The sequence below is a fragment of the Rhinoderma darwinii genome, chromosome 1 (genome assembly GCF_050947455.1).
Source record: "Rhinoderma darwinii isolate aRhiDar2 chromosome 1, aRhiDar2.hap1, whole genome shotgun sequence".
In the NCBI taxonomy this organism is placed as follows: Eukaryota; Metazoa; Chordata; class Amphibia; order Anura; family Rhinodermatidae; genus Rhinoderma; species Rhinoderma darwinii.
This window is the reverse complement of record NC_134687.1, coordinates 164340683-164484861: the sequence shown is the minus strand read 5'-3', so window position 1 is coordinate 164484861 and position 144179 is coordinate 164340683. Positions and strand designations below refer to the sequence as shown.

General features: G+C 42.5%; 3 protein-coding genes across 3 annotated transcripts; all 3 read left to right on the top strand.

Annotated features, from left to right (window-relative positions):
- The first annotated feature begins 3485 nt into the window (after positions 1–3485).
- GAR1 (GAR1 ribonucleoprotein) lies at positions 3486–22711 on the top strand. Its single transcript, XM_075849734.1, has 8 exons — positions 3486–3551; positions 5065–5143; positions 8331–8554; positions 9559–9713; positions 10565–10624; positions 16643–16793; positions 17195–17287; positions 22294–22711. The coding sequence occupies exons 3-8, from the start codon at positions 8332–8334 to the stop codon at positions 22302–22304; spliced, it is 693 nt and encodes a 230-aa protein (XP_075705849.1). The 5' UTR covers positions 3486–3551; positions 5065–5143; position 8331; the 3' UTR covers positions 22305–22711.
- A 29265-nt stretch (positions 22712–51976) lies between these two features.
- RRH (retinal pigment epithelium-derived rhodopsin homolog) lies at positions 51977–65314 on the top strand. Its single transcript, XM_075849733.1, has 7 exons — positions 51977–52137; positions 60566–60756; positions 61356–61455; positions 62569–62722; positions 63665–63833; positions 64332–64510; positions 64917–65314. The coding sequence occupies exons 1-7, from the start codon at positions 51999–52001 to the stop codon at positions 65020–65022; spliced, it is 1038 nt and encodes a 345-aa protein (XP_075705848.1). The 5' UTR covers positions 51977–51998; the 3' UTR covers positions 65023–65314.
- A 17466-nt stretch (positions 65315–82780) lies between these two features.
- On the top strand, positions 82781–131417 carry LRIT3 (leucine rich repeat, Ig-like and transmembrane domains 3). Its single transcript, XM_075849346.1, has 5 exons — positions 82781–82811; positions 84924–85008; positions 92126–92598; positions 127527–127832; positions 130324–131417. Exons 1-5 carry the CDS (start codon positions 82781–82783, stop codon positions 131415–131417), a joined length of 1989 nt encoding a protein of 662 aa, XP_075705461.1.
- The last annotated feature ends 12762 nt before the right edge of the window (positions 131418–144179 follow it).

Below are 144179 nucleotides of genomic sequence, written 5' to 3'. Positions count from 1 at the left end.
CCAATCCTTCTGTTCTGAGCCCTGCCGTTTGCCCAAACAGCAGTTTATGCCCACATATGGGGTATTTCCGTACTCCAGAGTTGCTTTTCAAATGTTGGGGGTCTTTTTCTTCTTTGTTTTTTGTGGACATTGTTGTTTTTTATAGCTAAAACTACATCTTATTGGAAAAAAGTGTAAAATGTATTTTCACGCCCGAATTAAAAAAAATAAATCTATGAAACACCTGTGGGGTCAAAATGCTCACTACACACCTAGATGAATTCCTGGTGGGGTGTAGTTTCCAAAATGGGGTATTCTTTGGGGTGTTTCCCTTGTTTTGGCATCACAAGACCTCTTCAAACCTGACATGGTGCTTAAAAAATATTCTAAGAAAAAGAAGGCCCCACAATTCTCTAGGATTTGTGAAATGCCTAAAGGGTTAAGAAACTTTCTAAATGCTGTTTTGAATACTGTGAAGGGTGCAATTTTTAAAATGGGGTGACTTATGCGGGTTTGTATTGTATAGGCCCCTCCAAGCCACTTTATAACTGAACTGGTCCCTGTAAAAATAACCTTTTGAGATTTTCTTCAAAATGTGAGAAATTTTTGCTAACGTTCTAAGCCTCGTAACGTCCTAGAAAAATAAAATTACATTAAAAAAACGATGCCAATCTACAGTAGACATATGAGAAATGTTAATTAGGAACTATTTTGTGTGGTATGACTATCTGTCTTACAAGCAGATACATTTAAATTTAGAAAAATGCTAAGTTTTGCTAAAATTTTGGTGTATTTCACAATTAAATACTGAATGTATCGACCACATTTTAACACTAACTTAAAGTCCAATGTGTCACAAGAAAACAATCTCAGAATCGCTTGGATAGGTAAAAGCATTCCAAAGTTATTAACACGTAAAGTGACACATGTCAGATTTGAAAAATAAGGCTCTGTCAGGGAGGTCAATGTTGTCAAAGTGGGAAGGGGTTTAAACTCCCTAAAATTGAGTTGTCTTTCAGGTGCTGTTTATACTCCATAATAATTGTGATTGGCAAACAAATTTTTACGCATGTCAGATCAGTTTTCTGGCAGATGAGACAAATTTCAATCAGGTCAATTGGCCATTTACACACATAAATTTACTGTAGACTGAAATTGGTCTGATTGGACAGAAATTGGTCAGATATCTGTACGTGTAAAATTAGATGAAGCGATTATCGTACAAATTTTTTTATAATCGTTCGAGTGCAAGAGATAATCGCCACATGGATCGACCACATCTACCGGAGTGAAAGATTATCTCATCAGCAGATCAGAGAACATATGTGTTTTTTTGTTGGAAGAACGATCTCAGTAACGACTAAACAGTGAGAATCTTTAGCGATTATTGTTACGTGTATTAGACCACCTTTCAGATGGAAAGTACTCGCTAAATCATCACTCTTTCATAAAAGAATATCTGCCCATTTAATAGGACCCAAAATGCCCTATTAGAGGGAGTGATTATTGTACAAATTTCTGTATAATCGTTCAAATGTAAGAGATAATCACGTGTAAGGCTGAGTTAACACGGGACGGATACGCTGCGTAAAAGCATGCAGCGTATCCGTCCTGTGCGCCGCAGGGAACTCCGGGCGAAAAAACGCACCAAACCTTGGTGCAGTTTTTCGCCCGGAATATCCACTGCGAAAAACTGCAAAAAAGAACCCTGACGTTTCATCCCACGAGACCGCTGCAGTCTGTGATTGGCTGCAGCGGCGGTCACATGGGATGAAGCGTCATTCCAGGAGGCTGGCCTTCTGATGTCACCCAGGGCGGCCTCCTGGGATGAGGTTTCATCCCATGTGACCGCCGCTACAGCCTGTGATTGGCTATTAACACATATAATACCGAAGGGTGCGAAACGCGTGTTGAGGTGTTTTTCATGAGACCACTGACATCCATCATGCCAGCTACAGGTAATTGAGATTATCCCACATACCTGACCAATGTTTGTACATTATCGACAGTAGTATATCACTGTACAGGACTGTGGATTGTGTTAGGGGGAATTGGGATAGAGGCACACCACATGCTTTAACTGTTTACCTGTTTCACATTATGTATGTAATATATCTTTATGGTCATGCTGGCACTTTGCTGATGGTCTTAGAGCTATCATTTTAAGTATGTTGTAATCTTGTATGTATATTTCTGGGGGTTCTGGGGGATATCCATATTTATGGAACAATAAAATATATATTTTTGAACAAATACATGTCTAGAACTATTTTGTTGCACAATGTGTGTTTGAGACATACAGTGCCCACCAAAAGTTCCGGAACACCCTCATAACTTTTGAACGGCTCGAGGTAGTGGGTTGAAATTTGGTGGGATTTAATGGGGTCATAAAATCTACCAGTTAACGGCAAAAAAAAATACCCCCACCCCCTAAGGGGCCGTGGGGTGGGCGGGGGCAGCAAAATCTTAAATGGCACGGGGGGGTCGAGTGTGTGTGAGCTTGGGAATGTCACATCGAGGTGATTTTAAATGACGTATTATTACAACCGGCCTCGGCAATACAAAATGGACCTTGTCTAGGATTGTAACATGATTTCATGTGTACACATTTCGGTAGTCACTTGTGAATTTCAGAGAGTGCTAATTCGGAGAGTCATTTTTCATTTTGGTACATTTCTATTGTCATATCACAAAATGCATTTGATCGAAACGGAAAGGATCACTTTATTAATGATGAGAGAGTATGGCGAAGATAAAATAAGATCATATCAAGAAGTAGCGGCTTTTCAATGCCACTTATCCTATCCGTGATCCAATTTCATTGTCAACTGTTAAAAGAACTGTTCATCATTTCAAAATAACCAGTTCAATTAAAGACGCACCAAGATCCGGAAGACCCAAACATGCTAGTAATGATGAAAAAGCTTTAGATGTTCTGCTCACTGTACATGATAATCCTCATACATCTGTCTCGAGTGAAGCACAACAAATTGATATCAGCGCCACATCAGTCCGTCGAATTTTGAAGAGGCATCATGGTAGCACAAACCCCACAATACTCAATCAAAATGAAATAAAACATGACAACAGTTTCTTTGGATAAAAATGGCCACGGTGTTTATTAAGGGTAACCTAAGATAAAATAATTCGAAGAGAATAACCATAAATAATCGAATAAATAATAAAATATAAATATTTTGACCAATAAAAACCAAGTCCGCCCAGCATTAGCTGGGTGACAAACCCCTCTAACAAACAACGTGACGTGAAGGAATTTAAGAACAATAGGGCGGGAGGGTGGGCAACGGTCCAATCTTCAAAAACTGGCTGCTTGACCACGATGAACTGCTCCTTTTATGTCCAATTTTCCCGCCTTTAGGATTTTATCAATGACCAATCAGCTGGCCTTCCACAAAACTGCCTGGAGATAGAATCTGCCAGAACCTGCTCATGCAATTGCACAGCTGACCTAGGTCCAATCAGCTGGGACCAACTCCAAACTGCCCAGAGACAGAAACATCTGGAAACCGGCTCGTGCCACCAGCACAGCTTACCCGGGGGACACCACGATGGTAAGTACCATTCTAATATAAAATAACAAATGGAGAAAAGAGGGAAAGGGGGAGAGAAAAACATACCAAGCAAAAAACATATTTTATTAACAACTTATGGGGGGCCGTGCGACCATGTGTCCCCCAGGCAATAGCCTGGGGGGCCCCTGACATTATCATCCTTATAAAATACGTCTAGTTCAGGAGCTATCCGATGGAGCTATGCGCAGGGAAATCACGCGAGCGTATCAGATTCACGCGCGTGAAAAACACATGTGCGGTGCTTGATTTTCACGCACCCATTGACTTCAATGGGCGATAGGTGGGTGAAAAACGCACCGCTATAGGACATGCAGTGAGTTTTACGCAACCAACACGCTCTGCGTGAAAACTTCTGCATGTGTGAACGGCCCCATTGAAATCAATTTCCCTGAGCAGCACATGGACGTTAGTCACGTTCGTCTGAATGAGCCCTAAGGCCTTATGCTGCGGATTTTCTGCAACAAATGCCGTTGCGTAAAATCCACAGTGTTTACGCTACATGTGAACTCGGCCTAGTAGTGTGCAACGATTGAAAGATAAATCCTTGGGTTTCTGTGGATAGGCCACATCTACTTGAGTGAAAGATTATCTTTTGTCGCCGCCATATCCCCTCGTCTAAATCCTACAGTCATTAGCAGTTCAGAGATGAGGTGCGGGCGAATGAGCCATGATTGCAGTAACGACCGAACAGCGTAAATCTTTATCCACCATCGTCATTGTAATAGACCGTAGTTTGAATGCAAACGACTCACTAAATCATCACTCGTCGCTTGTTCATGAAAGGATATCTGCCCGTCTAACATCCACACACAGTGTAAACACTGCGGAATATCTGTCTGGATTATCCAGGCGGAAATTCTGCATCATATTACAGTAACAGCAAACAATTCTCATCCACACGCTGCGGGGATATAAAAGACGCAGAAAATAAGTGCGGAAATTTATCTGGTTTGCGGACTATGAACCTGCAGCATAATGTCTCTTGCGAAAATTCTTTGGAATTTCGGCACGAAAATTCGGCAGTGATTACAATTATAATTGCCTAGTTCTATTAAGACACAATCACCCTCAGTCAGAACAGAAAAGGTCAGTCACATCACACACATATATGTATTTCACAACAGTCAAACCTGGTCACCTGTCATAGTTGCAGTTACTTTGGTAAACAGTTGCATTTTCACATGGTCGCAGTTGTTTACATGATTGTGCCCACATGTGATTATGATCATCACATGTCGGTGCAATCAGTCGCATGCAAACAAATTCCCTACTGTAGCAACCAACGGCACCTAGTGGTTTAAACATAACACCATTGGGTGGCAGTTCTCTTTCATCAGTAGCATTTAGTTGGTAATATGTATTTATAGAAAAAAAAAACCCTCAACTCAATATACGATAGATTAATTCCACAGTAGAACTGATATGAATTCCGAGTGCGCTTTTCAATAAAGTTTCATTGAAATTGGGTTTTGCATGCTGGTGACGTCATCAGGAAGCGCCGGATGTGAGCAGAATCTAGCCCCACGTGTAGTCGACAAGAGGGACGTCGCGGATCGAGATACGGGAAGCAGGTATGTGAGATTTTGCGTGCCAGGTCGAGTAAACGGTTTCGTTATTTAGGTTTAACGTGACGTCTACGGTTTACAATAGTTGAACAGCCACGTGTTTTCTACAATGTCGTGCACGGCTGATCAATGCCCCTTGTCACATGGCTGCAGACTCACATTTACTTATAAATACTGCTTGCGATCTTGTGAATCTATCTTTATAATTTGAAAATCTTCTTTATTCCAAGTAGTTCCATATTTATGCCTAAAAATACCACGCCAGTACCAAAGAACCCAATCATTCTTTAATATCTGTCCAATCATGAGATCCTTATTCCATGTGCTCTTTGTTTCACCACCGACACCATAGGGAGGGGTGGAGGCGCCATGCTTCGGACTTGCCAGTCTATATTCCAGAGCGAATAGCTGTATAAGACAGGGGTGTCACGGCTACATATCATGTTACAATCTCATGCGAGATCGCTGTGCAAACTCACACACGATCTCACGGCCATAATAGTAATTATGGGGAGGGTCTTCGTGTGTAGTACCATAAGAATACATTGCATGAGCATAGGCCATCAATTTTTTGTGGGCTGGAAAACCCCTTTTAAAGATGGGCTGTGACAGATGCCTAAGGCCTCATTCACATGAGCGTATCAGATTCACGCGTGTGAAAAACGTGTGTGTTGCGTTATACATCAGTGTGCTTTGCGAGCAACATGCGTTATTCACGCACTCTAAATAAAATAAAAAATTCAATCAAACTGATGCGCAAATCACGCGCCGCACACGCATGTGCATCTGTGTGCTGAGCGTGTTTTAACGCTACCAACTGACTTCAATAGGTGCGTGATAACGCACCAGTATAGGACATGCAGTGAGTTTCACTGCATGTGTGAATGGCCCCAATGAAATCAATGGGTCCGTGTGCTGTTGGTTGTTTCAACGCACAGTGCATGGACGTGATTCACGCTCGTATGAATGAGGCCTAATTGGCAGTTGTCACCTATACATCAAAGAAGCTATTGAAAATCTCATGACGTATATGTTTAATGAATGCCACGTTACCCATTGGCTCCCATGCTAAAAAAATGTCTACCACGCGGTACCCGTTTTTTTTTTTGTTGGTGTTGCAGGACCCCTTTGTTTGTTATTTCCATACCCCTAAAAAAGAAAACCGTAGGGCTAAAAAGTCTTAAGAAAAGGGCTTTACATGAAGATCATTCACTGATTTCCCAATAAGCTTGAGCTTCTACACAGCAGTCAATGTAAGACAGATGCAGTGTAAAGTATAGGGGAGATAGAGCAGCAGCCTAAGGCCTCATGCACACGAACATATTTTTTCCCTCCCGTAAATACTGGCATAAATACGGGTCCTTGGCCACACGTATTCGACCCGTATTGCACCAGTATTTACGGACCCGTGCCCGTAAATACGGGTCCGGTGTCACCAGTATTCCACCCGTATTTACAGGCACGTTTTCGCTGCAAAATTGCACTGCAGTAATCGGCAGCCCTTCTCTCTATCAGTGCAGGATAGAGAGAAGGGGCATCCCTTTCCGAGGTAAAAGTAAAAGAAATTCATACTTACCCGGCCGTTGTATTGGTGACGCGTCCCTCTCGACATCCAGCCCGACCTCCCTGGATGACGCGGCAGTCCATGTGACCGCTGCAGCGGTCACATGGGCTGAAACGTCATCCCGGGAGGCCGGACTGGGGGATGAAGCAGGGAGTTCTGGGTAAGTATGAACTTCTATTTTTTTTTTTACACTTAGATTTATATTGTGATCGGTATCCAGGGTGCTGAAACAGTTACTGCCGATCAGTTAACTCTTTCAGCACCCTGGACAGTGACTATTTACTGACGTCGCCTAGCAACGCTCCCGTAATTACGGGTGCACACACGTAGTCACTCGTAATTACGGGAGCCCTATAGACTTCGATGGGCCTGCACGTGCCGTAATGGCCTAAAATAGGATATGTTCTATATTTTTCAACGGCCCGGGCACATTCCCGTAAGCATACGGGGCCTTACTCTGTGAAGAGAAAGGAAGGGGATTTTAAGTAATGTAGCAGTGCTAAAAAGCAGGCAAAACTAAATATAATAGGTAACAGATACAAGTCACTAATCTTTAAGAAGTGCGTATTACATTTCTACATATCTGTTTTAACATATGAAATATTAAATTTCAGTTGCATACTAGGGTTTAAAGGGGTTTTCCCATCAGAGACATTAATGACACATCATCCACAGGATGCGGGTCCCACCTATCTCTAGAATGGGGCCCCCTTAAACTCCAGTCTACCTTTTTTTTGCTCCCTCTGCCTCCCCGCCACTTCCGGACTATATGGTCGGGGGTTACGAAAATAGCGCCGCTTGCTGAGCTACGCTGTTTCCGTAACTGCCATTCACTACTATGGGATTTACGGAAATAGCGCAGCTCATGGTCGGAATTAATCTGCTTCTGCCGCAACACAGAGCAGCAGAACAGAGTTTAGGGGACTACGTTCTAGAGATAAGTGCGGGTCCCAGAGATGGGACCCGCATCTGACATTTATGACATAACCTGTAGATATATCATAAATGTGTCTCATGGGAAAACCCCTATAAGTGTAAACATAAAAACTGAAATCTCAGTACTAGTAGGAAGTGCCTAGTGTCAGTTACTTAAATTTGGCACCCACCAACATTGTTAGGCCGTGTTTTCACGTTGTGGATTACGCACCTATATCTGGACGCTTTCATTCTGAGGGAAGTGCATGCGAATGGGTTATTTTATGACCTGTTCACAGGCTCTGGAAAAAAAAAAATCACAGATTTTGAAAACCACAGCATGTTCCATCTTGGTGCAGGTTCCAGGTTGTTAGTATTTCTGTTTACACTTGACTTGTGACTGAGACGCACACAAGCTCAAATATTAGAATTTTGCATTATTCCATTCACCAATAAATTATATTTTGGCAGAATTTGTCTTCATAAAAAGTGTACCCACCATGGCTTTTCTGAGAGTCGGACTAATTTGTGGATGGAGCACTTGAGGCAATTGTGGGAAATTGTCTTCCTGCTTATGACTTTTTTTTAATTTTTTAGAGACAAACATGCAATGCATTATATGAGCTTGACGACCTCCAAACAGATTGCACTATAAACGTATTTACTGTTTCATGTTTCTAAGAAATGTTTTTTTTTTTTTCCTGGTGTGTTCAGGATGTCCTTTGGAGGAAGAGGAGGCTTTAATCGTGGAGGAGGTGGCAGAGGAGGAGGAGGTGGCGGCGGCGGGTGGGGTGGAAGAGGAGGCGGAGGAGGTGGTTTTGGAGGAAGAGGCGGTTTTGGAGGAAGAGGCGGATTCGGAGGAAGAGGAGGGGGACGTGGAGGCTTTGGAGGCTTTAATAGAGGAGGCTATGACCAGGGACCCCCAGAATATGTTGTTGGTATGTTGAATTGCAAAAATGATGACATATTTTTTAAATACCTTTTATTTGTTTCTGACTTTAATCAATGGCCTTGTGCCACAATATTTGAAGCTTACATTTGCCTTTTCTGGGGGTTCACAAAGCGTAACCACAGTCTGGCTGCATGCACGTTTCACTGATAAAATGCCTGGGATTGGCCAAAGTGCATAGCTAATCAGCACATCCTATTGGAGCATGTAGAGCCAGTGTAATTGCTTGCAGCGCCTGTGCAGGAGAGCCAATGAGAGAGTTCTTTACTTGCAGCAGCGGTGAGTAAGGAACTTTCTCTCTTACAGGCAGTTAATTGATTATTTTTGGCGGGCTGTGGGACCAAGACGATTAATACAACAGCAGGCCAGCAGCTCATCCTCTAGGTCAGAACGCCAATAACAATCACTCACTGGTGAGCACACTCTACTCCCTTTAAATTGAAAACCGTTTTTATTTTCAAATGGAGAAACTTATGCACACGCCAGAAACCCTCCACCGCACAGACCACGCCACATATTCTCCAAGATACAGCTGATGTTAAAGAGGCTTTGTCACCACATTATAAGTGCCGTATCTCCTACATAAGGAGATCGGCGCTGTAATGTAGGTGACAGTAATGCTTTTTATTTAGAAAAACAATCTATTTTAAACCACTTTATTAGCGATTTTTAACTTTATGCTAATGAGTTTCTTAATGCCCAAGTGGGCGTGTTTTTACTTTCGACCAAGTGGGCGTTGTACGTTATTTATTTTAATGGACTATGGAATAAATCAGTTGCTATCCATTTAAATGTAAGAACTGACCTTGGATCAACAAAATCCTCAAGAGGTCTCTGTGTCGTGGCAGTAAAACGGATGCTAAAATGCGGCCTTATTACTACCGTGTGGCGAGGGCCCTTGTTACTATGGACATTGGTCACCTGAACATTTTGGATAACTTTAGAACACTAATGCATAAATTATTGAGACTTGTAATTGTGTTAATGTTGCAGAGGTTGGTGAATTCGTGCATCCTTGTGAAGATGATGTGGTGTGTAAATGTATCACAGAAGAAAACAAAGTGCCTTATTTCAACGCTCCCATTTACCTGCAAAATAAAGAACAGATTGGAAAAGTGGATGAAATATTTGGGCAGTTGAGAGACTTTGTATCCTTTCTAAACACTTTCTTGAGTAACATTAAAATGTTTGGTATGATGATAATCTGATACTGTATATTAAGAGGAAAACAATCACACCCCCTGTCTATTTCCATTTCAGCAAACAAAGCCTATTCATTGGGTATTGACGAGTTATACAAATTTTCCTATATATTACCCATCGCACCGCTCAGTGGCACAGCGCTCACCTGAGCGATCGGGGCAGGTCTCTGCTCGGACCCCCACCAATCAAATCTGACATGTCAAGTTTTTTTTAAAGTATATGTGCACTTTGAGGCCGTAATTAGATGGAGCGATTTATAAGTTTAAGGCACTTGCATGTGTGGTAGATTTATGGTCTAGTATGCAACAAAGTGCACTATAATGTATGTTTATAGGGAAAAATCCCATCCACATTCAGCAGAAAAAGGTCTTAAAAACATGCTACGGGCATTAAAAGCCATAGCCTGCTCTATACTGAAGATTTTATCTATTGCTATACAAAGAATGAAATCCGCAGCCCAATATGCACATTTTGTAGCAGGTTTCAGGCAATCTCCACAGTGGACAATATGCTCTGCGTGTGTACACGTGATCGGCCCCTAGAGCACGATTACTGTAGAAAACGAAATGTAGTTATCGTAAGCCACTTAATATGTGATCGTTTTTGAGTATTGATTCTGGGAATTGAAGCTAGTGCAGTCCCTAATATATTAAGTCTGAGACTACAAACAAAAGCTACACTTAACCTTAGCTCCTTAACCGTAGAACATCATTTATTTTGTACAGGGGATCATAGTGGACCTATTTTAATGTCTCTGCGTGATTTAGTTTATATCTTCCTTAATGATTTACACCAGTATTTTTCTGTTAAACTCTCTGATAATATGAAGGCGTCATCTTTTAAGAAATTACAAAAGGTAAGTTGTTTTTTTGTATCTATTGTATGACTGCTGACTTCTCCGCACATTTAAGTCTTGCACATATAAAATGAATTAATTCTCCGGCTGTATTGTGACACTGCCCTATTATGTTACACTCATTGTGAATGATGGTAACCTGTGTATTCCTAGTCTATGACTTCACCATGTCACCTGTGATTTGTAGTAAAATCAGTAACTATGCTGCAACTTCAGTGTTTCCCGAAGGCGGAAAAAAAAGTCGACCTTGGATCCATTGCAAAAAAAGACATGGTTGCAATAGTCGCAAGCTCCGTTACATTTTACCTGCGCTACAAAGTTGTATCAGGCCAAAGTACAAGATGTTTAACTCACAGAAGATTGCTTAGACTGGATAAAGCGGCGGTGAGAAGTATTAGGACTCTATAGGTTTTTGTTTTTTTTAGCCTCTGGATAAAAAAACAAACGAATGTTTCCATAAAATATCAACATCTTAACCCCTTCCCTCTTTAGCCACTTTTGACCTTCCTGACCGAGCCTCATTTTTCAAATCTGACATGTGTCACTTTATGTGGTAATAACTCCGGAATGCTTTCACCTATCCAAGCGATTCTGAGATTGTTTTCTCGTGACACATTGGACTTTATGTTACTGGCAAAATTTGCTCGATATGTTCAGTATTTAATTGTGAAAAACACCAAAATTTAGCGAAAAATTGCAAAAATTTGCATTTTTCTCAATTTAAATGTATCTGCTTGTAAGACAGGCACTTATACCACCCAAAATTGTTGCTAATTAACATCACCCATATGTCTACTTTAGATTGGCATCGTTTTTTGAACATCCTTTTATTTTTCTATGACCTCACAAGGCTTAGAACTTTAGCAGCAATTTCTCACATTTTCAAGAAAATTTCAAAAGGCCATTTTTACAGGGGCCAGTTCAGTTGTGAAGTGGCTTTGAGGGCCTTATATATTAGAAACCCCCAAAAAGTCACCCCATTTTAAAAACTTCACCCCTCAAAGTATTCAAAACAGCATTTAGAAAATGTCTTAACCCTTTACACATGTCACAGGAATTAAAGCAATGTAGAGGTGAATTTTACAAAGTTCATATTTTTTTGCAGAAATAAATTTTTAGTACAATTTTTTTTATAACACAGAAGGTTTTACCAGAGAAATGCAACTCAATATTTGTTGCCCAGTTTCTGCAGTTTTAGGAAATATCCCACATGTGGCCGTAGCGTGCTACTGGACTGAAGCACCGGCCTCAGAAGCAAAGGAGCACCTGGTGGATTTTCGGGCCTTATTTTTGTTAGAATAAATTTTAGGCACCATGTCAGGTTTGAAGGGCTCTTGCGGTGCCAAAACAGTCAAAATCCCCCAAAAGTGACCCCATCTGGGAAACTACACACCTCAAGGAAATTATCTAGGGGTACAGTGAGCATTTTGACCGCACAGCTTTTTTACAGAAATTATTAGAAGTAGGCCGTGAAAATTAAAATCAACATTTCTTCAAAGAAAATGTAGGTTTAGCGATTTTTTTTTTTTTTTTCTCATTTTCACAAAGACTAAAGGAGAAAAAGCACCGTAAAATTTGTAAAGCAATTTCTCCCGAGTAAAACAATACCCCACATGTGGTAATAACCGGTTGTTTGGAGACACGGCGAGGCTGAGAAGGGAAAGAGCGCTATTTGGCTTTTGGAGCTCAAGTTTAGCAGGAATGGTTTGCGGAGGCCAGGTCACATTTACGAAGTCCCTGAGGAGACAAAACAGTGGAAACCCCCCACAAGTGACCCCATTTTGGAGACTACACCCATTGAGGAAATTATCTAGGGGTATAGTGAGCTCTTTGACCCCACAGGTTTTTTGCAGAAATTATTGGAAGTAGGCCCTGAAAATAAAAATCAACATTTTTTTCAAAGAAAATGTAGGTTTAGCTTATTTTTACTCATTTCCACAAGGACTGAAGGAGAAAAAGCACCCAAAATTTGTAAAGCAATTTCTCCCGAGTAAAACAATGCCCCACATGTGGTAATAAACGGCTGTTTGGAGACACGGCTTGGCTTAGAAGGGAAAGAGCGCTATTTGGCTTTTGGAGATCACATTGAGCAGGAATGGTTTGCGGCGGCCATGTCACATTTGCAAAGCCCCTGAGGGGAAAAAACAATGAAAACGCCCAAAAAGTGACACCATTTAGGAAACTACACCTCTTGAGGAATTCATCTAGGGGCGTAGTGAGCATTTTGACCCCACAGATGTTTCATAGAATTTATTAGAATTGGGCAGTGAAAATAAAAACAATCCTTTTTCTTCAATAAGACGTAGCTTTAGCGCAAATTTTTTCATTTTCGCAACAAATAAAGGAAAAAAAGAACCCAACATTTGTAAAGCAATTTCTACCGAGTACGGCAATACCCCATATGTGGTCATAAACTGCTGTTTGGGCACACAGCAGGGCTCAGAAGGGAAGGACCGCCATTTGGAGTGCAGATGTTTCTGGGCGCCTGTGGGCCCAAAACAGTGGAAACCCCCCCAGAAGTGACCCCATTTTGGAAACTACACCCCTCAATGCATTTACCTACGGGTGTAGTGAGCATGTTAACCCTGCAGGTGTTTTGTAGAAATTAGTGTGAACTCGATGTTGCAGAGTGAAAATGGGATTTTTTCCACAGATATGTGGACAATATGTGGTGCCCAGCTTGTGCCACCATAACGAGACAGCTCTCTAATTATTATGCTGGGTTTCCTGGTTTTAGAAACACCCTACATGTGGCCCTAATCTCTTGCCTGGACAGTCGACCAGGCTCAGGAGTGAAAGGGTACCATGTAAAATTGAGGCCTAATTTGGCGATTTACAAAGTATTGGTTCACAACTGCAGAGGCTCAGTGTGAAATAATAAAAATAAACCCCTGGGAAGTGACCCCATTATGGAAACTGCACCCCTCATGGCATTTATTAAGGGGTGTAGAGAGCATTTTCACCCCACAGGTCTTTTCCATTAATAAATGCGCTGTGGATGGTGCAAATTAAAAATTTATATTTTTCCCTAGATATGCCATTCAGTGGCAAATATGTCGTGCCCAGCTTATGCCACTGGAGACACACACCCCAAAAATTGCTAAAAGGGTTCTCCCGGGTATGACGATGCCATATATGTGGAAGGAAACTGTTTGGGGACGCTGTAGGGTTCAGATGGGAGGAAATGCCATTTGGCTTTTGGAGCGTGGATTTTGCTTGGTTGTAGTTTTGTTTGGAGTCTTACTGGTGTTTCCGTTTATAATGTAGGGCATATGTAAGCCGGGCGGAGTATATTAGGGGCATAGTCAGGTGGTATAATAACGGGGTAAAAAAAAACAATAAAATGATCCATAGATGTGTGTTACGCTGTGAAGCAATCCTTTCCGCACAGGCCGGTGTCGCACTGATAAATGGTGTCATTTCTTATCCCCCTTTTGGTCCACACTCCGCGCCTTTGTAGTTTGGGGAATTTTGCTAGGAAGTGTTGTCCTGGTATAATACGGGCACCGTCGCTTCCAGCGGATATGTTTGGGCCCTCCCTTTCCTGGTTCCCTAATTTTAGGTCCTTGAAAATCGCCTCTTCAAACAGAAGAAATGTTCCCCTCGGGCACAACTGCATATTTTTTTATTTCCTGACTTATTGGAGCCATAACTAATTTTATTTTTCATAGACGTAGCGGTATGAGGGCTGGTTTGTTGCGGGACGAGCTGTAGTTATTATTGGTACCATTTTGGGGTACATGCGACTTTTTGATCACCTTTTATCCTATTTTTTGGGATGCCAGGTAAACAAAAAAAACGCAATTCTGGCACAGCTTTTTTCGTTTTTTTTTTATACAGCGTTCACCATGCGTTATAAATTACATGTTAACTTTATTCTGCGGGTCAGTACGATTCCGGCGATACCTAATTTATAGCACTTTTTTATGTTTTACAACTTTTTGCACAATAAAATTACTTTTGTAAAAAGAATGTATTTTTTCTGTCGCCAAGTTGTGAGAACCATAACTTTTTAATTTTTTTGTCGACGGAGGTGTATGAGGGCTTGTTTTTTGCGGGACGAGCTATAGTTTTTATAGGTACCATTTTTGGATACGTGCGACTTTTTGATCACTTTTTATTCTAATATTTGTAGGGCAAAGTGACCAAAAAACAGAAACTCTGGTAACGTTTTTTACGTTTTTTTTTACGCTGTTCACCGCGTGCAATAAATAATATAATATTTTGATACCTCCGGTCGTTACGGTCGTGGCGATACCAAATACATATGGTTTATTATTATTTTTCAATAATAAAGGACTTGATAAGAGTAAAAGGGGGATTGTGTTTTATTTGATTACTTGAAACTTTTATTGTTTTCAAACTTTTATTTTTTGCACTTTTTTTTTATACTTTTTTTACACTTTTTCTCAAGTCCCACTAGGGGACTTGAAGTTCCAACGGTCAGATTTATTTTTTTTCTAATACATTGCACTACCTATGTAGTGCAATGTATTAGATCTGTCAGTCATTCACTGACAGCAAGCCGATTAGGCTTCACCTCCCGGCGGGGCCTAAATCGGCTTCCGTAATGGCAGAGCAGGAGACCATTGTGTCTCCTGTTGCCATAACAGCAGTCGCCAGTCCCGATTGCCTGTCAGGGCTGGCGATCTGCTAGTAACCGCTTCGATGCAGCAATCGCTTTCGATTGCTGCATCGAAGGGGTTAATGGCAGGGATCGGAGCTAGCTCCGGTTCCTGCCGTTACAGGTGGATGTCAGCTGTACAGTACAGCTGACTTCCACCGCTGATGACGCCGGATCAGCTCCTGACCCAGCGCCATCTTGCCGGCAGCTACGGAAGCCGATCAGGCTCCGCCGCCGGGCGGATCTTGACCGGCTTCGGTGCTAGGCAGACCGGGAGGCCAGTATTAGGCCTCCGGTTGCCATTGCAGCCACCGGAACCCCGGCAATTTCATTACTGGGGTTCCGATGAGCTGCAAACACCTTAAGTGCAGCGATCGCGTTTGAGCGCTGCACTTAAGGGGTTAATGGCGGGGATCGAAGCTAATTTCGGTCCCCGCCGTTACAGCCGGATGTCAGCTGTAAGATACAGCTGAGATCCGGTGATGATGGCACCGGCTCAGCTTCTGAGCCGGTCCCAAACATTTGGCGTACATGTACGGCAAGATGCGGGAAGTCAGTACTTTCCATGACGTACATGTACGGCAAATGTCGGGAAGGGGTTAAATGGAGATGAGTTAAAACACAGAAATGTAGAGCTTTTTGATGATTAGTCTTTAATCAAAATAATGAAATAAAACCTTCCCTTTGAGGTGAAATTCACACGAACGAAATGCAGCGGTTTGGGTGCTTTGCAGTTCCGTGTGTCATCAGTGAATGGTGCGTGGCTGCATGATTTTCACGCATATGCCATCCTTATGACACGCGGTTTTGATGCTTAGAAAGTGCAATGAATGTGGTGCTTTTTTTCCTTCATTTATTTAACGGTCGCTCGAATCACGCGCGACACACGGAAGTGCTTCCGTGTGCTGTGCGCGATTTTCACGCACCCATTGACTTCAATGGGTGTGTGATGCGCGAAAAACGCTCAAATATAGGACATGTCGTGAGTTTTACGCAGCGGACACGCTGCGTGAAAATAACGGAATGTCTGAACATTGACTTACATAGGACCGTGCGACGCGCGTGATTTTCACCCGTATTAAAATACAATCGTGTAAATAAGGCCTTAATCCAGTTTTTCATGTATTGTGAAAGGGGAGAGGAATCATGGGAACTGTAGTCCTTCACATGGTAATCCCACCCACTGCAAGCTCTAGCGAAATTGAAACCGTGCTGTAGAGAGCTAGGCTACATAATAATAATAATAATAATAATAAATTCTTCTATAAAAACAGCTACGGTGGCATCACTTGGTGACCATTTATACACACACTTTTTTTTTCTGTGTTTTTCATAAGCTCAGAATACCCACGTTTTTGCATTGACTATACGTTTTTTTTTTTCCTCCCCCACAGTTCTATATTGACCCTGCCAAACTGTTGCCTCTACAAAGGTTCCTCCCTCGACCGCCTGGTGAGAAAGGCCCCCCAAGAGGTGGACGTGGCGGTGGAAGAGGACGTGGACGAGGGGGCGGTGGCAGAGGGGGATTTGGCAGAGGAGGTGGAGGTTTGTATTTTTCTTTTGTAGCTTTATAGTAGTTTGAAATACAGTGGAACCTATTTGAGACGATCATTCAATATTGCAGTAAAAAATGGTCTTCTAGGAGGTTGCCTTCTCAATGCCAGTATACACAGAAGACCGGTAACTGAAAATCTGTCGCCAAAAAATCAGGTCCAAAATTTTGGACAGTGGGAAAACAAGACCACTCTTGAAGTGGTCTTTTGGAGAGATTTCACTATTCTACTATTTTTACCGACCTTAGTATTTTTTTTTATTTTTTTTTTTGAAGCAATACATCGGTTACTTTCTATGGCACATAGAAAACCTGAAAAATGCATGCTATATTCTAAGTTTGTCTATGGATATTGTTTTATTGTTTGCTGAATTTTTTTTTTTTTCTAACTTAGGAGGGTTCAGAGGAGGACGTGGAGGATTTGGTGGTGGTGGTGGTGGTTTCAGGGGAGGAAGAGGAGGTGGTGGTGGAGGCCGTGGCTTCAGAGGTTAGTATGGGTGGTCTTCTTGATTTATTTATATAGGTTTGTTTTTTTATAAATCCTTACTTCTGAATTCATTTTATATATATATATATATATATATATATATATATATATATATATATATATCTCCTTCTCAATTAATTAGAATATCATCAAAAACTTAATTTATTTCAGTAATTCAATTCAAAAAGTGAAACTCCTATATTATATAGATTCATTACACACTGATCTATTTCCAGCATTTTTTTTTTCTTTTAATGTTGATGATTATGGCTAACAGTTAAAGTGTAGCTAAACGTTTGACAAACTTCTGACATGTCAGAAGTTTGGATTGGTGGCGGTCCAAGCACTGAGAGCCCCACCAATCGCTAGAACGAAGCAGCTGAAGTGCTCGTGTGAGCGCTCAGCCGCTTCGTGTTTGTTCGGCTTTTTCCAGAAAGCCGATGTATCAGAGTACAGGGACATAGACTTTGTATTGAATCCATACACTGATACATTTATTTCCGGAAATAGCCGAACAGACACGAAGTGGCTAAGCACTTGCACAAGCGGTTCAGCTGCTTCATTTTAGCGATTGGTGGGGGTCTCAGTGCTCGGACCCTCACCAATCAAAACTTCTGACGTGTCTCTGACATGTCAGAAGTTGGTCAAACGTTTAGCTACACTTTAATGAAAACCCCAAATTTAGTGTCTCAGAAAATTAGAATATTATATAAGCCCAATTTCAAAAATAACTTAATACTAAAATGTCCTACTGAAAAGTATGTAGTCTATGCCCTCAATACTTGGTCGGGGCTCCTTTTGCATGAATTCCTGCATCAATGCTGCGTGGCATGGTGGCGATCAGCCTGTGGCACTTCTGAGGTGTTTGGAAGCCCAGGTTGCTTTGACAGTGGCCTTCAGCTCGTCTGCATTGTTGGGTCTGGTGTATCATCTTCCTCTTGACAATACCCCATAGATTCTCTATGGGGTTTAGGTCAGGTGAGTTTGCTGGCCAATCAAGCACAGTGATACTGTGGTTACTAAACCAGGTAAATGGTACTTTTGGCAGTGTGGGCAGGTGCCAAGTCCTGCTGGAAAATGAAATCAACATCTCCATAAAGCTTGTCAGCAGAGAGATGCATGAAGTGCCCTAAAATTTCCTGGTTGATGGCATGCGCTGACTCTGGACTTGATATAACACAGTGGACCAACACCGGCAGATGACATGGCTCCCCAAACCATCACTGACTGTGGAAACTTCACACTGGACCGCAAGCAACTTGGATTGATGCCTCTCCACTCTTCCTCCAGACTCTGGGACCGAGATTTCCAAATGAAATGCTAAATTTACTTTCATCTGAAAACAGGACTTTGGACCACTGAGCAACAGACCAGTCCTTGTAAAGGCTTAGGAAACCTCTGCAGGTGTTTGGTGTTGATTAGCTGATTAGAGTGTGACCCCATGGGTCTACAATCTTCAACTTTTACCCAATATTCAAATTTTCTGAGACAGTAAATTCATAATCCTCAACATTAAAAGAAAAAAATGCTGGAAATAGATCACTCTGTCTGTAATGAATCTATATAATGAGTTTCACATATTTAATTGAATAACTGAAATTAACTTTTTGATATTCTAATTCATTGAGGACTAGTGTGTGTGTGTGTGTGTATGTATGTATGTATGTATATATATATATATATATATATATATATATATATATATATATATATACACACACAATCTCCAATTATTTACAATAAATAATTTGGCATAATCCGGTTGTTGTATTTTTTTATTTAATACCTCTCCACCCCCTCCCTCACACTCTTAAGACCAGTCTTGGGTATTAAACCTTCATTCCCAACTTCCCCACAGAGTATTATTATTTTAAACCCCCCATGCTGCTATAATAGAACCTCTCATATTTCATTAACCCCTTCACGACATTTGACATATGGCTGAGTCATAGTCGGGTAGGGGGAAGTATGGACCTTCATACAATGCGGGTGTTGGCTGTATGTTACAGCCGACACTTCACAGTAACGAGCGGGATCGCGCTTGAGTTCGATTCCACTTGTTTAGGGTGGAGATGGTTGCTATGGCAGCCTGGGGGCCTAATCAAGGCCCCCAGGTCTTCCTGCCATCTTTGTACTCCTATTAAGCCCTGCCTCTGGGTTTAATAGAAGCCTGTCAGAAAGACTATCTACTGCAATACATTAGTATTGCAGTATATATTGCAAGCGATCTAACGATGGCTAGTTGAAGTCCACTAGGGGGGACTAATAAAAAAGTTACAATTAGTAAAACTTTTTTTTTATTATTTTTTTTAAATGTAAAAATAAAAACCTTTTCCCATATTTATTTTTATAAAGTATTGTAAAAAAAAATATATAATTGGTATTGCTGCACCAGACACGTTTTGCGGGAAGGGGGTTAAATTGAATCAGTTGAACGAACTGAGGTTTTCTGTATATGTGTTTTTTTTTTTTTTAATATATATATATATATATATCTCTATCTCTCCCTCCAACTAATTCCCACTCATTTCAGACTCAAGTATTAAAGAGGCTCTGTCACCAGATTTTGCAACCCCTATCTGCTATTGCAGCAGATCGGCGCTGCAATGTAGATTACAGTAATGTTTTTATTTTTAAAAAACGAGCATTTTTGGCCAAGTTATGAGCATTTTCGTATTTATGCAAATGAGGCTTGCAAAAGTACAACTGGGCGTGTTGAAAAGTAAAAGTACAACTGGGCGTGTATTATGTGCGTACATCGGGGCGTGTTTACTACTTTTACTAGCTGGGCGTTGTGTATAGAAGTATCATCCACTTCTCTTCAGAACGCCCAGCTTCTGGCAGTGCAGACACAGCCGTGTTCTCCAGAGATCACGCTGTGTCGTCACTCACAGGTCCTGCATCGTGTCAGACGAGCGAGGACACATCGGCACCAGAGGCTTCAGTTGATTCTGCAGCAGCATCGGCGTTTGCAGGTAAGTCAATGTAGCTACTTACCTGCAAATGCTGATGCTGCTGCAGAATCATCTGTAGCCTCTGGTGCCGACACGATGCAGGACCTGTGAGTGACGTCACAGATCTGCACTGCCAGAAGCTGGGCGTTCTGAAGAGAAGTGGATGATACTTCTCTTCTCAACGCCCAGCTAGTAAAAGTAGTAAACACGCCCCGATGTACGCACATAATACACGCCCAGTTGTACTTTTACTTTTCAACACGCCCAGTTGTACTTTTGCAAGCCTCATTTGCATAAATACGAAAATGGTCATAACTTGGCCAAAAATGCTAGTTTTTTAAAAATAAAAACGTTACTGTAATCTACATTGCAGCGCCGATCTGCTGCAATAGCAGATAGGGGCTGCAAAATCTGGTGACAGAGCCTCTTTAACACTTCTCAATTTGAACTGCTCTATCTTCGTATTCATTAATTGTCTTTAGATTTGTGCTAAGGATTTTGCTCGATCTCTTATATCCTTATAAATTGTATTCATAGTCTCATCATAGATCTCCTCCTAATTTTCAGTATGTGATATTGGATGTTCCAGTTCAACATAAGAAAACCCTCATTTTCTGTTAAACCAAACTCCTCAACTAGTTTGCCCCACATCTTAATTTTACTTCCCTCAACCACATCTAATACCATTCTCATACCTTATTTCTCAAAAGGGGAAATCCAATATATCTTTAAAGTTCTATTATATTTTGGCCCAACTCCTTACCCAATAATTTCCAACTTTTATAAAGCTGTTGGTATTTGCCTTAAAAAAAAAAAAAACAGAGCTTAGTTGTCCCGATTCCAGTACCTCAAATGTCCCACATAGTGACCTTTTTAGGGTATGTGCACACAATAACTGCATTTACGTCTGAAATTACGGAGCTGTTTTCAGGAGAAAACAGCTCCTGAATTTCAGACGTAATTGCTCGTACTCGCGTTTTGCGGCGCGTCCATTACGGACATAATTTGGAGCTGTTCATTGGATTCAATGAAAAACTGCTCCAATTACGTCCCAAGAAGTGTCCTGATCTTTGACGAGGCTGTTATTTTACGCGCCGTCTTTTGCCAGTGACGCGTAAAATTACAGGTCGTCGGCACAGTACATTGAAATGAATGGGGCAGATGTTTGCCGACTTATTGGAGCCGTGTTTTCAGGCGTAATTCGAGGCGTAAAACGCCTCCATTATGCCTGAAAATAGGTTGTGTGAACCCAGCCTAATTTTCTTTATTAACCACTAAAAATCCATCTATTCTCCATTCTTTTATATACTCTAGTTGGGCTGCCATATAGTATGATCTAATATTGGGTAATGCTAATCCCCCATTTGCTCTTGGGATTTTGATTTAAATTCTTTAGTTTATTTTCTCTAATAAAGGCTAAGTCGAGGCCAAATCTTTATCGAGATGGTTGCTTTATAAAGGAAAAAACTGATGCGTTACATTATGCATGTATCTGAATATATCGAATCAATTTTGTAGTTTTACATCCTATGCAGACCTTTTGTGTCCCCCTGTGTGGTCTGATCATGTAGTCATGTATTAGGCAGGCCATTAGATAAATCAGCCAAATCTGTGAATTTCGGTGTGTGCCGATCTAATATGTATGGGGATCTCGTGATTGTCCTCCGGCGTGTTATGGAGATATAGAGTAGGTTTGCGTAAGAGCTGTAGATGCAAAATTGTCAAACATTTTTAGTCGAGATTGCAAAGAGGTTCAAATTCTTTTACATGTGGTGGAGCAGTAAAAAGCTAGTTGCAAAAGTGCAAATCTGATTAAAATGTATACGTCACCATATTGATACAACATATACTAATTATAAAAAGTAGCTTCCCTGTTTACAACATACATGGGTATATATGTCTTCTCTCTTGTGCAAAAAAGCCTGCAACATATCCCCTTGTGTGAGATGTAGGGATGTCTTTCTGCTTCAATGTGCTTGAAAATCTTTTAGATGTTGATTCTCTTACCAGTAAAATTGAATTTATTTTTTTTTTTTTCTCATCTGTATAAAGGAGGCCGGTGATGAGCCATGTGAAATCCAGCCCTGGTTGGTGTCTTTTAGTGCTCGCTCTCCACTTGGAGATCTATGGTTAGAAAAGAGACCTTCGTTTTTGAAATGGGACTAATACAATGACAAAGTGAGCGAGAAGAGCGACTCTTCATATTTACTTGTACAGAACATGTGTGCAGCAAGGGACACTGGACATCCGTCATGTTTATCTTTTATAACTGAAGCCGCTTTAGAGGGCATATGGTCATTTCTCTTAAAGCCTTTTTTAAAATGAGGATTGATGTTTTACAAGCATTGTGGTAAGAAATGTTTTCAGTAATAAAAGCTAAGAATTTTTGTTTTTTATTCTTCCAGAACTGTTGTAAATAAGAATCTGTATTACTTGAAAGTGTTATGCCAATACAGTCTCTACCACGTCACACGTGTCTTTTATATTGTATTACCATTAACCGACATTCTCTTTTATGGGGTAGTCCGATCTAGGACATTTATGGCAAAGCTACAGGATATGCAATAAATGTCTGATTGATGTGGGTCCCATTTTTGGGAGCTTCATCTATATCTAGAACGAAGCATCCTGACCTCCTGTCCTGCCCTTGTTTTTTTTTTTTGTTTTTTTTTGGCCACTGGGCTATGACCAGAGTTAGGCCCCATGCACATGACCGTAATTACGGACGCATTCGTTTCTATGGCTGACTGAGACCTTCCCGTATGTCTACGGGAGGGTGTCTGTGCTGTAGAAACCTGCCTACAACAATGTCCTATTTTTGGTATTTTACGGACTGCATTCCTATAATTTTATAATGGGGCATGGCCCTTAAACGGCCAGCTGTCGCCGGATGTGCCCATAATTACGGGTTGTAATTGGGCATGGTCGTGTGCATGAAGCCTTATGAGGTGGCCAGGTTTTCTGGAAACAGCCAAGCGCGTTTTGCTGCGCGGTTTCCGGAACTCCCATAGACCGCATAGCACAGTGAGCTACGCGGTTTCTGTAGCTCCCGGTTTTAGGAGACCTTCATGGCATATCCTGTCACAGGCAATTTGCGATAAACATTGGATGTTTTGCAGATGCATGACATTGCATAGACTAGTGTGAACGTGTTTGTGTGTGCTCATTGGCTGCAATGTGTTGCGGTCGAGCACCGGCCTTAAAGGAGTTGTCCCATGATTACCTAACAGAGAAATTCAATATTTAATCGAATTTTTTTTTTTTTTTCAATTTGCATGATTTAAAGATCAAAACAAATTCTCCTGTCTCTAGAATTTGTTGTTACATACTTATGGTGCCCCCTAGTGTGTGTCTCTAATACTTTTTGTATAAAACAAAAAAAATAAATATATAGGGTGCATCAATATAATAGCAGCAATACAAAAAATAAATTATCTGGGGAATAAATAAGTTACCCATCATAATGTTATAAATTGTATTGGATCCTCCACGTATAGATTTGAAAGGAACATATGATACTCGAATATTGGATGTGAATTTAGGAAGACTTTATTATTTGATGTAAGTATAGAAGTACATAATTATATTATACTTGTTAATTGATATGGGGTTCACTGTCATTCAAACCTCTCCTATTCAGAGAATCCTCAATTTCTCCTCGGACCACCAGATCATCCCGTATCAAGAATCCAACACATTACTGCAGTTCATAGGACATTCGGCCTATAAGTAATAAGAAAAATAAAATCAAAATGATCAGAAAATATACCCTTGATATCTCGCTTGATTTACAAAAAAACTTGAAGCAAGCAGACTTAAAGGGAATGTGTTGCCAGCAAAACATGATTTTTTTTTTTTTTGTTAAACAATTAGTGTATAGGTGATTAAACATTGTTCTAATTATTTTTTTTTTTTTCACGAGTCAGGAAATATTATAAATTGGATTCAATTGGATTCTAATTTATAATATTTCCCATTGCTGGTCACTAGATGGAGCCATTCCCAAAATTGCAGCATTGCGTGTGGTAAAGCAACCGCATTGCTTTATGCTGCAAAATTGGGTAAAAAGCCCTCGCTCTAGTGAGCTCTCAGCATCCCCCCCTCCTTTATCCTGGCTAGTGCCGGGATAAACGAGGGGATTGAACTGTCTAACCTCCTACACTGAGTGCCGCCATTTTTTGAGCTAACACACAGTGTAGTAGGTTTACATACAGTAGTAAACACACACGAACATACATAGAAATCTCTTACCTGCTCCTGCCGCCGCGGCTCCCTCCGTCCGTTCCGTCTGCTGCCGCTGGTCCAAGTGCACAAGTCCGGAAGCCGCGACCGGAAGTAGTAATCTTACTGTCCGGCCGCGACTTCCGGTCCACAGGAAAATGGCGCCGGACGGCGCGCATTTCAAATTGGACTGTGTGGGAGCGGCGCATGCGCCGTTCCCACACAGACGGCGTACATTGAAGTGGATGGAACGAGCCCCGTTCGCAGTCCCTATGGGACTGGAGCTGCCGTATTCCATGTCTGTATGTGTCGTTAATCGACACATACAGAAATGGAAAAAAAAATGGCAGCCCCCATAGGGAAGAAAAAGTGTAAAAATAAGAAAAAGTAACACACAAACACACAAATGAATCCAAACGTTTTTAATAAAGCACTAACATCTTTAACATATTAAAAAAAAAATTGTGGCGACACTGTTCCTTTAACCCCTTACTGACCGCCGATAAGCCTTTTCACGGCGGTCATTAGTGGGCTTTATTCTACAGCGCCGCCATTCCACGGCGCTGCATCAGAATAAAGTAAACCGAGCAGGGAGATGTCAAATCTCCATGCTCTCAGCTGCCAGAGGTAGCTGGGGGCATCCCTGCTCAACCGGGTGAGAGCCATATCGATGTCACCCGTTTAAACCTTCAGATGCGGTACTTCATAGTGTGCACCGCATCTGAGTGGTTTTAGGGAGGGAGGGAGAGAGCTCCCTCTCATCCCACTGACACCCGGCGATAAGATCGCTGAGTGTCTGTGTCTCCGATGGCAGCCGGGGGCCTAATAATGGCCCCCAGGTCTGCCTCTAGTGAATGCCTGCTAGGCTATGCCAGAGGCATGTCCTAGCAGATGCCTGTCTGTTTTATACGGACAGGCAGTAATACACTGCAATACGAAGCCCCCAGACCGCTCAATCGACCCAATTTTTTTTTTTTTCTAACCGTTTTTTCTTTGTAAAAGTAGTATACTATAGAAAAAACCCAAAACACACTATATACATTTGGTATCACCGTAATCGTGTTGACCTGCAGAATGAAGTTAAGTTGTCGTTTGTACCGCACGGTGAAAGCGGTAAAAACAAAACCCAAAAACCAATGTAGGAATCTGCTTTTTTCCAAATTCACCCTGCAAAGAATTTTATTCTCGGTTTCCCAGTACATTATATGGTACTTCAAATGGGGTCAATAGAAACTACAAGGCTTCCTGCAAAAAAATAAGCCCTCACACCACTCCATTGATGGAAAAATAAAAAAAGTTATGACGTTTGGAAGGCCGGGAGTGAAAAACTAAAATGGAAAAGCAAAAAATGATGAGTCCTGCAAAAGTTAATTAATTTCTATTAACCCCTTTCCGCTCCTGGACGTACTATTAGGTCATGGTAACTGTATCGTTCGCGCTCCATGACCTAATAGTACGTCACAGGAGGAACGGCCATTTCCGCCGTCTTCCTGACACAGGAGCTGTGACCGCTACTGTCTCGTACAGCAGTTGCCGCAGCTCCTATAACGGGGACCGATTGGTGTGTCCCAGCTGATTAACCCCTTAAAAGCCGCGTTCAATAGCGATCACGGCTTTTTAGGCGTTAAACCACCATGATAGCGGGCAGCGATGGTAGCTACCTCAATCGGACGCCTAACAATGGCAAAGTCAGGACCCATTATGCTTGCTGTTAGGGAGTAGCTAGGGTTAAGAAACTTTCTGAATGCTGTTTTGATTACTTTGAGGGGTGCAGTTTTTAAAATGGAGTGATTTATTGGGGGATTCTAATATATAATGTCCTCAAAACCACTTCAGAACTAAACTTGTACCTCTAAAAATAACCTTTTGAAAATGTGAGCAATTGCTGCTAAAGTGCTAAGCCTGGTAACGGCCTAGAAAAATAAAGCCAACATAAAGTAGACATGGGAAATATTAACTAGTAACTATTTTGTGTGGTATTACTATCTGTTTTACAAGCGGATCCATTTACTTTTAGAAAAATGCAAGTTTTTGCAAATTTTGCCTAAATTTTGGTGTTTTTCACTAATATTGAACTTATCAACCAAATTTTTCCATTATCTTAAAGTACAATATTTGCTTGAGAAAAAGACCTACATTACCGTTCAAAAGTTTAGGGTCACTTAGAAATCTCCTTATTTTTGAAAGAAAAGCACAGTTTTTTTTCAATGAAGATAACATTAAATTAATCAGAAATACACTCTATACATTGTTAATGTGCTAAATGACTATTCTAGCTGCAAACGTCTGGTTTTTAATGCAATATCTACATAGGTGTATAGAGGCCCATTTCCAGCAACCATCACTCCAGTGTTCTAATGGTACATTGTGTTTGCTAACTGTGTTAGAAGGCTAATGGATGATTAGAAAACACTTGAAAACCCTTGTGCAATTATGTTAGCACCGCTGTAAACCGTTTTGCTGTTTAGGGGAGCTATAAAACTGACCTTACTTTGAGCTAGTTGAGAATCTGGAGCATTACATTTGTGGGTCTGATTAAACTCTCAAAATGACTAGAAAAAGAGAGCTTTCATGTGAAACTCGACAGTCTATTCTTGTTCTTAGAAACGAAGGCTATTCCATGCGAGAAATTGCCAAGAAACTGAAGATTTCCTACAACGGTGTGTACTACTCCCTTCAGAGGACCGCACACACAGGCTCTAACCAGAGTAGAAAGAGACGTGGGAGGTCCCGCTGCACAACTGAGCAACAAGACAAGTACATTAGAGGCTCTAGTTTGAGAAATAGACGCCTCACAGGTCCTCAACTGGCAGTTTCATTAAATAGTACCCGCAAAACGCCAGTGTCAACGTCTACAGTGAAGAGGCGGCTCCGGGATGCTGGCCTTCAGGGCAGAGTGGCAAAGAAAAAGCCATATCTGAGACTGGCTAATAATAGGAAAAGATTAATATGTGCAAAAGCACACAGACATTGGACAGGAAGGTTGGAAAAATGTGTTATGGACAGACGAATCGAAGTTTGAGGTGTTTGGATCACACAGAAGAACATTTGTGAGACGCAGAACAACTGAAAAGATGCTGGAAGAGTGCCTGACGCCATCTGTCAAGCATGGTGGAGGTAATGTGATGGTCTGGGGTTGCTTTGGTGCTGGTAAAGTGGGAGATTTGTACAAGGTAAAAGGGATTTTGAATAAGGAAGGCTATCACTCCATTTTGCAACACCATGCCATACCCTGTGGACAGCGCTTGATTGGAGCCAATTTCAAGAACTATTATGCAAGAACTATTTAGGGAAGAAGCAGGCAGCTGGTATTCTATCTGTAATGGAGTGGCCAGCGCAGTCACCAGATCTCAACCCCATAGAGCTGTTGTGGGAGCAGTTTGACCGTATGGTACGCAAGAAGTGCCCATCAAGCCAATCCAACTTGTGGGAGGGGCTTCTGGAAGCATGGGGTGACATTTCTCCCGATTACCTCAGCAAATTAACAGCTAGAATGCCAAAGGTCTGCAATGCTGTAATTGCTGCAAATTGAACATTCTGTTACGAAAGCAAAGTTTGAAGGAGAAAATTATTATTTGAAATAAAAATCATTATTTCTAACCTTGTCAATGTCTTGACTATATTTTCTAGTCATTTTGCAACTCATTAGATAAATATAAGTGTGAGTTTTCATGGAAAACACAAAATTGTCTGGGTGACCCCTAACTTTTGAACGGTAGTGTATAATTGGGTCGAAACGTCGCTATTTATTATGGTGAAATAAAGGACACCTTTTTTGATACTTTGGTAACTACGTGTGCTGAGGTTTCTCTGTGTTCTTGTGCCTATTTTGGAGTTGGACTGGCTACGACTCGACACTGCTTGCAGTGGTTGAAAATTCTCTTGATTTAACGTTACCCTTGAGCGCTTCCTGGGACTGTGATGTGCTTCTGATTTTTTTTTCTGGATAAAGTCCAATATGTCATGAGAAAACAATCTCAGAATCACTTAGATAGGGAAAAGCATTCCCAAGTTATTACCACATAAAGTGACACCTCAGATTTGAAAAAATTGGCTGTGCCACAAGGCCAAAACAGGCTGCGTCCTAAAGGGGTTAACCCCTTAGTGACCACCAATGCGCCTTTTCATCGCGGTCACTAAGGGGCCCTAGGCTAGGTCGTCACCATTTCATGGCGGCCCAGTCTAAGCCCGGCACAGGTGTCCCTTACAGGCTGGAGCCGGGGCTTGGCTGTCTGATGACAGCCAGACTCTTGCTCCAACGACCGCGATCGAAGTTTACTTCGATCGCGGCCGTTTAACCCGTTAAATGCTGCTGTCAATAGCGATCGTCATTTAACTTTTTTACAGAGGGAGGAGCTCCCTCTGTCACCTATTGGCGGGCCGCAAATGCAATCACGGGCCTCCGATGGGGTGCCATGGCAGCCGTGGCCTGATAAAAGCCCCCAGGTCTGCCCTGGGCATATGCCTGAGGCACGTCCTAATAGATTGCCTGTCAGATTTACACTGACATACAATAATGCTCTGGTATGCGAAGTATACCAAAGCATTATAGCACCGATCTAATCGCATAGTAAAGTCCCCTAGTGGGACTAAAAAAATAAGTAAAATGGTTAATAAAAATTACAGTAAAAAAATAAATAATTTTTTTTTCCCATAAAAAGTGGGTTCACACTGAGTTTTTTGACGCGGAAACCGCGTCAGAAAACGCGTAGAAAAACGGTTGAAAATGCCTCCCATTGATTTCAATGGGAGGCGGAGCCGTTTTTTTTCCCGCGAGCGGAAAAACCGGCTTGTGGGAAAAAGAAGGACATGCCCTATCTTCGGGCATTTACGCCTCTGACCTCCCATTGACATCAATGGGAGGCAGAGAAAGCGTATTTTACAGCGTTTTATGGCCGCGGGCGAAAAACGCCGAGAAAATCGGCGTGCAGGCAGAGGAAAATCTCAAAATTCCAAACGGAATTTTGAGGCAGATTTTCCTCCTGCAAAAAAACTCAGTGTGAACCCAGCCTTAGGCCTCATGCACACGAACGTAAAAACGACTGTAATTACGGGCCCATAGACTTCTATTGGCCACGGGTACTTACCCGTTTGCTTGGAAAATTTCCTATTTCAGGCCGTAATTACAGCACGGGCAGGCCCATACAAGTCTATGGGGCTTCCATAATTACGGGTGGCTACGTGTGTGCACCCGTAATTACGGGAGCGTTGCTAGGGGGAAGTCAGGAGATAGTCACTGTCCAGGGTGCTGAAAGAGTTAACTGATCGGCAGTAACTCTTTCAGCACCCGGGACAGTGACTACCGCTGGAGTTAATAGTATGAAACGTTAACTTACCTTCTTCCAGTCTGGCCTCCCGGGATGACTTTTCATCCCATGTGACCGCTGCAGCCAATCACAGGCTGCAGTGGTCACATGGACTGCCGCATCATCCAGGGAGGTCGGACTGGATGTCAAAAGAGGGATGCGTCACCAAGACAACAGACTGGGTACGTATGAACTTCTTTTACTTACAATCACTTTGGAAACTCTGCCCGAAATGGCTGCCCCTTCTCTCTATCCAGCACTGCAATTTTTCAGAGAAAACGGGTCCGTAAATACGGGTGGAATACTGGTGGCAACGGGCCCGTATTTACGGGTCGGGTCCGTGAATACGTGTGACAAAGTACCCGTATTTGCGCCAGTATTTACGGGAGGAAAAATGTCCCCATAAATCACCCCATTTTAAAAACTGTATTCAGAAATTATTTTAACCCTTTAGGCATTGCACAGGAAATAAAGCAAAGTAGAGGTGAAATGTACAAATTTCAATTTATTTTTTTTTCGAAATTCATTTGTAATACAGTTTTTTTCTGTGACACAGAAGGTTTTACGAGACAATTGGACAATCGTGGATTGTCTATTGCATACTGACTGGGAGAGAGTGTACATACCGACCACACGTTGGACTGCTTATTCAGTGCTGTCTGAGCGGAATAAACTTTACTGTGTTAGGTCACTGATAGTGCTTGGAATTATTCCGTCCTCCGTAGTCTGTACTATTTGTGTCTCTCAGACCAGGTTAAAGATTTAATGGTACAATTTCCTCCATGTGACTAAACAATCTAATTTCGTTAAAGCATCCACACTTAGGCCTGATTTACACGAGCGTGTGCGTTTTGCGCACGCGAAAAACGCTGCGTTTTGCGTGCGCAAAAGGCACTTAACAGCTGCGTGTGTCATCAGTGTATGATGCGCGGCTGCGAGATTTTCTCGCAGCCGCCATCATTATGACACTCCGTTGGAATGTTTGTAAACAGAAAAGCACGTGGTGCTTTTCTGTTTACATTCAGAGTTTGACAGCTGTTGCGCGAACCACGCAGTTCGCACGGAAGTGCTTCCATGCGACCTGCATGGTTTTCACGCACCCATTGACTTCATTGAGTTTTACGCAACACACTCGCGCTGCGCAAAACTCACGCACTGTCTGCACTGCCCCATAGCCTAATATAGGTGCGTATGACACGCGTGAAAAGCACGCGCGTATATTACGCTCGTGTAAATGATGCCTTACTAGGGCGCTATCCCCAGACTTGTGTCTAAATGCCTAAGACTGGGTGTCCCTTGGCAGGAGAGCTATAATAATCTCCAACTTCTGAATCTGCGAGTCCAAGTACCTAGTTCTTAAAGAAAAATAGAACACATCTGTCACAGAAAATTCTTAAACTGGGTAAGATCATGAGAAAAAAGTTTGGTAAATTAACACAGGGTTCTGGGGGTCTGCAGAGATACCTACAGTATTAGGCTGGATTCACACAAGGTCATTATGTCCGTAATTGACGGACGTATTTCGGCCGCAAGTCCTGGACCGAACACAGTGCAGGGAACCGGGCTCCTAGCATCATAGTTATGTACGATGCTAAGAGTCCCTTCCTCGCTGCAGGACAACTGTCCCGTACTGTAATCATGTTTTCAGTGCGGGACAGTTGTCCGGCAGGGACTCCTAGCATCGTACATGAGTATGATGCTAGGAGCCCGGCTCCCTGCACTGTGTTCGGTCCAGGACTTGCGGCCGAAATACGTCCGTCAATTACGAACGTAATGACCTCGTGTGAATCCAGCCTCAGTCTGCATGTTTTGAAAGAGTTCTTGCGTGGCCAGTCAGGTTAGGACACCATGCATTAGGGGTATTCAGGGTCTGAATCTGGGTGGCCAAAACCTACAGAAGATTATTGTCTGTCACTATACGGCTCCCAGTTATGGCTGGTGATAATTTAATGACGCCGGTTCGCCAAAATACGTCCGAACTAGACTTTACCTATAGCAATCCCCTTTCCTGGAGACTAGCAGTGTTTCCCAGTACCCAGTTATCCCTTCGAACGCACCGATTAAAGACAGCAATGCTATCAAACTGATTAAGTCAAACCAATGATGCACAAATGCATGATGGGTGTTCATAATGGTTGGATGTTGGTGGCAAATAAATGATGGGTTATAATAACAAACTGACCCTAACTCTAGCTAACCCTATATATATCTCTGAACACTGACCCTTCGGTCACATTCACACGACAGTGAAAAAAAATGGCCATTAAAAACTGATCAACTGTTAGTTTTTGATGGCCATTTTGCATCTGTTTGCCATCCGATTTTCATGGCTATTAAAAAAAACTGATGGATTTAATTTGTTGGTTTTATTGTCCAAACCCCCCTAAAAACACCACATTTCCCATGTAGATAGTGCTGCAATGACCCTGTAGATAGTGCCACAGTGCCCACTGTAGATAGTGCCAACACAGTACCACAGTGCCCACATATAAACTGATATAGTGCCATAGAGCCCACATATAAAGTGCCAGTGCCCTCATAGTGCCACAGTGCCCACGTAGATAGCACAACAGTGTCCCCTGTAGTGTCACACCCCCATATAGTACCACAGTGCCCATGCAGATAGCGCCACAGCCCTGTAGATAGCACCACCCCACTGTAGCTAGCACCACCTCCCACTGCAGATGGCACCCCGCATTGTAGAAAGCACCCCCTGTAAATGACACCCCCCCCCTGTAGATAGCACCCCCCATGTAGATAGCAGCCCCTGTAGATAGCGGCTCCCCCGTAGATAGCTCCCTACCATAAATGGCACCTCGCCCTGTAGATAGCGCCACTGTTTCTCCCTGTAGGAGCGGAATCCCTCTGGCTGGGGATTTCACTCCTAGAGGAAGCCCCTAATGTGTCTGTCCATATATGGACAGTGACTACAGGGACTTCTCCAGTAACGGAATCCCCTGGCCAGAGCGTCGGCCGGGGATTCCGCTCTGGCAGGGGATTCCAGAGGTAGCCACCGACGTCCCTGTCCATTTATGGACAGTAACGCCAGGGGCTTCTGCAGTACTGGAATCCCCTGGCCAGAGCATCAGCCGGGGATTTCACTCCTACAAGGAGCTACAGCGGCACTATCTGGAGGGGGGAGTGCCATCTACAGGGGGGGGCGCTATCTACAGCGGGAGACAGGAGTCCCCGACCAGAGATCTTGTGATGCTCTGGCCGGAGACTCGAAAGTTGAAGGCCCGACATCACTGTCCATATATGGAGAGTAATGTCAAGGGCTTCCCTGGGCTCAAAGTAGCGCTGTGTGCAGGGAATCCTCGGCCAGGATCAGTTTTTACCGGCCGTTACAAAGATTGATTCCTAAAAAACATCCTTCTATGGGAGCTGTGGGGCCGTCAAAACGGCCAAAAATAGGTCATGACTAAAACAGAGAAGAAAAAGAAACACGGCGCCACATCGTGCAAAGTAAAAGTTCGATTGGGTAAAGGAGAAAAATTGGTTAGATATAAGCTCACCTTAACCAATGGACACTGTGAGGTGTCACACAAGCATTGAGGCTGCTGCCAGGTCCAAAAACACAAACAAACACAGTTTGTTGTCCAAATTGGAAGTAGAGAATAAAAATACAGACCACCGGCGCTGCGATTGTAGTCAGGAAATAAGGACCTTTAAACGGACATCACGGCAAAGTTTTAATGACAGAGGCTACGCGTTTCATCACCGGACTGGTGTCTTCATCAGGCCAACATAACATGTGTGGTTCAAGCACATTTATTTACAAACAGACACAAGAAAAAACAGGAAGAGGGAACAGAGCCCCGCCAAAACCACAGGTCAAAGTTCAGACACATTATAGATAAACAAACATGTCCAAACTTTAAACACGCTGACAATATAATGATGTTTGGAGATACATATAATAGAGTCCTTCACACAATGACATTAGAAATACATTATAAGAAAAATGATCGACACTAAACCAACACACGCCGTTTTCAAGCACATACAAAAATATACTTCATATCATTAGAAGCCACAGTACTAAACGTGGCAATGAGTGCAAATTCTGAGTATTTATCCGTAATAATGACACAAAAACAAGATTGAGATTATTACGGTGATTGTAATCCTAAAGCGCTGGTTAAGCTTCCCCGGTTGCTAGGAGACCCAGGAAATACGGTGGCCGAGACATAAGCGCTGAAGCGCATGATGGAACGCACAGAGCTTATTACGGTGATTGTAATCCTAAGACACTGGTTAGGCTTCCCCGGTTGCTAGGAGACCTAGAACGTACGGTGGCCAAGACATGAGCGCTGGAGCGCATAATGGAACGCACAGAGCTTAGACAACGGGGAGAGAGACGAGTAGTGAACAAACCAACAATTCATTATTCAAGGTAGGTAAAAGACTCATTTAAAGCTAAAATCTATTTGAACAAAAGCATATTTATAAGATAAAACGATGATAATGGAGTTTTTCAACAGGGGAGAAAAACGGCATCAAACGATGGACCAGAGAACTGGGACACACACGAGAAAGTAAACAAAAAGAAAACAACCGCAACGGTCCAGATAAAGAATCCAGGACCAGGTAAGCAAATGGTTTGGTTAAAAGTATATGGGGTCAAAAATCTATGGATTTTAACATTCGATAATATGAGAATAAATATTATAAAAATTGTGCTGTTGCCAACATAGGTAAAATAGGTGACCCTACATGAGCGGGGAAGAGAAATTAGGCGCATAAGGAAGTAGGGTCTATTCCAAGGATGATTCTGTGAGATCATTCAATCCATTGGGATATAAGGTGCCTAATTTGTAAATCCCAAAATTTTCTCGCTGTTTGAGCCTAATAAATCTATCAGACACATCAACGGATATTTGTTCTATAGGGATGACTTTGATGTGCGCAAAATTACGATCATGTTTGGATGCGCAATGTCGTGATACACTTTGTTTTAAAAAACCCTTACTTACATTAGACCTATGTTTATTAATACGGTTCCTTAAAGTCTGTGTCGTACGCCCCACGTATTGCAAATTACATGTGCATTGGAGCACATATACTACATATGTACTCCCACAGTTGAGGCAATTTTTGATTGGAAACCTTTCGCCTGTTGATGTAGAAGAATAATCTATACATTTATTGGTGATGCTGTTACAGCAAAGGCATCTATTTCGACCACAGCAAAACGAACCTTTTAGACCTGTTACTGATTCTTGATTTGTCCTTTTAATATGACGCATTTTGCTAGGGGCTATTAGGTTTTTAATTGTCTTAGCCCGTCTATATGTAATTGTAGGATTTACTGGAATTAGAGGTTTCAGAAAAGGATCATTGGTCAAAATGTGCCAATGTTTCCTTAGAATAGATGTAATTGATTTACTACCTTTATTGTATGACGTAATAAAGTTGCTGTTTCGCTCAACCTGGTTAGAAATCTCAGTGGTTGTTTTTATTTGTATACACTCATCCTGAGTCAGAGTTCTGGCTTTCGACTCTGCACCCTTTATTAGGCTCCTTGGGAAGCCTTTTTCCAGGAATCTTTTATTAAGGATCTCACATTCTTTATTAAAATAGGATTCATCAGAGCAGTTTTTTCTAATCCTACGATATTGGCCAAAGGGAACATTTTTAAGCCATGGAGCATAATGCGCACTTTTAAAATCAAGGTAGCTGTTCACGTCTACAGTTTTAAAATGCGTTCTCGTTACAAAACGGCCACCCTTTTTCTCAATCGTTAGATCTAAAAAGTCAATGCTAAAATCTGAAAACGTATGGGTAAACGACAGGCCAAAACTATTATTATTCAAATATTCAATAAAATCGTTTGCAGTAGATGAATCACCCTTCCAGATAAAAAAACAGATCGTCGATATAACGTCTGTACAGCACAATTTTGTCTCTAAAAATGTGTTCATTCAATATAAAAGAATTTTCAAAGGACCCGATATACAGATTGGCATAGGAGGGGGCGAAACGCGACCCCATTGCACAACCTTTAATTTGCTTAAAAAAGTCACCATTGAAAGTGAAAAAATTATGGTTTAAAATGAACTCAATACAGTCCATAATAAAATTAAGTTGTGAGTTAGAAAAACGGGGATCATTTATAAGAAAGCTAGAAGTGGCTTCTAAACCTTGTGTATGAGGAATATTTGTATAAAGGGAAGCCACGTCAGCAGTAAGAAAACTGATATCTGATAGATCATGGACAGTATGTAATTCAAAAAGGTCTCTAATCAGTTGGGTGGAATCTTTCAGAAATGAAGGTAACTTTAAAACAAAGGGTTGTAGGTGGATATCCACAAAATGCGATAGGTTACTGGTCAATGATCCAATGCCCGAAATAATTGGTCGGCCAGGCGGATTGGACAAAGCTTTATGTATCTTCGGGAGATGATACATAAAGGGAATGGTTGGAAAAGGAACAGTCAGAAACGCCCTTTCTTTTTTACATAGAAGATTGTCCCTAAATGCAGTCTCTATCAAAGATTTATATTCAATCTCGAATTTAGAGATGGGATTGGACTTCAGTTTCTCATAAAACTGCTCATCCGACAGCAACCTAAAAGCTTCTTTAAAATATTCGGGTCTGTCTTGAATAACAATACCCCCCTCCCCTTTATCTGCTGACCGTATTATGATATCCTGCCTCTTTTGGAGGATTTTTAAAGCTCTACGTTGAGGTCCCGACAAATTGTCCCTATGGGGAATAAATGGTTTCAAGTTTTTAAACTCTGTACTCACTAGGTTGGAGAAAGTCTCCAAAGCTGGACCCCTATGATGTAACGGATAGAACGAAGATTTGGGTTGTAGCTTAGTCCTAACTGGCATAGGATTGTCTGTAGTAACTTGATTAGGTAGAATCAGTGGTGGAGATCCCAATGGCTTTGGGACATTAGAGATACTAGCAGGGGAAAAATTGATGAGTGAGGGCACCTCAAAAAAGGGGGGGCTTGTAATAGAGATCGTTGAGGGAATAGGGGACAGGTGAGATGGGATGGGAATGGGAAGATTGTGGACTTTGGGATTGTGCCCTGAATGGGACAGGAGTGTAGATTTACTGGTATTTGTAACTTTGAGACGGTGTATGGGAGTGAAGGTTTTCTTGAAATTGTTAACATTAGTGACTGGAGGACGTGACAATGTCCAATCCCCAATCTTATTCTTGGCATAATCTTTCCTATCACGTGCAAGTTTACGTATTTTTTTTAGAGATAAGCGTTTTCTCAAATTCTTTAAGCCGATCAAAGGTTGATTTTTCTAATTTTTTTAAATCAGGATGAAGGGAATATGGAACAAATTCTTCCATAAGGACCTCAATATTAGATGCGAGAGATAAAATCAACTCAGACCTTTTATATACTAGGCGATCTATGAAACCTAGACTACAATGCTCAATATACTGAAACCAGTTAGAACTAAACCCCGAATCATCGGGATAGGGGGATTTAAACAACAACCTGAGCCCCCTGGGAGCCATTTTCTCAGAAAGATATACATTCAAAAAATGGCAATCTATACTATGAAATGCTTCCTCTTTAAGGAAGTCTTCCAACTGCAAAAAAAGTCCAGTCATGACCCTAGTCTGGTCTAAACTAAACGGATTACTATTTTTTATGGCAATCACATCATTATCCAACGATTTCATATCAGTCATTAATGATAGCAGAGAATCACGGGATTTCACCCTCTCCACCACAGATTCCATCACAACAGGACATGGAGTAAGAACCGACATCCAGACGGTTATTTGTGATCAGTGATTTGATAATCAATGGATACTTATGATCAATAATTTGATGTCCAATAGATGTAAAAAGTCGAATTCTGTATAAAAGTTTGAGGATGTTGAGGCAGCCAATGTCCGAGGCTCAAAAACAATCACAAGACTGTGTCCAGATGTAGAGCTCCTCGAGTACCAGGGACGAACACTCACAGGACCAAGTGTAGAACGCCCAGCAATTGTAGACTAAAACAGAGAAGAAAAAGAAACACGGCGCCACATCGTGCAAAGTAAAAGTTGGATTGGGTAAAGGAGCAAAATTAGTTAGATATAAGCTCACCTTAACCAATGGACACTGTGAGGTGTCACACAAGCATTGAGGCTGCTGCCAGGTCCAAAAACACAAACAAACACAGTTTGTTGTCCAAATTGGAAGTAGAGAATAAAAATACGGACCACCGGCGCTGCGATTGTAGTCAGGAAATAAGGACCTTTAAACGGACATCATGACAAAGTTTTAATGACAGAGGCTACGCGAAAATTTTGGGATTTACAAAGTAGGCACCTTATATCCCAATGGATTGAATGATCTCACAGAATCATCCTTGGAATAGACCCTACTTCCTTCTGCGCCTAATTTCTCTTCCCCGCTCATGTAGGGTCACCTATTTTACCTATGTTGGCAACAGCACAATTTTTATAATATTTATTCTCATATTATCGAATGTTAAAATCCATAGATTTTTGACCCCATATACTTTTAACCAAACCATTTGCTTACCTGGTCCTGGATTCTTTATCTGGACCGTTGCGGTTGTTTTCTTTTTGTTTACTTTCTCGTGTGTTTCCCAGTTCTCTGGTCCATCGTTTGATGCAGTTTTTCTCCCCTGTTGAAAAACTCCATTATCATCGTTTTATCTTATAAATATGCTTTTGTTCAAATAGATTTTAGCTTTAAATGAGTCTTTTACCTACCTTGAATAATGAATTGTTGGTTTGTTCACTGCTCGTCTCTCTCCCCGTTGTCTAAGCTCTGTGCGTTCCATTATGCGCTCCAGCGCTCATGTCTCGGCCACCGTACGTTCTAGGTCTCCTAGCAACCGGGGAAGCCTAACCAGTGTCTTAGGATTACAATCACCGTAATAAGCTCTGTGCGTTCCATCATGCGCTACAGCGCTTATGTCTCGGCCACTGTATTTCCTGGGTCTCCTAGCAACCGGGGAAGCTTAACCAGCGCTTTAGGATTACAATCACCGTAATAATCTCAATCTTGTTTTTGTGTCATTACTACGGATAAATACTCAGAATTTGCACTCATTGCCACGTTTAGTATATTTTTGTATGTGCTTGAAAACGGCGTGTGTTGGTTTAGTGCCGATCATTTTTCTTCTAATGTATTTCTAATGTCATTGTGTGAAGGACTGTATTATATGTATCTCCAAACATCATTATATTGTCAGCGTGTTTAAAGTTTGGACATGTTTGTTTATCTATAATGTGTCTGAACTTTGACCTGTGGTTTTGGCGGGGCTCTGTTCCCTCTTCCTGTTTTTTCTTGTGTCTGTTTGTATATAAATGTGCTTGAACCACACATGTTATGTTGGCCTGATGAAGACACCAGTCCGGTGTTGAAACGCGTAGCCTCTGTCATTAAAACTTTGCCGTGATGTCCGTTTAAAGGTCCTTATTTCCTGACTACAATCGCAGCTCCGGTGGTCCGTATTTTTATTCTCTACTTCCAATTTGGACAACAAACTGTGTTTGTTTGTGTTTTTGGACCTGGCAGCAGCCTCAATGCTTGTGTGACACCTCACAGTGTCCATTGGTTAAGGTGAGCTTATATCTAACCAATTTTTCTCCTTTACCCAATCCAACTTTTACTTTGCACGATGTGGCGCCGTGTTTCTTTTTCTTCTCTGTTTTAGTCTACAATTGCTGGGCGTTCTACACTTGGTCCTGTGAGTGTTCGTCCCTGGTACTCGAGGAGCTCTACATCTGGACACAGTCTTGTGATTGTTTTTGAGCCTCGGACATTGGCTGCCTCAACATCCTCAAACTTTTATACAGAATTCGACTTTTTACATCTATTGGACATCAAATTATTGATCATAAGTATCCATTGATTATCAAATTACTGATCACAAATAACTGTCTGGATGTCGGTTCTTACTCCATGTCCTGTTGTGATGGAATCTGTGGTGGAGAGGGTGAAATCCCGTGATTCTCTGCTATCATTAATGACTGATATGAAATCGTTGGATAATGATTTGATTGCCATAAAAAATAGTGATCCGTTTAGTATAGACCAGACTAGGGTCATGACTGGACTTTTTTTGCAGTTGGAAGACTTCCTTAAAGAGGAAGCATTTCATAGTATAGATTGCCATTTTTTGAATGTATATCTTTCTGAGAAAATGGCTCCCAGGGGGCTCAGGTTGTTGTTTTAAATCCCCCTATCCCGATGATTCGGGGTTTAGTTCTAACTGGTTTGAGTATATTGAGCTTTGTAGTCTAGGTTTCATAGATCGCCTAGTATATAAAAGGTCTGAGTTGATTTTATCTCTCGCATCTAATATTGAGGTCCTTATGGAACAATTTGTTACATATTCCCTTCATCCTGATTTTAAAAAATTAGAAAAATCAACCTTTGATCGGCTTAAAGAATTTGAGAAAACGCTTATCTCTAAAAAAAATACGTAAACTTGCACGTGATAGGAAAGATTATGCCAAGAATTAGATTGGGAATTGGACATTGTCACGTCCTCCAGTCACTAATGTTAACAATTTCAAGAAAACCTTCACTCCCATACACCGTCTCAAAGTTACAAATACCAGTAAATCTACACTCCTGTCCCATTCAGGGCACAATCCCAAAGTCCACAATCTTCCCATTCCCATCCCATCTCACCTGTCCCCTATTCCCTCAACGATCTCTATTACAAGCCCCCCTTTTTTGAGGTGCCCTCACTCATCAATTTTTCCCCTGCTAGTATCTCTAAAGTCCCAAAGCCATTGGGATTTATTCCTCAATTTGCCTTCAAGTCATGTGATTTGGATGCACACCTCAGACTCTTCAATCTTATCCCAGATACACCCTTAGACTCAGTCTCCAATTGTTCTATGTTCAATGATTCCATCGACACCACTGTTATATACGCTATCTCACCCACCCTTTTAGATCTCACTACGCATTCTTCCCCATCCCCTATAAAAAATCCCTTCCCCCACTTCCAGACCACTCTCCTTGCAACATCTCTTCCCGCAAGTTCTGTGTCTTTTTTAGATCCTCTTCCCCATCCTCCCATGCCCCCAGTCAATCCCTTCCCCTTCCCTCGGGGACCTCTAAGTCCCTCATCTCTAACCATAAACTCTTATTTTTTGACAATCCCAAAATTATCCTCCAAAAGAAAACTAGGAGTAGATTTAGAGGCTGCAGAGGGGGGAGACATCATACCAAAGGTTCTGCCCCCATCGTTGAAAAAGAAATACAAGCTGATCTAACCAAAATTTTCAACCTGTCCCAACATATACTAAATACTGATGAAGTTAGCTTGTTATCCAAAGGGCTTTCATTTTGTCCCACTACATCGCCAGATGGATTCTAACTTTTTATGGATCTAAATAAATTCATGCGCAAATTGACTCTTCTACGCCATTTTGCCATGTCTCCACCACTGATTCTACCTGATCAAGTTACTACAGACAATCCTATGCCAGTTAGGACTAAGCTACAACCCAAATCTTCGTTCTATCCGTTACATCATAGGGGTCCAGCTTTGGAAACTTTCTCCAACCTAGTGAGTACAGAGTTTAAAAACTTGAAACCATTTATTCCCCATAGGGACAATTTGTCGGGACCTCAACGTAGAGCTTTAAAAATCCTCAAAAAGAGGCAGGATATCATAATACGGTCAGCAGATAAAAGGGGGGGGGGGGGTATTGTTATTCAAGATAGACCCGAATATTTTAAAGAAGCTTTTAGGTTGCTGTCGGATGAGCAGTTTTATGAGAAACTGAAGTCCAATCCCATCTCTAAATTCGAGATTGAATATAAATCTTTGATAGAGACTGCATTTAGGGACAGTCTTCTATGTAAAAAAGAAAGGGCGTTTCTGACTGTCCTTTTCCAACCATTCCCTTTATGTATCATCTCCTGAAGATACATAAAGCTTTGTCCAATCCGCCTGGCCGACCAATTATTTCGGGCATTGGATCATTGACCAGTAACCTATCGCATTTTGTGGATATCCACCTACAACCCTTTGTTTTAAAGTTACCTTCATTTCTGAAAGATTCCACCCAACTGATTAGAGACCTTTTTGAATTACATACTGTCCATGATCTATCAGATATCAGTATTCTTACTGCTGACGTGGCTTCCCTTTATACAAATATTCCTCATACACAAGGTTTAGAAGCCACTTCTAGCTTTCTTATAAATGATCCCCGTTTTTCTAACTCACAACTTAATTTTATTATGGACTGTATTGAGTTCATTTTATTTCAAAACTGTTTTTATTAATTTTTCTCCTAAAATTACATACAAAAATATGTCATACAAAATGATAACATGTTGTACAGAAAATTCACATCCATCAGGAATCACATTTGGATTTTCATCATTGCAGGAAATGAGTGTGATAACATATCTTGAGCAGTGTAAATTCCATTAAGAATGTTGAACATATATTGATTTACATATCTTCTTATCAACAAGAAGGGAGAGAAAGGGGAGGTACGGGAGGGGGGGGGGTAGGAAGGTGGACTGGTGTTGTTGAATTTAGTTAACATAGATGTTATTTATGATATTGATGAAGGCAAAGTATTCTAATCCCATTGTGTATGATATAGAAACTACTTTCCTACAATTACTCTTACCTAGTTCAAATTGAAGTTGCCCGGTTTTTCCATGGTCCCCATATTTTAAGATACTTCTTTCTAGTTAGCAGTTCCCAATGTGCCAGTTCCTCTAGTCTTTCTAATTCTGATACCTTGTTCACCCAATTACTCAACTGTGGGGGTTCTGTTGATCTCCAGCAACTTGGTATTAATAGCTTAGCTGCTGTGAGCAACAGGGTTGGAAGACAATGCTTCTTGGGGGTAAAACTGGGTGTCGGTTTCCACAATAGGATTAACTCAGGTGTTAAGTGTAAGTTTGTAGAGCAAATGTTATTAATTTTCTGTTCTATTTGCTGCCAAAAAGGCACAATAAGGGGGCATGTCCACCATATGTGTAAATAAGTACCTCTTGAGGTGTTACATCTCCAACACCGGTCCGTAACTTCTTGATCAATAGCATGTAGGACCACAGGCGTCTTATACCACCTAGTTAACAGTTTGTAGGAGCTTTCCTGTATTCTAGTACACCTAGAGAAACCTAATGCGTTAGACAGTATGAATCTAATTTCGGGCTCGGTCAATGATATATGGAGGTCTGTCGACCACTTTTCCATATAGCTTGGAATCGGTGGGCAAGTCAGTGAGATCAGATGATTATATGAGGTAGATAGTATCTTACGCTGGGGTATAGAGCTCATGAGCATCTTATCTAACCAATTCTGAGGAGATGTTTGGGTGGGTAGGGAGTTAAGCATAGCCGTGCAGCATTTCATAAAAGTGTGTTTAAAGAGGAAATCACGAGACTTTATTCCTAATTTATCAAATACCGTGGGGACACTTCTCTGCGGAGTATCAGTCATCAGGACGGAAACTTTCATGTGGTGTGCTATGTCCCACGGATCTGGTATTAGTGTAGAATCCCGATGTACATAGCAAGGCACTAAACGTAAAGGCATATGTGGTGAAGGCATCCCGAGCAAGTTCAATCTATTATGTGTGTCTTGCCACACTAGGATGGTTCCCTTTAAAAGAATGCTAGAGTATTGGTCAAGGTGTGAACTTTTGGCGAGACTCCACAGGGCCCTCTGTTCCCAGCTAAGCATAAGAGTATTCTCTACTTCCGTATAAAGAGAAGTCTGAGAGGGATGTTGCAGCTCAACCCATCTATTCAAGTGATTAGCAATATAATATGTGTGTATGTCGGACATTCCCATACCTCCCATTTTAACCGAGTTAATCAGTTGTGTGTGCCTCTGTCTTGGTCTGTTCTTGTTCCATAGAAAATTCGAGAATATACGCTTTAGGGAGAGGAAGAATGATTTTGGTAGCCACAGTGGTAACGTCTGAATCAGGTATAAAATTTTTGGGACTATAAAAGTCTTTAGGAAATTTTTCCGCCCCATCCATGACATAAACGGGAACTTCAAGGAATCTAGTTGATGTTTAATAGCCGCTACTAGAGGTATATAGTTGAGGGTATACAATTGTGATGGGCAATTAGAAATGGTAATGCCTAGGTACGAGATTGATGTAGAAATCCATCGAAACTGAGATGTTCCCGTCACCGCAGCAACTACCTGTTGAGGTACAGAGACATTAAGGATCTCAGATTTACTATAGTTAATTTTAAAATTAGATATTGCACCAAATTCCGTAAAAGCTTGTGTTATGTTCCGAAGGGAGACAGACGGCTTAGTCACCAACAGTAGCAGATCGTCCGCAAAGGCAGCCGTTTTATGCGTGAATTGACCTATCTTCAGGCCAGCTATATTGTCATCTTGGCGGATCCTTTGTATCAAGGTCTCCATCACCATCACAAACAGTGTAGGTGATAGAGGGCATCCCTGCCTAGTACCATTTGAAATTTGAAAGGAATCCGACAATATGCCATTTACTCTGACTTTAGCACTCGGATTATGATAGAGTGTCAATATAGCTTGTATGAATTCAACAGGGATCCCAAATTTTGACAAGGTAGCTACCATATATTGCCAGCTCACCCTGTCAAAAGCCTTTTCGGCATCTGTGCTAAGTAGTGCCATTGGGGTGTGTGTCGAGCGAGCGTGTTGAACTAGCCGAACTACTCTTGTAGTATTATCCTTACCCTGACGCCCTCCCACAAATCCCGTTTGTTCTGGGCCAATGAGTTTGGGCAGAAGCTTCCCCAATCTAGTCGCCAAAGCCTTTGCCCACCATTTCAGATCCGTGTTTAGTAAAGATATAGGTCTATAGCTACCACATAGTGCTGGATCCTTCCCGTCCTTTGGGAGGACTGTGATGTGAGCTTCCAAAGATTGGCGAGTCAATTGGGCTCCCCCCATCAATGAGTTACACATAGATGTGAAATGGGGCAACAGAATACCGCTAAATGTCTTATAGTACTGAATCGTATAACCATCTGGGCCAGGACTTTTCCCGGATGGTATTGTTTTAAGAATTTTATGAAGTTCTTCTGTGGTAAAAGGTGCAGTAAGCGCTAGTTGATCTTCCTGTGTGAGTTGAGGTAAGCTAAGTTTATCTAGAAACTTTCTAGTGCTATCCCCCAGGTTACCCTGCGGACTATCCCCACCTTTAAGATTATATAGGCCATGGTAGAAATGAGTAAAGGCCTGTGCTATGTCCTTCGATTCAGTAGCTCTAACACCTGAAGAAGTCAGGATCTCAGAGATAAAAGATTTCTCATGTTGTTGTTTAAGCAGTGCAGCCATGATTCTGTTGCCCCTTTCCCCATGCGCATAGTGTTTAAATTTGGTATAGTGAAATGTTTTAGCAGCTTTTATATTCAAGGCATTTTTAACCTCTTCCCTTAACTCCCCAAGCTCAACCTGGGCTGCGGCTGCTTTCGTACGTTTGTGAATAGTCTCAAGCGTAGATATTCTCGAGAACAGATCGTTCAATATTGCTGACCGTTGTTTTTTGATATGTGAGCATAGCGATATCAGTTCTCCTCGTATTACTACTTTATGCGCTTCCCATCTAATAACATCCGATAAATCCGGAGAGGAATTTATATCAAAATATTTCTGAATATTATCCTGTATCGCAGAAGAATGTTGGGGGTCACTCAAAATCGTATTGTTCAACCTCCACAGTCTGTCTCCCCTTGGAACACTATTTAGCTTCATAGATACAAACACCGGTGCATGATCAGAAAGGAGAAGGTTTCCTATTCCTGCCGACAGAACCATCGGGAGGAGACTATCCGACAACAGAACATAGTCTAATCTAGTATATACATTATGTGCTGCAGAGTAATAAGAGAAATCCTTTGTGGTGGGATATAGAAGTCTCCACGCATCAGTGACCTGTAGGTCTTTAAGTACCCTGTGGAGTCTCGATCCAGCTCGATGGGATATTTTAACCTTGCCAGTGGAATCTATAATGGGATTAAGTGGGATGTTAAAGTCCCCGCCTATAATTCTAGCACCTTCCGCAAACAACTTAAAATTCTCTAAGGTCTGAATAATCCACGATATCTGATCCGTATTGGGTGCGTATAAGTTGGCTATAGAGAACAAATCTGTACCAATGTGAGCTTTTATAAAAAGATATCGACCGTCAGGGTCTTTCTGCATTGACAGTAATTTAAAAGGTAAGTTTTTCCGTATCAAAATACTCACTCCTCTGCTAGCAGTAGAGTAGGTGCTATGAAAGGCATTTGAGAAGATAGCCCTAGATAGTTCCATAGTTTTATTATGCTTGTGATGTGTTTCCTGGAGAAGGGCTATATCAGTATTATCTTTTTTCAATTGTTGGGCAATCTGGTATCGTTTACGTGGAGTATTCAGACCTCGAACATTATACGATGTTATCTTAATATCAGACATGGTGAAAGATAGTATACATCAGCATATATGTCATCACAGTATTCAGAACACCAGTAGGAGGGGGGGGGGGTTGTAATACAGGGAAGAGTGAGATTAAAGTAAAGGTATGTACTGCCCCAATGTATAGAGCATGTACCTGGGGAGGGGGGGGAGTTAACTGTTAACAACAGTTGTGTAGTTGGCATAACCCGCATGCCAGCCAAAACCCAAGTAAGAACAGTGCAAAACAATAAGAAGCGATAGGATAGAATCGCCCACAATAGCAACAATAAAGTCACATCAAAGTATACTCTATTTCTTGATCTTCTCCAGCTACAGTGACTAGCTCCTACTCACGAATCCAATTCGAAAGGAGAGGTGACGTCCGTCAATCCGAATGCTGGAGCCGTGTGGAGAACAGTCCCCGCAATATTGGCAGTACCTTTCAATTTTCCATCGCTCCAGATCTTAGCGCCGGCTTTTTATTCTTAGGCGATTTCAGTTTCCCCACCACTTTCCACGGCATAAGTTCCAGCAATGGAGGTAATTTCAGCTCCGGAGGTACCATCATCCACGGCGAGATTTCCATAGGCGGTATACCCAGGGTTTCCCATGCATGGGTCAGGTCCTCGTGTTTCCTGATGGTGATTTGGCGGCCATCTTTTTGTATCGCCAGGCCAAACGGATATAGCCAGCGAAAAGGCGTCTTGGAGGCACGTAGCGCATCAAGGAGAGGTCGGAAAACTTTCCGTTTTTGTAGTGTGGAGGATGCTATATCTTGATAGAGGTATATTGTTGTTCCTTCAAATTCAATAGTACCTTTCATCCTTGCAGCCTTTAGAATCTAAGCTGTATCAGTGTAGCTCAGCAGACCACATATAATGTCGCGGGGGGGATCATTAGAGCGAGGTTTTGGGCGGAGTGCTCTATGGACACGTTCTATCCGAACTGTATCATGGCTGTTTACTCCTAGAACTGAAGAGAATATGTCATGAGCAAGTTTGCCCAAAGTCTCATGTGCGTATGACTCAGGTACTCCCCGCAGCCTTATATTCTTCCTCCGACTCCTATTTTCTTGGTCTTCTGTCCGCATAAACATCTCATTCAATTGATCTTGTTGTGAATGTAGAATGTCCCGCACTTTGTCATGATAAACTCTCATGTCTGTCTGTGCTGCTTCAAGCGTCTCCACCCGTGATCCTATCTGACGTAAATCAGTGCTTATCTCTGACAGTTCTTTAGTAAGAGGAGTCAAGGCTTTGTATAAGATCCTCTTCATAAACCCCCGTGACACTGGTGCTAAATCATTAGTGTCTCCCGACTCAGATTGCTCACCTCCACTCTCCTCATCTGAATCGTCATCTCGGCACTGTGGAGCAGCATGCACGGCGGCCATCTTAGATTTCCGGGCCGGAGATTCTTCATGCCTTTTATGGAGAAATTTCTCCATGTCTGCTTGTGCTTTCCCCGGTTTGGGTGTGCCAGTGTGGTCTTTAAGTTTCTCCTTTGCCGGTTTAACCATTTTCCAACGATGTGGGTCGATATAGCTCGGGTTTTGGCTGGTATCAGTGAGGAGCTCTGGTCTCAAGCTGCCATCACACTGCACGGCTACGCTCCGCCCCCTTGAGTTCATTTTAAACCATAATTTTTTCACTTTCAATGGTGACTTTTTTAAGCAAATTAAAGGTTGTGCAATGGGGTCGCGTTTTGCCCCCTCCTATGCCAATCTGTATATGGGGTCCTTTGAAAATTCTTTTATATTGAATGAATACATTTTTAGAGACAAAATTGTGCTGTACAGACGTTATATCGACGATCTGTTTTTTTATCTGGAAGGGTGATTCATCTACTGCAAACGATTTTATTGAATATTTGAATAATAATAGTTTTGGCTTGTCGTTTACCCATACGTTTTCAGATTTTAGCATTAACTTTTTAGATCTAACGATTGAGAAAAAGGGTGGCCGTTTTGTAACGAGAACGCATTTTAAAACTGTAGACGTGAACAGCTACCTTGATTTTAAAAGTGCGCATTATGCTCCATGGCTTAAAAATGTTCCCTTTGGCCAATATCGTAGGATTAGAAAAAACTGCTCTGATGAATCCTATTTTAATAAAGAATGTGAGATCCTTAATAAAAGATTCCTGGAAAAAGGCTTCCCAAGGAGCCTAATAAAGGGTGCAGAGTCGAAAGCCAGAACTCTGACTCAGGATGAGTGTATACAAATAAAAACAACCACTGAGAATTCTAACCAGGTTGAGCGAAACAGCAACTTTATTACGTCATACAATAAAGGTAGTAAATCAATTACATCTATTCTAAGGAAACATTGGCACATTTTGACCAATGATCCTTTTCTGAAACCTCTAATTCCAGTAAATCCTACAATTACATATAGACGGGCTAAGACAATTAAAAACCTAATAGCCCCTAGCAAAATGCGTAATATTAAAAGGACAAATCAAGAATCAGTAACAGGTCTAAAAGGTTCGTTTTGCTGTGGTCGAAATAGATGCCTTTGCTGTAACAGCATCACCAATAAATGTATAGATTATTCTTCTACATCAACAGGCGAAAGGTTTCCAATCAAAAATTACCTCAACTGTGGGAGTACATATGTAGTATATGTGCTCCAATGCACATGTAATTTGCAATACGTGGGGCGTACGACACAGACTTTAAGGAACCGTATTAATAAACATAGGTCTAATGTAAGTAAGGGTTTTTTAAAACAAAGTGTATCACGACATTGCGCATCCAAACATGATTGCAATTTTGCGCACATCAAAGTCATCCCTATAGAACAAATATCCGTTGATGTGTCTGATAGATTTATTAGGCTCAAACAGCGAGAAAATTTTTGTATTTACAAATTAGGCACCTTATATCCCAATGGATTGAATGATCTCACAGAATCATCCTTGGAATAGACCCTACTTCCTTCTGCGCCTAATTTCTCTTCCCCGCTCATGTAGGGTCACCTATTTTACCTATGTTGGCAACAGCACAATTTTTTACAATTTTTATAATATTTATTCTCATATTATCGAATGTTAAAATCCATAGATTTTTGACCCCATATACTTTTAACCAAACCATTTGCTTACCTGGTCTTGGATTCTTTATCTGGACCGTTGCGGTTGTTTTCTTTTTGTTTACTTTCTCGTGTGTGTCCCAGTTCTCTGGTCCATCGTTTGATGCCGTTTTTCTCCCCTGTTGAAAAACTCCATTATCATCGTTTTATCTTATAAATATGCTTTTGTTCAAATAGATTTTAGCTTTAAATGAGTCTTTTACCTACCTTGAATAATGAATTGTTGGTTTGTTCACTACTCGTCTCTCTCCCCGTTGTCTAAGCTCTGCGTTCCATTATGCGCTCCAGCGCTCATGTCTCGGCCACCGTACGTTCTAGGTCTCCTAGCAACCGAGGAAGCCTAACCAGTGTCTTAGGATTACAATCACCGTAATAAGCTCTGTGCTTTCCATCATGCGCTTCAGCGCTTATGTCTCGGCCACCGTATTTCCTGGGTCTCCTAGCAACCGGGGAAGCTTAACCAGCGCTTTAGGATTACAATCACCGTAATAATCTCAATCTTGTTTTTGTGTCATTACTACGGATAAATACTCAGAATTTGCACTCATTGCCACGTTTAGTACTGTGGCTTCTAATGATATGAAGTATATTTTTGTATGTGCTTGAAAACGGCGTGTGTTGGTTTAGTGCCGATCATTTTTCTTCTAATGTATTTCTAATGTCATTGTGTGAAAGACTGTATTATATGTATCTCCAAACATCATTATATTGTCAGCGTGTTTAAAGTTTGGACATGTTTGTTTATCTATAATGTGTCTGAACTTTGACCTGTGGTTTTGGCGGGGCTCTGTTCCCTCTTCCTGTTTTTTCTTGTGTCTGTTTGTATATAAATGTGCTTGAACCACACATGTTATGTTGGCCTGATGAAGACACCAGTCCGGTGTTGAAACGCGTAGCCTCTGTCATTAAAACTTTGCCGTGATGTCCGTTTAAAGGTCCTTATTTCCTGACTACAATCGCAGCGCCGGTGGTCCGTATTTTTATTCTCTACTTAAAAATAGGACATGTCCTATTTTTTGACGACCAGTTTTCACGGGCCGTTAAAAAAACGGTCATGTGAATACACTCATAGAACTCCATTGTTCTGAAAACGGCCGTTACAAAAACATCCATCGCACCTCCGTTTTTCACTGTCGTGTGAATGTAGCCTTACACTGTCCTTTATGAAGTCCCTAATTTTCAGACACTGTACAACAACAACAACAGTAACAGGAACAGGAAAACACCGGGAACCAGAGGCAATGCAAACAAAACTAAACAGATAAAAAAAAACAGAGAAAACAGATGAACAGAGAACAATAGACAGGATAAAACTGAACAACTAAGAAAGATCAAACAAGGACTGAGAAAATACAAGACTAGGCTGGTAATACACTATCTGCGAAAGTACAGAGAAGCACAAGTCGAACACACTTAAAATACGCTATCACCGGCACCATACTGCTGGAGCCATCGATTCTTAAGGGAGACAGACCAATCAGGTCGCTCTCTCAAAACGAGCCCCAGTGGCTCACATCGTGTGGTCATCTGACCTGCACTGATGAATCAGCTGTACAGCAGTTGACTTTAGCAACAGCCCCGACAGCTGAAGGGTAGCTAGGAGATCACGAGTGCGCAGGAACAGACCCGTTGCTCGTAACAAAGGGGAATGGTAACACCCAGTTGGCAATTTATACATACATTTGTAGGAGCAATAACAGCAATGGCACAACAGAGTTCTAAGAAAAGGTACTGCAAAATTCTTACTTTATAAGGCCTCGTTTACACGAGCGTGATATATACGTGCGTGCGACGCGCGTGCTTTTCACGCGTGTCGTATGCACATATATTAGTCTATGGGGGCATCCAGACAGTCCGTGAGTTTTGCTCAGCGTGAGTCCGCTGAAAAAAACTCACGACATGTCCTATCTTTGTGCGCTGTTCGCGCATCACGCACCCATTGAAGTCAATGGGTGCGTGAAAATCATGCACACCGCACAGAAGCACTTCCGTGGGACGCGCGTGATTCGCGCAACAGCTGTCAAACTCTGAATGTAAATAGAAAAGCACCACGTGCTTTTCTGTTTACAAACATCCAAACGGAGTGTCATAATGATGGCGGCTGCGCGAAAATCACGCAGCCGCGCATCATACACTGATGACAAACGGAGCTGTTAAGTGCCTTTTGCGCACGCAAAACCCCACATTTTTTGCGTGCGCAAAACGCACACGCTCGTGTAAATAAGGCCTAAGAAATGCAAAGTATTTATTAAAACAGACATTTGAGGAGAATTGACATTGCCTCTTTAAACCTACCGTGATTCAATGTTGTTAAATAATACTAGAAAAAAACCAAAGTGAATAGTATTTATAAGCGCTTTGTTTTATTAGAACATGAGACATCACACTGTTGCTTATACTGTTCTTTCAAAAGCTATGGAGTTGCCTGATAACTAATAGGACAAGTAAATAGTCACTGGAAATCAAAATATATTGATATACAAATTAATAATCTGTGTTGCATTCCACAGTGGTCTTTAATAAGGGCATGTGATATTTTTAAGCTGTCTAGAAAAGAGGCTCTGAATAAAAACTAAGCACTTCATTGTGAACATCTGAGCCTCTGTGTTGGTCTTTGTTTAGCTAACCAGCTTTACTGGGGCAAGAACGGCCAGTAGATTCCTTTAATTTATGCAAGCAGTTTAATGCTCAAGGAACTCATGGAATAATGGAGCAAAAATTTGTTTAGCAGTCACTGCATTGAAACACAAGGTTTGCGATGGACAAGACACCAGAAGTTTTAACATTCCCACCAACTGGAACAGTCTCAGTTAATGCTTCTGCTGCCTCTGCAGAATTCCATTCTGTGTTCTCCCAGCATGAGCATAATATCGTTGCAGCTTATCTTATTACAGCAGGTATGGTCTTCTATTTTTAGAATTTGTATTTCATGTACGGATGTAGTCATCTTTATCTTGACTCTGATAACTTGCTGCAGCGTGATTTTACACAAAAAAAGACATTGAAATGTCATTGAAAAATTCAAGATAAAAGGAACTTGCCATTGTGTATTTAATGCGTTAAAAGTCAAGATAAAGACTGTAGTTAGAAGGTAAAGAGGCTCTGTCACCAGATTTTCAAACCCCTATCTCGTATTGCAGCAAATCGGCGCTGCAATGTAGATTACAGTAACGTTTTTTTTTTCAAAAACGAGCATTTTTGGCCAAGTTATGACCATTTTTATATTTATGCAAATGAGCCTTTCTTAAGTACAACTGGGCGTGTTTAAAGTTATGAGCGAGGACACATCGGCACCAGGCGACAGAGGCTACAGTTGATTCTGCAGCAGCATCAACGTTTGCAGGTAAGTCGATGTAGCCTCTGTCGCCTGGTGCCGATGTGTCCTTGCTCGTCCGACACGATGCAGGACCTGGGGCAGGAAGTGACGTCACAGCGTGATCTCTCGAGAACACGCTGTGTGTCTGTGCACTGCCAGAAGCTGGGTGTTAACGAAGAGAAGTGGATGATGCTGATTCGTCAGCATCATACACTTCTATTCACAACGCCCAGCTAGTAAAACAAGTAAAAACGCCCAGATGTACACACACAATACACGCCCACTTGTACATAACTTTAAACACGCCCAGTTGTACTTAAGAAAGGCTCATTTGCATAAATATAAAAATGGTCATAACTTGGCCAAAAATGCTTGTTTTTGAAAAAAAAAAAAGTTACTGTAATCTACATTGCAGCGCCGATCAGCTGCTATAGGAGATAGGGGTTTGAAAATCTGGTGACAGAGCCTCTTTAAGGCCTATTCACATCACTGTCGCAGTCGACTATGCTATCGATTCCATCAAAACGATGAAACCCTGTCACAACAGTGACAAACGGAAACCATTAGCTAGGATTCCGTCACCATTGAGATCAATGGTGTGGGAAACGGAAGATTAGGTTTCAGTTTGCCTTTCTATTGAGGGGTTAACCCGATGGAAACCTCCGACGGAACCCCTCAGCGGAAAGCGACGGTGATGTGAACACAGCCTTAAAATAATTCTTAGGTTTTTTACAACCCCTTTTGTGCATATTTGTACTGGAACACACAGATAAATATCCATTCTGTCAGAATCTTGTCGGGTCCCACACACTTAAACAGCATGTACATTTGCGCTCAGGAGGTCTATCCTCCTGTCTACTCTTAATTTCCAAAAATTGGATTTTAACCCAGCTCAAGAGAGAAGGTAACCAATACCAAATACTTAATCTGGGAGTGTTTCCCTTCTCCCCTGAGCTGGGTTCGGATTCGTTGACAATTAAGAACAGACAGGAAGATGGAACTCCTGAGCCCAAGTGTCAATGCAGACTTAAAGAGGCTCTGTCACCAGATTTTCAAACCCCTATCTCGTATTGCAGCAGATCGGCGCTGCAATGTAGATTACAGTAACGTTTTGTTTTTTTCAAAAACGAGCATTTTTTGCCAAGTTATAAGCATTTTTATATTTATGCAAATGAGCCTTTCTTAAGTACAACTGGGCGTGTTTAAAGTTATGTCCAAGTGGGCGTGTATTGTGTGTGTACTTCTGGGCGTTTTTACTTGTTTTACTAGCTGGGCGTTGTGAATAGAAGTGTATGATGCTGACGAATCAGCATCATCCACTTCTCTTCGTTAACACCCAGCTTCTGGCAGTGCACAGACACACAGCGTGTTCTCGAGAGATCACGCTGTGACGTCACTTCCTGCCCCAGGTCCTGCATCGTGTCGGACGAGCAAGGACACATCGGCACCAGGCGACAGAGGCTACATCGACTTACCTGCAAACGCCGATGCTGCTGCAGAATCAACTGTAGCCTCTGTCGCCTGGTGCCGATGTGTCCTCGCTCGTCCGACACGATGCAGGACCTGGGGCAGGAAGTGACGTCACAGCGTGATCTCTCGAGAGCACGCTGTGTGTCTGTGCACTGCCAGAAGCTGGGTGTTAACGAAGAAAAGTGGATGATGCTGATTCGTCAGCATCATACACTTCTATTCACAACGCCCAGCTAGTAAAACAAGTAAAAACGCCCAGATGTACACACACAATACACGCCCACTTGGACATAACTTTAAACACGCCCAGTTGTACTTAAGAAAGGCTCATTTGCATAAATATAAATATGCTTATAACTTGGCCAAAAATGCTCGTTTTTGAAAAAAACAAAAACGTTACTGTAATCTACATTGCAGCGCCGATCTGCTGCAATACGAGATAGGGGTTTGAAAATCTGGTGACAGAGCATCTTTAAGCCGGTCATACACTTGAAATTCATCCGAAAGCTCTTTCTGCTGACAGCTGTTTTATCCGACTACACCATAAAGCAGTGGCGTATTCAGTGCCAATTCTAGCTTTTCTGCTGCCTGAGACAAAAATTGAAATGGCGCCGCCCCCCCCAGATCTTGATTGACATCCCCCTGGGTGTTCTATATCACTAGAAGCCTCCTCCAACTCTTGCAGATTCGCCGTTGCGTTGGACTCCCCTGGCATGCCTGGTGCACTGATGAAGCTGGGCAGAGTACACCTCGCTGCACGGTGCATGCTCAAGTAGTACAAGGCAATGGCGCATCCGAGAAAGTTGGAGGAGACTGGTAGTGATGTATAACAGCTACCAAGATGTCAATCAAGAAAATAAAGGGGGGTTTGTGGCTCTTCAGGATAGCGGCACCGCACCATGGCCCTTTAATGAATAATTAGTAAATAGTGTGCGCTGTTTTAAAAGGTGATTCTATAGATTTTTCTGCATCTGAAAAAAACATACAGGGGAATGTATGGAAATATTGTCAGGTCATGTATTACTGCATGGTGGCGGTTCAAGGGGATAAATCTACCTGACAGGTTCCCATTAAATATACAATGAATAGAAAATAACTCCATGCAATTTTATTATTATAAATATATCCTATATAATTACAGCTGCAAAACCAAGCTCATACATATATACAGTACCAAAACAAAGCTCAGTACATAAATGCAACACTAGAACCAAGCTCAGTACATAAATACAACACCAGAACCAGGCTCATTACATAAATACAGCACCAGAACAAAGCTCATTACATAAATACAGCACCGAAACGAAGCTCAGTACATAAATACAGCACCAGAACAAAGCTCAGTACATAAATACAGCACCAGAACAAAGCTCAGTAAATAAATACAACACCAGAACCAAGCTCAGTACATAAATACAACACCAGAAGCAAGCTCTGTACATAAATACAGCTCCAGAACCAAGCTCATGCATGTATACAGTACCAGAACCAAGCTCATGCATATATGGAGCACCAGAACAAAGCTCTGTACATAAATACAAAATCATAACCAAGCTCAGTACATAAATACAACACCAGAACCAAGCTCAGGATATACAGTTAGGTCCAGAATTATTTGGACAGTGACACAATTTTGGCATTTTAGCTGTTTACCAAAACATATTGAATATTCAGTTATATAATCAATATGGGCTTAAAGTGCAGACTCTCAGCTTTGATTTGAGGGTACTCACATCCTAATTTGAGGAAGGGTTTAGGAATTATAGATCTTTAATATGTAGCTTCCTCTTTTTCAAGGGACCAAAAGTAATTGGACAATTATCCCAAAAGCTATTTAATGGGCTGCATGGGCTATTCCCTCGTTAATCCATCATCAATTAAGCAGGTAAAGAGTCTGGAGTTGATTACAGGTGTGGTATGTACATTTGGAAGCTGTTGCTGTGAACCCACAACATGAGGTCAGAGAAGCTATAAATGCAAGTGAAACAGGCCATCGTTAAGCTGAAAAAAATGAAGAAATCCATCAGAGAGATAGCACAAGTGTTAGGAGAGGCCAAATCAACAGTTTGGTACATTCATGAAAAAAAAAGAGCACACTGGTGATCTCGTGAACTCCTAAAGGCCTGGACATCCACGGAAGACAACAGTGGTGGATAATCGCAGAATCCTTTCCATGGTGAAGAAAAACCCCTTCACAACATCTGTCCAAGTGAAGAACACTCTCCTGGAAGTAGGTGTATCAGTATCTAAGTCTACCATAAAGAGAAGACTTCATGAGAGCAAATGCAGAGGGTTCACCACAAGGTACAAACCATTATATCAGCCTCAAAAATAGAAAGACCAGATTAGACTTTGACAAACAACATCTAAAAAAGCCAGCTCAGTTCTGGAACAGCATTCTTTGAACAGATTAAACTAACATCAACCTGTACCAGAATGATGGTAGGAAGAAAGTATAGAGAAGGCTTGGAATGACTCATGATCCAAAGCACACCACATCCTCTGTAAAACATGGTGGAGGCAGTGTGATGGCATGGGCATGCATGGCTGCCAAAGGCACTGGGTCACTAGTATTTATTGATGATGTGACTGAAAACAGAAGCAGCCGGATGAATTCTGAATTGTTCAGTGATATACTTTCTGCTCAGATTCAACCTATTGCAGCAAGGTTGATTGGACGTCGCTTTACAGTACAGATGGACAATGACCCAAAACATACTGTGAAAGCAACCCAGGAGTTTTTTAAGTCAAGGAAGTGAAATATTCAGCAATGGCCAAGTCAATCATCAGATCGTAACCCGATCGAGCATGCTTTTCACTTGCTTAAAACAAAACTTAGGACAGAAAGACCCACAAACAAGCAACAACTGAAGACAGCTGAAGTAAAGGCCTGGCAAAGCATTACAAAAGAGGAAACCCAGCGTTTGGTGATGTCCATGGGTTCCAGACTTCAGGCAGTCATTGCCTGCAAAGGATTCTCTACAAAATATAAAATTTTTATTTTTATTTTTGATAATGTTAATTTGTCCAATTACATTTGAGCCCCTGAAATGAGGAGGCTGTGTAGAAAAATGGTTGCAATTCCTAAACGTTTCACAGGATATTTTTGTTCAACCCCTTGAATTAAACCTGAAAGTCTACACTTTAATTGCATCTCAGTTGTTTCATTTCAAATCCAATGTAGTGACATGCCGAGACCAAATCATGAAGATTGTGTCACTGTCCAAATAATTCTGGACCTAACTGTATAGCTCAGTACATATATACAGCACCAGAACCAAGCTTGGTACATAAATACAACACCAGCACAAATACAGCTCAATTTACTGCAACACCTGCCGTAAAACTACAGCTCCCAGCATTGCCCGAACAATCGTAAATATATGCTGGGATTTTCTGTTTTACCCAAAAAAAAAATCATACCACCCATCATCTCGCTGCAGATCATACAGTGACTAATGTACTAATTAGAGAGCAGAATAAATATTTACAGTAAGTGACTCACTGGTGATGTCTTCTCAAATTCTAGTTGTTCTTTTTCTATTTTCTTCTCCATCCGGTCCAGACATCATGATGACTTCTTCCGGCCATAGCCTATTTCTGCAGTTTGCCACTCTGATCTCTTCAGCTTCTCACTTTTCAAACACTTCTGTACCTATGAATGAAGATTAAATTCTCATGGTGCCACACACTACACCCCTAAATATAAAAGCACCATACACTACACCTCTAATTATAGTAGCGCCATACACGGTGTCCCTGATTATAATTGCACCATACACTGTGTCATATACACACACACACACACACACACACACACACACACACACACACACACACACACACACACACACACACACACACACACACACACACACACAGTGCTCCCTACAGATAGTGCCCCCATAGAGCCCCCTGTGGGTAATGACCCCCCATAGAGCCCCCTGTAGATAGTGCCCTACATAGATCCCCCTATAGATAGTGCCCCATATATGGCACCCTGTAGATTGTGCCCCACATATAGCCCCTCCTGTAGATAGTGCCCCACATATAGCTCCCCTGTAGATAGTGCCCCACATATAGCCCCCCTGAAAATAGTGCCCCACATATAGCCCACCCTGTAGATAGTGCCCAACATATAGCCCCCCTTGTAAATTGTGCCACACATATAGCGTCCCGTGTAGATAGTGCCCCCTGTAGAGAAAAAAGAGAAGCAAGAGAAGAAAAAATAAACCTTTACATACTCATCTGATCCCGTTCCTGTGCCGTCCTGTGGCAATGCAGGCCTGCTCTCTTCTGAGCAAGTCTGCTGGGGCTGAACGACGTTCTGTGCCCAGCCACTCAGCGACTGTCAATGACACAAGCAGCACGATGACGTCATAGCACCGCTTGCATCATTGAAAATTGCTGATTGGCAGGGCAAGTCATTCTGCCCTGCCAATCAGCACCTTTCAACGACGCAAGCAGCGCGATGATGTCATAGCACCGCTTGCGTCATTGACAGGTGCTGAGTGGCTTGGCACAGAATGTCATTCAGCCCCAGCAGACTTGCTCAGAAGAGAACAAGTCTTACCATAGAGGCAGACCACACAATGCAATGGGACCCGTGGTAAGAAGGGGGCCCGACTCTGTACTCCTTCTGCTTCCTGACCTACAACCATAGCAATTGTCTGAAACTACCACTAGGGGGAGCTCAGTGCATAGAGATATTTTACAGCTTCCGTTGAGTTCAATGGTAGCTGCATAAATGTATATGCACTGAGCTCCCACTAGTGGTGGATGCAGGCAGCCAGTTTTATCATGTACTGAGTAGAGAAAAACAGTACATTAATAGCTAAATGGGGGTGATCTATCAATGTATTTATGCCAGTTATCTGTCAATGAAAAATATTGTGAACATTAACATTATTTACATTTTTTTATATTTTAGTAAATTTGTGAAAATTTAATGGGGGTGGGGCCCAAACTAAGTTTTGCTACAGGGCCCTATGCTTACTGTGTATGCCATAAACCTAGTAATAATGATTATTTAAAGAGGCTCTGTCACCAGATTTTGCAACCCCTATCTGCTATTGCAGCAGATAGGCGCTGCAATGTAGATTACAGTAACGTTTTTATTTTTAAAAAACGAGCATTTTTGGCCAAGTTATGACCATTTTTGTAGTTATGCAAATGAGGCTTGCAAAAGTCCAAGTGGGTGTGTTTAAAAGTAAAAGTCCAAGTGGGCGTGTATTATGTGCGTACATCGGGGCGTTTTTAATACTTTTACTAGCTGGGCGCTCTGATGAGAAGTATCATCCACTTCTCTTCAGAACGCCCAGCTTCTGCCTGATCACTGCTGTGACGTCACTCACAGGTCCTGCATCGTGTCAGACGAGCGAGGACACATCGGCACCTGAGGCTACAGTTGATTCTGCAGCAGCATCAGCATTTGCAGGTAAGTAGCTACATTGACTTACCTGCTAACGCCGAGGCTGCTGCAGAATCAACTGAAGCCTCTGGTGCCGATGTGTCCGACACGATGCAGGACCTGTGAGTGACGTCACAGATCTGCACTGCCAGAAGCTGGGCGTTCTGAAGAGAAGTGGATGATACTTCTCATCAGAGCGCCCAGCTAGTAAAAGTATTAAAAACGCCCCGATGTACGCACATAATACACGCCCACTTGGACTTTTACTTTTAAACACACCCACTTGGACTTTTGCAAGCCTCATTTGCATAACTACAAAAAATTGTCATAACTTGGCCAAAAATGCTCGTTTTTTAAAAATAAAAACGTTACTGTAATCTACATTGCAGCGCCGATCTGCTGCAATAGCAGATAGGGGTTGCAAAATCTGGTGACAGAGCCTCTTTAATGGTGCTTCCAAACACCTGAATCCAGCATACCCGATCTCTATTTCCCCCGACATCTGCCATCAGGGGAGAGTTGGGAGGCCCTCATATACATAGGATCATTGGACAATCTGCCAGAATCAGCGTGTTTGGTCAACTGTTATGTATAAGACCAGTGTTTTTTTGTCTACAAAATCTGCAGATGGAATTCTATGTTCATGAGCAGTTTATCGAAGCCAACAAAACTTATAGTAACATAGTAAGGTTGAAAAAAGGTACAAATCCATCAAGTTTAGCTAAGGCAAAAAAGACCCTATGAGGTTGTTATCAATTGTCTCATATTTCGGGGGATATGGCAATCAGAATAAATAACGACCCATTAGAATGTGATCTAATGAAGTGTAGCTTTCCTAATATAATGGAATTTTTCTTTATCAATGTATAGAAAACTGAAATGTTGAAAAACACATGCTCTTCAAATACATAATACAAATGTCATAGTCCCCTATGTATCCCATCTCAGGATTATTAGGACACCTGCAAAACATTTGTAATCGCATCAATACTTGGCATGTGAATTGAATAACCATAAGATCCCACTAGGAATAATACATGTTCTTCAATCCTTTTCTTAAACTGCTCTGAAGAATATTGATTTACTTTTCTCTATTTTGTAATATGTTGTTTTGCATCTTTTCTCCTAGGTATAGTGAGCATTTTAAGCAACATTGTAGTATTGGGAATCTTCGTTAAATACAAGGAGCTTCGTACAGCAACTAATGCCATCATCATCAATTTGGCATTCACAGATATAGGTGTCAGTGGGATTGGTTATCCTATGTCTGCTGCCTCTGACTTACATGGAAGTTGGAAATTTGGAAATGTGGGATGCCAGGTATATAAACTAATCTACTGCTATTGATGGTAAAGGATATCCTACCTTTTATTCACATCAGAGGGTTGATGAGTCTCTTCTCTTGATGCCAGTTTATACTTTTTATTGGACATCTGTATAGACTTACATTTAACATTTTAGATGTATATTCCTAGTAAACCACCCCTGATGAGGTATGTCATTTGTATCTATTCAATCAATACCTTTATCTCTACTTTGCCCTATTTATGACAATGATTTTATTACTATCGAGTTTATATATACTATATAAATGTCATCTGATGTAGTTCTATGACTCTCCAGTAGGGTCCACTGCTGTACAAGTGGCTTTGGGACCACCATAACCTGGTTTTGATCAAAAGAAAAAACCCTTTACTCATCTACAGTATATCTAACATGTTCATGTAGATCTGAATTAAAAATTCTAGCTTATTTAATTCATATTCATTGTGTTATTCAAACAAGGGCAAAATTACTTCATGTTAATTCTCAACTTAAAATGATCACATCTGTATTCAGATCTTTTACAAACATAGCAACTTTAATTTTTATTTGATAATTATAGCACAAGAAAAATCATTGCAAATATTCACATTTAGATCTATGCTGGCTTAAACATTTTCTTTGGTATGGCAAGTATTGGACTTCTGACTGTGGTTGCCATTGATCGTTACCTGACAATCTGCCGACCAGACATAGGTAATTTATAGATTTTATTTTGTTTCTACATTCACATCTTTTGAAAGTGTCCTATTTTTCTTTCTCCATTGTGGTCTGCCTGTCTGTACATGTGCCACAAATAAATTGAAATAAATAGTAAATTGCAAATCAGGAATTGTGTTAAAAAAAATTATATAGTGTATGGCCAAAATTACAGGTTAGGCTAAATTTGGCACCACATTCTGGGTGTGGCATACTTTTTTTTTTTTATAACGTATTGAAAACCGTAGCCTGGGAGATTTGCCTGTTCTTCAAGGAGAGTCCGGGAGGTCTTCACTTTTTCCAGGAGTCTCCCAGACATTCCGGGAGAGTTGGCATGTATGACTAAAGGTGTGTTTATATGGGCAGATTTCTGCCCATAACGAGCACCGATCGACAATATAACAAGTCAATCGGCGCTCGTTAACAGGCCCTTTTACATGGGCCGATGCTTTACTGTATGGGGATGAACGATTGTTAATACGATCGTTCTGTCCCCATCAGTTTGCATCATTGTCGGTAGCACATCCTATATTTACACAGGGAGATGTGCTGCTGGCAGCTGCCCTGTAATCACGGGCTAATAATCAGTCAAAAAAGCGTTCTTGGGGAATGCTCGTTTCCAATTATTGGCCTGCGTAAATGGGCCTTGAGTCACATCCATAAGGCTGTTCTATGGATCCTACTGTCAGGCTGATCAGCACTCAAAGGCAGGTGCAGAAGTTGGTGTTAAGGTCACACGAGAAGACATCAGTATTATAAATAACACATGTTATTAGGAGGACCCTGTTACACATTTTGCACTGGGGCCCAGAAATTTAAAGTTATACCTTGGCGAAAGGACCACGTTTCGCAAGAAGTGGGTGTGCTTTATTAAAACAATTCCTTTCGGTGAAGTAATGATTTAGATCAGGGATCAGCAACCTTCGGCACTCCAGCAGTTGTGAAACTACCTCTCCCAGCATGCCCTAAAAGCCAAAGGCTTTATTATTTTAACTAAAGGCTGTCAGGGCATGCAGGAAATTGTAGTTTCACAATAGCAGGCGTGCTGAAGGTTACTCACCTATGATCTAGATACGTTAGCTGCTGTAATTATAGATATTTTCTCCACAGGAAGAAGAATAACAAGCTGTCACTATTCAGCCATGATTCTGGCAGCTTGGATAAATGCCGTCTTCTGGTCTGTAATGCCTATTGTGGGATGGTCAAGTTACGCCCCAGATCCAACTGGAGCCACATGTACTATTAACTGGAGAAAAAATGATGCGTAAGAAATACTGAGATACTTTCCTCTAATGCACAATAAATTGGGCAGATTCATTGATATGGTTAAGGAGACAACTTTTAGATCTGTGTAAAAATCATTCATTTGACTGATGTCTGCTACATCTATTTTGTAAAGGTGGTTTTACATGGGCAGATATTTGCCTGTGTTTACCAACTTCAAACGAGCGGCGATTCACAATACAGCTTGTCGATTGTCGCTCGTTCTCTCCATTCAAACAGAGCAACGATCGTTAGTGTAGGGACGAACAATTGTTATTACGACCGTTTGTCCCCATACATTTGCATCATGTCGACAGCACATCTTGCTGTTTACCCAGGAGATGTGCTGCCAATTAGCGATAATTTTTTTGGATTTAAAATATGCGATCAGCTGATGAACGAGCATTTACACAGGGTGATGATTGGAAATGAGTGTTGTATGAATGCTCGTTCACCCAATTATTGGCCAGTAAATACAGCAAAAGTCTGTCATTATACATTGGTGTCAAATATGTTACTAACCAGCCACACTCATTCCAACCCCTGTAATGTCTCTTTTGAGATACAAATTCAAAGGTGTCCTAACAGCATAAAAAAAGGGCACAACGTACACCCCCACATCCACCCTCGGCCCCTGTTCAGAATAATAGCTTCCAGATGGACAATCATTAACTTAGTTGTCCCCTGTCCAATCTTCCCACCAATCCTATGTGGTCTTATTAAAAATACATACTCACCATTACCCTCCACTCCACACATGTGCAGTTCCCAATGTAGGACTGACTGGCCACCCTATAACATATCTATAGTAGCGTCTGCAGCTTCTCCCCCGCCTGACAATCTACGGCTTCCCTCCATATTACTGTTACATATCTGCAGTTGTAATGCTTTATTCACATTGAATGTTTACATTGCAAACTTGCCGTTGTTTGTTCTCCTGCAGGTCATTTGTATCCTACACAATGACTGTGGTAGCCATAAATTTTATTTTGCCACTGATGGTGATGTTTTACTGTTACTACAATGTGTCCCGCACAATGAAAGGATATAACAACAGAAACAGCCTTGGAGGTTGCAATGTGGACTGGTCTGATCAGGCTGATGTTACAAAGGTAGGTAGGGTATGCACATGGTACATGTTTATATATTTGATCACAATCTAGATACAATACTAGAAGTTATAGATTACTGTAAGATTCTAGTAATATAGATTGTTCGTTTTTTGAAATTTTTCAAAAATCTAGAAATAAAAAAAACATCTCTTACTTCCTAGGACAGCAAATATAGTTGCTTAGCTGACAGTTATAATTCTCTATCCACCAATAGCATGCAGTTTTATATGTCAAATATGCATATTGTTTCCATAGAGGAGGAGCAGCTGTCAAATGATTCTAATGCAGCTTATCTCTGCCGGTGCCTATAGAAAACAAGAAAGCTATACAATTGTTTTCTCTATGTTTCAGTCATACAGAAGCAGTGAAGTTCAATGATCAAATATAAATGCACAAAAATACTATAAACATGTTTCTTTTCTACAGCACATATTGTTAAAATACAACATGACCTTGAACTAGTAATGACAGCGATTATTGGCATAATTCTGTCTCCAGATGTCTGTAGTAATGATCCTGATGTTTCTGATAGCCTGGTCCCCATATTCTATTGTCTGCCTATGGTCATCTTTTGGGGATCCTAGACAAATTTCACCAGCAATGGCTATCATAGCTCCTCTCTTTGCCAAGTCTTCAACTTTCTACAATCCTTGCATATATGTCATTGCAAATAAGAAGTAAGTATTTCCTTTTTCCTCAATGCAATTAAAGGCAACCATTTGACGTTGGAAAGTACTCCATCGTGTATACCTCTGACTGATGCCTCAGACATAAGCATTCTTTATGCCATACAGTTGCATACTTCCTCCATAATTGTTTTTTTTTTGTAATGTCCAAATGTATGTGCAAAAAAGTATACCAACAAATACTAGCCTGGCAGATGTCAAAGGGACATTAATTTGGCAACTATCGAGCACATACGAGTCTTTGAGTACATCTGGCATGTATATGGCGGGAACATTTCCCTATGCATAAGCCGAAGTTCACACTGAACACAGACTTAATTGTAGATACAGACAAACTAGTGTGTCCTTTACTTGGTGATATAACCTCAGACATTAACATTTCTACCCTCTTTTTCAGGTTCAGAAAAGCAATCCTTTCTATGGTGCGGTGCAAGTCACGTCAAGAGGTGACTCTAGACAATCACTTCCCAATGAGTGTTTCCCAAAGCACGTTGACAACATAACTCAGATTAAATTTTTATTTATTCTGTATGGACAATGCTAGAAGTCTCCTGAGTAATAGTACAAAAATTATGTGAAAACAATGCACTGAACAATTGTGTTGTTGAGAGATTGGTCACTCACTGTATTTGCACAAAGTGATTATTGTTCCGTTCAGTCATTTTATTTTAAATAGTGCCGACAATCTCTACATGGAAATGTTAGTTAAGCTTGTCAAACGCATTAGATAGCTTATTGGACAAACGGGCGAGAGCTATTTTCCCGAACCTCTTCATAAATATGCATGCTATGACATGACTTGGCCAAGCTTGCATTTATTTCAATGAGGACAGGGAGACAAGCTGCTGAGAGACCCCTGAAGAAGCGTCTAATCTCCTGTGTCAAGAAAGAATTGGACATGCTCAGCCAACTTTGATCTAATGTGTATGGCTAGCTTTAGGGAGAGCAGAAATCTGTAAATTCCAAATCTTTTGCATCATCTCTGTCAGGGGCGTAGCTAAAGGCTCATGGGCCCCGATGCAAAAGTTCTTATTGGGCTCCCCCCCTGCAAACTTATGGCCGACAGCCCGCAGCTTTCAGTTGCATCGCTGGGTCTCCTAAGTGATCCAACAATGCAGCACTAGCAGCCAGGGGCGTCACTAAGGTCTTAAAATGTCAGGGGATATAGCCCCCATAACATATGTCTCCCCCAAGAAAATGTGTGTGTGTATATGTGTATGTGTGTGTATATGTGTATATAGGAGACAGCATATCTATAGCACTACAACTCTATAAACTACAGATAGGATTAGATACAGTGGCTCAGCAGACAGTATCACACATGATTAAATTAGATACAGTGGCTCAGCAGACAGTATCACACATTATAGGATTAGATACAGTGGCTCAGCAGAGAGTATCACACATGATTGGATTAGATATAAGGCCCAGCTCGCTGACATTGCAGCTCCAGCGCTGGACCCAGAAAAGGTACGAATAATAATAATTGTTTTGCTTCTTTATGTGTTACATAACTATTTTTGTGTGTTTGTGTTATTTTACAGGTTCGTTCGTTGGACTACGTCGGATTCCAGGACTACTTCAATGACGGCGTTTTTTTTTATTCTCAATAAAATGGTTACTGAGGGTTGTGTGTTTTTTTTTTAAATTTCAATAAAATATTTTTTATATGTCCTTGTATGTTTTTAAACTTTATTATTACCACCTTAGTAATAGCTGCTGGCTAATTGACAGTGTCCATTACTAAGGCGGGGCTTAATCTTATGCCGGTGCAGAGGCTAACACTAACCCCCATTATTACCCCGGTACCCACCGCCACCAAGGGTTCCCGGGAAGAACCGGGTACAAACCAGTACCCGACCATCTGTAGTGCTGGCTGGGCACTGGGGCAGCCGCAGGCTGGTAGTATTAGGTTAGGCTAGGGAAGGCCAAAAACAGTGGCTCTTTCCACCCTAGTAATGCTAGGCTGCTGCTGCTGTGTTGTCTCTGGCTGGTTATGAAAATTGGGGGTACCCCACATCGTTCTTTCCAATTATTATTATTATTATTTTTTAAGATACAATAAAGCGGCAGCAGGCTAGCATTACCGGGGGGGGGGGGGGGGCGCTGTTTCTGGCCTTTCCCATCCCGATAATACCAGCCCGCGGCTGCCCCAATATCCAACCATCACTACAGATGTTCAAGTACTGGATCGTACCCGGCTCTTCCTGATACCCCTGGTGGCTGTGGTTACCAGGGTAATAGTGGGGGTTAGGGTATGTGCACACACACTAATTACGTCCGTAATTGACGGACGTATTTCGGCCGCAAGTACCGGACCGAACACAGTGCAGGGAGCCGGGCTCCTAGCATCATAGTTATGTACGACGCTAGGAGTCACTGCCTCTCCGTGGAACTACTGTCCCGTACTGAAAACATGATTACAGTACGGGACAGTTGTCCTGCAGAGAGGCAGGGACTCCTAGCATCGTACATAAGTATGATGCTAGGAGCCCGGCTCCCTGCACTGTGTTCGGTCCGGTACTTGCGGCCGAAATACGTCCGTCAATTACGGACGTAATTAGTGTGTGTGCACATACCCTTAGTGTTAGCCTCTGCACCGACTAACACTAAGTCCCGCCTTGGTAATGGACGCTGTCAATCAGCCGGCGGCCATTAATAAGGCGGTAGTAATAAAGTTAAAAAAACACACAAAGACATAGAAAAAATATTTTATTGAAATAAAACAAAAAACACACAACCCTCATTAACCATTTTATTTATAATAAAAAAGCTGTTATCAAAGTAGTCCTCCAATCCAACGTAGTCCAACGACCGAACCTGTAAAAAAACAGAAACACAAAAAAAACGATTAGTAACACATGCGGTAGGCTTAGATACAGGGCCCATGTGTGATACTGTCTGTTGGACCCAGTATATAATCCTACCGCAAGGTAGGCATAGATACAGGGTACAGCAGACAGTAATCTTATACAGTATAAGATTACTGTCTGCTGGGGCCCTGTATATAAGCCTACCGTGTGGTAGGCTTATATACAGGGCCCATCAGACAGGATCACACATGGGCCCTGTATCTAAGCCTACCATGTGATTGGCTTAGATACATGGCCCAGCAGACAGAATCACACAACCCTCATTAACCATTTTATTTATAATAAAAAAGCTGTTATCGAAGTAGTCCTCCAATCCAACGTAGTCCAATGACCGAACCTGTAAAAAAACAGAAACACAAAAAAAACTATTAGTAAGACTGGTCAAGTGAAAATGCCTTCATAGAGGTGAAACGTTGTGGTTCCATGTTGGATGAATAAATTCACTTTGAGTGCTGCTTCACGTTCTATTTTTTGGATATCTAACACATAAGGAGAGGTCACTCCTTTATTTTTGAAGCTTTGCACCAGCCTAGTCAGGCATTTGTTCACAGTGCTGCTCCAATCCTCTGCTTTTTTCTATATGGTGGTAATATTGGTCTTTGTTAAGTGTTTTTTATTCAGTAACTGGGGTATTATGCAGTCACTATGTGGTTATATTGTGGCACTATTATTCAGTAACAGTATGGTGGTATTGTTCAGTCACTATGTGGTTATGGTGTGGCAGTATTATTCAGTAACAGTATGGTGGTATTGTTCAGTCACTATGTGGTTATGGTGTGGCGGTATTATTCAGTAACAGTATGGGAGTATTATTCAGTCACTATGTGGTTATGGTGTGGCGGTATTATTCAGTAACAGTATGGGGATATTAGTCAGTCACTATGTGGTTATGGTGTGGTGGTATTATTCAGTAACAGTATGGCGGTATTATTCAGTCACTATGTGATTATGGTGTGGAGGTATTATTAAGTAAAAGTATGGGGGTATTATTCAGTTGCTATGGTGTGGCAGTATTATTCAGAAACAGTATGGAATATTATTCAGTCACTATATGGTTATGGTGTGGCAGTATTATTCAGTAACAGTATGGGGGTATTATTCAGTCACTATGTGGTTATGGTGTGGTGGTTTTCATTCAGTAACAGTATGCTGGTATTATTCAGTCACTATGTGGTTATGGTGTGGCGGTATTCAGTAATAGTATGGGGGTATTATTCAGTCACCATGTAGTTATGGTGTGGAGGTATTATTTAGTAACAGTATGGGGTATTATTCAGTAACTATGTAGTAAGACTTCATGCACACGACTGTGCCCATAGTTACGACCCGTAATTACGGGCACGCCCGGCCGCGGACAGTCTCAGACAACCGGACGTTTTTACGGGCCGTGCTCCCTTTATAAAGTATAGGAGCACGATCCGCAAAATAAAAAAATAGGATATGTCCTATTTTTTTCGGGTGGTTTCTACGTCACGGACATCCTCCCGTAGACATACGGGAAGGTGTCCGTCAGCCATAGAAATGAATGGGTCTGTAATTACAGACCGTAATTACGGGCGATTTTACGGTCGTGTGCATGGGGCCTTATGGTGTGGAGGTATTATTCAGTAAAAGTATGGGGGTATTATTCAGTCACTATATGGCTATGGTGTGGCAATATTATTCAGAAACTGTATGGGATATTATTCAGTAACAGTACGGGGGTATTATTCAGTCACTATATGGTTATAGTGGGAGGTATTATTCAGTAACAGTATGGTGGCATTATTCAGTCACTATGTAGTTATGGTGTGGAGGTGTTATTCAGTAACAGTATGGGGGTATTATTCAGTCACTATGGGGTTATGGTGTGGGGGTATCATTCAGTCACTATGTAGTTATGGTGTGGAGGTATTATTCAGTAACAGTATAGGGGTATTATTCAGTCACTATGTGGTTATGGTGTGGTGGTATTATTCAGTAACTGCATGGGGGTATTAGTCAGTCACTGTGCGGTTATGATGTGGAGGTATTATTCCGTAACAGTATGGGGGTATTATTCAGTAACAGTACGGGGGTATTATTCAGTCACTATGTGGTTATGGTGTGGAGGTATTATTCAGTAACAGTATGGTGGTATTATTCAGTCACTATGTAGTTATGGTGTGGAGGTGTTATTCAGTAACAGTATGGGGGTATTATTCAGTCACTGTGGTTATGGTGTGGCGGTATTATTCAGTAACAGTATGGGGATATTATTCAGTCACTATGTGGTTATGGTGTGGCGGTATTATTCAGTAACAGTATGGGGATATTATTCAGTCACTATGTAGTTATGGTGTGGAGGTGTTATTCAGTAACAGTATGGGGGTATTATTCAGTCACTATGTGGTTATGGTGTGGTGGTATTATTCAGTAACAGTATGGGGGTATCATTCAGTCACTATGTAGTTATGGTGTGACTGTATTATTCAGTAACAGTATGGGGATATTATTCAGTCACTATGTAGTTATGGTGTAGTGGTATTATTCAGTAACAGTATGGGGGTATTATTCAGTCACTATGGTTATGGTGTGGCAGTATTATTCAGTAACAGTATGGGGGTATTATTCAGTCACTATGTGGTTATAGTGTGGAGGTATTATTCAGTAACAGTATTGTCTAACCCTTTGTCCACACTTTGTCTAAAACCGGCCCTGGCTCCTGGTCCCGGCAATTCTGCAGCTGCCTTCCGGTCCGGGCGGTTCTTCTCTGCTCCAGAGCTGGCAATGCACTGAAACTGACACGTGACAATGCAATGTATGTCAGACTCAGTGCAGCGCCGGGGCTGAAGCAGAGAAGGACCGCCCGGTGGAGACTGAAAATCAACCAGCACTCACACTCTGGGCCTCCAAGGCATTATTCATACTTTGTGGGGACTCTTGGGGGACATTATACTGTGTTGGGGGCATTGTACGATGTGTGGGGCAATATGCTGTGTGGGGGCATTATACTCTTTGGGACTTTTTCTTTTATGATGGGGTGGGGTGCCGAAAGAAAATTTCGAACAGGGCACCATCTATCCTAAGGCCGGCCCTGTGTATCACTATATAGGAGTAATGTACAAAACAGGAATAAAAAACAGTGATGTCAGAGTACATAGATAATAAATACTAAAGAGTTAATAAACACAGGGATGTCACAGTATGGGGAAAAAAATCATACAGTGATGTCACAGCTAATGGCTAAGGACGACACTGATGTCATGGCACAGTGATAATACATACATCATCATAACACAAGGATACTGCATATGTCACAGTACGGAGAATAAAAACTAGTATTCTCTTATGTGGCAGAGTAGCTGTTGGGGCCCCCTCAAGCCCTAGAGCCCATGTGCAACTGCAACCTCTGCACCAACTACCTCTGAAAAACACTGCATATCACCTACTCATGCTACTAGCGGACCTCCATCAATGACTGTCTATACAAATTACCACCAAAAGCCAAAGGCTGAACATCCGTGCAGATCACAACTACTGTCGCAGGCTGAGCCTTGCGATTATATAGTTGTGTCTGCATGACCCTGCCTTCATATATGTATGTGTGTATGTATATTACTCATTTGTATGTACGTACAAGCCAGTTATATGTTTATGTATGTATCTATGTTTGTGAATGTCTATGAACTTACTTCATGGACATGGGTTCTATAATTACTGTACAGTGAAATGTCACAAACAAAAGCCCAACAATATACCACAGTTATGCCCTCAGTTATGCCTTAAAAGGGTTTTACAGAGACATAACATTTTTTAACTAATACTCTATGTAAATTTTGAAAAAAGTTCCTAATATACAGTTTGTATTAAATCTGAACACTTTTCTTCCTATTCACCCTGCCTCTGCCCTACCTCTGCCCTGCCGGAAGTTCTGCTTTTCATCTTTTTTCTTCCTACACAGGCTCGTGCAGGAGCGTTATTATACACACAGTCCTGTGTCGATACCTCACTGACCTACGTAACGGCACAGGGCTGTTCTTTACTAATTATTCCGCCCCCTCTATGTGTCTATTGGCCCTCCCCACTAGTTCTCCTTTGGCTTATCACGCCCACCTGCTTTATCTGAGGTGCCGTCACAGAATCACATGACCGCACCTCAGATATCTAATGTGATCCCCATCATCCCTGTATATATGTAATCCCCATCATCCGTAAATATATGTAATCCCCATCATTGTAGATGCCATCGGGGCAGGCAGCTTGCGGGCACTGATGAAAATGGTGCCGCTATTGAAGCAGAAACAAAGAATGAACAGAGCGGACATTGAAGAGGCTGTGGACCAATAGAATGCCTTAAAATCCATGACTTCTGACATATACCTGGGTTTGAGGCATTCTATTGGTCCACAGTCTCCTCAATGCCCGCCCCGTTGAATTCTTTGCTTACGCCTCAATGCCTGCCCCATTTTCTTCTCATTAATGAAACTTCTCAGTGCTCGTGCACTGCCTGCCTGGAAAAAATTAGTGTCCCTGGAAAACCCCTTTAAGTCAAACAGAAGTGTGAGGAGACATCAAATCCTTTTCATTTTATTATATGCAAAGTAGGCAACACTTAAAGAATAAAGACATTATTTGCTGTTGTTACATTAGAAACTGTGGTTGTAAACTAGTGTACATATTTATATACATTGTAATATATGTTTACTTTTAAATTATAGTAATAATGACTGTTTTTAGTCCTTTTGCTGATTAATTGCAATTTATGTAACTTTCATGAAATTTAAACAAAGTTTGGTGTCCACGTATGATGTTATAAATGAGTTGTAGAGTTTATATTTATCATGTAAAAGTATATAGAATACCATCTTACATTGTACCTGTTTTAATCTTACACTATTTACCTGTCCTTTCATTCTGATTTATTTTTCTATTAAAGAATTTTCCCCACAATATTAAGTGATGGCATATTACTAGGATCTGTGAGAGAACGACTGCCAGAAGCCTCACCGATCCTCAGAATGATCTGCACAGATTTTCCTTGCATTATGATGCTCATTGGCAACCGCTGTGCAGTAAACTACAACACAGCCTCATTCACCTGAATGAGGCTGTGTTGCAGTTCCCGGCGCAGCTTGTGGCCCAGAGCACCATTGTACGGGGAATAAGTTGAAGGATACTGGTCCCTTTGCTCTTATGATTGGTGGGGGCCCCAGTGGTTTTATCCCTTTTGTTCATTATGTTATGGCATATCCTAATGATATGATATACTGTGACATTAGTTGGGAATACCCCTTTAATTCACTTCTAAATTCTCTACTAAATTAAAGTTAAACTCTGGCCATATATCTCCCCAGCCATCTAATTTTTAAAGAATTACTCTGGGGGAAAACCAGGGTAGTGTCATTTACCCCTCATACATGACTTTAATCATCCTGACAGCCCCACTTTTAACTAGCACTAACTCCTTTTACATAATGTGGCCTTATGTAATACTTTGACTGGATTGTGGTATGACAGACTTAAATGAAAATGCTAAAATATAGATAGTCCAAAATTGTACAGAATCCAGAAGTCTACGAATATCAATCACTTACTTATTCATGTCCACACTGCGATGGATATAGGAAAATGTGCCTGGTTTCTGATACCACATGCCAAATAACTTATCCAAGCCTCAGACATGTGGAAAAGAGGAGACTCCTTCAGATTTCATGGTTCCATCTATTAAAAAAGTTTCTGCTCCTAGAGGGAGCCCCTGACATCACTGTCCATATATGGAGCGTGACGTCAGAGACTCCCTATAAGAGGGGAATCTCTGGCCAGAGTGTCAGAAATGCAGAGGCCAGGGATTCCGCTCCCGCAGGAGTCCCTGACGTCACTGTCCATATATGGACAGTAACATCAGCGGCTCCCTCTAGAAGCCGAATCCCTGGCCAGAGCGTCGGAAACACTTTGGCCGGGAATTTCGCTCCTAGTGGGAACCTTTGACGTCACTGTCCATATATGGACAGTGACGTCGGGGGCTCCCTCTAGGAGCGGAATCCCCGGCCAGAGCGCCGGCAACATTCTGGCAAGGGATTCCGCTCTTAGCGGTAGCTTCAGTGGTGCTATTTACAGAAGGGTGTGGCGCTATCTACAGGGGGGGAGTGGGGTGGCAGTGTTTACCCCAGCACTTTGGCACTATCTACAAGGGACACTGTTGCACTATCTACATGGGCACTCTGTGGCACGACCTATGTGGGCACTGGCACTCTATATGTGGGCACTATCTACAGTGGTCACTGTGACACTATATGGACACTGTGGTATGCTCCTTCAGCAGGCACTATATATGTGGGCACTGGCACTGTCTATATAGACAATATTTACAGTGGGCACTGTGGCACTATCTACCTGGGCACTGTGGTGTTTTCAGGGGGTTAGGACAAAAAAAAACCCAGACAAAAGAAATTAATCAGTTTTTCTGACGACCATGAAAAACAGATGGCAAAGGAATGACAAATAGCAGTTAAAAACTGTCAGATATCTGGGAAATGGAAGAAACTTTTGAAACATACTGAGGCAAAACGGCCATAAAAGGCAAAACTACCATAAAAAACTGACAGTAGACCCATTTTTTAATGGCTGTTTTCTTTTACTGTCAGTTGATTAAAGCCTTCTTCACTCTCCCCTCACAGCGATCCAGGCTGATGGAGAGAGAAGACGACTCATAGTTACAGAGCTGCAACAGTGTATATATATATATATATATATATATATATATATATATATATATATATATATATATATATATATATATATATATATATATACAGTGAAGGAAATAAGTATTTGATCCCTTGCTGATTTTGTAAGTTTGCCCACTGTCAAAGACATGAACAGTCTAGAATTTTTAGGCTAGGTTAATTTTACCAGTGAGAGATAGATTATATATAAAAAAAACAAACAGAAAATCACATAGTCAAAATTATATATATTTATTTGCATTGTGCACAGAGAAATAAGTATTTTATCCCCTACCAACCATTAAGAGTTCAGCCTCCTCCAGACCAGTTACACGCTCCAAATCAACTTGGTGCCTGCATTAAAGACAGCTGTCTTACATGGTCACCTGTATAAAAGACTCCTGTCCACAGACTCAATTAATCAGTCTGACTCTAACCTCTACAACATGGGCAAGACCAAAGAGCTTTCTAAGGATGTCAGGGACAAGATCATAGACCTGCACAAGGCTGGAATGGGCTACAAAACCATAAGTAAGACGCTGGGTGAGAAGGAGACAACTGTTGGTGCAATAGTAAGAAAATGGAAGACATACAAAATGACTGTCAATCGACATCGATCTGGGGCTCCATGCAAAATCTCACCTCGTGGGGTATCCTTGATCCTGAGGAAGGTGAGAGCCCAGCCGAAAACTGCACGGGGGGAACTTGTTAATGATCTCAAGGCAGCTGGGACCACAGTCACCAAGAAAACCATTGGTAACACATTACGCCATAATGGATTAAAATCCTGCAGTGCCCGCAAGGTCCCCCTGCTCAAGAAGGCACATGTACAGGCCCGTCTGAAGTTTGCAAATGAACATCCGGATGATTCTGAGAGTGATTGGGAGAAGGTGCTGTGGTCAGATGAGACTAAAATTTAGCTTTTTGGCATTAACTCAACTCGCCGTGTTTTGAGGAAGAGAAATGCTGCCTATGACCCAAAGAACACTGTCCCCACTGTCAAACATGGAGGTGGAAACATTATGTTTTGGGGGTGTTTCTCTGCTAAGGGCACAGAACTACTTCACCGCATCAATGGGAGAATGGATGGAGCCATGTACCGTCAAATCCTGAGTGACAACCTCTTTCCCTCCACCAGGACATTAAAAATGGCTCGTGGCTGGGTCTTCCAGCACAACAATGACCCGAAACATGCAGCCAAGGCAACAAAGGAGTGGCTCAAAAAGAAGCACATTAAGGTCATGGAGTGGCCTAGCCAGTCTCCAGACCTTAATCCCATTGAAAACTTATGGAGGGAGCTGAAGATCCGAGTTACCAAGAGACAGCCTCGAAATCGTAATGATTTACAGATGATCTGCAAAGAGGAGTGGGCCAAAATTCCATCTAACGTGTGCAAACCTCATCATCAACTATAAAAAACGTCTGACTGCTGTGCTTGCCAACAAGGGTTTTGCCACCAAGTATTAAGTCTTGTTTGCCAAAGGGATCAAATACTTATTTCTCTGTGCACAATGCAAATAAATATATATAATTTTGACAATGTGATATTCTGTTTTTTTTATATATAATCTATCTCTCACTGGTAAAATTAACCTAGCCTAAAAATTCTATACTGTTCATGTCTTTGACAGTGGGCAAACTTACAAAATCAGCAAGGGATCAAATACTTATCTCCTTCACTGTATATATATATATATATATATATATATACACTACCGTTCAAAAGTTTAGGGTCACTTAGAAATGTCCTTATTTTTGCAAGAAAAGCACAGTTTTTTTCAATGAAGATAACATTAAATTAATCAGAAATACACTCTATAAATTGTTAATGTGCTAAATGACTATTCTAGCTGCAAACGTCTGGTTTTTAATGCAATATCTACTTAGGTGTATAGAGGCCCATTTCCAGCAAACATCACTCCAGTGTTCTAATGGTACATTGTGTTTGCTAACTGTGTTAGAAGGCTAATGGATGATTAGAAAACACTTGAAAACTCTTGTGCAATTATGTTAGCACCGCTGTAAACAGTTTTGCTGTTTAGAGGAGCTATAAAACTGACCTTCCTTTGAGCTAGTTGAGGATCTGGAGCATTACATTTGTGGGTTCGATTAAACTCTCAAAATGGCTAGAAAAAGAGAGCTTTCATGTGAAACTCGACAGTCTATTCTTGTTCTTAGAAATGAAGGCTATTCCATGCGAGAAATTGCCAAGAAACTGAAGATTTCCTACAACGGTGTGCACTACTCCCTTCAGAGGACAGCACAAACAGGCTCTAACCAGAGTAGAAAGAGAAGTGGGAGGCCCCGCTGCACAACTGAGCAACAAGACAAGTACATTAGAGTCTCTAGTTTGAGATGCTGGCCTTCAGGGCAGAGTGGCAAAGAAAAAGCCATATCTGAGACTGGCTAATAAAAGGAAAAGATTAATATGGGCAAAAGCACACAGACATTGGACAGCGGAAGATTGGAAAAAAGTGTTATGGACAGACGAATCGAAGTTTGAGGTGTTTGGATCACACAGAAGGACATTTGTGAGACGCAGAACAACTGAAAAGATGCTGGAAGAGTGCCTGACACCATCTGTCAAGCATGGTGGAGGTAATGTAATGGTCTGGGGTTGCTTTGGTGCTGATAAAGTGGGAGATTTGTACAAGGTAAAAGGGATTTTGAATAAGGAAGGCTATCACTCCATTTTGCAACGCAATGCCATACCCTGTGGACAGCGCTTGATTAAAGCCAATTTCCTCCTACAACAGGACAATGACACAAAGCACACCTCCAAATTATGCAAGAACTATTTAGGGAAGAAGCAGGCAGCTGGTATTCTATCTGTAATGTAGTGGCCAGCGCAGTCACCAGATCTCAACCCCATAGAGCTGTTGTGGGAGCAGCTTGACCGTATGGTATGCAAGAAGTGCCCATCAAGCCAATCCAACTTGTGGAAGGGCCTTCTGGAAGCATGGGGTGAAATTTCTCCCGATTACCTCAGCAAATTAACAGCTAGAATGCCAAAGGTCTGCAATGCTGTAATTGCTGCAAATGGAGCATTCTTTGTGTCGCTGTCCACAGGGTATGGCATGGCGTTGCAAAATGGAGTGATAGCCTTCCCTATTCAAAATCCCTTTTACCTTGTACAAATCTCCCACTTTACTAGCACCAAAGCAACCCCACACCATCACATTACCTTCACCATGCTTGACAGATGGCGTCAGGCACTCTTCCAGCATCTTTTCAGTTGTTCTGCATCTCACAAATGTTCTTCTGTGTGATCCAAACACATCAAACTTCGATTCGTCTGTCCATAACACTTTTTTCCAATCTTCCTCTGTCCAATGTCTGTGTGCTTTTGTCCATATTAATCTTTTCCTTTTATTAGCCAGTCTCAGATATAGCTTTTTCTTTGCCACTCTGCCCTGAAGGCCAGCATCCCGGAGTCGCCTCTACACTGTAGACGTTGACACTGGCATTTTGCGGGTACTATTTAATGAAGCTGCCAGTTGAGGACCTGTGAGGCATCTATTTCTCAAACTAGAGACTCTAATGTACTTGTCTTGTTGCTCAGTTGTGCAGCGGGGCCTCCCACTTCTCTTTCTACTCTGGTTAGAGCCTGTTTGTGCTGTCCTCTGAAGGGAGTAGTACACACAGTTGTAGTAAATCTTCAGTTTCTTGGCAATTTCTCGCATGGAATAGCCTTCATTTCTAAGAATAAGAATAGACTGTCGAGTTTCACATGAAAGCTCTCTTTTTGTAGCCATTTTGAGAGTTTAATCGAACCCACAAATGTAACGCTCCAGATTCTCAACTAGCTCAAAGGAAGGTCAGTTTTATAGCTCCTCTAAACAGCAAAACTGTTTACAGCGGTGCTAACATAATTGCACAAGGGTTTTCAAGTGTTTTCTAATCATCCATTAGCCTTCTAACACAGTTAGCAAACACAATGTACCATTAGAACACTGGAGCGATGGTTGTTGGAAATGGGCCTCTATACACCTATGTAGATATTGCATTAAAAACCTGACGTTTGCAGCTAGAATAGTCATTTAGCACATTAACAATGTATAGAGTGTATTTCTGATTAATTTAATGTTATCTTCATTGAAAAAAACTGTGCTTTTCTTGCAAAAATAAGGAAATTTCTAAGTGACCCTAAACTTTTGAACGGTAGTGTACATACATATAACATAGACAAATATATATATATATATATATATATATATATATATATATATATATATATATATATATATATATATATATATAAAAAATACAAAAAAGTTTCTTTTTTAAAAAAAATTTCGTGATTGGTCTGCTCATAATAAAAATAAAGAACATGGAATTAATTAAACTAATCTAGAAAATTAAAGCCTCATAAGTCTTGTAAAAAACAAAGTAAAAATACTTGCGATAATTAATGCAGTTGCAAAGGTATTATCGTATAAAGAAGTGTATATCAGAAATGGAATATTTCACCTGGACACTGGTGCATCAATGACCCTTGGTGATGAAAGGGTTCATTTGGCATTTTCCTCTTGAAATGGCTTTGTAGGCCTGTTGGGAGGCCACCAGTCAGAGAATAATGTTTTTAAACCACCTTAGCTAGCAAGAGTACATACAATAAACTTCAGAGGAAAAGTATAAGTTTATAGAGCTTGGCTGTTGATTATTAGCAAAAGTTATGATTACTTTTCTTTATGATGGGAAATGCTATGTGTGGTACAGACCCAACACTCCAAAAACACCATTCCCACAGTGCAGTATGGTGGGGATGGTATCATGCTTTTTATTGTCAGGGACAGGAAAACGGGAAAGAAGTAAAGATGGATGGCGGTAAATGCAGGGCAATTCTTAAGGAAAACCTGTTACAGTCTGTCCGTTTGAGACTAGGACAGGGATTCACCTTCCAGCAAGACAATGATCCTAAAAATACTGCTAAAGCTACACTGGACGGGTATGAGGGGAAACATTTAAATGTATTGGAATGACCTAGTCACAGCCCAGACATCAATCCAATTGAGAATGTGTGGCATGACTTGAAGAATGTTGTTCACCAATGCAACCCATGTAACTGGAAGGAGTTGTAGGAGTTGTGCCTGGAATAATGAGCAAAAATCCCATTGTCTAGATGTGCTAAGCTAAGAAAGACAAACCCCAAGAGACTTGCGTGTGAAATTGCAGAAAAAGGTTGCTCCACATAGTATTGACTTTAAGTGGGTAAATACTTATGCACATTAAAGTTTTTTTAATTATGTCACAGTAGAAAATATTTAGCACCTTCAGATTTTTAGGCATATTGTGTAAATTAAATGTTACAAAGCCCCATAAATTCATTTAAATTCAAGGTTATCGTGCAACAAAACAGAATAAACACCAAGGGTTAAATACTTTCGCATGGCACTGTTAAGGTGAGGTTTGTGGTGCCAAAGCGTTGGGCATTATTCTGTTAGGACATGCCTGCATGTATCCGAGTTATGCCGAGCAGTGCGGAATCCACTGAGCAGTGACTGCAGGATACAATTGTATTGAGAGCTAAAAATCGTCATAGCCAATCGCTGTAAATAAGTTTCATTTGTGACAGAGACTGTGTTATGTGAATGTCCAAGTCTCAGTAAAACTTTGTCCGCACTACCTGTCTCTGCAACCAGTGCCACCATTAGTACCAGTTGCCGGCCACGGGGTCTGTCCGCCGTCTGCTTCCCACCGCCGATCAAAATTACCCCTCAGCGGTAATTAGTTTGGAGAAAGGAATGGGCCCCATTTTATTCTCATTTCCAAACGAACTATTGCTGGTTTCCTAGGTCCTGACCCTGGCCAGGCCAGTGAAGTGTCAGAAGTGATGAGGCACCCAGAGAAAAGGGCAGCCAGCTGGAAGTGAAGGCAAAAAAACCTGGGAACGGTAAGTACATAGTGGTCAGGTCTGGGATCTGAACTTTTTTTGGGGTCTGGTCTGGGTTGTAAAGTAATTTGGGGGCCTGGTTGGCGGTCTGAATTAATTTGAGATTTAAATTATTTCGGGGTCTGATATCGGTCTGTATACATTTAGCGGTCTGGTCTGGGGTTTGTATAATTTTGGGGTTTGGTCTGGGGTCTGAATTATTGTAGGGGTCTAATCTGAGGTCTGTATTAATTTAGAGTTCTGGACTGAGGTCTGAATTAATGTGGAGGTCTGGTCTGTGGTCTGAATTAATGTAGGGTCTGTATTTATTTAGGAGTCTGATGGGGGGTCTGAGTTAATTTAGGAGTCTGGTCTGTGGTATGAATTAATTTAGGGGTCTGGTCAGGGGTCTCAATTAACTTAGTTGTCTGGTCGAGGGTCTGAATTAATTTAGTGCCTGGTCTCTGGTCTGAATTAATGTAGGGGTCTGGGGTCTGTATTTGTTTAGGGGTCTGATCGGGGGTCTGAATTAATTTAGGGTCTGGTTAGGGGTCTGAATTAATTTAGGTGTCTGGTCGGGGGTCTGAATTAAAGTGGGGGTCTGGTGTGTGGTCTGTATTTTTGGGTCTGATCGGGATTCTGAATTAATTTAGGGGTCCGAATAAATTTTGCCATCTCGTCTGGTGTCTACGCAGGTGACGTGAATGCCACGTGTGAGGAGGAGGCGGAGACTTTGTCCAGGCTTTCTGCGGCGGTGGAAGATCATAGAATCTGCAGGATCCAGAAGCAGCAGCCAACACTGCAACTTGGTGAGTAACTCTGCTGTGTAAAAGCAGCAGCTTCTGTGCAATGATTTTATTTATGTTGCTTCCTGCACACATACTGTCTCCCTCTTCGGCCTCCCTCATTGCCCCTGCCCACTTGTCTCCTTCTGCCCCTCCATAGAGCCCCCTTCAGGGTGCGTATTCCCCCTGGACCCACTCCTACCTCTGCCACTTTCGGCTCTCAGTCTTAACCATCTCCTCTCCCACAGAGCCCCTGCCCACCTAGTCTCTCCCCCTTGTCCTCTGACAGAGCCTCTGCCCACCTACTATCTCCGCCCTGCCCCTACACAGCCAGTTTGTGTCTCACACCTGCCACCCTCCGACACTTTCAATTGCTCCCCTTTCCTTTGTTGCTTATCAGACACATTTCAACCCACCCTTAGCGAACACATACAAACAATGCAGGGAATTTATTTAAGACTGGCATTTCATACACCAGGTTGAATATTGCAGTCAGATGTTTCCAATAACACGTTTGACTAGCACGTCGACTCATGGCTGCCTGGCTTCAATCTACGAGTGCACATACCCATTTAATAAAACATGGACGAACCGTCTGGATCTGCCAAACATTTAATGTCTATGGGGGCCACTAGACTGTCCTCTGATGGCAGATTCTGGGGGGAGGGGAAAGGATCGGGCATGTTGAATTTCACCCTAAGTTGATCCTTGGTAACCTAAGGAGAAAAGCCGATGACCTCTCCACATTAATATAAACATGCAAGCCGAGCGTGCATATTTGTGGGTGAGTCTGGAGAAATAACAGTCGGCCGACAGTTACTTACCATAAGGGTACTTATTAGCCACATTTTGACATACCCTTAAAGAACACATACAAACTAGGGGGGATTTATTAAGATTGTCAATTTGTACACCAGTCTTAATAGGAAAAAGCTGAAGTAAGATGGGACACATTTATTAAGAGGCAGACACCTCTTAATAAATTTGTCGCATCTTCGGCTGTCTGTGCGTCACTGAGTTAAATCTACGGCAGCAAGGAGCTGTTGGAGGCCTCCAGTATAATTTACGCCACCTTCTGGTGTAAATTATAGTAAATTTGTTGGACCTTTTGAGCCGTTTGCAACTCTTCTACGCCAGAAAACTGGTGTAGAAAAATTAATACATTTCCCCCTAAGTGATATCAGTTCCATGATGCAATAATGTTATACTGGCAAACCATTTTTTCATAACAGAAACAGTGAGACTTCAATTAATATTTTAGAGAAACTAACCTATAGTACTTAATTTTTATTAATACCTCTTTAAACATTACATTATCAGGAATAGTTAGAATATCAGGGAAATTACTGCTTGGAGGAGGGTCCGTAGGTATTTTCCACTTTTTGACAGGGATGGGAACAACTAGTGCTGTACAGATATTCCTGGTATGCCATAAGTGAAGGCAGCAATGAATTATAGCGACTACACAAACAGTGAAGATATAGCATGTGAAATGAGATGTTTACTAAAACCTGTAGAATTGGCACGTCTTTGCTAACTCATGGAACATGGTGATAGGCTGTGAAATGGATTAATCATATACTGACTTTCCTATATTATCAAGGGCCATATGTAAACAAGTGTACGTGTGATGGCAACATTTTTCAAACACACTGGGAAACTGTTCTATATGTAGCCAGACAACATATTGGGGCAGATTTAATAATATTGTCTAAATAAAACTAGAGCAAACAGGCATAAACTGTGACAAAGCATTTACAGTGGTGCACGTTGCATGATCATTTTTGGCACATCCTGCTAGACATGTTAGACACTCTCTCTTCCTTATGCCACCTTGTGGCTTGTGTACTTTACAATGGCCAATTTATTATTAAAGACACTCATCTAGCAGCACATGGCAACTTTTTTGGCCTTCAGAACCGCAGCAATTCATTGTGGCATAGATTCCACTAGGTGATAAAATTGTTCTGCAGGAATGTTGGCCCATGTGGAGAGGATAGCTTCTCAAAGTTGTTGCTAAAGTGCCCTTCTACCAGCTGCCATGAATGGATGAACTTGGTCGACCACAATGTTTAGGTAAGCCCTACTGTTCAAATGTCCATCCACAGATATCAGAGGAACCAGGGTGTGCAGAGAAAACATTACCCATTCTATTACTCCACCGTGACCAGCCTGAACTGTTGACACCTGACGCGAAAGGTCCCTTAATTCATTCTTTTTGCGCCAAATTCTGATTCTCCCATCTGAAATCTGGATTCCTGTGACCAGGCCACATTTTTCCACTGCTCAGTGATCACATTTTTGCTCCTTTGCACACTTTTGCCCACTGGAATCTTGCCTTTCTGGTTCCCTTAGAATGCAATGGCACTCGAACTGGTTGTCTGCTGTTATAGCCTATCCGTGCTAAGGAACGACAAGTTTTGCATTCTGACGCGTTAGTTGCAGCACCAGCATTGTACTCGGCTGCAATTTGCTTGACTCTGCACTACCTGTTAATCAGAACAATTCTTGACATCCTACTCCGATCCCTTTCATCGACGAATTGTTGTCATCCACAGGATCCCCGCTGGATGTTTTTAATCGATCACACCATTATCGGTATACTCTTGACACTGCTGCACAAGAAAATCCCACAATTTTGGCAGTTTTTAAAATACTGGCCCCGGCTAATCTAACAACGATGACCATGTCAGATCTCTTGATTTTCCCATTCTAATTTGGATTCACACAAACTGATCCACAGAAAACTTGCTCAATTGATTTTATGCTACACTCCGGAGTCACGTGTCGAATTTCCATACAGAGAAGCTCCAATTGTGAAACGGCAGGCTTCTCTAATACAGTGACCATTCAGTGTATATATCAATATTACTTGCTTCTCCTTTCCAAAAGCATCTTTTAGTCATCACAGTTAGGAGTTAAAATTGTATTCATATTATTTTAGTACAAAGATTCAAACCTACTTATTCTGTCTTCATATTTAGGCCTCATGCACATGAACGTGCTTTTGCGGCCGCAATTCCCCCAAAAATCCACGGGAGAATTGCGGCCCAATTCATTCCTTTGGGGCCATTCACACGACCGAGGTTTTCACGGTCCGTGCATGGCCCAGGAGCCCGCACCGCAGAAAGAACGGGGATGTCTTATTACGGCCGTGTTCGGCGGTCCGGGCTCATTGAAAATAATGTCCGCAGCCATGTGCACGGCTCGCGGCTGTCACTCTGTGGCTGTCCTATAGATAGTCTTTACTACCAGTCCCCCAGTACAATAATTTTTTTAATTAAAAAAAACCAAACTCAACAAACTCTCTGCTTGCAGTGTTTGGTAGGTCACAAGTTTCCTTTGTTAGGGTTGGAACGTCAGGATTGTAGTTCTCCAAGTTGGTGCCTATGGTAAGCCCACAGCTGGGACTATCGCTTAAGATCTGTGTCAGGCACTTGTGGGGTAATACAGTCGCCGAGGCTCTTCAGGGGATGGTACACCTTTGGTTGTGATGCTTATAGGGCCCACTTGTGGCTTAGGCACTCTCAGGGGCGTTTGTAACTGACTTTCTGGAACTTTGGGGCCCATAAAAAAGTAATGTAAAACATTTGCAGGAAAATGTGCTGCAGTTACTCTAGCCCTTATATTTTTTGGCAGGTGCGTCATCAAAGTGTGACTGAGATCAAGATACCTTTGTATCGATCAAATATTTTTTTAATTTCAGCTTGTATAAACATGTCAGTCATCTCAAAGGCAGAATGTTTCTGGCTGACAATATTTAAATTTGACTGGTTATCTCATACTTGAAACTTGACTACAAAATATTTAACAGAGAATGCCCACAACATTATCTAGTATACAGGTAGTAATTGTGGCCACATCTGAGGACTCCACTTTACCTTATGTGAGTACATAATTTTTATACTGCACCATTACTGCCTTTATATACACAATGGCGCATACATATATAACATATATTTGCACCCTGTGACAATGCAATCCTTTGAAGAACACATTTGAAGGTTAAGTAACTCTAGATCTCAGTTAATCTCATGTAATCTCCTATTACTAAATGAGTGCATACCATCCCAGTATCCTTTCTCAGAACGACACTTGCATGGCTCGGACAATGAAGTCTCAACATCGGTTGACTTCCCCCTAATTGCACAGAAGCCATGATTCTATATATTTTCTTTTATTTTGCAGTACAGGTTTTTGCCAAAGTTGAGGCATTTTGTCCATCTCAGTGCACTTGTATTTTCCATGGGAGAAGTGATGGTACTGGGGCACGGTAAGTACATTAAAGATACATGAACAGCACAAATTAGATAGATAGATAGATATGAGATAGATAGATATGAGATAGATAGATAGATAGATAGATAGATAGATAGATAGATAGATAGATAGATAGATAGATAGATAGATAGATAGATAGATAGATAGATATGAGATAGATAGATATGAGATAGATAGATAGATATGAGATAGATAGATAGATATGAGATAGATAGATAGATAGATAGATAGATAGATAGATAGATAGATAGATAGATAGATAGATAGATAGATAGATAGATAGATAGATAGATAGATAGATAGATAGATATGAGATAGATAGATATGAGATAGATAGATATGAGATAGATAGATATGAGATAGATAGATAGATAGATAGATAGATAGATAGATAGATAGATAGATAGATAGATAGACTGTTAAATGGACTGTCTCAGCTCTGGTCTTTAACCTACAAATAAATAGTAAAACATGATTGCTTTGTGTAATGGTGACTATGACTCTTTTTTTTGTTGAATCCAACAATATCTATATACTATTTTCCACATCTACTGATAACATATATAGATGATATATGCAGCATTTATTTCAGTTTAGTCCTTGCTTATAATCAATACTGTGTTTAATAAGGATAACAAGATTAACAAAATAGATATAAAATATCTATTTCCCACCAATAATATAAGGCACCAACATCCCTATAAAATGGCTGGGGCTCACTTTTTCAGGAGCCAAACTATGTGCAAAAATATGTTGTTAGTGGAACATGGTAAAGTCAAAGGGGTCCTCCACAATTAAACTCTCACCAATGGAAGACCCTCGACTAACAGCTGCATTTTGCTTCATAGTTTTCCTATTACTGTACCCACCTTAAAGAGGACCTGTCGGCTCTCCTGAAAGGTCTCTTTTAGTAAATAATTGTATTTTCCTTAAAATAACAATTCTGCAGCATCTTTTCTTAAAACTCTACGTCATACCTCCCAACTTTAAACGATCGCAAAGAGAGACAACTTACCGGACAGCTTGTCGCGGTACAATTTTTAAATGTAGAGCGACGACTCTAACCCGCACCCAACCTATGTCCATACACACCCAGTTCCATTTTGTTGCCACACACTTTCATAGTGCCCTCTTTGTGTGGCCCACAGTAATAGTGTCCCCACACAGTGATGATACTGTCTTAGTGCCATTACACAGTAATGATGCTCCCTTAGTGCACCTCACACTGTATCATGTCCCCAGTATGTCCTCGCATAGTATTATGTGTCAGTTGTTCACACACACACACACACACACACACACACACACACACACACACACACAGTATCAAGCTCCCATAGTGCCGCCACACAATATAATGCCCACCTAGAGTGCCCCACACACTATCATGCCTTCAGAGTGCCACCACACAGTATCCTGCCCCAGGGTGCTCCTACACAGTATCATACCCCTGTGGTGCCCCCACACTGTATCATGCCCCGTACTGCCCCCACACAGTTTTCTGCCTTTGTACTGCTCATATACAGTATCATGCCTTCATAGTGCCCCTACACATTATCATGCCCACATAGTGCCTCCACACAATATCATGCCCTCATAGTGCCTGCGCACAGTATCATGCAACCATAGTGCCCCAACACAGTATGGAGCCCCCATAGTGTCCTCACACATTATGATGCCTCCATAGTGTCCCCACACATTATGATGCCCCCATAATGCCCCCACAGAGTATCATGCCTCCATTCTGCCCCCACACAGTATCATATACACATAGTGTATCCCCAGTGGCAGATTAAGTAGACCATGGGCCCTGGGCTGTTACCCAAACTTGGGCCCCCCTTCCTCACCGCCACCCTGCCGCGCCGTAACTATTTTTAACACTACCTTTTTGGGCAAGCATTAACAGTGTTACAATTTCCCTTGTCACAGCGCGGTGTCCCTACATACTGACAGTATCACACTGTGCAGGGACACGTCCTCCTGACAAGGGGAATTGTCTATCAGTCCTGGACTGCAGAAAGACTTTTTGTGAAATACAAGGATTCCTATAATAAAAATGTCAGGAGAGGTGACAGATTCTCTATAAATCTAGTGACTCACAGGTGACGACGTCTCAGATTCTAGTAGTTTTTTCCCTCTTTTCTTCTCCATCCGGTCCAGCGCTCATGACGACTTCTCCCGGCCATGACTCATTTCTGCAGAATTTGCCACTCAGACGTCTCCTCACTTTTCCAACATTTCCACACCTATAAACGAAAATAAAGTTATCATGGTGCCACATACTGTACCCCTAAATATAATAGCACCAAACACTGCGCGCCTGAATATAATAATACCATACACTGTAAAACACCACATACACACAGCCCCCTGTACATAGTGCCACACACAGCCCCTGTAGATATTACACAATCCCATAGATAGCGCCACATAGAGAACCCTGTAGATATTACACACCCCCATAGATATCGCCATACACAGCCCCCTCTATATATCACACATCCCCCCCCATAGAGAGCGTTACACACAGCCCCCTATAGATAGTGCCATACAGCCCCCCTGTAGAGAGCGCCACACAGCCCTCCCCCTTGTAAATAGCACCAAAAAGCCCCCCCTATAAAGAGCGCCACACACATACCACTGTGGATAGCACTACACAGCCCCCCCCCCCTTGTATATAGTGGCACACAGCGCTCCCCCTTGTATATAGTGGCACACAGCGCTCCCCCTTGTATATAGTGGCACACAGCGCTCCCCCTTGTATATAGTGGCACACAGCGCTCCCCCTTGTATATAGTGGCACACAGCGCTCCCCCTTGTATATAGTGGCACACAGCGCTCCCCCTTGTATATAGTGGCACACAGCGCTCCCCCTTGTATATAGTGGCACACAGCGCTCCCCCTTGTATATAGTGGCACACAGCGCTCCCCCTTGTATATAGTGGCACACAGCGCTCCCCCTTGTATATAGTGGCACACAGCGCCCCCCCCTTGTATATAGTGCCACAAGGTTATGTACACATTTAAAAACTTTATATTATATATATATATATATAAGTATGTGTGTGATTGATTGATTTCATTAAAAAATATTTTCACTTTTTGAGATACAGCTGCTTTGTATCCTGTATCCGTCAGGTCAGCAGGACTGACAGGATCAGTGACACGCAGGATCCACCTCAAATCTATCACATCTAAGATTATAATTTAGCGCAGGGCCCGTTTCACTGATTCCGTCAGTCCTGCTGACCTGACGGATACAGGATACAAAGCAGCTGTATCTCAAAAAGTGAAAATATTTTTTAATAAAACGGAATTACAAGTTGCACCAAACACACATTTTTATAAAAAATAAATAAAAACGACGTGATTTTTGCGACGTTTTTTCCGTAGACAATTGCTATTTTAGAATTTTTATTCATAAAGTTTGAAAATAATAGTAAAAAAATAACCTTTTTTACGTTTCAGCTATTTTTTTTGGTAATAACACAGTTTTACCCTAAAATAGACCTTTTATTTGTAATCGTCATTGTTTACCGTAAATTTTAATATATTACATGTCTATATTAGGGTTATTGGGTCAGCGCTAGCGTTACAACAATGATTGGCGGGGGGGGGGGGAACGTTTTTATTTTGGGTTGGGTATTTTATGTGTATTTATTATTTCTTTTTTTTTTGCACTTTACTTTACTATTTTTTTATTACTATGGTCTGTCCCCCAAAGGTCAAAGAAGACCTTTGGGGAACTTTATATATATTTTTTCTTTATTTTACACCAGGTTTTTCCACTGTAACTGGGGCTGCACAGCAGCCCCAGTTACAGGGGAAATCAGCCCTCTCATAGTGACGATTGTCACTAATAGGGCTGTGCTGGGTCTAGTTAGACCCAGCAACAGTCTGTCACTAACGGCACCCGGTGATCATGTGACCAGTCACATGATCACCGGGAGGAATAGAGACAGCGCCGCTGCTGCTGTCTCTATTCCTATACACAGCGTTCATTGAACGCTGTGTAAGAAGACATCGGAGAAGACAGAAGCAGCGAAAGCTGCTTCTATCCTCTCCTCAGGGTCCCCGGCAGTCACTGACAGCCGGAGACCCGACATTCAGCTGCCCGATCGCGCGGGCAGCAAGTTAAAACCCGAGCCGTAGAAAGTCTATGGCTCGGGTTTTAAGGACCCGTCCCTGACCGCTGGCCGTAAAAATACAGCCAGCGGTCGGGAACCAGTTGGGTAGGAGGATAACTAACCTCAGCGCCGGTGACCGCCCGGCTCTTCTCTTCTCTTGCAGCTTTGGAGTAACAGAACAGCCGTCCGTCGCTGTTCTGTTACTCAATGGCGCACTTGTCACGGAGGAGTGTCCTACCCCTTTCCCGGCCAATTCCCTGCTCCTCCCCTCCTCATCTTCGGAAGTTAGCAGCGCTAGCGCGCTGAATAGGTTTGGAAGATGTGCGGCCCGAATCGCCCATATGATAATCCGCCACTGTGCCCCCCACACACTGCATCATGCCCCTATACAGTATCCTGCCTTCATAGTGTCCCCACACAATATCATGTCCCCATAGTACCCCACACACATTATCATGGGCCCATAGTGCCACCCATACCATATCATGCCCCTCATAGTGGCCTACACATAGTATAATTCCCACATATTGACCCCACACAGTATAATTCCGCCATAGTGCCCCTCACACACTATAATGCCCCATAGTTCCCCACACACAGTATAATGCCCCCAAGGTTTCCTCCCACACACTATAATGCCCTTATAGTGCCTATATTATTTCTCCTAAAAAGTTATGAATAAATTGACAGCTGGGTGTTACCAGTTGGGGTTGTGTTGCTACACAGACTGACAATGTCCAATCAGTGCTGACAGAGTCGGACTGTGTATAAAAACACACCCATTTGAAAACAGGAATGGTAACACCCAGTGGTCAATTTATTTCATACCTTTTTAGGAGGGATAACAGAGGACCTTGATAATGCAGAGTTCTAAGAGAATAAGTTCTAGAATTTGCATTTCATGGGGAATACAAGCATTTACTAAAATAGACATGTCAGGAGAGGTGAAAGGTCCTATTTCAGACCACGCTCGACTGAAGGCTGCTGATTACTTATAGTTTGACTGACAGTTATGTTATGTGCGTGGCCATAACCACCATGTGTTATGTATGGGCAACATTACACAGAGTTTGATTCAAGACAATGCCTCATATATATTATGCAGTAATGGGAACCAATCTGACATGATTGTTAATGTACATTATTTACAGATCTCTCTAAACCTGATGCAGCAGTTTTCTTCAGGTTAAATTTAAGTTTCTATTTTAGGGGCTGAATTCTGAACAAACATGAATCTTAAAAGATTTCTACCACATAGCAGTTGCTTTTTTTATTAAGATTAATTGTGTGAAAAACAAACAAACATTTTTTTTAACCCCTTCCCCCTGCTTGCATTCTGGGCCCTAATGTCCAAGCCATTTTTTACATTTTTACATTGTCACATTCAAAGAGCTGTAACTTTTTTATTTTTGCGTCGGCATAGCTGTATAAGGTCTTGTTTTTTGCGGGACGACTTGCAGTTTTTATTGGTACCATTTGAGAGTAGATGCGACTTTTTGATCACTTTTTATCACATTTTTTTAAAGTCAGGATTAACAGAAAACAGCAATTTTTCCATTGTTTTTTATTTTATTTTTTACGGCGTTCACAGTGCGGGTTAAATAATGTAACAGCTTTATAGTCGGGGTCGTTACGGACGCGGCGATACCAAATATGTGTAACTTTTTTGCTTTATTGTAGTTTTTTTTAATAGTAAAGCATTTTGTAAGGGGAAAAAGTGGGTTTTTCATTTTTTTTGTTTCACTTTTTTTTTAAAATTAACTTTATTAAACTTTTTTACTTTTTTACTAGTCCCACTAGGGGACTTCCCTATCCTCCGATCGCTATTATAATACACTGCAATACTTTTGTATTGCAGTGTATTACTGCCTGTCCGTTTAAAACGGACAGGCATCTGCTAGGTCATGCCTGCGGCATGATCTAGCAGGCATTCGCTCCAGGCAGACCTGGGGGTCTTTATTAGACCCCCGGCTGCCATAGAAGACACAGACACTCGGCGATTTTATCGCCGGGTGTCAGTGAGATGAGAGGGAGCTCCCTCCCTCTCTCCAAAACCATTCAGATGCGGTGCTCGCTATTGTGCACCGCATCTGAAGGGTTAAACGGGTGAGATCGATACTAATATCGATCTCACCCGGCAGAGCAGGGACGCCCCCAGCCCTCAGCTGCCTCTGGCAGCTGAGAGCAGGGAGATTTCACGGCTCCCTGCTCTGTTTACTTTATTCTACAGCAGCGACGTAGAATAGCGGCGCTCTAGAATAAAGCCCACTAATGACCGCCGTAAAAAGACGTATCGGCGGTCATTAAGGGGTTAAGTTAAACTTTTTATTTTTCATCATGTAAAAAATATTATAAACATGCCCTAGCTAAGATCACTTTCCCAGGGCCCGGGCTTTACATATGATTGGTGGGGGATTATTTTATTTTTTTAGGATTTTTTAAATGTTATTATCATTATTATTGTTATTATTATCATTATTATTGTTATTATTATTATTATCATTATTATTGTTATTATTAGCATTATTATTGTTATTATTATTATTATTATCATTATTATTGTTATTATTATTTTATTTTCTCTTGCTTTAATTTAAAACCTTTGGTGTTTGTTTTTTTTTTTGTACATTTCATAATCTGTGCAAGCAACCACTTCTCTCCAAAGCTGTTTCAACATTAGCAAACCAAGACAATGAGTTCTAGCACAGCATGTACAGTTAAAGGGGTCTTCCAAATTAATTTAAAAAAAAGTGACCAAGTGGGGGGAGAATGCATTAAAACAAAAAAGAAAAGCATTACTCACCTGACAGATTCCCCGGCGGTGGCGCTGGAACGCTGGGGGATCTGTCAGGTGAGTAATGCTTCTTTTTTTTATTGCATCCCTCCTTCCTTGCCCACTTTTTTGAAGTCGGAAAACCCCTTTTAACTACCAAATATTATATATTAACTACCTAATATCAATGTCTTTTTTTGCCACACCAGGTCTGTTTTGTGCAATGATCCTGACATGTTTGACATTCCTGTCAATGTTCCTGTTGACACTGTTAAACTTCGGGTTGAAAAAACTGTTGTCCGTAGAATTCCTACTGAAGCCTTTTATTACCTGGTCGATCTGAAGTATCTTTGGATCACCTACAACAGTATAACTAGCATTGACTCAAGTAGCTTTTACAATCTAAAACAGCTACATGAATTACGTCTGGATGGAAATTTGATATCTATATTTCCATGGGAATCTATACCAGAGATGCCTCGATTGCGAACCCTGGACCTACATAACAATAAGATAGCAACCATCCCAGCTGAGGCTGCACGCTACCTAAGGAACATTACATACCTTGACATATCCAGCAACAAGCTCACCACTCTGCCTTCTGATCTATTGGATATCTGGCCTCCATTCTCCGACCCAGCATTAAGGGGTACCGAGCAACTTAACCAAAGAGTCGTGCTAGGTAAAGTCTGAAAGAGCACTCCATGGATTACACATTGTTGTTATAATTGAATATATATGTTGTCTATTTTTTTTATACTAAATTGTTTGACTTTTTGCTGGCCAAACCAATTGCAATACTGTTTTAAGTGATCACAAATAGAATGCGTTATGTGACAATGTCCAGTACAGCTAAAAACTCATCCTGTCAGGTAAGCAACACTGGATGTTGAAGGGTTTTTCCAGGTTCGTAAAAATAGGGTAAATTTTTCATCCCAGACAGGGCTATTTTTGACAGCTGCCAAAACCTGTTCAAATTATGGATATGATGATAATTGATAATGTAATTTCATTTTCTAACATAATACAAATACATTTTAAAGTGGTTATATAGAATTAGAAAAACAGATGCTTTCTTCCAAAAACAGTGGCACACCTGTCCACAGGTTGTGTGTGGTATTGTAGCTCAGCCGCATTCACTTCAATAGAGCTGAGCTGCAATATGTAGAAAGCAGTGACATTTTCAGTGTTCAGCAGTGACGCTCCTTGGGCCCCTGTGGCGTAACTACCGCTATAGCAGCCGTAGCGGTTGCTACGGGGCCCGCAGCATGAGGCCGTGGCCGGAGGTTCCGCTAGCAGCCGCTATGGCTGCTACAGCGCGACGCCACTGAAGGGGTTGTTCCTACAAAAGACATGCATCCCCTATCCACAGGATAGGGGATACATGTGGGATCGCTGGGACGCCCAGCAATAAGGAGAATGGGGGACCGAAAGTCCCCTTGAAGTTCTCCATGACAAACCTCGGACTTCCGGGGTCTGTCTGCAGCTTCATAGAAATGACTTGCGCATCGGTCGCGCTTGTGCGCATGCGTGACCAGTGCTCCTTTCATTTTTATTGAACTGCGCAGACGCAGGAAGTCCGAGGTTTGTCATGGAGAACATTCGGTCCCCCGTTCTCCTTATCGCTGCCAGCGATCACACATGTCTCTTGTAGGACAAACTATAGGCCGCTTATTTTTTTGGGTGGGGGCTATATGGCACCATCTACAGGGGGGGGTCTATATTGCGTTATCTATGGGGGGTGGTTCTGTATGGTGTTATCTACAGGGGGGGTTCTGTATGGTGTTATCTACTGGGGGGGTTCTGTATGGTGTTATCTACAGTTTGGTCTATATGGCGTTATCTACAGGGGGGTCTGTATGGCGTTATCTACAGGGTGGTCTGTATGGCGTTATCTACAGGGTGGTCTGTATGGCGTTATCTACAGGGTGGTCTGTATGGCGTTATCTACAGGGGGGTTCTGTATGGCGTTATCTACTGGGGGGTCGTATGTATGGCGTTATCTACAGGGTGGGATCTGTATGGCGTTATCTACAGGGTGGGGTCTGTATGGCGTTATCTACAGGGGGGTCTGTATGGCGTTATCTACAGGGGCTGTCTGTATGGTGTTATCTACAGGGGGTCTGTATGGCGTTATCTACAGGGTGGGGTCTGTATGGCGTTATCTACAGGGGGTGTCTGTATGGCGTTATCTACAGGGGGTCTGTATGGCGTTATCTACAGGGGGGTCTGTATGGCATTATCTACAGGGGGCTGTATGGTGTTATCTGCAGGGGGGGTCTGTATGGTGTTATCTTAAGAGGGGTCTGTATGGCGTTATCTACAGGGGGGCTGTATGGCGTTATCTACAGGGGCTGTGTATGGTGCTATCTATAGGGGGGCGCTGTGTGGTAGAATCTATAGGCAGGCACTATCTACAAGGGGGGGGGGGGTTGTGTGATACCCAGCAGAGGGGAGGCCCCCAGTCAAAAGTTTGCTATGGGGCCCAGTCTTTCCTAGTTACGCCCCTGCTTGGGCCCATTGGTGTAGATGATTCTGAGGGCTCTTCTTCATCTATACAGAACATGTACACATCCACTTTTGTATTGAATATGATTTTATTGAAAGCAATATTCATACAGAAAAGAAAGTTATTGGTGAATTTTCACATCAAAATGAAATCAAACACAAAGATGTCACAAACAGGTGATATAAATACATGTGCTAGTAAAGCTGTTGCACACAAAAATATAAGTCAAAATATACAGTATATCACAGAATCTGGAAAAAATCGCTCAACAAGATGCATTGAAAATCAAAATAAAATAAAATAATGTTGTAACAGGAGAAGACACCAGACTGGAGACATAGGAGAGAAAGGAAGGGAAGGGAAAGTGGAAAAGGGAAAACAAGAGGCATGTACAAAAGGAGGGGAAAGGGAGAGTTTAACTTAAAGGATATGTATTTTGAAGATGTTTTTTTTATTTATTTTTTTACTAAAACAGAGTGTTTTGTGCAACTTTGTAATTTGTTTTTATTAAAAATAATTTTTACTTTTTGAAATACAGCTTCTATGTATCTGGATACATAGAAGCTGTATCGTGCGTTGAATCCGTCAGGTCAGTGGGACTGACTGCTTCGGTGACAGCGGGTACATTCTTAAAAGGTTTACATAGTCTTTAAAGACACTCTGTCACCAGATTATAAATGCCCTATCTCCTACGTAATCTGATCGGCGCTGTAATGTAGATAACAACAGTGGTTTTTATTTTGAAAAAGTTATGGTCTATAAGTTATGGGTGTGTTTATACTTTTTACCAACTGGGCGTTGTACAGAGGAGTGTATGACGCTGACCAATCAGTGACCAATCAGCGTCATACACTTCTCATTGTTCCAGCCCATTGTTACAGCGTGATTGTGCAGTGAAAGATGCTGGGCTGGAACAATGAAGTGTATAACCCTGATTGGTCACCAATTGGTCACTGATTGGTCAGCGTCATACACTCCTCTCTACAACGCCCAGTTGGTAAAAAGTAAAAACACGCCCAGTTGGTCAATAAGAAACTAATTAGCATAAATCTAAAATAGCTCATAACTTGCTAAAAAATGATAGTTTTTAAAAATAAAAACCACTGCTGTTATCTACATTACAGCGCCGATCAGATTATGTAGGAGACAGGACACTTATAATCTGGTGACAGAGCCTCTTTAAGCAAAGCAAAATCAAACAGCATTCAACTTTAAATTTAGACATGAGAACTATTGGAGATCTCAAGACTGTCAGCCATGAGTCAAATCGGGAAGAACTACGGAACGAGGTCCAGGACAGCCAAATGCGATGTAAGGAATATGTATCTTGGTTGTCTACATTATCGAATACCATCAATTCCTTAATTTACATAATATAGTTCAAAGATTCGACCTATTGAGCTGTTGAGGGGGGTGTGGCAGATTTGCAAAGAATAGACATGATAGGTCTCATAGCCATTAGAAAATGACGGAGTAAGCCCTTCCGTATAGAGGGAACAGAACCCAGCAGTAAAGATAATAACCCAAGCTCGGGTGAATTATCGATCGAGGAGTCACAGAGGGAATTAAAAACGAGAATAATAGCCTCCCAAAGATCTCTGATTGATGGGCAGACCCACCAAATGTGAAGCATTGAACCCTGGTCAGTGGCACAGCGCCAGACGACATAAGACACAGAAGGAAACATTTTATGAAGTCACATTGGGGTTCTATACCATCTGGAAAGAATTTTGTAGTTAGTTTCCTGTAATTGACACGATTTAGAAAATGTATGCTTCAATAAAGTAGCTTTATCCTACTCCTGAGGGGACAAGGATCTACCCTGTTCTCTTTCTCATGCTGCATAAAACGGAACAGTATCCCGTTGTATCCTATCAGCCATCAGCAATCCATAGAGCAAAGAGATCAAGTGACACCACGGAGCAGTATGTTTAGTGCAAAGAAGTTCAAATCAGACAATGAGTTAAATCTGGTGCTGGTGTTAAAGAGTGGTTAAAAACCATGGGATTTGTTATAAATGTGCGTGCCCACTTGAAATTAAATGTTATTCTTCGTTTACATGAAGTATCATCAATTAGGTCTAATAGGTTATTTTTTAATTATACCATAAAAAATAGACTTTAGTGGCATGCGATTGGCTCCAAAGTCAGCTAGTCTGCTGGATTATTGGGGACCATTGTGTCAGAGCCAGGGCCCATCGGGTATCCTCTGGTTTTCTGGTGGGCCAGTCCGACCATAGTATTCAGTGTTTGTACAGCTCTCCACTATTGTACAGTACTATTCTGTGTATAGTATTCATTATGTAAATGACGGGTGCCCAGATATTTAATGTGAATCACATATTACTGCTGGTATGTACGCTTTGTGAGTAAATTATTTTTATGATACATTGTAGTAAAGCATGGGACTACTCATCTCCCCAAATAGCTGAGGGAAGGGTTTGCAGATGACTACTATATACTTGTATCAGTCAACTTGTGATGAACAGTCATGAAAATCCTGCTTATCTCCCTGCTTTTGACAAATCTGCAAATCTGTTGGCCATCAAAAGGAAGATAGACAGGGAGTCCCTCACTATACCCTCACCTAGCTTACTCATCTATTGACTTGGGGGGGATCTCCTCGGAGCAGTGTACGGGCTCAGTAGAAAGTCTTTGAGTCCATACACCGCTCGCTTGGCTTTCTGAGGAAAGCCACTCAGAACCGCAGCAGCACAGCGCTCATCCAAGTGCTTCTGCCGATCGTTTTAGAGATCCGTGGGGGTCTCAGTGGTCGCTACGACATGTCAATGGTTTCTTAAAAGTTTAGTTACCCTTTAAAATATGTTTAATTTAATATCGGTTAAAACCATCAAATACTATGAAATCATCACCCACCAGAACCCATGTCTGCATTACTAAAGAAAAAAAATTAAAAAAATGTCTCCCCTATCTTCTAAAGCAGGTATGTTGTGAGCCGGCCCTACAGTGCATATAGAAATAGTGGCATGCATTCTCCAAATAAATAGTGTGTACAATGCTTACATAAATAATATGTATATATATTTACCAGGTATTGCTACACAATGCGCACATAGTTTCATACAGTGCACAGACAATAGTGTTTACTTTGCCCAAATAGAGAAAGGTTAAAGATTAGGTCTAAAATGTACCTTCATATTCAGCTACAATCTTGTATGTGGCAGACTGTTGCTAATGAAACTCAAAATTCATAAACCCTATATCCAGGCGCCTTATTGATGACCAATGTAAAGTGCTTTTTTCAGGAATTATATCAGTGATCCTAAATTTGGTAAACCAGACCTTGCTGTAAGGAAACATTCAAGCTGACCCTGCACAGTTCAGTAGTTTTCTCTGTAGTTGTGAATAGATGTGCACTTTGGAAAATATGGTACATGCTATATTGTAAATACATACATATATATATATATATTTCTCTGCAGTACCCAGTAAAAACATGTGCCAAATTTTCTTTTAGCAAATCCATTAGTTTGCTCATTGCTCATTTACTTCATAAACCTAAAAAGTTCAGGCTTTACTGGAGTTAACCCCAAACTTCCAGTTAAGAATCTGCGATTTATTGACTTATATGACAGGGTAGGGCTATTGGCTTTGTTTGTCTTTGAACTGGCATTGAAAAAAAATGAAAGGGTCACCTGTATGGCTGGGTTCACACGACCTATTTTTACGACCTCGTTTTACGTCTGAAAATAGGGCTACAATACGTCGGCAAACAACTGCCCATTCATTTGAATGGGTTTGCCGACGTACTGTGCAGACGACCTGTAATTTACGCGTCGTCGTTTGACAGCTGTCAAACGACGACGCGTAAAAATACAGCCTCGTCAAAAGAAGTGCAGGACACTTCTTTCAGACGTAATTTGAGCCGTTCTTCATTGAACTCAATGAAGCACAGCTCAAAATTTACGGCTGTCAGAGAAGCCTCGCAAAATGCGAGGAGGAGCATTTACGTCTGAAACGAGGCAGCTGTTTTCTCCTGAAAACAGTCTGTCTTTTCAGACGTAAAAGCCTCTCATCGTGTGCACATACCCTAAGGGTGAAACCATATGCCCAATGCAATTGTTTCCAATATTGGTTTCATTTTTGGAAATACTTAATCTATTACACAGACAACATATGAATAATAGACAGAAAAAGTTTTCACGCAGGAAAATGACTCAGGATTTATTATTCCTGGGAAAAGTATCTGTACTTTGTTTTTTAGATTTATAGAGCAAGAGACGTAATTTAAAGCTCCCCTCACCTAACATGACTGCTTCATGAATACTGTATCTTTGTCGTCAATTTGTCAATGAAGACATTATCTTAGTTTATCTTCATGACACGTGCACTAATGAATAAATAGTCTGGACTCCAGTGTTGTACAGAGTTAACTGTACGATGAGAGGCAGGATTAACAGGGATTTCCCAATTAGCAGCCTTGTACTCCAGAAATCAGTTAATCTCAGTCATGTGTTTAAGACACATAGTCATGACTTCAAGCAACACACTTCTTAAATCTTCATCCTTATTTCACCTGGTTTTAAATCTTTTAATTAATGAATTGTCCCAATTTAACCATTGCACAATCTTACACCGTGTGCAAAAGACAAACCAATCCATCACTGAGGATAGCCGAAGAGAAACGTAACATGCTTATTAAACCAAATATGCCCTTTGGTCTGTTACATTGCCTATAAAAAAAGGTATCATCCCTTCCTGGACTTTGTGGTGTTTTATTGTTTAACTACGTTGGATCACAGTGGATTTAATCGATTGACAGAAAAAGACTCCTTAAAAGGAATGTGTCGCTAGAATTTTTTTTTTTTTAGTTAAACAATTTTTATTTAAGTGATTACACATTGTTTTAATTTTTTTAATTTTTTCACAAGTCAGGAAATATTATAAATTAGATTCTAATTTATAACATTTTCATGTGCTGGTCACTAGAGGGAGCAGTTCCCAAAATTGCAGCATGGTCAATGTAGTAAAGCAACCTCATTGCTTTATGCTGCAAATTTGGGGTAGACACACTCGCTCTAGTGTCCTCACACAATCCCCCTCCCTTATTCTGGCTAGTGCCAGGAGAAGGAGGGGGTTGAATGCACAGTGTAAGAGGATTAGATACAGTGCTAATCAGACAGTATAACACGAACATACACGAACATAATACACACATCACATACACAAACATAACTCACCTGCTCCTGCCGCCGCTGCCGCCTCCGCTCCTATTCCTTGCGTCTTCGCTTCCTTAAACATATGGCCGGAAGCCGCCATCTGACTGTCCGGCAGCAGCTTCCGATCCACATGAAAATGGCACAGGATTTCGCTCTGCTAACGAGCTTCGTTTTGGTCTGTGAATGGAACGGCTCCCGTTCGCATTCTCTATGGGGATGTATGTGCCATATTCCATCTCTGTATGTGTCGTTAATCGACACATACAGAGATGAAAAAAAAAATGGCAGCCCCCATAGAGAAGTAAAAGTAAGAAAAAAATAAATAAGTAGAACACAAGAACACAAATAAATACAATTTATTTTAATATCATACTAAAAGCAATATTATAAAAAAAAATTATTTCATGACACTGAAAACAAATCTCTATAAAGTGTTCAATGTTTATTATAATTATTAAACACAAAATACACATCTTTAAAGGAGCTACAAGCTTCTATAGCCAAGGCTTCATTCATATCTGCGTCAGGTTCCCGTTCTGACGTTCCGTCGGAGCTTTCCGTCAGAACGAGACCCTGACTGAAACAAACAGAAACCATAGGTTTCCGTTTGCATCAGCATTGATTTCAATGGTGACGGATCCGATGCCAATGGTTTCCGTTTGTCTCAGTTGTGCAAGGGTTCCATTGTTTTGACGGAATCAATACCGCAGTTGACTACGCTATTGACACCGTCAAAACGATGGAACCCTTGCACAACTGAGACAAATGAAAACCATTGGAACCGGATCCGTCACCATTGAAATCAATGTGATGCAAATGGAAACATGGTTTCCGTTTGTTTCAGTCAGGGTCCCCTTCTGACAGAAAGCTCAGACGGAACGTCAGAATGGGACCCTGACGCAGATGTGAACGAAGCCTAAGTTGAGAGATTGTGCATAAAACACCTGTTGTATAGATACAAAAATTGGATGACCTATCAATATAAAGTCAAAACTGTAAAGGCCCTTTTACACGGACCAATGATGGGGTGAACGTGTAATTGTTCCTCATTATTGCCCTGTGTAAACAGGATAAAGATCAACCAAAGAACGAACAAACACTCTTACAGCGGCTGATCATATTTTTTATGCAACACTAAATATCATTGTCAGCGACACATCTCCCTGTGTAAACTATCGTTCGGCCCTTTACTAAACGATCACTGCTCCATTTAAAGGGAGCAACGAGCACCAATCGACCAGCTGTATTGTCGGCCAGCGTTAATTTTAAAAGTGATAAACACGGGTGATATCTGCCTGTGTAAACCACCTTTATTCTGTTCAATGAGTTTGTGCTTAAATGGACACTAACTTTTCAAACAATTTATGCCAATCTAATAGTATAGATCAACTTTGTCATTTATTTATTTTATCCATGCAAATTCTGTGTGAAGTTATTGCCATTAGGTGTCTCTATTCCTATAATCTGTTGTCCACCCCTTGTTGACTAGCAAATTCCATCCCAAGTCACAGAGCAGAATTGACAGGCTGCAGAAAGTGGGGGATGTCTCTTCACTGTCTGCCTATTCAAGTATATGGAGAAGGGAGGTGGAAGCAGGAGTAGGGAGCTGAGAGAGAAAGAAACACAGACATGTTGCCAATACAAGTCTATGGTGAGGGGAGGGGGAGTAAGAGCAGCGTGAAAAAGACACAGACATGCTGCAGCAGCTTCCTGGTAAGTGTTATATATCACCCCAGTGCTGTTTTCTCAGCTATTACTGTTGTATAAAGTCCTCAATGCTGCTTCTATATATGTGATAGATAGAGATAGGAGAGCAGGATTATCCTGTTCTCTGTGTGCAGTGAATAGAAGTCATCCTAGCCGTCAGGCCCCTCGCCTACTAGCTCAGAGACAACTGAGAATTAGAGATAGAGCCTGCAGAGGGGAAAACGGAAAAATAATGCAACATACAAGTCATATAATGGTCAGAAATAGTGTTATTTCTCATGTACACACATATAAAAGCTTATTCTGAAAAGTCACCTCAAAAGTAAGGTACGCTTTAGGGATCATACACACTTTAGTGTGCAATCCATTTTTATATCCCTGTTTTGCGGCCGTGTAAAATGTCACAGTAGTGTGCATGAGCCCTTGATAATTATAAACAATGTAGAACACTTTGAACATAGAAGTAGAGTGAGGAATGGCCTAAGGAAGACTGGCATCCGTAATCTACTCAGCTAATACAAAAAAAGGTATCACACAACTACAATTCTAGTCAATTTAACACCATTTGACTGTTAAAATAGATATACAATTCCCATAAAGTAGAAAAAAGGTATGCCTGCACTCAACACATAACCAAATCCCTTACCCCATGATGCTATTTTTTTCCCCCAGAGGCAACTTGTTTATATGAAAAAAGTCAGCTTTGGGACACTATATTGATTGAAGAAAACACACTTCTTTCCAACAGCAGAAAGCTGTTTGGCAAGCATTACTTGGTGCCTAGCCACAGCTCTGAGGGGGCGAGTGCCACTGCATGGAGGAAGATGAATGACTGTTTGACACAAGCCATACATCATCTTGAGGGGACAGGAAGTTGCTTAGGGGATCTCGGAGACAACGTCAAAATCACATAGTATTATAGAGAACTGCTGTTGTCATCTGCTGTATGTATGCATTGTTGCTATGCAACAGCCAAGCCAAATTCCAGTATATTATAGATTAGAGCTGCAATTAGCTTTTTGCTGTTTATGCTAGAAAGAGTTAACAAGCTACACGTAATAGTTTATAATCTGGCTGAAAGAGATGATTGTTAATGATTAATGATAGGGTATGATATTTTTAAACACATAGTATTTTTATGTATGCCCCTTTCCCAGCGAGCGTAGTGATAGCAAAAATTAACATAACAATTGTCATATCGGGTCCAGTTTGAAAAGTGCCTATATTATAGAGGGACAGTTCTCCATCAGATTACTGTACACTGCCTTGTATAAAGGTTTCACTTCCCAGGATGCAAATCACTAGTGCAAGCTTTGTTCAGACACTGAGCCAGCAAGGAATTAAGAGAATTGTGACTGCAGCTCTGAGCTATAATGCAGGCTGCAAATCAGGATCAGTACAAGATAAGTAGAGCGATGTGCAAAGTTCAAAAACTTTAAATGCAGATTAATTTGTTATGTAAACTGTAAAATTGTGTTCAAAACGTGAATATAAACTTTACATTTCTGTTAAACATTTAAATCCATACCTCCCAACTTTCAAGTATCGTAAAGAGGGACAACCATGTTTTTTTCCCTTTAAGTCACGCCTCTAACCCCGCCCATACACACCTGGATCAGCCCACACAGTATCATGTTCCCATAGTGCTCCTCATAGTATGATACCCCCATAGAACCAACCAGACTGTATAATGCCCCTATAGCTGCCCCCACACAGTATAATACCCCATAGTGCCCACACAGTATATTGCCAAATAGCTGCCTCCACACAGTATAATGCCACCATAGCTGCCACAGATTACAATGCCCCCATAAATGCCCACATACAGTATAGAGCCAACACAGTTCCCCCATACAGTATACTGCCAACACAGATGACCCAATACAGTATTATGCCCCATAGCTGCCTCATACAGCATAATGCCCCGAAGCTGACCTATACCGTATAATGCCCTATAGCTATGCCTATACAGTAAAATGCCCCCATAGCTGCCCCATACAGTATAATGCCCCCATGGCTGCCCCATACAGCATAATTCACCCTAGCTGCCCCATACCGTATAATGCCCCCATAGAGCCCTTATACAGTATAATACCCCATAGCTGCCCCATAGAGTATAATGCCCCATAGCTGCCCCATACAGTATAATGCCCACACAGATGCGCCTGTACAGTAAAATGCCCCCATAGCTGCCCCATACAGTATAATGCCCCCATAGCTGCCCCATACAGCATAATGCCCCCTAGCTGCCCCATACCGTATAATGCCCCCATAGCTGCCCTCATAAAGTATAATACCCCATAGCTGCCCCAAAGAGTGTAATGCCCCCATAGCTGCCCCATACAGTATAATGCTACCTTAGCTGTCACCATACAGTATATTGTCTTCTTAGCGGCCACTATACCATATAATGCCCCCTTAGCTGCCCCCAAACAGTATAATTCCCCTTTGCTGCCCCATACAGTATAAGGCCACCTTAGCTGCCCCCATACCGTATAATGCTCCCTTAGCTGCCCCTAGTGCCAGTGCCCACATAGAAAGTGCCAGTGCCCACATAAATAGTGCCACAGTGCCCACGTAATATGCATCGTGTATATTTGACGTAAGAGTACATGTAGCTACATGTATTAAGGTAGTCACATATATGGACAGTGACAATGACGTCGGCAGCAGTGCTGGAGTCCCCACACAGAGCATTAGCTGATGCTCTGCTCGGGAACTCCAGCGATAGGAAACTCCTGACGTCACTGTCCATATATGGACAGTGACGTCTAGAGTAGTTCTGGAGTCCCTGGGCAGAGCGCCAGCTGATGCTCTGCTCGGAGCCTCTATCGATAGGAAACTCCTGACGTCACCGTCCATATATGGACAGTGACGTCAGGAGTCGCGCTGGAATCCCCGGCAGAGCGCCGGCTGATGCTCTGCTCAGCGACTCCAACGATAGGGAACTCCTGATGTCACTGTCCATAAATAGACAGTGACGTCAGGATCAGTGCTGCAGTCCCTGGAAGAGCGCTAGCTGATGTTCTGCTCGAGAACTCATCAATATAAGGAAAACAGGACTTCCGGCACCACTTCAACCGGTTTGAACTGACCGAATCAGTACAGGATTAAAAATGAAAGTACATTAGTAAGTAACTTCTTTTCACATAAAAATATAAATCCCAAGCAATTTTTGGCCCCTGGATAACCCCTGTAAACTGAAAACCTATTACAACAGTTTGTTATTCCTGAATCCTTAACATTAAAGGGAAGGTGTCATATTATGTCATTGCTTTTGATATGATATTAACATAAATTTTATTTATTTGTGTTCTCATGTTCCACTTTTTACGTTGTTCTTACTTTTACTTCTCTATGGGGGCTGCCATTTTTTTTTCATCTCTGTATATGTCGATTAACGACACATACAGAGATGGAATACGGCACATACAACCCCATAGAGAATGTGAACGGGAGCCGTTTCATTCTAAGAGGCGTACGCCGTCTGTGTGGGAACGGCGCAAATGCGCCGCTCCCACACAGACCAAAACGAAGCTCGTTTGCAGAGCGAAATCTGGTGCCATTTTCATGTGGACCGGAAGCCGCTGCCGGAAAGTCAGATGACTTCCGGCCGCGGCTTCCGGCCATATGTTCAGGCGCAAGGAATAGGAGCGTAGACCAGCGGAGGCGGCGGCAGGTAATTTATGTTCGTGTATGTGATGTGTGTATTATGTTCGTGTGATACTGTCTGCTGAGCCCTGTATCTAATCCTCCTACACTGTGCAGTCGCTCTGAAAATGGCGGCACACAGTGTAGAAGGTTTGAAGATTCAAACCCTTCCTTCTCCTGGCACTAGCCAGAAGAAGGGAGGGGGGATTGTGTGAGGACACGAGTGAGTGTGTCCAACCCAAATTTGCAGCATAAATCAATGAGGTTGCTTTACCACATTGACCATGCTGCAATTTGGGGAACTGCTCCCTCTAGTGCCCAGCACATGGAAATGTTATAAATTAGAATCTAATTTATAATATTTCCTGACTTTGTGAAAAAATTAAAACAATTAAAACAATGTGTAATCACTTAAATAATAATTGTTTAACTGAAAAAAATAAAAATAAATTTCTAGCGACACATTCCCTTTAAGCACTTAAGGAACCTCAGATTCTATTTCTGCTTTTGTACACCATTGGCAGCCATTATTTCTATTGGATATATGGATTAATATGAGAAGCTAATTTTACATGTTGTTTTACAGTGTTGTTTATTAGGTGAGCAATGTGGTAGTGGTGGGGCTTTGTGAACTTGGCCTCAAATAAATATGGTAATATAGTTTAAATTTAATATAATATATCCCATATGATCATTTGCAGTGTTTTTCATATAGAACTGGGCTGCAAGACTCGGAGGAGGCCACATGACCAGGGTTAAAGGAAGGGGAGGAGCTAACGGGCCGGAACAGGAGCGAGGTGAAGAGGCGCTCTGGTTTGAGAGCCATTCTGATCGGAAGGAGCAGGGCAATTGGTTGTATGCCGCGCTTCTCCGACTTCTACCCTTACAACACGACGTGTCTCCCTAGTCTCCTGCGTGCAAAGGGAGACATTAATGAGCTGCTAGATCAGCTCTGATCAATGGCCGGCGAGCGGGGCTCTGGTTGGCTCAGAGACCAGCTCGCCGGTCTAGTTGGCGGCCTGGTCGGGCCTACTGATTTAACCTCCTTGGCTAGGCTAGGACCAGGGGATGCATCAGCAGGCACTGAGGTGGCTGGTGGTCCGTCCAGACGTGCCCCTTCACCGTTGCGGCGGTCCAGGAGAACTCGCTCACCTGTGCGGTAAAGCCCTGATGATACACCTAGGGTCCAGCACAGGGTTAGGAGCCCCCCCAGGGACCCTGGAGGCTCGGGTTATAGGGCCTCAGTTCAGGACCACAGGTCCCGGTCTGATAGGTCTGCTCTCCTTGCTTCAGGGGACACCCGCTAACGACACAGATGGAATACGGCAGCACAGTGCATAGGACACAATGAACAGGAGTCGTCCATTGCTTCTGCTATCTGGCTCTGTACTGCGCAGATGCAGTTCAGAGCCACACAGCAGAGAAGCTGGTTGGTAGGGAGATAGCAGACGCCATTATGAAGACCGGCTGCGCTGCAGGTAAGGTATGTGTGTCTCTGTCTGCCCCTCTCTCTCACAGACCCCCTCTCTCGGACCCCCCATCGGCCCCCTCAGTGCCTCCCCCCAGCGCCCCCCCCCCCGGCGGCAGCCCCCACGGCACCCCCCCCACACCTGCTGTAACAGTGTGTGTGTCTGTATGTATGAGTGATGAGTGTGTGTATGTGTGTGCAGCAGAGCAGAGTGTGTGTCTGTATGTAGCAGAGCTGAGTGTGTCTGGATGTAGCAGTGCTGTGTGTGTGCTCTCGCGCAGTAGATCTGTGCGTGTAGTGTGCGCAGCAGAGCTGTGTTCTATTTTTGTGCAGCGGAGTATGCACAAGTGCAGCTGATCCTTCATAGCCGCTTATCGGCTGTTTTGAAGAATCAGCGACGAGCACCCTCCCCCCACACACACACACAAATCCCCCCAAACATGCAAAATCAAGCGTAATCAGGCATTTTTGAATGCGGTTTTTGGCACGTAAAATGCGCAAAAAAAATGTGTCAATACACGCCGTGTGAACCTGTCAACTGAAAAGTCATTCACTTCACTTTCATCATTCTAAGGGTATGTTCACACGCAGTGTTTTCAGCCGTGTTTCGGCCCGTAAACGTACCGAAAAACGGCTGAAAAATCAGAAGCAGAATGCCTACAAACATCTGCCCATTTCAATGGGAAATACGGCGTTCTGTTCCGACAGGGCATTTTTTACACGCCCATTTCCAAAAACGGCACGTAAAAAGACGCCCGTCAAAAAGAAGTGCATATCACTTCTAGGGACGTTTTTGGAGCCATTTTTAATTAACGCTATAGAAAAACAGCTCCAAAAACAACGCCGCCGAAAACGCGAGTTTGATTAAAAACTGGCTGAAAATCAGGAGCTGTTTTCCCTTTGTTTAGTAAGCGTGTGAACATACCCTTAGCCTTTTGGTGTGTCCTATAGCTTCTGCCAGCTGCCATTTGTACAATCACACTGCTTCGCAATTTGAAGACACCTTTTCCTGGCTTGTAGGAGGGGGGGGGGTGAGATTCCCTCCCACATTTACGGCATATGTGAGTCTGCTTTGCCTTATTCACCTTGCTGTAATTCTGGGAAGTGCTCCTTCTGGTGACCAACATATGAAAACATGTCAAATTATGATTTAATTTTGAATACTTTCCACCATGTGGAAGAAAAAAAAATACAGCAAAAAATGAAAAAAATATAATAGAGATAAGTAACTTACTTAAAAAAAAGGTTTAATTCGCGACACATTCCCTTTAAGCGGGTGAAGCGTAAGAAGGAGGAGGAAAAAAAACAGCGGTACAGAATGATCCCTCAAACTTTCCCCAATTAGTTGCAGGCCTTCGCCATTCTAGCCAGTGTAATCAGGGAAAAGGTGCCGGATAATTGTTCGGGCCTTTTTTGTTATATAGATACGATAGGGAAAGCTTATCTGGTATACGGGGGACAGACTTTATTCAGTTACGACGAGCAATTCCGGCAGAAGAAGGCAGTTTATACTAGTATTCCAGATAAAAAAGACATTTGCCTGTGGTTGCGGGTGATGGCCCCAGATCGACTCGGCCAGTCCTTTCCAGGGGAGGGGGGAGGGGGGCTGGGGGAGCCAGCCAGGCAGGGCAGCACGGATCAAGTGGGGAGACGACAGGGAACATTGGAGGGAAGTCGGGTCCATGCTGGCAATTCAACGAGGGCCAGTGTATGTTTGGGACAGGATGCAAATGTAAACACTCTTGTTCCGTCTGCAGAGGGGTGTCCTACGGCTCATCTCTGTGTTTTAGAAAGGGGAAGGGAAAGGGGGGCAGCTTTGGAAGCCATATGGGTGACTCCGGTGAGACTGGAAGAGATGCTTCCACACCTAAACTAGATAGGTTTCCGGATAGGGCTAGGGCTTTGTTGTTGGAGAATAGTTTTCATCAAGGTTTTCGTATTCCCGCCCAGCCGCATACCGTCCCCTTTTTCCATTTGGAACTTGAGATTTTCTCAGGAACACCCATCGGTCGTGGCGGAGAAATTGGGGAAGGAAGTGGCCCTAGGGTGAATGGCAGGCCCGTTTGTCTACCCTTTTCCGGACTTGGTGGTTTCCCCACTGGGGGTGTTTCCTAAGAAGGAGCCAAATAAATTTAGTCTCATTCATCACTTATCGCGTCCAGGGGGGTCATCTGTTAATGACGGGATTGATCCTAATTCTTTTCTGTGGCTTACACCTGTTTTGACGCGGCAGTTGAATTGGTACGTCGTTATGGGAAGGACACACTTATGACCAAAACCGACGTGGAATCTGCGTTTCACCACTTGCCGGTACATCCTGAGAGTATACGACTGTTAGGCTGTCACTGGGATGGGGCGTATTTTGCGGACAGATGCCTTCCGATAGGTTGTTCGAACTCGTGCGCCTATTTTGAGGCTTTCAGTTAGTTCTTGGAATGGGTGATTTGTGATGTGGCAGGTGTCACGTCACTCATCCATTTCTTGGGCGATTTTCTTTGTATCGGCCCCTCGGGTTCCTAGGTGTGTGCTACTCTTCTTTAGACTGTGGAGTGGGTGGCTGAACTCTTCGGGGTCCCGCTGGCCCCTGAGAAAATTGAGTTTGGTTTTGATTTTCCTTGGGATCACCATACATGCGAATCGCATGGAATGTCGGCTTCCTCAGGAGATATTGGTGGATTTGAAAAAGTTGGTGGCCAAAATGTGCCATATGCACAAGGTGACGTTGTGTAACCTGCAGTCTCACCTGGGGAAGCTAAATTTTGCTTGTAGGATCATGCCCATGGGGAGGGTTAGGGCACCTCACCATTTTGTGCATTTGTTGCTTGAGCACCATGACGATCTGGCAGTAAGGGCTGAATTCTTGCGACGTTACAACGGTCGGTCTTTTTGTCCCCTGCTGTGGATAGTTGTGACTGGGATTTGTTTACTGATGCCTCGGGGAGTGTTAGTTTTGGTGCGTACCTTGGGATGCAATGGTGTGTGGGTCCATGGCCTCAGTTCTGGGTGGAGCGAGGTTTGGTGTGTAACTGGCTCTCCTGGAGCTGTTCCCCATAGTTACTATATGGGATGAGCGGTTCCGTGATAGGAAGGTTAGTTTTCATTGCGATAACATGGGGAAGGTGATGGCTATTAACAATATCTCGGCGTCTTCACCTCCTGTTGTTCGGTTGTTGCAGCATTCGGTTCTACTACGCCTGTCACTTAATGCGTGGGTGACTGCTGTGCATGTCCCTGGGGTGAAAAACTCACGTCCTTCTCCAGAGGCGTAGCTAGGTTCTCCTGCACCCGGGGCAAAGATTCAGATTGGTGCCCCCCCCAACTTATTTCCCGACATCTCCTTCCCCCTCGCCATGTTTTCTTTCCCGACCAATCAATGAGATGTAATTTTTTGTTCGCAATTTTTTTAATGTAACTTGAGTATAAAAGCATTTCTACATTTTACAAGCGATATAGTTCTATAATGTAATTAACATAAAAATAAATTAAAAGAAAATAAATGAAAGAGGCCACACACAGCCCCCTGTAGATAGAGCCACACAGCCCCTCTCTTGTAGATAGTGCCACACACAGCCCCCTGTAGATAGTGCCACACACAGCCCCCAGTAGATAGTGCCACACACAACCCCCCTTGTAAATAGTGCCACACACAGCCCCCCTTGTAAATAGTGCCACACACAGCCCCCCTTGTAGATAGTGCCACACACAGCCCGCTGCCCCTTTTTAAATAGCGCCACACTCCCACCCCTTTTTATAGCGCCACACTGTGAACAGACCGGTGAGCAGTAGCCTACCGCTACCACTCTCCGCTCTGCCTGGTGTGACTTACCGGAGGAGCCGAGGAGGTAATGCGGCGCAGGCGGCGGAGTTCCTTCTGACTAGGGTCGGTGACAGCCAGGGCCGGTCTTAGGTTGGATGGCGCCCTGTGCGGGACTCTCTATTGCCGCCCCCTACACAAACCAAAAATTAACCACATATATGGACACGCTGGAACATATATACTGTACATACATAAAGACAGATATTTAGACATACAGGCAAATATACATACACACACATTCTGGAATCTATACATACAAGCAAATATATAGACGTACAGACACATATACACACACACACACACACACACACACACACACACACACTGGCAGATAAATACACAGACAGGAACATATACAATTACATAAAAGGCACAAATATACAAGCACAAAGACACATTCACAAACAGACCCATATATACGCACACAGGCACATATGTACACAGCACAGATAATGTAGTAGTGTTACCTGCAGTCCTATGTAACACCACAGATAACACAGTGATAACTCTCTGAGTACAGATAATGTAGTAGCTGTTGCCTGCAGTCCTATGTAACACCATAGATAACACATTGTAGCAGAGCTGAGATTGTAATTTAGCACAATGTGTTATCTGTGGTGTTACATAGGACTGCAGGCAACAGCTACTACATTATCTGTAATCAGAGTTATCACTGTGTTATCTGTGGTGTTACATAGGACTGCAGGTAACGCTACTACATTATCTGTACTCAGAGCGTTATCACTGTGTTATCTGTGGTGTTACATAGGACTGCAGGTAACACTACTATCTGTATTTAGAGAGTTATCACTGTGTTATCTGTGGTGTTACATAGGACTGCAGGTAACACTACTACATTATCTGTACTCAGAGAGATATGACTGTGTTATCTGTGGTGTTACATAGGACTGCATGTAACATCTACTACATTATCTGTACTGTGTAGCAGAGCTGAGATTGTAATTTAGCACACAGTACAGATAATGTAGTAGATATTCCCTGCAGTCCTATGTAACACCGCAGATAACACAGTCATATCTCTCTGAGTACAGATAATGTAGTAGTGTTATCTGCAGTCCTATGTAACACCACAGATAACGACAATCAGATGGTGGCTTTGTAGGCTTTATTTGGAGAGGTGTCGGTTGCGGGCTGGTCGGTTGCTAAAGTTAATTAGTTTGTGTCGGCCTTGGCCTTTGGTTTGAAATTATGGGGATTTCGGGATGACACGAAGGATTTTCTAGTCGGCCAGGCCCTGTGGGGCTACCGGTGGGGTTGTGTGTTGCCAGATAGGTGTCATCCTGTTTCTTTTGCTTTGTTGGAGCAGCTGGGTGAAGTGGTGGATACAGTGTGTAGTTCGCATTACAAGGCAGTGTTGTTCCGGCTGGCCGTTTCCTTTTCTTTTTTGGTGCTGTGAGGGTAGGAGAGTTGGCTGCTCCCAGTGGGGTGTGGGTAGGCGGTTTGTTAGAAGAGGATTTTTTGAGGAGGAGGATTTTTAGATTGCGTTTTCTTAGTTGTTTTTTAGTGGTTTGTGTTTCTCACAGTTTTTTCAGTTTTCCTTGTTTTTGTTTTTTTTTAGGCTTTTCACCATGCCTGGTCTGGATTGTTGGACACTCCTATGTCGATTAGGGTGCCGAGCGTGTAGAGGTGTGCCCGGGTGACAGACAGCTTGATTTCCCGTGGACAGTGGTGGCATGATGCTGGTTGGGTTTTTAGGGTATGACATGGGGTCGGGTACTTACCAATTTTCACCATTATGTGGTGTTTGATAGGGTGCCGGATGTCCTTGTTTTGTACATAGGGGGAAATTACCTTGGTGTCTGTCCTTTTCGCTCATTGATCAGGGATATCTGCTATGATTTTCTCTGGTTATGGTTGCTTTTTCCAAGAGTGATTGTGGTGTGGTCGGAGATAGTTTCTCGTAGAACATGGAGGATGACTCGGTCTGTTGTAGATATTAATGGAGTGAGGGTAAAGGTGAATCAGGCTGTGTAGGTTTATGTGGTACGGAAACTGTGTGCGGCATTATGATTTTGAGGATGGTCTTGAGAATTTTTGGTTAGCAGTTGGTGTGCATTTGAATGCGGTGGGAATTGATCTGTGGGTCTTACGAATCCAGGAGGGAATTGAGCATGGCTTGTTGTTGTGGGGAATTTGCATTCTTGAGGTTGTCAAGTCATGCTCGTTTTGGCGGATTTTGGAGGTCCTTGGAGTAGGTGTAAAATTGATGAGGGAGGGATTTATCGTGGGTATGTTTCCTCTCAAATTTATACATTATGTGGGGGTCTGGCTTATTTGCGCTCCTGCTGGGTCGTGTCCCGAGGAGCAGGTGGGATTTTAGCCTTCTGCTGTTGGTCACGCTGCCCCTGAACCTGTGGTAGATCGGCTGGGGGCAAAATCGAGGTATGCGCAGAATGGCGCCAGATCCATTTATTAGCTTCAAGGACCTCCCTTTCCATATATTGAATGTTTTTCACTTAAATGATGTTGGTGGTTACATAGTTAGTATGGCTGAAAAAAGACACATGTCCATCAAGTTCAACCAAGGGATGTGAAAAGGGAAGGAAGAAATTTCTACACATAGGAGCTAATATTTTTTTGTTCTAGGAAATTATCTAAGCTTTTTTTAAAGCCATCTACTGTCCCTGTTGTGACCAGCTCCTGCAGTAGACTATTTCATAGATTCACAGTTCTCACAGTATAGAAGCTATAGAAGCTATAGAAGCTTGTCGTCTCTGCAGGTTGAACCTTTTTTTCTCAAGATGGTGGGAGTGCCCCCTTCTTTTTTCAGGGGGTTTTATATGGAACAGGATTTCACCATATTTTTTGTATGTGCCATAAATATATTTATATAAATTAATCATGTCCCCCCTTAGTCATCTTTTTTCAAGGCTAAATAGGTTTAATTCTTTTAATCTTTCCTCATAACTTAGATTCTTCATGCCCCTTATTAGCTTCATTGTTCTTCTTTGTATTTTTTCCAACTCCAGGGCATCCTTTCTATGAACTGGAGCCAAGAACTGAACTGCATATTCTAGATGAGGCCTCACTAATACTTTGTAAAGTGGTAATATTACATCCCTGTCCCGCGAGTCCATGCCTCTGTTAATACACAACAATATCTTGCTGGCCTTTGAAGCAGCTGGTTGACATTGCATGCTGTTATTTAGTTTATGATTTACAAGTACACCCAGATCCTTCTCAACAAGTGACTCCCCCAGTATAGCTCCCCCTAGGACATATGATGCATGCAGGTTGTTGGTACCCAGGTGCATAAATTTACATTTATCTACATTAAACCTCATTTGCCAAGTGGACGCCCAAACACTCAGTTTGTTTAAATCCGCTTGCAATTCACAAACGTCTTCCAGAGACTGAACTATATTACATAGCTTGGTGTCATCTGCAAAAATAGAAATAGTGCTATTAATGCTGTTATGGATGTATACTCAGGTATACTCGTCAGTTGACTGCCTGGTCCAAATTCAGTAGGTTCAGCTTTAGCGTGCGCACGGAAGAAAATACACTGACACCAAGGGTAGGGTCAAAGTAGATCTCATTTATTATGCATTACACTCAAGCTTATATGCTGTCACAAAAAGGGGCTTTCCTTCTGACTTTAGGCTGTGCCGTGGTACTCATACATTGGTTCCCTCTTTCTCTCTATGTATATATATATGGTTAGGGTGTATTCCCGGATGCAGGGGCCGTTGTAAAAGAGGAAGTGGAGTCACAAACATACTTATAATCCACAACAGTTCCCCCTTTGACTCCATTTCAATGCTATCCCTATGATCCAGCCCTAGTACCCTTCGTTCCATGTTTCACCAGTTAGGAGACAAGCCTATGCCTAGCGCATAGGTCCCTCTTAGTGGTCTTTGATAGAAGAGCTGGATACTCAGTAACCGTATGGAGGGGGTCTGCTTGTGGTAATCCGTTGCTGTCGGTTGTATAAGTTCCTGACCATAAGACGCAGGCGGTTTTAGTGCATCCTCCTCTTCGATTTCGGAAAATTCAGCATACATGGTTGGGGAGACATCTTCGACCACCTTGGTTATGAGTTTCCTTGCACAAGGGATGACACAACACACACAATGAGTGAGAGTATAAGTATTATACATACAAAAGCTATGACAGCTTGCACTAAGGCTGCCTTCCACCCTCCTATCCAAGCAAAAGCCTGATCCCATGTGTTGGTAATCCCTGAATTCCTTTTTAGTTCTACTGATAGATCCTCCAGTCCTTGGAGTGCCTTACTTATACTACCATCAGGGGCCCTTGGTCAAAGTCATTCGAGCAAGCAGATTTTTCCCATTTTTATCCTTTCTGTCTTGTGCCTGTTGTGGTTTGTATCCCCATTCTGTTCCAGTATTCCACCCCACATAAGCCTACTTCTCAAAATTTGATCCCTCTCCGTTTCCTGGGTGGTTATACAGATGTACTGGGTCCCCTGGTGCATGGTTGATTGCCACTGTGGGCTAGGGCATGGGACTATAATGCAATAGACACTTATAGGGCTTGAAGTGTTATACCAAAAGGTGATTACCCCTTGGTCCTTAGTAATCGCTCCCCATAACCCTCCTGTCCCTTAGTTCCACATATCATCCCCAGAAAGCATAAAAAGGATATGATCATCATGGTTCTATTCCGGGGTCGAGGTCTTTTTGCAGTGAGATGCGTGGACCCAATTATCTCTTCCTTCAAGTTTCACCGATGTGGGGGTTGTGAGAAGGACTTGGAAGGGGCCGTCAAACCGGGGTTCAAGCGAACTTTTCCGATTGAACTTCTTTAGCAGGATCCAATCCCCTGGTTGTATCGGGTTCTCTCCTGTCAGAGAGTCAGGATCTGGAATGGAAGAAAAGACTTTGCCATGTATGTTAGTCAACCGTTTGGTTAGTTCAATTACATATCTGGACAACGTATCATATTGCATATTCAGCTGCTGGGGGAAATATAGTCCCAATCGGGGTACACTGCCAAAGAGTATTTGGTAGGGGCTTAACTTTTGAGGGCCCTTTGGTGTGTGTCTTACACTAAAGAGGGCTAGGGCTAAACTTTCTGGCCAAGGTTTCCCTGCTCCTTCAGCTGCTTTCAGCATTTTCTGTTTGAGCGTACCGTTAAGCCTTTCCACCTTTCCACTGCTCTGTGGATGATAGGGAGTATGAAAAGCTAATTCAGAGCCAAGGGCCTTCCATAGTTCCCTCGTAAGGTTGGCTGTGAAGGCTGGGCCTTGGTCACTCTCGATTGTCTCAGGCACGCCATATCTGCACACTATTTCACTCAACAGCTTTTTAGCAGTGGTTGTGGCTGACTGTTTTTTTACCGGGAACGCCTCTGGCCAACCCGAGAAGATGTCTATCACTACTAGGACATATTCATACAAGCCGGATCTTGGCATTTGTATGTGGTCTATTTGGATTCGCTGGAATGGGTACAGTGGCTTTGGAGTGCATTTCGCTGGAGGTTTCACCATTTTCCCAGGGTTGCACTTCCCACAGGTGATACATCCCTTTGTATATTGATTCGTCACGATAGAGAATCCTGGGGCAAACCAATACATTTGTACCAGGTTATTCATAGGGATTTTCGACAGGTGTGTTGGACCGTGCGCCCACTGGGCCATCATGGGGTATAATGCCCTTGGAAGACACGGTTTGTCATGCTTTGTATACAACCCGTTGTCCATTGTTGCCCCCTTTGTGATCCACTCCTCCTGTTCTGCTTTTGGAGCTTGCTTTTGCAGAGTGAGGATGAGCTTATTCATGGCTGCCTGGCTATGTAGTGGCGCTTTCTCCTGGTCATCTGGTTCGGAGAGACAGATGAGATCAGCGTAGCTGCTTCCCGAGGTTTTTGTTCCTGAGGTTGCTGCACGTTTAGCGGCCATATCAGCCAGGTTATTCCCCCTTGCCTCCATTGTATCTGCTCTGGTATGTGCTTTGACCTTGACAATAGCCAGTTCCAGGGGCAAGAGAAGGGAGTCCATGAGCTGATGGATGGCTTGGTGATGCTTGATTGGATGTCCATTTGATGTGAGAAAGTCCCGTGCTTTCCAGATGGGTCCGAAATCGTGCGCAACACCATAAGCGTACCTAGAATCGGTGTAAATGGTAGCAGTTTTCCCAGATGCTATATTGCAGGCTGCAATTAGAGCTTGGAGCTCGGCTTCTTGAGCAGACATGTGTGGTGGAAGCTGAACTTCGAGGAGTACCTCAAGGGCAGTAGTAACTGCCATGCCAGTATGGAAGCGTCCACTTTCATCCGCAAATCGTGAGCCATCAACGAAAAGGGTCAAGTCGGGAGCTGCTAGAGGTTCATCGGTGACGGTTTCCAACCCGGCGGCTTCTTGGCTGAGTACCGCTAGACAATCATGTGTAGGTTGGAGGAGAGATTGTTCTTCTTCTTCTTCAGAGATAGGTGAATCGGTAGGAAATGGGAGGAGAGTAGCTGGGTTGAGTACCATACATCTGGAGAGAGTCACGTTATCTGGGATGAGCAGAGAGAATTGGAGGCGAAGGTGACGTGCAGCAGACAAATGCTTTCGCTGAGTTTGTGTAAGTATTACTGAAATATCATGTGGAGCAAGGATAGTCAGATCATGCGCCAGTACTATGTCCGAGGTTTTGTCTAGTAAGGCATGCACTGCAAATACGGCCCGTAGGCATGAAGGTGCTCCTCTGGCAACTGGGTCGAGGCGAGCTGAATAGTAGCCTATGGGTCTTTGTTTGCCACCATGTATTTGGGTGAGTACTCCAGTGGCATGACCAGTCTTTTCCATGACATAAAGGCGGAATGGCTTGGCATAGTTCGGGAGTCCCAATGCTGGGGAAGAGACCACTAATGACTTGAGTTCATAGAAAGCAGTCACTGCTTCTGGGGGTAATGAGAACGGGTCATTCTTCAGAGAGTCATACAGGGGTTGCATGAGGACAGAAGCATGTAATATCCAGGACCTGCAATAGGAGACAACTCCTAGGAAGGCCTGCAATTGGGAGTGTGACGTGGGGATAGCAAGGTCACTGATGGCATTTTTCCTGTCCTCCGTCAGGTGTCTGGATTGATGTGAAATACAATGGCCTAGGAAGATAACTTTCTGCAGGCAGAACTGGAGTTTCTTCTTAGAGGCTCTGCACCCAGCAGTGTGCAGGAAGGTTAACAGGTTGATTGAGGAGTCTCGACAGGTAGGTAGGTCGGGGGCACACAGTAGAAGGTCATCCACATATTGCAGGAGGCACACCTGAAAGTTGGCTTGCTTCCATGGCTCCAGAACCGAGGTCATAGCTTTGGAGAACATTGACGGGCTGTTTTGGGCTCCTTGCGGCATCACGGTCCAAGTGTATTGGGAGCCATTGTGTGTGAACGCAAACAGGTATTGGCAGTCCTTGTGGAGTGGGACACTGAAGAAGGCATTTGCTAGGTCAATGACAGTGAAATAGCAGGCTGTGGGTGGTACCTGTGCAAGGAGGGTGTGTGGGTTTGGTACTATTGGGGTCTCAAGTACCGTTGCTTCATTTACTGCACGTAAGTCCTGTACCATGCGGTACTGTGGAGGTTGTCCCTTCTCCACCTTTTTCTTTACTGGAAAAAGGGGGGTGTTACATGAAGAGGTAGTGGGAATCAGGGCTCCTGCCGTGAGATACACTTTTAATTGGGTAGTAATAGCATCAGACTGTGCGATGGACAGAGGGTATTGAGGTTTTCTTGGTAAAGCAGCATGTGGTTTGAGTTGCACCGTGACAGGGGATACATGAAGGCGGCCAATGTCCTGTGGTCCGGTAGACCACAAGGCATTAGGAACGGCTGATAGATCTGTGTGATCCATGCTTGAAGCAGGGGTGTCTGGGAGTGAGAGCAGGCCAAAAATCTGGACAGTTTCTTCCTCTAGTAGGGGAGAGGAAAGGGAGACTGTCCCATCCTCATGGTAAGTGATTGTAGCTTCAATTTTCGACAGGAGATCTGAGCCTAAAAGATTCACCGGGCATGTGGGGGAAGCTACTAGCTGAGCTACCATGGGCCTGGATGGTTGAAGGGAGAGTTGCAGTGGTTTAGTGAGGTGGGATCTGCGTGATTGTCCGTCCACTCCAACGCATGCTACCGTGTTTTTGGAGATACAATTAGGGAAAGGGAGGTCGGACTGTCGGATAACACTTCTGGCAGCGCCGGTGTCCACTAGGAACTTCATAGGTGTTCCCTCAATGTCGATGTGTATACATGGGGTGGGGCCTGCCGGGGTAAGGTGTGGCAGGACCAGTGGAACCGGTTTGCCAGCAGCCTATGGTTGCGGGGCAGGTGGGTACCTGTCCCCTTGCGGGTCACGTAGTGGCCAATCTTGTTGGCGGTCACGTGGTGACCAAGTATTGTATGGCTGATTGCGGGGAGGTTGTGTTCTCATTGGGGGTCGGCCTGAGCGGCAATCCCGCTTGAGGTGACCCAATTTCCCACATCCATAGCACGTAGGACGCGGCCTGGACTGGGGAAAGTTGGGTGGGGCATTCCAGTCACCTGGCTGATAGGGTAACAGGGTGGTTTTGGGAGGTTTTGTGGCCAGGTTCTGCTCGATACCCCTTGCTACCTGGAACAAAGTTTCCCCTGCCATGCCTCGGTACTCGGGCCTAGTGCTTATGAGGCTTTTCCTTATGGGTTCCCTAAGCCCCTGGACAAAGGCATGCCCCCATAACTGGGCGTGAGTTTTGACTAGACGTGTGTCAAACCCTAAATCAGTGCAGAGCTGGTTAAGGCGGTAGTAAAACTTCTCAACTGACTCTGCCTTATCCTGCGTAACATCCTGTAGGGCAGTGGCTTGGTCAGCCAGCCGATCTGTGGCCCATTCCTTTAATTTTTCAAGGAAACGGGGCCCTGAGGCATAGTTATCAATGTCATCAAGATGACCGGGTGTAACATGTGGCTCTATGACTGGCCAGAAAGAGTCTCCTGCCTTTATCTGAGTTAGACCGCACAGGTCCTTCCATGTGGCCGCATGTGTCTTTTGTATCTGGCACAAGCGTCTATAGAAAGGCATGGGTTGTTTTTCTGGATCAGGCAGACCATTTAATAGAGCCTGTGTTTCCTGCGGTTTCCAGGGGATGTATCTGGGACGTTGGTCGGTGCGTCGGCCCCTAAAATTGGAGGAAGTGACATCTGCATCCCTTGCTGAACTCGCAGGGTTGGGGGTGAGCACGGGTGGATTTGACCATGTTGGCGCCAGTTGTGGATTTTGTGTGGCCGCTTCTGCCTCATCCTGTCGCCTGTACCCACTTTGTTCACTATGTACGCTACCCGTCTCCTGTTCGTCATGGTCATGGTCGGAAACACCCAGAGGAAATGTGGCTTCACCCAAATCTACCAAGTCACGTGTGATGGCTGCATAGGGACTGGGAGGCAGCTTGGGTTTTGAGGTGGGTGGTTTGGATGAGGGCGTCTGGCTGGTCCCTCTATTCGGGTGGTACGGGGTATTGTCATGATTGAGTAATGGGTATGTCCCTGATGTGGTGTAAAGTCTAGGGGCCCCACAAAAGTAACAAGTCTCCCGGCAGTCGGGGTTCTGACATTTACATCTCCCACACATCCAGCCCCGGGGATCCCAGTTGGTCCCGGTGTCGGGGTAGGGTGGAGGTCCGCTCACCAAGGGTGTGGTCGGTGATGCAGACGCCATTTTAGATTCTAAGGGTGCGGTCGGTGATGCAGGCTCCATTTTAGATTCTACTTCTGCTTCTTTGTCTGTCTGATCACATGCTGTATAACGATACTTTCCTTCCTCAGTAAACCTTTCCCTCCATTTTGCTTTATTCACTCCCTTAGCTGTCTTGTACCATGCTTCTGCGTGTTTTTGCAGTCCCTCATCTTGTAAAACTCCCTTCTTGGTGACTAATACCTGTTTCCACTCTGCTTCATCTAAACGGCCTCCACTATGAATTCCAGCCACTTTCATTAACTTCTTCTTTTTTGTCACATACTTTTTACCTTCCCTTTCTGCCACCATCTGTGCGGCTGTGTATTCTCCTGTCTCGGTGCTATTGCTGGACCCCATTGTGAAATTTATAGGGTCTTTCCTGCCTGAGTCACGCGCTTTTTAGCAGAGTTATTACACCTGACTACCGAATCCTTGAGCGTGTATTGTTTCCCCCCCCCCTCAATGTGTTCCCATATACACCCTATGAGTGTTTCTGGGGTGGGATGTATGTGTATATTTAGCTGGAAAACTTAACTCTCAGTCTGACAATTTATTGCTTTATAACCAGTGTTTTCTGCGTGGAAATCCTTGTCCTCTATATCCACTAAACACCACCCCTCATTAGATATGGCCAAGGTAACCCCGTACAGACAATTAGGACAGGTCATTTATAGGAGTGCCATGAGTGGCCTCCCTTTTGTGATATTCTGGAGTATAACCCAACAAAGGAAAATAACAAAAAGAAGTATGCTAAGACAAATCCCTCAATACATCCGGGGACCAATCCATTTGAAATTAGACAGGCAATAACAGTAATATTCATTTGGGCAATATTTTGGAAAAAAAGGTAATATTCTGGATTATCGGACTTTTGTCTAAAGCATATTCCGGATTATTGGAATTTTGTCTAAAATGTAATAAAAACTTATTTTCTGATTATAAGTTGGGTTATTGCAATAAGGCTTAGCTAATTAGTAACATTTTGACATTTTGCCGGACTATTGGAAGTTGTCTACTTTATGTGAATATCGACATATATCCTTCAAGGGCATACGCAACAGGGACTCTTACCGTTGTTAGACGTATGATCTATATTTGAATCAAAAGGCATACGCAACAGGGACTCTTACCGTTGTTAGACGTATGATCTATATTTACATTTTCAAATTCTATATCCGTGGTTGATAGCTAGTCAACACACCACTTCGGACACAATGGGGACTCAAACCTTCATTAGGTGTCGAAGATCAATACTAGATTATTAGGTCGATATTCATAAAAAAACAGCAAACATGTTCGTGTTCCCCAGAGCAGTCAAGTGGAGTTTGTTAGACCATATATGAGTTCTTGGAGCCAAGGCTTTTAATAGTGGTCTTGCGTCCTTAAGGACAGCGGTCCCACCGAAAACGTTGGGCGGCAATACGGGAAGAGTTTGTCAAGTAAGATAATATAATTTTCTTACCTTATGGAGCTGCAGTCTCCCCCTTCCCGATATTCCGGCCACTCGTTCCGGCTAGTGGGTCCGCTGCTCTGTCCGGATCTTTCGCCTAGGCCCCACGTTGGGCGCCAGCTGTTATGGATGTATACTCAGGTATACTCGTCAGTTGACTGCCTGGTCCAAATTCAGTAGGTTCAGCTTTAGCGTGCGCACGGAAGAAAATACACTGACACCAAGGGTAGGGTCAAAGTAGATCTCATTTATTATGCATTACACTCAAGCTTATATGCTGTCACAAAAAGGGGCTTTCCTTCTGACTTTAGGCTGTGCCGTGGTACTCATACATTGGTTCCCTCTTTCTCTCTATGTATATATATATGGTTAGGGTGTATTCCCGGATGCAGGGGCCGTTGTAAAAGAGGAAGTGGAGTCACAAACATACTTATAATCCACAACAATCCCATCCTCTATATCATTAATAAATAAGTTGAATAATAGTAGTCCTATCACTGAACCCTGGGGTACACCACTCATAACCGGGGACCATTCAGAGTAGGAATCATTGACCACAACTCTCTGGATACGGTCCTTGAGCCAATTCTAAATCCAATTACAAACTATACTTTCGAAACCTATAGTCCTTAATTTACCCATTAGGTGTCTATGAGGGACAGTGTCAAATGCCTTTGCAAAGTCCAAAAACACTAAATCCACAGCGGCCCCTCTGTTTAGGCTTCTGCTCACCTCTTCATAAAAACAAATTAGGTTGGTTTGACAACTTCTGTCCTTAGTAAAACCGTGCTGGCTGTCACTTATAATACTGTGTTTGTGTGAAAGATTTAGGCCTTATGCACACGACCGTGGTGTTTTTCTGGTCCGCAAATTCCAGGACCGTGTTCCGTGGAATGTCATCCGCAGTTCATCCGTATGTAGTCCGCAGTTCATCCGTATATAATCCGCAAAAATGCGGATGAAAAAAAAAAAAAAAAAAAAAGGACTTTGAAACAGGATTCCAAAAGCTTGGTCAAACCCCCTTTAGAAGGTCACATGATCGCTCTGGAGCCATTTCCTGCTGCATTTTCCCTGATCTTTGCTTTGTGCGAGTTCAGTAAGATTGCGCTGCTGATATAGCTGTGGTTTTTGACAGTTTTACTCACTGCGAACATGTCTTCGGATGATGTGGATGATGTACTCCTGTACTGGCTCCTCTCCAGGCGATTTGGACAGCAACCACCAATGCTGGACGAAGAACCGAGGAGGAGGAGGAGATATTGGGTTCACCCCATTATCTCACAACGGCTTAGGAAGGGTCATTTCAACATGCTCTACTCGGACCTGCGGCAGCACCCGGACAAGTTCCTCAGCTACTGCCGTATGTCCGTTCAAAGTTTTGATCGTCTGCTGGCGGACCTTCGTCCTGGACTCATCTTCCAGGACACCACCATGAGACGTTGCATTTCTCCAGAGGAACGCCTGATCGTCACTCTGAGGTAAGAAAACCTAAATCCCCTTCTACGACATGTCTCTACCCTGCAAACAATATTAGTATAGTTGTCCCCTGTTCATATTGCCGCCTTGCCAGCGTGCTGCAGATATTTTTCCTGTCTGTGCATATTTTGATATATATGTTTTTGTTTTTTTTTACAGATTTCTTGCTACCGGCAACTCCTTTGCCTCCCTACATTTCCAGTTTCTGCTGGGGTGCTCCACTATTTCCAAGATTGTCAGGCTTACCTGCGAAGTCATCTGGCAGCAACTTCGAGCAGCAGTTATGCCAAAGCCCAAGCCAGAGGACTGGATTCGGATTGCCGATGGCTTCTTCCAATCAGCACAGTTTCCCAACTGTGTTGGTGCGCTGGATGGTAAGCACATCCGCGTAAAAAAGCCTGCTCACTCAGGGTCTCAATATTTTAATTATAAGCAGTTTTTCTCGGTGGTGCTGTTGGCCTTGGCTGACAGTGACTATCGGTTTATAATTGTCGATATTGGGGCCTATGGAAGCTCTGCGGATGCTGGCATCTTCAGGGCTTCCAGAATGGGTGAACGGCTAGCTTCTAACCAGCTCGACCTTCCGGAACCTAGACAGCTTCCAGGATCTACAGGACCACCAGCACCCTTTGTCATTGTGGGTGATGAAGGTTTCGGACTGTCCCCTCACCTGATGCGTCCATTCCCTAGGCGTGGCTTAGATGAACAGAGGCGCATTTTTAACTACCGCCTTACACGTGCAAGACGGTATGTGGAGTGCGCCTTCGGAATTCTAAGCAGCAAGTGGCGTGTGTTCCAGAGCTCCATTCAGTTGAATCCTGGAAATGTGACAAAGGTTATCCAAGCCTGTGTTGTCCTCCACAATTTTCTGAGGATTCATGAGTCGGCAGTGGACGCAGAGCTGGACCATTTATCTACTAATTACATCCCTTTGGACTACACACCACATAGAAGACCTGGAGTGTCTGGACTGGCAGTCCGTAATTTGTATACAGACTATTTTGTATCACCTGAGGGAGCAGTTCCTTGGCAAAGGGATGTGCTTTGTCTGCCAAATTAAAATGTGAGAGGGACTGTTGTATTTCCGGTTTATGTTACAAATGTTAGTAGTTAAATTTGCAGTAGTAGGTAGAGTAGGGACTCGCAAGAGAATGAGGACCCTTGACGCGGGTTGCGAGCTAATGTATTTCTGTTTTTTTTTTTTAATTCTTGATTAAAAAAAAAAAAAAAGATTGTTTGCATTTGGCAGAAATGCAGACCAATACCTCATTATGTTTTTCAATAATAATAAAGACAAACACATAATTAACTAGAAACGTATTTTATTTCTTGCATAAAATAGTGTCAACAAACATTACCAAAACTATGTTATATAACTAAATTATAAATTGTAAAATGATTGCGAAGGTGCAGGTTCATGATGTGATCGTGGAACTGCCTCCCCCTGCTGCATTTGCCCATACTGTTGCTGAGAAGGTCCTGGCATGCCATAAACCACTCGATCTTGACTGAATAGCGGCATTGAGTCTACATATGACGGATGATGGATGCCTTGCGCGGTTGCTGCAGGTGCTGGAGGGACAGAGTTGTAGGTGCTTGCATCACACCCCCGTCGATGAAACTCGATGGCCTGATGCATTGCACGTGGGTCCGGATGTGTCGCAAATATCTCCACGACTTCCATTAGTGCTGTTTGGCACCTTATCTGTCTTGAAATTGGCACTCTTTTGAGAATATTAGAAAGAGCGCGACAGAAGGTGCCCTCTTCCGTTTCTGTAGCTCTTTTCTCCAAGTGCTCTAATACGCGCAAGTCGACTTCCTGCCTTGGCTCTGTACGCGTTGGACCTTTGGCAGAACGTCGACGTTTACCTCGGGGTAGAATTTCTTCGTCCGCGGTACAGACTGGATTCTCCGCTGTTGTTGGTTCTGCTGGCACAGGAGTGGAAGTGGACCTAGCAGTCCCCAAAGCTACGTCAGGCTCTTCAATTTGCGTCACATCAGAGTCTTCATCTTCCTCCAGATTATCCTTGGTTCTGTTTGAAAATAAAAACATAATGTTAGGGATTTTTTGTAGTAATTTAACGTCATGTCTACAGCTGGTCAAATAAACTATGTATGCATCACTACATGCAGAGCCCTAACTAGGAAAGACAGGGCCGCATAGCAAAGTTTTAACTGGGGCCATCCCTCCACTGGGTGTCACCCCCCCTTGTAGATAGTGCCTTTTTTGCTGCCCCCACCCCTGTAGATAACGCCATACAGCCCCACACTGTACACTGTATGGCATTATCTTACGGGGTACTATATGGCGTTATCTATAGGGGGACTGTACGGCGTTATCTAGTGAGGGGGCTGTATGCCGCTAACGCCATACAGGCCCACCTCCCCGCCCCCCGGACAAATGCCACCTATAGTGTGTCCTACAAATACATGCCTTATCGCTGGCAGCGATAGGGTGAAGGGGGGACTGAAAGTACCCTTAAGTTCTGCCGTCTGCACATCTACCAAAAATTGAAAGGAGCGCTGGTTATGTATGCGCACAAGCACGACTTTGGCTCCATTCATTTTGACGGAGGAGGCGAAAGTACCAGGTTTGGGATGGAGAAGTTCAGGGTACTTTCTGTCCCCCGTTCTCCCTGTCAATGCCAGCGATCACACATGTATCCCCTAGTCAGTGGTTAGGGGATACATGTCTGTTGTTTAATGTCAGAGCGGGGAGATACTTCCCTGCTCAGCCGTAGTGTTCAGTTGCGTCCCGCTGTAGCAGTCATAGCGGCTGCTAGCGTAGCCTCCGGACATGGTGGAGTCCCCTCATGTCGCGGTCCCCGTTGCAGTCGCTACGGCTGCTACAGCGGTACTTACACGACTGGCTACATGGGCAGACTACAATGATCAAAGTATATAAGCAATACTTACGGGCCAACCTGCATTACATCAAGAAGAAACGAAAGCTGTTTTGTGTACATGTACGGCTTTTTTTTCAGACGTCCGTCTCCGCTCTTCCCCTTGTCATTAATCTCCCTCTTGAATTGGTCTCGGCACGTGTTCCAGCGTGTTTTGACGTTTTCGACTATGATATAAAATAAACCAATCACAGATCAACATTTTAGAAGAGTACATTACTAGATATTAGGAAATGTTGTTTATTATTTGAAAATGATGCTGCAAATTTTTGTGGTTTACGCAACAAATCTGCACCTACATTTGTATATTTGACAGGTAATTCCAACGTTGCAGAAAATCCAGCAGACTTGCCATGTGCACACACGACAGCGTCCGTAACGGCTGAAATGACGTTGCTGGTTTCAGGAGAAAACATCACCCGTAATTTCAGGCGTAAAGGCATTGTCAACGCTATTGCGTATTGTCAACGCTATTGCGGCGTATTTAGCGTGTGTAATAGAGGTCAAACACCCCAGAATTACGTCCGTAATTAGTGTGTGGGAACATACCCTCATAGTGACATGTCACGTTTTGATCGGTGCTGTTCAGAGCCATGAGACCCCCACAATCTCACGTGCACTTCTGCAGCTTCATTTCAGCGATTGGTGGGTGATCCAACTGCCAACAATCAAAACGTCAGGCATGTCATTATGACATGACAGGAGTTCTCTGAAAACGCATCAAGTTGTGAAACTTACCCATGCGCTTCTTTTGCACTTTGGTTGCCTTCTCCCACTCAGGATGCACCTCACTGCAGACCTCCTGCCAGGCAAGATCTTTCATATTCCTGTCTGCATACTCTTCCACCCGCTTATTCCACAGACAGGGCTTGTGCTGGACCAGGATGATTAGTCTCTCTACGTTTATTGAAGCCATGCTGCTCTCTGCTGCTCTCTGCTGCTCTCATGTACTCTCTCCAGACTTCACGACGACAGAAGTCATTCCCGGTCGACGCCTAGCACACTTCCGGACAATCCGCAAACTGCGGATGACACACGGCGGTGTATCCGTAATTTCCACGGGCCCATTGACTTCTATTGGCATGTCCGCACCGCATTTGCGGCCCAAAATAGGACATGTCCGTAGTTTCTGCGGCACGGATGTGCGGACATGCGGAGACCCGTGAAAACACGGATAGTGTGTATGGGCCCATAGAAATGAATGGGTCCGCAATTCTCCCGTGGATTTGCGGGGGAATTGCGGACGCAAAAACACGGTCGTGTGCATGAGGCCTAAGTTGTTTTATTTACGTTATATTTATTATTATTTATTATTGACCTGTTTATTTGTAAAATGGCTGCTGTGGCCAATTCATTACCAAATCAAAGTCTCTGTGTTATTATTTGGAAGGTTGGGGGAGCTAGGCGAAAATAGTAAGGGGACATGGTTTGTATTGGTAAAGTCATTATAAAATGTCAATACTTCAGCACCAAACTCTTTAATCCCATGGTCAAGAAAATAAAAATAAAAAAGAATAATATACATAATAAGTGACCCAACGATTGTTATCTCTATCAGTATCTGTTTATTATTAAGGCCCATTGACCATATTCGGAAATGTGCATTTTGTAAGTACTATTATATTTCATCTACATCTAGTGGTAAAGTAACCCCTGTATATATCCATATTTATTACTATAATATATTAAAACCTGTTGAGAGAGTAACTTATAGTTGCAAATTTTGTAAGCAATATGTTAATTCCAGCAAGTTAAATACTTTTTAATTGTTCTCCTATTTAAGGTCTACAGGACAACCCTTGGTTTTGTGACTGCCGCATTTCAAAGCTGATGGAACTTTCTAAGATAGTGGATCCACAAGTGATATTCCTGGACACACTGGTGGTCTGCAGTGGGCCAGAATCTCTTACTGGCATCCTCTTCCAAAAAGCTGAACTAGAGCAATGTCTCAAACCCTCTGTGATGACATCAGCCACCAAAATTACATCTCCATTAGGCAGCAATGTACTATTGCGATGTGATGCTACTGGTTACCCCACACCACAATTAATCTGGAGTAGGACTAACAACACAGCTGTTAATTATACAGGTGAAATTTTATTCAAGTTATATCACCAAAAAAGCATATGTGAACTTCAAGACTAAACATAACGATTAACAGGGTTGTCCCATGATTAAATTAAAATGTCTCTGTTACATTACACAAGAAATACATTTTACAATTGGACTAATAAGAAAAAATGCTCCTGTGTCTAGATATTGCTTTTACATACTTATAGCCCCCCTAGTGTTCTTTTGATTCCCTCTCAGAAATCCACCTAATGTGGCCAGTGCCAATGAGAAGAAGCCGCTTCTAGTGAACAGGGCCGGTTTTAGACAAAGTGTGGCCCTGAGCAAAATTAAAAATGCTGAATTACTGTATCAATAATGCAGTCACTTCAGAAGGCAGTGTGCAGAGAACTGCATCGCTGATTTTTAGTGTGTCTAGAAATGCCGCAAGCCCCAAAGCATATGTCCCCCCCCTTTCACACAAAAAAATATTTATATACCTATACAGTTATTAAATCATACCACTATGCCAGATGAAATGTTACCTGCATACTGTTAATGAACACAACTCTCTATTATAAGACCAATTTTACCAATGATAACACAATATAAGGTCCAAATATACCGCCACACCATAACCACAAAGTGACTGAATAATTATAACTATTACTGATTAATACCCCCATACCCCAATACCATAACCACATAGTGACTGAATAATACCCCATACTGATTAATACCCCCACACCATAACCCACATAGTGACTGATTAATACCCTCATACTGTTACTGAATGAAAACCACTATACAAAGACCAATAATACCACCATATAGTGACCATATAGTGGTAGATACCAGTTATATACAGGAGGTCTGCAGACGATATAAGTGATTATAGCACATTTATATCCAGTGACTCACAGGTGATATGTGGGGGCGAGCAATCTCGAATTTGCCTAAAACTGCATTGGTTTTTCCCCGCCCCTAGCAAGTACTTAAATCTCCTAACCCATCACCTACTAGTCACCCGAGCGGCCCAATCCCCTAAAAAACATGGGACAAGTTTCCTCCCTTCCTGTCTCAAAGACACAACCCGTCCTACCCAAGTGCTGCGCCGCCGATTGCGAGCGCCACAATCTTAGACAAAGGTACGAGGTATGATATATGTTGCAGCCAATACAATGCTGCTACTTCATCATTTAGGGGCGCAGTTATGTTCGCGTCCCGTTGCTTAGGGAACTCGTCTCCACAAAGCGGGCGCTAATAGAAGCGCCACTTGTGTGGACTCATTTCCCCCATATTACTCGACTTTCAGAGAGAAGGGTATTCCACTGCATGCGTGCCATAGTGAGTGGAGGTTATGATTCGCATCGCGAACCAGCGAAAGTATCGTGAAGAGGGGAGCGAATCATCGCCTCCCAAACAGTACACATCCCCAGATGCCAGACAGGGAGTATAACAAGAAGGGGAGGAGTCACTGGGATTAAAAGGACAGGGAATTCCTAGTAACATTGACGTCAGACACCAGGAACAGGCGCAGATTCTGATACCTAAAGATCATAGGTGATTTCTTGCCACTGCAAGTACGCTTTTACCGAAAAGCCTCTTCTAAATAGAGAGCCACAACAGTCTCGTCCAGCGCTTATGGAATCTGGATTAAGCTGATTTTGGCCCATCTCCCCTGAGGAATCATTTGGCCGCGAGGAAACGCGTCGGGAGGATACTTATTCTTAAAGAGAGGTTCCCCGATCCCTTGCGTTGATAGAACAACGGATGATATTCAGCATTTGAATGGGTAGGGGGGCACTGACCCCTAATTTCCATGTCTCTTACTATCAATAATGCAAGGAAATATTGGTGAAACCCTGTTTAAAAGTAAAACAATAGATATTAATAACCTTTCACTGGGTTCTTTTTTTGCTGTCTAATCTTTATCAAACAAAAATAGTCCATGAATATATGCTATGGACAAATGCAATGACTATGTATGAATATATGGCATATGAATTGACTATGTGTGTATGTTAATATCTTTTCAAAAAAATGTAACATGAAAATACAGTAAAAGTTATATTTTATATATACTCCGGATCTTCCCCTTTTTTCATCAATATGTCTTTATAGAAAAACTCAATGTTCATGGAATATTCTGTTTATGAAGATTTAAAATTCTGCTTACAAACCAAGAGCAGGCATAGGCTGGAGTTATTTTCACTGTATTATTGTGCCTGCAGATTAGCATGCCCGTTCGTATCAGAAATGAGATGGATGTGCAATAAAATAATTTTAACAATGTAAAACAAAAAGTTAATGTTCAATGGTAAGAAATTTTTAGGGGCGAAAGGTAGTTTGGAAAGTGCAGAAGATTTTGAAAAGCAAATCTAGAAAAAGTTTTAAACTAGTGCATGTTACCTTAAATCTTCGACACAAGCCTTATGATTAGGTCACATATTAGATATATTGCAGATTCAGATCAATGTTTTAGTAAAATAATGTCCTAGTAAATGTAATTTATTTTCTTTACATAACAGTTATCCAGGAGTCTCCAGCAGATGGTGTGAGATGGTCAATTCTAAGTATGAATGGCATTTCCTACAAAGATGCAGGAGAATATCGATGCAAGGCTAAAAATTTGGCAGGAATATCAGAAGCATCAATAACTGTCTTAGTAGTCGGTGTGGTCACTACAACAGGATCACCATCACGGCTTGGATGGAGATTAGGAGCAGACCAGACAGTTAGTCTGCTTACAGAGGTAAAGGAAGAAATTATCAAAACAAGCACAGTTTTATTTCCACTGCCCAAAGTAATATCTACACCACCAATCTTGCAAACAACAGTAGAACCAACTGTAGTGCCTACTACTGCCACATTCACAACAATTCGAATCCCAGTGAGGAAACCACAGAAAACCACCAAAGGCCAAACACAGGCTGCAGGGGGCAAAAAAACACAACTTTCTATAAGCAATAAAGATGGAGATGCGCTTCAAAATGTAGCTGCCAATGGCGAAGCAAATTCTGTTGTCCGTAATCTGAGAGTTATCACTGAAACAGAGGATCGGGTCACACTAACATGGAAGACACTAAATACCACAAATAGCTCAACCCTGACTGTGCTCTATTCGAAGTATGGTGAGGATGAAATGCTACGGTTGAGCACAGATCCAAGTAAAAATAAAGTAACAATTGACGGCTTGCAGCCTAGCACAAAATACATGGCCTGTGTTTGCCCAAAATCAACTCAACCAAAGAAAGACCAATGCATTGTGTTCTCTACAGATGTTCTACTTAAAAATATGGAGAGTGAATCCCAGGTGTCTGTCTTAGTAATAGCTAGCAGTGTTGCTTGTGTTGTTGTTTTGCCTATCATCGTCTTCTTGCTTTATAAAGTTATAAAACTACAACGTAAGCCCCAGTTTCCTGGTGAAGAAGACCTCTTAAAAGAGACTTATGTCAAATTTGAGACACTGTCCCTTAGACCACGATCAATAAACACTGGAGGTGAGTTATGGACACGCAGAGACACTACTGAATCAGAGAGACTTCTTTTGTGCTCAAGGTCAAGTATGGATTCACAGGGGACTTATAAAAGTGAAGAAACCAGGCCTGAATACTACTGCTAATATTTTATCTATTATATTCAAACAGGTTTTTCTTTTCTTTTCTTTTATATTTGGTCTATTTTTATTTTTGATTTCAATAAAAAAAATTAAAAGAACCTTTTAGTATGTTCACTCACGTTACCCTTTTTTTTTATGGACAGCAATAGTGATCTTTAAAGGGGTTTTCCTATCAGGGACATTTATGGCATATCCACAGGAAATGCCATAAATGTCAGATAGATGTGGGTCCCACCTTTGGGACCCGCACCTATCTCTAGAAAGGGGCCCCCTAAACCTCGTTCTGCCTTTCTGTGTTCCCGCTGCCACTTGTGATTTCTGACCATGTAAGTAGAAAACAGCGTAGCTTGCTGAGCTACGCTGTTTTTGTAACTTCCAATAGAAGTGAATGTCAGTTACGGGAGCAGTGTAGCATGTGAGCTACGTTGTTTTTGTCACCCACTCATGAACCCACTGGGCCGTACTGCCTTGGCAGTATGGCAGCTGGCCAACAGGGCGCAGGTAACAGTTTATAGTTCGTATAGGGTACCTGTGGCAGTTCGGACAGTAGCAAGGCAGGCTTGGCTGGGACTAGGCAGCAGGCAGACGTCAGGCGTGGTGTAGCAGGACAGGCGTGCTATGCAGCACAGCACGACTACAGCTCAGCACGGCACTTGACCAGGATAGCACGAGATACAGGATACAGGATGCAGGTACGGGAAACACTGGCAACTAGGAGACCATTTACGTAGACAAACTTTGGGTATGACAACAATGCTCAGGCATGGGAGGAAGGGGCTGGGCCCTTCTTATAGTCCAGGGTACTCATGGGCTAATTATACATTAAAGTCTGGTGCGCGCGCTGCCCCTTTAAGAGCGGGCACAAGCGTGCGCGCGCACACTACGAGCCCCGGCCGAGGTGAGCGGAAGTGAGTGCTGGTGTCTCCTGAGGAGGAGACTGGGGCCAGTGCTCGCAGACCCATGGCTGTGGCCGTCAGGAGGTGAGTGAGCCTGACAGCCCGCGGCCATGGACATGACAGTTTTCTACTTACATGGTCGGAAATCACAAGTGGCAGAGTGAACACAGAAAGGTAGAACAGGGTTTAGTGGGCCCGATTCTAGCGATAGGTGCGTGTCCAAGAGGTGGGACCCGCATCTATCTGACATTTATGGCATATCCTGTGGACATGCCATAAATGTCCCTAATAGGAAAACCCCTTTAACTACCTTCAGAGGTTACTTGCATAATCAATTGGTAGTTGGAGAGTAGTGGGTGATACAGCCTTTTCCATTCTTTCTTTGTTCACATTCTTTTCCAACAATACAGATGTATAGGAAGAGTATGAGGAACTTCTCTCATAGTTATAGGTGGTGCTGAGGCTGCAGTTCCATTCATGTCCTGCTGCCTGTGGAAGTTTAAAGACCCCTCTGCAAAATAAAAAAACAGCAATACCATACATGGCAAGTAATGGTGGATGGAGCCTGCGTCTGTGCTCAGGAACTCCAAGCTACACCTCTGTGAAGAACCATAGGGTAAATAAATGATTATACTTTGTATGATATTCATTTCCAATGACTTTACATGCAAAACTTGCACGTGATATTATAACAACAAGAAATGCAAGCTGTTATTAGATTATCCTCTTTGTATCAGAGCATGCAATCAGCTGTAATCTGTGGGGGAACCCAACAGCAAGTGTTCAATTTGCCTGCGCCACCGCAGTCGAATGCGCTAAAATGGAAACCTGCCGGTATGGTGACAAACGGAAACCATTAGCAATGTTTCCGTCACCATTGATATCAATGGTGATGCAAACGGAAGCTAAGGTTTCCGTTTGCCTTTCCGTTGAGGGGTTCACCTGACGGAAACATCAGACGGAATCCCTCAACGGAAAGCCAACGCTGATGTGAACAGGCCCTTAACAATGAATGTCTGCTGATCACCGGGGGTCCCAGGAAACTGACCCCCACCATCGAATATTGATGGCCAACCCTAAGGATAGGCCATCAATATTAAAGTCCCAGAAAACCCTTTTAGAATTTTCTTTCAAAAAATAAATAGCCATTTTAGCTGTCCACTTGTGTGTTTAGACATTTCAAAATGATCCTGGTGATTGACGTACATGGGTGGGGGATGACAACCGCTAAAGGCAGCCATTGTAATGCCCATAGGGATTTTTATTCAGCTTTCTACAAACCCTGCATAGCATGTAAATGCATTATTATGTTACATCCCCCCTCTCCTTGTTCCATCTGTCCTACTATACTATCTGTACTACTTTTTGCCTGTGTCAGTTTTTATTTTAATCCTGGTATTCTATTCCTGAACCAGCGCTATAAGTGTTTGAAACTGTGCTGCAATACAAATAATGTTCCTTATATTACTACTTTATATAACCTGGGTCAAAGGTGGTCACTGTTTACTTGACAGAAATGTAAAGTAAAAAAATACCATTTGCAGCCTAAATTTTATTTATTTATTTTATACAATTATCAGTTTAACCCACATTGAACCGCACCCCTACACAATTCTAGATAGAAACTATTGAATGCTGTAAGTAATGCCATTGTCTTGGCACACACTGTCCAGGATTTCTTATATCTTCAGCTCCCATTGTAATGAAAACTCTCCAGATAAGTCATGCCAATGTGGAATTTCTGTATTGAATTCATAAACGCCAACATATTTTTCAGCGCTGTACGGAAATTGACACCATTCACATCAGTCAGATTATTAATCCCTACTCCTAATTGGGCTCACACTCTAATTTCCCTTTTCTCAAACTCAGTAGGGTCAATTTCATAGAAAGCCAAATAATCTATTAGTTTGTTTTTGGAGTCTGGGAGGAAATTGAAGAATCCGGGATACTTACTTAAATACAGGGAGAACATACAAACCCCAGTGCTGCGTGGCAACACTGCCAAACGCTGAGCCATACGTAACATGGAAATAATCTGCAAGAAAGAATACATTTGTTTTAGATATAACATTTATTAATTGTCCTATGCATCATTAGAAATAGTCAGGGATTATTTATGAGTTTAGAATGCGACGATTCAATGAAGCACATACATTCTGGCATTGTTCTGCTCTACAATGTCCCTGCTGTGCCACAATGTGCCAGTCAGGGACATTTTAGTTCTTTTCATGTGCTCTGAAGAATGTGTGCGACAGTGTACACATGATCAAATGCATTTTTGATGCTTCATAGCTGCTCATTGAGCACAGTTGCGGGGCAGAGAAGTGAAGTTCACATTGTACATAACCTTTCCTTGTCCTTTCTTTCCTTTTCGAGCGGCAGAATCTGCAGCTGTGCCCCCTCAGAAGGGTGTGTTTGGTAGCTACGCCTGAATGCCAAGCTCTAGGATGTCTGTTACTTCCCACACTGACATTTGGGCCACTGACCAGTTCTTTGGCTTACTCTACAAGCAGCTGGTCATGTGTGTTCCACACTACTTAGGGGTCAGGCAATGTGATCCATCTTAAAAATCATGACTTGCTTTCATGCCTGCTCACCTTTTATTAGAAAAATCCCTGAAGTCAGAATAAAGCTAAGAATTCTCCAGAGCATATGTGGTTTGGTAGACGCTGTCGTTTAGAAGTTAGTGATTGAGATGTATTCTCCCTCTGGTGTCATAATTTAAGCATGTCAACTAGCTGAGAACTGCAAACACGCCCTTGAGTGCCATCCTGTGCCCAGCTGGCCTTCTATGCCTTTCATGCAGGACTACTTTTTTATGGCTTCATACAGCGTAGGTAAGCTGAACATTATATCTGATGAATGTAAGTAGTAATTTAATACAGGAATTTAATAAGGGGTCTATTACAGACACATACCCTGTTCATTGCAATGCTTTAAAAGCAAAATTATAATGCCTTGTTTCAATCTCCTGCCAGAAACATATGCAATAAAATTCCTTAAAGAGGCTCTGTCACCAGATTTTGCAACCCCTATCTGCTATTGCAGCAGATCGGCGCTGCAATGTAGATTACAGTAACGTTTTTATTTTTAAAAAACGAGCATTTTTGGCCAAGTTATGACCATTTTTGTAGTTATGCAAATGAGGCTTGCAAAAGTCCAAGTGGGTGTGTTTAAAAGTAAAAGTCCAAGTGGGCGTGTATTATGTGCGTACATCGGGGCGTTTTTAATACTTTTACTAGCTGGGCTTTCTGACGAGAAGTATCATCCACTTCTCTTCAGAACGCCCAGCTTCTGGCAGTGCAGACACAGCCGTGTTCTCGGGAGATCACGCTATGTCGTCACTCACAGGTCCTGCATCGTGTCAGACGAGCGAGGACACCGGCACCAGAGGCTTCAGTTGATTCTGCAGCAGCATCGGCGTTAGCAGGTAAGTCGATGTAGCTACTTACCTGCAAACGCTGATGCTGCTGCAGAATCAACTGTAGCCTCTGGTGCCGGTGTCCTCGCTCGTCTGACACGATGCAGGACCTGTGAGTGACGACACAGCGTGATCTCTCGAGAACACGCTGTGTCTGCACTGCCAGAAGCTGGGCGTTCTGAAGAGAAGTGGATGATACTTCTCATCAGAACGCCCAGCTAGTAAAAGTATTAAAAACGCCCCGATGTACGCACATAATACACGCCCACTTGGACTTTTACTTTTAAACACACCCACTTGGACTTTTGCAAGCCTCATTTGCATAACTACAAAAATGGTCATAACTTGGCCAAAAATGCTCGTTTTTTAAAAATAAAAACGTTACTGTAATCTACATTGCAGCGCCTATCTGCTGCAATAGCAGATAGGGGTTGCAAAATCTGGTGACAGAGCCTCTTTAAGGGTGAATTCAGATGTTGCGGTTTAGGTATGGTAAAATAATGCATAAAAAAAACACGTGTTTTACCGCAATTTGGTGCATTTTCAATACAGTTGCAGTAAGAAACACAACCGTATCAAAAAACGCATCAAATCACGGTAAAAACAGGTGCTGTTGTTAGATGCATTTTTTCATGCGGTCTTAAGCCGCCTCAACTGCAACGTCTGAATATACAGGTGAACGGCCCTTTACAGTTACAGTATGTGTATCAGAGCAGTGTCTTCTACCGATCCCAACAACTGTGTGTCCATCACATGACCATGGACAGAATATTATCCACTGGAAGTAAACAATGAATGTTCCTACTGAATAACAACAAGCAGAGATCTCAAAAACTGTGAGGAAATAATACAGAAAGTATATTGGAAAATTGTATAACTTTTAATTATAAAAAAAACCCATTAATTTGCTGAAACCTGACAACCCCTTTAACCCCTTCCCGCCCAATCACGTACAGTTACGTGATTAAAACTGGTGTCTTACCGCCTTTTCACGTAACTGTACGTGATGGAGATGAAGCTGGCTCAGGAGCTGAGCCAGCGACATCACCGCCGGGTGACAGCTGTATGTTACAGCTGGCACCCTGAGGTATCGGCCAGGACCAGAGCGAGCATCCGATCCGGCCGATTAACCCCTCACATCCTGCGTTCAATAGAGATCGCAGCATGTGAGGAGTTTATAGCCACCGGCACCCCAGCAACGTGATCGCTGGGTTGCCGGTGGCTGCAAAGGCGATCGGAGGGCTAATACTTACCTCCCGATCAGCCTGTAACGGAATCCCCCTATGCCCCATCGTCGGCGGGGCCCAGGAGGCTTCCGGTACCATCGGCAAGATGGCGCCTGCTCAGCTTCCGGCTCAGAAGCTGAGCCGGCGTCATCAGCAGTGGGTGTCCGCTGTATGTTACAGCGGACACCCCGATCTATCGCCAGGAACCGGAGCTAGCTCCAATTCCTGGCATTAACCCCTTCGATGCAGCGATCCATTGTTATCGCTGCATCCTAGAGGTTTGTAGCAAATAAATCCTAACAATGGACTCCTGTCTGCCATTACGTAAGCTGATTAGGCCCCGCCCAGAGGCGGAGCCTGATCGGCTTGCTGTCAGTGAACAACTGACAGTTCCAATACATTGCACTACATAGATAGTGCAATGTATTAGAACATCAAACAAACAGTTGGACCTTCAAGTCCCCTACTGGGACTAATTAAAAGTGTAAAAAAAAAAGTGTAAAAAAAGTATAAATAAAAGTTGTAAAACATACAATAAAAGTTTCAAGTAATAAAATAAAACACAATCACCCTTTTTCCCTTATCAAGTCATTTATTATTGAAAAAAATAATAAAACCATACATATTTGGTATCGCTGCGACCGTAACGACCTAAACTATAAAAATATTATGTTATTTATCCAGCGCAGTGAACGCCGTAAAAAAAAAACTCAAAAACACTGCCATAATTACAGTTTTTTTGGTCACTGTCTTCCAAAAATTGAAATAAAAAGTGATCAAAAAGTCGCATGTATCCAAAAATGGTACCTATAAAATCTATACCTCGTCTCGCAAAAAACAAACCCTCACACAGCTCCATCGACGAAAAAATTTAAGTTATGGCTCTCACAACATGGCGACAGAAAAAATACATTCTCTTTCCAAAAGTAATTTTATTGTGCAAAAAGTTATAAAAAAATTCTATAAATTAGGTATCGCCGGAATCTGACTGACCCGCAGAATAAAGGTAACATGTAGTTTATAACGCATGGTGAACGCTGTATATTAAAAACTAAAAAACTATGGCAGAATTGCTGTTTTTTTGTCACCTTGCCTCCCATAAAAGGATAACAAGTGATCAAAAAGTTGCATGTACCCCAATATGGTACCAATAAAAGCTACAGCTCGTCCCGTAAAAAAACAGCCCTCATACCACTACGTCTATGAAAAAATAAAATAAGTTAAGGCTCCAATAAGTCAGGAAAGAAAATATGCAGTTGTGCCCGAGGGGAAAATTTCTTCTGTTTCAAAAGGCGATGTATCAAGGCACTAAAATTAGGGAACCAGGAAGGGGAGGGCCCAAACATATCTGCTGGAAGCGACGGTGCCCGTATTATACCAGGACAACACTTTCCCGGCAAAATTCCCCAAACTGCAAAGGTGCGGAGTGTGGACCAAAAGGGGGATAAGTAAGGACATTTATCAGTGCGACACCGGCCTGTGCAGAAAGGATCGATCACAGCGTAATACACATCTATGGATTATTATTTTTTTTTTTTTACCTTATTATTATACCACCTGACTATGCCCCTGATGTACTCTGCCGAGCTCACATATGCCCCACATTATAAACGGAAACAACAGTGATACTCCAAACAAAACTATTACCAAGCAAATTCCACGCTCCAAAAGCCAAATGGCGCTCCCACCCATCTGAGCCCTACAGCATGCCCAAACAGCTGTTTACGTCCACATATATGGCATCGCCATACCCGGGAGAACCCTTTTAACAATTTTTGAGGTGTGTGTCCCAAGTGGCATAAGCTGGGCACGACATATTTGACAATGAATTGGCATATCTAGGGAAAAATTTTAATTTGTACCTTCCGCAGCGCAATCATTTATGGAAAAGACCCGTGGGGTGAAAATGCTCACTACACCCCTTAATAATGCCTTGAGGGGTGCAGTTTCCAAAATGGGGTCACTTCTCAGGGGTTTCTTTTTATCAAAGCCTCTGCAATTGTGAACCAATACTTTATAGGTCGCCAAATTAGGCCTCAATTTTACATGGTACTCTTTCACTCCTGAGCCCTGTCGAATGTCCAGGCAAAAGATTAGGGCCACACATAGGGTGTTTCTAAAACCGGGAAACACCGCATAATAATTGAGAGCTGTCTTGTTATGGTGGCACAAGCCGGGCACCACATATTGGCATATCTATGGAAAAAATCCCATTTTCACTCTCCCACATCGTGTGCACACGAATTTCTGCAAAACACCTGTGGGGTTAACATGCTCACTACAACCCTAGGTGAATATCTTGAGGGTGTTGTTTCCAAAATGTAGTCAGAAAAGGAATGCCTGCAGGCAAACAAAACCCTATTTCCTGACCACCCAATAGATAATAAGGATAAAGTAAGAGTTTACAACTTTTATTAAGCTACGTGTAGCAAGACAAACTATACACATAAATTTTAAAAATTTCACTGCCACAGACCGAAGTCAGTATAACAGCTGGAGAACCCAGCCGAGTGTCAGAGAGTTGCGGTGTATGCCGAGTGTCGGCAAACAGTCAGTGCAAGGGCACCAGTGCCTCTATTAGTATGATAGATCCGGCTGAGGCAGGGATTAAAAATTCAATACAGCCCCCCCGACATGTTTCGCTAACTAGTAGCGTCCTCAGGGGTACACGGGGCTAATGGCGGCGCCGCGAGAAAACCGCTCCTCTTATGGGAGTGTGGAATGACGAGAGGTGGGTGTGTGGATGACCGCCAATCAGGCGAAGCTAAACATCGGAAGCAGCAGGGGAGAGCAAGCAACCAATAGGAGGCCAGGTAACAAGCAGCCCATAACAGCCCGTAGACTGCGCAGTAGTAAAGACAAAGTGCCGAGATAATTAAAAGACGGCACGCCTGCGCAGTAAAGCGGCTGAGGGACTTAGAGCAGGGCCGAACAGGGCGAGAGCATAGCAAGGACCAGAGGATCGGCGCATGCGCTGTGGGAGCAGGAACGAACTTAGTGCAACGAACAGCTGACAGCCACCATGAATATCTCGCACCAAGCATAGAGCCGAGAATATATCTCACCTGACTGTGATTTGTATATACACAAGTCTAGTGTAATGCCATATAAAAGGCAAAGTGCCCAAGTGTCCTTCACAGTCCAGATATGTAAAACAGACTCCCTTTAGGAAGGCCAACCGGTAGCAGCTGCTCATCCAAACAGCCACCTCAGGAGTAATCATGAAAATTAGTAATAAATAATATGAAATGACAAGGAATACGATAGCATTAACATCCATCTTCATTTATAAATAATAATAAAATAGAAAAAGAGAAAGAGCCGCCAAGCGCATGACATGTATAGTTAGGTCACGTACGAATAGTTGATCAAATTAGATAAATATATATACAGAAATATATTCATACATAATCATACAGCCCCCTTGTCAGGAGACCACAATAAAAAGATGGTACCGATAAAGGCAGCCAAGAAACCGAGACAATAAAGGCGAATAAAGTATAATACAAATGAATCCATACAGAGTCATAAAGGGAAACGCAGAAGAACTCACAGAAATGCACTAAATGTAAAACCCTCGTTAAGTCCCTGAGGGGTCATGGAGCCGAGACGGTGAATCCACCGTGCCTCCTCCTGTAGAAGCCTACGGTCCAAATTACCTGCCCTGGGTCCCAACTTAAACTGTGCAATGCCCCAAAATTGGAGCAGCTTCGGATTATCAGGGTGATATCTATGCATATGTCTGGCAAGAGTGGTGTCTTCCTTAAGGTTGATGGTACTAAGATGTCTGGACACCCTTCTCGTCAATTCCTGCAGAGTTTTGCCCACATAAAGTTTAGGGCAAGGACATCTAGCCAGATACACAACTCCACCACTCTGACAGTTGATAAATTGTTTAATGTCATAGGACCTGCCGTCAAGAGGATTGGTAAAACTCTTAACTCTAGGCATCAGTGGGCAGAAGGAACACCTGCCACAGGGATGAAAACCCGTGACGGGTGATTTCAACCAGGTGGATGGGGCCCGTGAGGGGATTGATGAAAAATGACTATGCATTAGAAGATCACGTAGATTTTTACCCCTATGATAGGTAATGGCGGGATTGGCAGGGATTGCCTCTTTTAGGTCAGGGTCAGCAGTAAGAATAGACCAATGCTTCTTCAATACTCCAACAACTTGGGAGGAGCAGACATCGAACGTGCCAATACAGCGGATGGCACCAGAAGTCGTTGACAGTGCAGACCTAGCAACACCTTCGGAAAGTAGATCAGATCTAAGAGACGCCCTAGCCCTGGCATACGCCCTATGTAACCACTTTTTCGGGTAACCTCTTGCCAAAAATTTTTGGTAGAGACCATCACACTCCCTCTGAAAAGATTGCTCATCAGAGCAGTTGCGTCTGGCCCGCAGGTATTGGCCAATGGGTATCCCTCTTTTAAGGGCAGGGGGATGATGACTGTCCCAATGCAGAAAGCTATTGGTGGCTGTAGCTTTACGAAATATGTCAGTTTGGACACCACCACCAGGGTCCAGAGAGATCTTAAGATCAAGGAAGTTGATCATATGATCGTTAATTTCATAAGTGAATCTCATGCCAATGGAATTATTGTTGAGCATAGACATGAAGTCGACAAATGTGTTGACATCCCCATCCCATAGGATGAGAATGTCGTCAATATATCTTCCCCAAAAGGAGATATGTGACGTGAAAAAAAGAAGATCATCTGAAAAAACGATAGTGTCCTCCCACCAACCCAGGAAAAGGTTGGCGTAGGTGGGTGCACAAACGGTGCCCATTGCTGTGCCTTTTATCTGATGATAATATTTGGCATCAAAGGTGAAAAAATTATGTGTGAGAAGGAAACGTAATAGTGACAGAACAAAATCATTGTGTCGCTGAAATTGGGTACCCTTTGTGCTCAAAAAATATTTAACTGCAGTGAGACCCAAATCATGTTGAATATTGGTATAAAGCGACTCCACGTCTATGCTCGCCAACATGGTAGTAGAGGTGACAGTGATCTCCTGGATCCTGGTGACGGTGTCCTTGGTGTCCCTAAGATGGGACGACAGAGCAGAAACAAAAGGGGACAGAATCTCATCCACATAGAGGCTAATACCCTGCGTCAGGTTATCATTACCCGAAACTATGGGCCTACCAGGGATAGGGCGCTTGTTCTTATGGACCTTTGGTAAAGCATAAAAAGTTGCCAGAGTGGGTGTAGGGTTGTATAGACGTTTAAATTCGTCCAAGGTAATAAGATTATTACTTTTTGCATTGGTAAGCAGATCGTACAGTTCCGACAAGTACCCAATGGTGGGGTTGCCTTTTAAGGTGACATAGGTTGTTTTATCATCTAGTAGTCTGTGGACCATACCCGTGTAATCAGCACGGTCCATGATCACGATATTGCCCCCTTTATCAGAAGGTTTAAGTACTAGATCTGCATTACCACATAGCTCATCCAGTGCCAACTTTTCATCGCTGTTAAGATTTCCAAAGGGCATAGATTTGTCATTTCTAAGTTTCTTAAGGTCATTACAGACCATTTTTACAAAGACATCGATGTGCCCATATTGGGAAAAGGGGGGAGTGAGCCTAGACTTAGGGCGTAATGTAGAAAATGGACCCACCGCATCAGCGGCTCCGAATTGATTCTCACGAAGGAGACTCTCCAGGTCCCTCATGGTGTTTTGTTCCTGACGGTCAAGGCGGATATTATCCTGTGTAGAGCCCCTGAAATGTTTATGAAGGGCCAATTTTCTGGCAAATAAATTGATATCCTTTGCCCATGTGAACTCATCGAAAGGAGGTGCAGGGGTATAGGAGAGTCCCCTCTGTAATAGAGTCAACTGATGAGAGTTCAGTACGTGTGAAGATAAATTAAATATCTGCATGTTATCATTGTTAGTAGCTGGTGCACTAGGGATTATTGTTTGAGACCCCAGTGCAGGTTGAGAGGTCCTAAAAAAGGAGACGTGACAGAAGAGCCCATAGCAGTGTTGGTTGCACCATACCCATCTCCCAGGGTGGTACCCGGAGTAGATAGTGGGGGATTGCCCACCAACGTTGTAGCATTTTGAGCATATGATGAGACAGGCACAGACAAGATAGATGACGAGTTGGAGACAGCAGGTGGACATGGTCTATTTCTACTCAGGAAATCCGTAGGGGGCTGTTTGTATGACGTAGGTGTTCTCTTTGAGTAACCGGGTTTATTGTTCCTGACCTTGCGTTTAGTGCCCAATCTAGGGCTGTCCCCAGTGGGTCTAGAGTGTTCTGTGCCCGAGGTGTCCGACTCAGAGAAGTCGGTATAAACAGTGGTGCGTTTGGGGGCAGGAACAAAACGTGTCTTGTAGGTATAGGTTTGCCCTATGTCAAAGTCCCTCCGGTCACGGATATATTTCCGGTGTTTACGTTCTTTAATTTCCCCCTGTAGTTTCTCAATATTTTTTTGCAATTTCGCCTCCAAAGCGCCAAATTCAGGATGTGATTTAAATATTTGTATATCTCCTATTTCTTTTTCGAGTTGGGCACCAACCTTACTATGGCTCTGTTTTTCAAATTCCAACAAATATTGGAGCATCCGCAGAGAGCTCTCAGTAAGAAGGTCCTCCCAACCCTTTATGAATGCAGTGTTGTCACGATGGGAATTTGGCGTGATGTTAATTCTCAAACCCCTATAAATAATTTTCTGTTGTATATAAATTTCCAGACTGGCTATTTCCCAGCAGGAGCGTACAAATTTTTGGTAGGTCTTCTGCAAGTCCCTAAAAGCTGTATGGATATCGAACTGATGTAAAGGGATATTATCAGTAGAAAAGACATATGCCACCTCAGCGGACAAAGTCTCTATATTAGGTTTCTTGGATAAAAAACCGGCCATATTCAATAAATTGAGAAATAAGTATAAGAGGTTCAGCAGTGTGAACAGGGTCAGAGAAGAGAGGGATGGGGATGGGGATGGGGATGGGGATGTCAACACATTTGTCGACTTCATGTCTATGCTCAACAATAATTCCATTGGCATGAGATTCACTTATGAAATTAACGATCATATGATCAACTTCCTTGATCTTAAGATCTCTCTGGACCCTGGTGGTGGTGTCCAAACTGACATATTTCGTAAAGCTACAGCCACCAATAGCTTTCTGCATAGGGACAGTCATCATCCCCCTGCCCTTAAAAGAGGGATACCCATTGGCCAATACCTGCGGG

What these genes read in the sequence shown, in the direction of transcription:
- RRH (XM_075849733.1), top strand. Translation starts at nt 51,999, where the DNA reads ATGGACAAGACACCAGAAGTTTTAACATTCCCACCAACTGGAACAGTC. An exon ending in AATCTGCCGACCAGACATAG is followed by an intron (nt 61,456 to 62,568) that starts GTAATTTATAGA and finishes TTTTCTCCACAG; the next exon opens with GAAGAAGAATAACAAGCTGT. An exon ending in TATGTCATTGCAAATAAGAA is followed by an intron (nt 64,511 to 64,916) that starts GTAAGTATTTCC and finishes CCTCTTTTTCAG; the next exon opens with GTTCAGAAAAGCAATCCTTT.
- GAR1 (XM_075849734.1), top strand. Translation starts at nt 8,332, where the DNA reads ATGTCCTTTGGAGGAAGAGGAGGCTTTAATCGTGGAGGAGGTGGCAGA. An exon ending in TTGGGCAGTTGAGAGACTTT is followed by an intron (nt 9,714 to 10,564) that starts GTATCCTTTCTA and finishes GATTTACACCAG; the next exon opens with TATTTTTCTGTTAAACTCTC. An exon ending in ATTTGGCAGAGGAGGTGGAG is followed by an intron (nt 16,794 to 17,194) that starts GTTTGTATTTTT and finishes TTTCTAACTTAG; the next exon opens with GAGGGTTCAGAGGAGGACGT.
- LRIT3 (XM_075849346.1), top strand. Translation starts at nt 82,781, where the DNA reads ATGGATGAACTTGGTCGACCACAATGTTTAG. An exon ending in TAACCAAAGAGTCGTGCTAG is followed by an intron (nt 92,599 to 127,526) that starts GTAAAGTCTGAA and finishes CTCCTATTTAAG; the next exon opens with GTCTACAGGACAACCCTTGG. An exon ending in CACAGCTGTTAATTATACAG is followed by an intron (nt 127,833 to 130,323) that starts GTGAAATTTTAT and finishes TTTACATAACAG; the next exon opens with TTATCCAGGAGTCTCCAGCA.